Source organism: Pelodiscus sinensis, chromosome 2, assembly GCF_052426305.1.
Source record: "Pelodiscus sinensis isolate ZL-2025 chromosome 2, ASM5242630v1, whole genome shotgun sequence".
Taxonomy (NCBI): domain Eukaryota; kingdom Metazoa; phylum Chordata; order Testudines; family Trionychidae; genus Pelodiscus; species Pelodiscus sinensis.
The window spans coordinates 22,698,716-22,801,113 of NC_143053.1; the positions used below are offsets into that span (position 1 = coordinate 22,698,716).

General features: G+C 43.9%; 1 protein-coding gene and 1 long non-coding RNA gene across 2 annotated transcripts; one reads left to right on the forward strand and one right to left on the reverse strand.

The window, feature by feature from the left end:
• Positions 1-19,248: 19,248 nt before the first annotated feature.
• On the forward strand, positions 19,249-43,660 carry HAS2 (hyaluronan synthase 2). Its single transcript, XM_006137506.5, has 4 exons — positions 19,249-19,774; positions 29,951-30,577; positions 34,663-34,764; positions 40,741-43,660. Exons 2-4 carry the CDS (start codon positions 29,951-29,953, stop codon positions 41,668-41,670), a joined length of 1,659 nt encoding a protein of 552 aa, XP_006137568.1. The 5' UTR covers positions 19,249-19,774; the 3' UTR covers positions 41,671-43,660.
• On the reverse strand, positions 41,080-101,173 carry LOC112543774 (uncharacterized). Its single transcript, XR_012901236.2, has 6 exons — positions 100,682-101,173; positions 95,751-95,868; positions 56,916-57,044; positions 43,984-44,047; positions 43,728-43,825; positions 41,080-41,494 (listed from the first exon to the last, which is right to left on the reverse strand). It is a non-coding gene; the product is annotated as an uncharacterized LOC112543774 (long non-coding RNA).
• Between the last annotated feature and the right edge of the window lie 1,225 nt (positions 101,174-102,398).

Consider the following 102,398-nt stretch of genomic DNA (forward strand, 5'->3'; position numbering starts at 1 on the left):
TCCATCCAGCGCCCAGCCAGAAAACCAGGAAATACCAGACATTGCACATGTCTGGTATTTTCTGGATTTTTTTACTGGGCAGAGGGCCCAAAAACCAGACTGTCCGGTAGAAAACCGGACACCTGGCAACCCTAGGCAATCACGCCTATGCAAAAGGAGTCTAAGATACTGCCAGTCTGAGTCACAATTTGAGGCCTCTGGGTGAAAGGTGGTGACCAATCAAGCCTGTAACACTCCACACACACCCTCCTCCCGGTGCTCCCAACAGTACATAGGAAGGAGGGCTGAGGCCTGGTGTGAAAGAGAGGGAGAGGCTCCTCCCTCCCTGAAGGTGCATGGTCGTGGGTGGAAGGGGCGGGGCTAGGCAGCCAGCTCGCCATTCTGCCTCCCCAGCCAGTCCCCGCAGCTGCCTGGAGAGCGCAGTTTGGTGCTCCATCAGCAGTTTAAAGCAGTTGGGGATGCTGCTACTGCTGCTCTAGCAGCAACCAGGAGTCCTGGGCTTTATTGAATTGTGTGGCCCTGGGGTGGTTGCCCCATTTGCCCCTGCTCATCAGTGAGCCTGTACACAGGTGAGCACAAACTGTGCACTGTCCTGGCTGTTTCCGTGGCAGAGGTAATGGAGGGCAGGCACCAATGCCTAGCAAATTCACAGTAGGATGGGGTAGTGGGGCAAGATGGGCATAAATAAATTAGAATCTCAATGCTGCCCATCCCCAACAAGGATGGAGATGAGTAAAGGCAGGTTGTCAATGGGACCTTGCATTTCACCTGGAATGGTTACGTAGTGGTGTCCAGTATTCATCCGGACAGTCCAGTATTTTCGGCTCCTGTCTGGTAAAAAGAATCAGAGAATACCGGACACCTGAGATGGCCAGTATTTTTTGAATTTTTCCCCGGCCAGGAGGCAAAAATGCCAGGCACCTGGCAACCCTACAAACATTCAGCGCCCAGCATCCCCCTCCCCACGGTGAACCGCCTCCTCTGGCCCCCAGTCTCCCGACCCCAGCCCCCATGCTTACCTGGTTCCTCAAGGCTGTTGGCACAGAAGGGCTGCTGGCCAAAAGACCTACATCTTCCCCTGGGTATTAGTGCTCAACAGCTCCCCAATTCCTATCCCGGCACTCACTCTTAAAGGGGACATGTTGTTTTAATGCTGTTTTATTTTAATTTTTTTGGCTTAATAAGTCCTTGCTCAACAACTTTGGTTTCCCCCCCTTTATTTCCCTTCAACAGAATTTTTTCCTGTTTTTTTTGGGGGGGGGGGGTGTTCGGTATTTTTGTTTCAACTATCTGGCAACCTTAGTGAGAGGTGAGTGTGGTGCAAAGTTATAACATGGCCAAAGTGACTCATTTACAACGCACTAGGTCCTGGTCAGTGTTGATTCTTTCCTGGTATTATTGTTCTGAAAAAGCATTGTTATTTAAACGGGAAAATAAATAGAGCAAGGGATTCCCCAGCCCTCACAGAGGGATAGTCTATCACTGGTTACAGAATGAATGTTTGAGGAACCCTTTGTTCAAATATCACCAGTGCAGCATTGTGCTGAATGGTATAATGGACAAATGATGGTGTGTGATACAAAAAGTCATCCCAAAATGTTAATAAGATGAGAGACCAGTTGATTGTCTGGATATAGAAAAAAAAACCCCAGCAGAGCACGCATTACACCCCAGCGTTCTGTAACTGACACTTAACTAAACCTATCAGGACAGTAGAAAGCATGTAAAATATTTTATTAAACAAAGTATCAGTAGTTTGATAATAAAAGTCTTTTAAACTAAATGACTGATACGTTATTCAGGACAAGTAACTATCTCCATAGTCACAGCAGGGAATTTTGTCCTCTGCAGAATCCTTAAATGAATAAAATATAAAACTTGGACAGTGGGCTTCAAACTTTTTAGGGTAGATACCCCCTATCACCTATCGCCATCTGAGATGGACCCGTGATTAGATTACTAAAAAAAAATGCATTGTGCACCTTTATAGGATTTTTCTTGTGTGCCCCCTAATGACAGCTTGCATACCTCTAGGGGTACAAAACTTTTAGAGGGATAGCTGTGTTAGTCTGTAAGGATACGTCTACACAGCAGGGCTAAAGTTGAATTAAGCTATGCAACTTCAGCTACGTCAATTGCTTAGTTTAAGTTGAAATAGCTTTATTTGGCTTTTGGCACTGCAGGAAGTTGAAGAAAGAACACTCTTCCTTCAACTTCCCTTACTCCTCATGAAATGAGGCTTACTATGAGTCTGAGTATGAAGTCCTCCAGCTGGACATTATTTCGAAATAAAGGCTTGTAATGTAGACTCACAGGGGCTACGTCTACACTGGCATCCCTTCCAGAAAAGGGATGCTAATGTAGCACGTTGGAATAGGCAAATCCGTGGGGGATTTAAATATCCCCAGCAGCATTTGCATTAACATGGCTGCTGCTTTTTTCCGGCTTGGGGAAAAGCCGTAGAAAAGCGCCAGTCTAGACGTTATTCTCTGGAAAATAAAGCCTCCTTTTCCGGAGGATTTCTTTCAAGTAGGAATAAGAAATCCTCCGGAAAAGGCTTTATTTTCGGAGAATAACGTCTAGACTGGCGCTTTTCTCCAGCTTTTCGCCAAGCCGGAAAAAAGCGGCAGCCATGTTAATGCAAATGCTGCGGGGGATATTTAAATCCCCCACGGATTTGCCTATTCCAAAGTCTACATTAGCATCCCTTTTCTGGAAAGGGGTTCCAATGTAGACACAGCCACTATGTATTTGAATAATGCTGCTATATAGATGTACCCTAACTGAAAAAATGTAAACAGTTAGGTCCTATAGCAAACAAAAAATGTAGATGGTACATGTCGGGGTACATATTTCCCAGTCTGAAAACCCGTAGGCTAGGACAAACTCATCCAGACATGCTGGGAAAGGAACTGATCCAATCTCCATTGTAGCTAGTGGGGAAACACCTTATACCTTATCTTACGGTTCCCAGACAGGGAATTCAGAAGTGACCCGATTACACAAGTCAGCCTTTCAACTTCAATGGAAACGGGGTTAAAGGAGCTTCGTGTCTGACACCTCTCACAGATGAATTGGAGAAGTTCTCACTTCTCTTTGTTTCATTGTTTCCAAATCTTTTTCCACACTAAGGATATCAGGCATCAGTGGCCAGGCAAAGGGAAAGCTGCACCAGGTCAAATCTTTGGGGCTTTTGTTTATACTCAGGAAAGTCAAGACAATTTAACTAGAAGTATCCAAGCTAATGTGCATAAATTAAAGCTCATTAAAGTGCTGTTTGGACCCTGTCTCATTGAGAAGTAAAGCAGCCTTTCAATTTACTAATTTTTCTTAATTCCCACTGTAGACAAGCCCTAGGGTAGATGAGTAAAAACCACTACAGACTGCAGTGAGCACCAACCCGTTTGGCTCTGCAGCAAACCAGGGTAAGCTGAATATTGTCCGCTTGTGTATTGTCTGTATACACCCGGTGTCCCTTGTTTCATACCGAAAACATGTCTACACTGCCCCACAACTCAGGCTATGGAGGTGTATGAATAGCAGTGCCCACCAAAGTGCTGCCCCAAGCAGTGTAGTCAATTAACTGATTAACGGGTAAGCAAAAGCTTATAGGTCAATGCTATTGACTACATGCATCCCTCCCTCCCCCCCCACTTGCCAGTAAATTTTTTAGCAGGCTGTCCAGCAACCCAGCTCAGTCCTGGCTTGAAATGGGTCCGGGACCTACCCCTACTACAGCTCTGCATTTAAAATGTATTAGGAGCTGGGTGGGCAGGCAGCCTGGCTCAATTCCAGCTCACCCGAGGTCCGGGAGCTCAGACCCCCCCTTAGCTCTTTATCAGAGGTAGCAGCACAGGACAACAAGCAGCTGGTCCACAAGGAGAGATGGTTTTTAAACTGGCTCCCCTCATTGACCAGCTCCTGCCTGGCACCCTGCACGGCTGCCTCTGGTACAAAGGCAGCCATGCAGAGTGGCAGGGGACTCCGCAGGAGTGAGGCTAGAGTACACTGGCTGCCGGCACCACCCCTGGGAACTATAGAATAGTCGACTAATCGATAAGAATTCATGAGGTTACTCAACAATTCAATTAACCAATATTTAACATCCCTAGCCCCATGTGTATGTGGTCCGCACCAAGTAAAAAGTGCCTCGTTTGCATTGATGTATATTAGTGCCCACAGCATCCATGGGGGTTGGAGGGTGTGGGTGGGGAGAGCCAGAGCCCAGCACTTTGGTGGGCACTGCCATTCACAGACCCGTAGTCTGAACTGCAGGGCAGTGTAGATATGCCCTTGAGATTCTAAAAAGGTTCTTAAAACACAGTCTATCTTTTTGCTCTGTGTTTAAACAGTGCCTAGTACAATGGGGTCATGGGCTATGATTTAAAGCCTCCTTCCCTGAATGCTGGATCTATGCAAATTTTTAATTACAGCAGCTTCCCTGTCTATGCTAGTCCACTCTTGACTGTAGTCAGGGAAAAACCTCACCATAAGCAAGGCCTCAAAAAGTCTGATTAGAATGTTTCTGAAGTCCATCTATACAAGCAGAATGGCAAGCCACATTTTTTCTAAAGATTAGATTAGATTAGATTAGATTAGATTAGATTAGATTAGATTAGAAAAGCAAAAAACTGAGGATCTGTGGACTACCCTAACCCATGGATTTGTTGTCACTAGCCTGTACATTTAACTATGTTTGCAGTGTGTCTCTAACAAAACTGTACAATCCACTTACCTAATCAAACGCTGACAATAAGAAACTCTGTTGGATTTCCTCAGGAAGGGGCCCTAAATTATTTGTAAAAATGATGAATGGGAGGCTTAACAGTTACATTCAAAATAATCACCTTGACAATGTCTTATTGAGAAAGTAATGCTTATTCTCTTCAAGTTTGTGTACTGCACCCATCACAGTAGGACTGGGGCTCTCATAACATTGTACATGTAATACATAAAATAAATATGATAATTAGCAAAATAGCGACCAAAGAAATCAAACAATTCAAGCCACATAACAGAACACAAGCTGCTCTGCCAGCTAATTCAGCCTCCGACATTGTCCAGAGCCCAGCCACTCAATTCTCAGAATGCATAGGAAAGGTGCCCCTAGCCTCTGTTTGTCAGGGACTGGAAACGGATGACAGGAGAGGGATCACTTGATGATCACCTGTTCTGCTCACTCCCTCTGGGGCACCTGACATTGGCAGACAGGATACAGGGCTAGATGGACCTCTGGTCTAACCCAGAATGGCTGTTTTAATGTTCTCCCCAGCTAATTGCACCTACACTTTCTTTCAGAGCTCTCTAGGCTCCCAGCTGGACCAGGAAACCAGGCAGGTGGAAGGAGCAGCAAGTGAATCTTAAAGTTATATCTTGCAATACAGTTCTCAATGCATCACAGTCTTGGGCTCTGTTTTAAATAACTTAAAGGATTGGCTCAAGCCCACACTAAAGATTTGCCCAGTCCTTGGTTTAAGAATTTAGAACTGTAATAGCCTTGCTACGTTCACTGGTGTCTCTTCCCAACTGGCACGTATTCAGAAGCCTTTGACTAGGAAACCATAAATGCTTTTTATTGTGGAAAAAGAGACAAACCATCAATTGAAGTGAGTTTTGCCCACAAAAGCTCATCATACCATCTACATGTTTTGTTAATCTTTAAGGTGCTTCTAGACGATTTGTTATTTTTTAAGTTTTTCCTGTTCCAGACTAATAAAATGAAATGATCAAGATTCAAAGGGAATGTCTAGATAGCAGTATTATTCCAAAACAACTTAGTCTGTGTCTACACTACAGACAGTTAATTCGACATAATGTCAAAATAATGCCAAGCAGTAGGACTTCTTACTCCAATTCCTGTAACTCTCATTGTACAAGGGGTAAGGGAAGTCGGAGGAAAAGTGCTTTCTCAGACTTCCTGCGGTGTAGATAGCGCCAAAAGCTGAAATAAGCTATTTTGACTTAAGCTACGCAATTGACGTAGCTCTAGTTGCCTAGCTTATTTCAGCTTCAGCCCTGCTGCATAGACGAGCCCAAAGAGTCTATTAGAGGCATGACCAAGCCTACAGACCCTGATATTAATTGGATGGCTTGTTGGGGCCCAAAGTGCTAGTCACACGAGAGTTCCACCTAAATCTTACAAATCCAAATCATGCTGGGGTAGTCAAGTGGATGCCTTGAGATGGCTTTTTCCTAGACTTCCTGCTCCTCTTGTCCTGTGAAAACTACAGCACCATGTCCTGCTCTCATTTGCAGCTGCCATGTTTGCTTCCACAAAGCAGGGCCACAACTCCTGCAGGTCTAAACTTACAAAATCAGCTCCACTTGGGGGCTTAAAATCTCTGGGTGGAAAACCCAGAGCAAAGCAAAAACCCTAAAAATACACACTGGCCCCAAGCAAAATCCCCACCCTTTCCATTTAATTTAGGCTCACTCCCCAGTCGCAATCCCTCACCTGTAAATTCAGGGTGGTCCAATTTTCCCAAGGTGTATCTCTTGCAGTAGCTTCACCTTTCCATGTCTGTGGCTTTGTCTACACTGCCAGTTTTTGTGGCAGAAAATATGGTAATGACGGACTCATTAGCATAAGTCACAATCTCATTAGTATATTTTCTGCTGTTTCTTTTTGCACAAGGTGTTTTTGAGCAAAAAGAAGCAGCGTGGACGTTTTTTTGTGTACAAAAACCCTGTTTTGCATAAGATCTTTATGACTGTCCCAGAGAGGCATAAGGATTTTGTGCAAAACAGGGGTTTTGTGCAAAAAAACCTCCTCTCCACACTGCTTCTTTTTGCACAAAAACCCCTTGCGCAAAAAGAAACAGCAGAAAATATGCTAATGAGATCGCGACTTATGCTATTGAGTCCCTCATTAGCATATTTTCTGCCACAAAAACTGGCAGTGTATATGTAGCCTGTATATTTGTATGCACCATTTAAAGTCCTTGCCAAAAATGGGACATAAAGCAACACAACAGCAAAATACCATACCTAACTATCTGCACAGGGGCAAAAAATGGCAATTGGTATGAATGGAATTCCCTCTCCCACTTTTCCTAGTTTAAGCCTTCTAGTTTAAGCCTTCTGGCCCTGGGGCTTGCATTTCTATCAGCAGTCTCACACATAAAATTGTAATCTGTCCTCTTAAGTATTAGGCATCACATCTTCTCTGTCAAGATCTTTCTTGGCTATTCTTCCAATGCATGGCCTGTCACAAGCCAGTGCTGCTGCTTGGAGAAATACTGGGTTCAGAGCAGAACCACTGGCCTGTTCGATAGGCAACAGGGTTCCAGCCCGAAGGAGGAGTGTGGTCCAGCAGTTAGCCCCCCGTCTGAGACTTGCGCCAACACCTGCTCCACACCTGACACCTTGCGTGTCCCTGGGCAGATTTTTAAAGGTATTTTAGGTGTCCAAATTCCTTTACAAATCTGACCCTTAGGCTCTCTGGTCCAGATCCTCAAAGGTATTTACTTGCCTATTAGCATCGTTCTGCACCTGAATAGCTTTAAAAAGCCGCCTTACCGAGCCAACAGGCTGCAGTGTTTTCCCTGTGCAGTTCCTGTTCGCTAGCTCCGTGTCTGTGAGCAGCTTTTAATGTCTATATTACCCATTACTTTGAACTTCTTCTGACAGAATATAGGGAGCAGAGTAACTCAACCCAGCTCAGCTTTCTCTCCAGCCCCATTTGGATGCAGCTGAAAAAGCTCATTAACATGGCCTCCCCATCCTCTGAGCAGTGCCTGGGATTCCTCTGCAGCATGGCCAAGACTTCCCGCCATGTCCCTGGTATCCTGGGCTGTCCCCCTTCTGGACTGGTTAGTCCCAGCAGATGTAGGAGCCCCTTTCCCCTTCAGGTCCCAGGACATGACAGAGAGTTTTTTCAGATAGTTTTGGGTGCAAGCAAATAAAGTTGTTTTCATTTTCTATTGACAGTTCTTAATACCATCTGGAAGAAGTAACCCAAAGTATCAAAATTAGATATCAAGTATCAAGATCCCCTGGGATTGTTCCTGGATGTGCTAATCATGACACTGACACCTGCCTTCTTGCTCTCTGGGCCCCCTACCACCCTGTTCTGCTGGATCAGATCCTCTGGTCTCCCCCAGACATGGCACAGAGTTGGGGTAACTACTAAGGTTCCCTGTTAGCTGCATGCCCATATGGGTGCACAGCCCTTTTCTGAGCCACACCCAGAGATTCAGAGCTCCCTGTGCAAGCAGGAGCATGGCTGATCGGCTAGGGAAGTGGAGGCAGAGGACTTGCCCTCTCGGAGGAGCAGAAGCAGCAGCACTCCGAAAAGCCAGGTGCAGGGCCACACGTGTGTTTCTGATCGCTGAGAGCCTGGAGTGAGTGGAGACAAGCTTCTCATGTGGACCCCACCCCCACGTAGCTCCTATTGCCTGGTTTGGGCCAATAGCAGCTGCCTGTTTGCAGGACAGGCAGCATGCAAAGTGCCCCTCCTCCTTCCTCCCTTGAGCTCACAGCATTCACGTTAGAACAATAAGCATGGATCCTGCAACTCCTCTGCGCATGTACAGGTGCTGAAAGGCAGGAATCCTGGCTAAGGAAACTGCTGGGATACTGGCTTGGAGCCAGGTAAGGTCTCCCAGCCAGAGCCTCTGTCTGGCACCACAGCCTCTCTCTCCCTGCCCCAACCCTCTGCCCTCTTCCCCATGTAGCCCAAACCTTCTGCACCCCTGCTTCATACATCTTCCCAGACACTGCATCCCCGCTTGCACGCCTCCTCAGGTTACAACTCCCTCTCAGAGCTTGCACACCAATCTGCTATCCTGGTCACAGTCCAAATCCCTGCACCCCCTCCTGCACTCCTGCCCCACGTCATAACCTCCTCCCAGGCCCTACACCTACTCCTCACTCCACTCCGTTGCTCCAGGTCACGATCCCCTACTTCACCCAAACTCCCTCCCAGATCCCATACCCCAATCCCCCTTCTCCACCAACCTCCATCCCAGACCCCCACACCTCCTCCATTAATATAATAGAAGAGTGCAGATTTTGACCATTTTACGAATTCTTGGAGTGCCTCCCCGCATCAAAAATTATCGCCCACCCCTGTGTTAATGGCTTAAAGTAAGAAAGAAAAAGATTCTTTTAACAGATTTTTTGAGTGTTGCATATATCTAAAAGTCTGATCTTAATTTTTTTAAAATCCTGTGTTTCTAATTAATACACAGTAAACTGTATTGCATTAAGGCCAGGTCTTTGCTATGTGGTGGAGTTCTGGCTCTTGTGAGACAGATGTAGCAAGTATTAGGTACTCCAAGGTCTCAGAGGAGTAGCCGTGTCAGTATGCAACTAAAAAAAATTAACACAACAATGGTCCAGTAGCACCTTAGGCTAACAAAAATATATAAATAGCATCATGAGATTTTCTGGGCACAGCTCTCTTCCCCAGCCAACGGCACTGTTAATTTTCTTTTTATTTAATGTCATATTAAATAATCATAAGCATTGCTCCTTGTTAATTATCCCTTGTTTCAATATATTTTCTTCCATACCTATAAACTATTTAAAATATATAATTATAGCTATGGTTTTTGTTTGTACTGGTGAGTGCACATCCACACACTACGTCAATATTGGTGTTGCACAAAAGAAATTTCAACCTGCTCCAGGATGGAAAAATCTTAGAGGGAACACTGGTAACCACCCTCCTAAAGATCAAATGCAGACACTGAACCACTTCAGCTCTGGGAGAATGAAGTTCTAGGGCTCAGCAACCAGGAAACCAACCCTCGAAAGGGATCAAAACGCCATATAAATCCATCTGTCTTTGAGTAAGTGTTACACAAGAAAAAGTCATGATGATGTTGTGAAAGATATGTACACTGGTCTTTCCCCCTCCCCTCATGGTAACAATTATTTACACTAGGCCTGCTAGTAAATAAAAGTGTTTTTTTATTCAGTACAAACAGTAGGATTTAAGTGGTTGCAAGTGAAAACAGACAGATCAAAGTAAGTTGCTAAGTTAAAATGAAAAGTAAATGTATAGCTAGTTCTAACTCACCAAAAAAACTGAGATTCTCACCCTAATGAGCTGATCTTTTGCTAGGCGTAATCTTCAGGTTCAGAGACTCTTTTACCTTGACTTGGGTCCCCAACCTTCTTCGGAGTACATCAGTGCAAGCAGAGACAAAGGGCTGATCATGTCCCTTTGCTTTTAAATAGTCTTTTCCCCATGGTGGGGACCTTTTGTTCTACCTCCCCACTTTTATGTGAAACTACTACAGTGGTCAAAATGGAATCCCAGTACCAGGTGGTGTGGTCAAATGTCTTGCTAATTCAGTCACCTTTGGTGCTACAGGACAAACAAGGCTGTTTATAAGACATTAAGCTAATCACAAAGTTGTTAAGACATTGGGGAGGCAGTAAGGGCTCTCATTAGCACATTTAAAACTATAAACAGTCTCATACTTCATACTTCACATTTAAGAATGGTACATTCACTAAACATAGGATATACAGATACAGCAGACTGTAACATTAAAACTGGTAATTTTTTTATGGAGATATACCATCTTGCAGAACTGGAAGAGACCTTGAGAGGTTATCAAGTCCAGTCCCCTGGCCTCACAACAGGACCAAGTACCATCCCTGACAGATTTGCCCCAGATCCCTAAATGGCCCCCTCAAGGACTGAACTCACAACCCTGGGATTAGCAGGCCAATGCTCAAACCACTGAGCTATCCCTCCCCAAAATAAGGTATTTTGTTTAAAGCATCTTTGAGTTATGCATATTTATATCATAAGCCAAACTTCATAAAATGGGGGGGGGGGGGAAGGAGAGGGACAAGACCATCTCACATGGAATAAATTGCAAATTAGGCTGCCAGCTACCTTCCAAGTATGCTTTATGTTGACAACACAGGCAGTGCTGGCCAAGGGATTTGGGTATATTCACTTCCATAAATTGCTGGAAAGTTTCAACTTTTTAAGAGCAGTTTGCTTTTAAAAATAGATGGTTTTCTGCAAATCCTATAAAGCATCTTCAGTAAATCAGTAGACATTTAAATGTATGGATCACTGACTGACTGACTGACTGACTGACTGTATACAATGAAAATAATCTCAGAAGCAGAGGTGAAAGTAAGCCAGTGTACTCCAGCGTGGCGTTCCGGCAAGAAGCTGGACAGCTGGGGTACTGAGTTGCAGTGGGAGGGGTGGCGCACTCCCTGCCTGGCTCCAGGGCTTCCTGCTGGCTGTCGTGCTCAGCAGCAGTCAGCCAGGTAGGTTAGAGGGCTGGGTGGGAGGTGTCCCCTATCCCAGAGTCTCCCAGCTTCTCTCCTCTCCCTCACCATTTTGAGGGGTGGGAGGGCATCAGCCATACATACCAGTCCCTGCCCTGTGTTTTGCTTTTCTTCCCTCCTGCTTCCTCTGACTCTCAGCTAGTGAGGGGAACATGCAGAGCCCCCTTCTGTAGGTCCAGCCTGCATTCTTTGTTCCGAGATGTATGACCTTGCATTTCTCTATACTAAAATCCAATGTGTTGGAATTGGCCCAGTTTATCAAGTGAGCCACCTCACTCAGTATGTACGTTTGCCTGTTCTCATCATTATTCATCATTCTGTCAAACTTGGTTGCCTCCACAAATTTTCTCAGCAGTGATTTTATATTTATTTCCTGATGGCTGATAAAAATATTGAATAGCAGCCAACCTAGAACCATTCCCAGTGGAACCCTCCTACAAACACCCCTGGCTGCTGCTGATTCTCTAGGGATGACTACTTTTGGAGATCTGTCAGTTAGCCAATTCATAATGCATTTAATATGTGCTCTACTGATATTGTAGTGCTAATTTTTTAATCAGAATGTCATTCAGCTTTACAAAAGTCTAAGGCTCAGATCCCCCTGGGTATTTAGATACCTAACTTCCATTGAAATAAAGTGTATTGAACGTACGCAGTTATATGATCAGACAAACTCATTATTTCATCAACAAATGAAAGCAGGCTGTGCTGATGGACATTTTTTATATTCCCATCCTTTAATCCTCTAGTAAGGTTGATCCTCCCAAATCTGGGACTCTCTGGTCCAGCAACATCCGTGGTCCAGCAGACCAAAGAGCCCCAGAGGGGAGAGCAACGCAGGGGCTGAAGAGCGGCATCGGGGGAGTCCCCACCCTGGCCGGGGAACCCCCGGCATTAGCGGGGCCAGGTATTAGCCAGAGAGCTCTCATCCTGGTGGGAAACCTCCCGTTGCTGTGGGGCTGTCAGCAGCAAACCCCTGATGGCAGCGGGGCTGGGATGATGGGGCAGCCTCTGCCAAGAACTCCCAGGCTGAAGTGGAGCTGGCAGAGGCAGGCAGCTGGAATCCACAGCAACAGCGGGGCGGGCCATCGCAGGCAGGGTGGGGTGGCCAGGTGGCCCCAGCCAGGACGCCCGGGGAAAACTCTGTGGCAGCAGTCCAGAAACCATCAAGCAGTCCCCATTGGGAACACCGGGGCAGCAGGTGGGCAGCAGGATGGGGAGCCATGTTGAGCCCGTGTTGCAGAGGGCAGTGGCAGGATGGGGAGCCCCAAAGAAAGGAGCCCGGGCATGGGACAGCCAGCGGGGAGCACTGTCCTCTCCTGGCAGGCCCATATATGTAGGGTGGGGGTGCGAAGGGTGTGAATACACACCCCCAGGTTGGCCCAGCTGAGCCATGTGCCATCTGCTGGACCCTTCCCAGCCTGCTCTATTCCCCACTCTCCTGCAGCCTAGCTGAGCCATGAGTCAGCTCCCTGCCACCTCCTGCAGCCCAGCTGAGTTGCACACTGGCTCCCTGCCCCCTGCCCCCTGCCCCCTCACAGCCCAGCTGAACCTTGCACCGGCTCCAGCAGCCCAGCTGAGCCACATAATGGCTCCCTGCCCCACCCCCCAGCCAAGAAGAGTTCTATGCCAGCTCCCCTCCCCTCCCCCACAAGCAGCCCAAACTTCTTTGGCCCCCAAACCTGAAGCGGGGAAAGAAGGTTGTTTTGAACCTAAGAAATCTATGAGGTTTTTTTTCTTCAAAATTTGAACAAAATGTTTCAGTAAAACCAAAACTAATTTTCTTCATGTTTTTTATTTTCTTCTAGTCGTTTTGGGTATGTTTCACCCGGGCCTGAAAAATGCATTTTAATTTGGCAAATTTCAATAAAGAAACTAAGCTCTACTACAGTCAAACTTTTCCAGGGCCCACCCTTACTTAGTAGAAGTATTTTCACACTTGAAAAGTAAATCTAACTTTACTATAGCAAATTATTTAAAAATAGGTTTGTAACCAGAGTGGCAGACATCTTAATGAGGAAAGCTATAAGTTTCTTCCTAATATTTTTATATGTCTTGATGATCTTCAGAATTCCTCTCACTATGAAATGCTGCAGAATATTCATTTAAAAAATACTGATGGGGATAAAACCAGCTTTGAGCTATGGAGTTTCATGGTCTAATTCCTTAGCTGGAGTCAAGATCAAATGGCTAAAAATGCATTATGATCTGATTGTTGTTCAGTCATGCATTTTTGTGGAATCAGATGGTGGTCTCAGTTCACTTCCCAGTGGCTATGTCTACATCAAACATGCCAACTGTATATTTCCATCTTGCACACACCACTGGAAACACCACATGAACCTCCTCTCATGAGTCTGAGGGTTGTATTTTAAGTGGTCTACCTTTCACAAGAAACAAGTACTGCATAGGAAAGTTCTCTTCCTAAACAGAGCTAATAGGTCAAAGAGTACCTTGTACCCTAAGTCAGGCAGTGCTGATTGGTCCCAGTTTAGATGAAGTGGGTTAGTAGTTTCCAAATGGCTGTTTGCAAACAAAAGAAATGAATAGCAATGAGTTATGAGACTTCCATCCTGATTATCGTACCCCAGAGCTCCAATCAGTTTTAAACACAAGATGGAGACACAAGATACATTATCCTGAATTGGCAACTAATGTCACCAAGATAAAAAAGCTAATCATGCATATACTAGTGCCAAGCCATAATTTCACGGCAATGAAGACTGGAATATTTTGGAATATTGTTTTTCACTTACAATATTACAGCAAGGTAATCTCTATAAAGCCTTTATTACTGTGTACATTTTTAGCATGTTATAACAAAATCCTTTTACTAGTCACTGCTTCCACTCAATTTTTTCATTAACCTCTCTTATACACATTCATTGCATGATTATTTTGAACTCCTTTATATTTAAAAAAAATTGAGGTCAACATTTATTTAAAAAAGCGCACACACACATGCCCCTGAAATTCCTGCATACAGGCCTGGCTGGTATGGCAAACTCCCTGATCTGGAACAATGCAGGTCCCAAGGGTATTGGACCAGGGAGGTCCAACCCTGTAACTGGATGCCATTTCAGTTCTTCCATTATTTTGCCTGATGCAACATTAGCACTGGCTGACGCCAGAGTAAATAAGAGAATCATGCCCAATCACAAAGCTTTGGTTTATTTTAAGAAATGCTTATTACAGATGGTAATATACATGGGAGACAAGGATTTTTGCATGATTGGGCCACCTCTCTTGATGCTATCATATATTTAGGGTGTACAGAAAATACAGGTCTGGGACTAATATTTAGTTTAGAATTATTTATACCAATACAGCCTGTCCTTTAGCTGATTGTAATGCAGACATGGCACTCATCTTGTTATACTCTAGAGCAGGAGCCACTGCACTGCAGGGGAACCCGACTCACCAGGCAGCCTAGGACTGGGCTGTACTGTACCCAGATGGGTTAATGGCAGAGCCCTCCCCCAAGGAGTTGAGTGCTGCTGTGTTAGTATTAGCAGCTTTCCAAAACTTGGGTAGACATAAGGCCTAGTGTATTATACCTGAACCCAGACATCAGTCAAGCTAACACAAAAGGGCCTACAGGAATGCTGAGAGCAGCTTTTAGAAGATTTCTTGCATTAGAGTTTTTAACCATTACTGAATTAATCTAAATTAACACAAACATATTATAAGCATGATAGGAAAGTAACTTGATCGGCTACAACTCTCAGGAGTGAGATATCAACTAAAATCACCACGCCTTGTGGGGAATGGTGCCAGTATTCAGTTCCTTTGCCCTAATCAACTAGAATGATGCACACAAGCTATTCCTGCCTCATGTCCCAAACCCTCAGAAGGCCATACTCACCATGGCTGATGCTGTGACTGGTATCGTGCTTTATCAGAACAGAAGTGAGAACATAGGCTCAAAACTTGGGTGGAGCAAGGGAAGTCTGTCCAAACCCTTATGTTTTAATCTCCATCATGAATACACCAACAATCATACCTCTGTGTGTTGTATTTGCAGTGGCTGCCACTGCACTCTTCAGGGCCTTCCCCACAGCTGTGAAATGCCTGAACCATATAAGGAGGGGAAAGAAGAGGACTCGGGATGCAATGTCCCAGGAGATCCTGCAAGCCAGTGCTGCATCAGAAAAGAAGATCAGGGCTTGAAGAATCATGCTTGCAGACAGCATGCACAAGGATAGAGTGGAGAGGAGACAGGAGAGGGATGTGCAGCAGGAAATGCTTGTGCTCCTCAGACAGCAACAGAGATGGGGCAGCAGTCTGTGGTGAGCCTGCACATTCAACAATTCTGTGCTCTCTTCCCACTGCATCCCACAGAGAACTCCACCTCAGGCCCTTCCTATACCCATGTCAACATTCCACATAACATCAGGGTTTGGTGCACTACCCTTAGCACTCCACCTGGGGGAACATTCAAGAAAACAGACTTGCATACACTGACCTGTGAAAACCATTGTATTTGTAGTTGAAGTGGAAATAACTGTGCTTTCCCCTTCATAAATTCTTTCCCCTTAATTTATTAAGTTTTATTCAATTCTATATGTTTTCATTGGCTGGCTCATGTTACAGAATACAACTGTATTCTTTGGAACATTATTCAGCTGTATGGCTACGTCTACATTGGCAAGATTTTGCGCAAATACTTTTAACACAAGAGTTTTTGCTTTAAAGTATTTGCACAAGAGAGTGTCTACACTGGCATGTGTTTTTGCACAAGAGATGTGCTTTTGCACAAAAGCATCCGTGCCAGTGTAGACTCTCTCTTGCACAAGAAAGCTCCGATGGCCATTTTAGCCATTGGGCTTTCTTGCGCAAGAAATTAACATTGCCTGTCTACACTGGCCTCTTGTGCAAGAACAGTTACGCAGGAGGGCTTATTCCTGAGTAGGAGCATCAGAGTATTTGCGCAAGAAGCACTGACTTTATACATTAAAACGTCAGTGTTCTTACAAAAGTATTCGCAGCCAGTGTAGACAGGTGGCAAGATTTTGCGCCAAAGTGGGTGCTTTTGCGCAAAATCTTGCCAATGTAGAGACAGCCTATTACTTCACAATATTTGCTGGCTGGTGATGGGCAGGTCTGACAGAAATCAGTTTCCTGTCACTGTGCTGTGTCACAGAACCCACATAATAACATTCACAAACCAAATTCAGCAGCTAAATGCACCACCTTTGCCTTCCATATTGGAAGAAACTTTTCTCTCTTGGCTTCATAGATATTGTTCAGGATACAGCAGGAAGCCATAATCATTTTTGTCACTCAGATCCAATCTTATAAGTCAACAACTAGCGGTCCTTCAAACAACCAAGGGTGTATTCAACTATCATTCTGCACGTGCTGAACCTGTGGCTGAAATGCTCCTTGCTGCTGCTGAGGTGGCTGATACATGGCTTCATAGCTATGGGAGCAAGGGCTATGCTGGTTCACCCAGGATAATTTTTGGTATTTCAATATTCCCACCAGACTTAAAACAGTTTCCTGGCATAATCAGACCATACTGTGTTATTTCTCCCCCATACTAGCTGACATGACCTATGTGATCATAACTCAGTGAAGAGTCACAATCATGTTTCACAACTATGTCTAAACATGACCAGTCTGTACACTTGAAAGAATGTGAAGTACCGGAACTACCTTATCTACTATCGGTCTGTCTGTCTGACTGTGTGTTCAAGAACTCCTCCTAAACAATAAGAGCTAGGACCACCAAATTCAGTACACAGCTTCCTTTTATCATAACTTAAAGTGAGGTAAGGTTTCTGTTGTGCCAGGAAAAAATGAGATGTGCCTGGAATAGGATTGCTTCTCATAAAACAATACAGAAAAGAGACAGCGTTACCAGGCAGGTGAAAGGGGCTGGCTGCCCACTCCTCCAGTCCAGGACTGCCCCAGCCCCAAGCCTCACATCCCCCAGGTGCCCTCTTTGGGGGGAGGGGTCAGAGAAGCTGCTGTTCCCCTTCCCCTCATCCCCATTCATACTGGTACATTTCCCTTTCATCAGGGAGCCAGGAAAAAGTGAAGTTTGCTGCATTCCTCACTTTGGCTGGGGAGCACAGGGGGTAGAAGAACCTGGACCTGCCCCAGCTGGTGGACATACATCCTTCTCCCAACTGTGCCCACTGGAGCTGCAGTAGCCATGGATCAGTGCTTCTCACCTGGCTCCCAAGGCTATGTCTAGACTGCATGCTTCTTTCAGAAGAACCTTTTTTCAGAAGAGATCTTCCGAAAAAACTTCTTCTGAAAAAGAACATCCACACACAAAAGCACATTGAAAAAGTGATCTGGTTTTTCGAAAGATAGCGTCACACTGAATGGACGCTATCTCATATTTAAGCTGTGATTGCTATGAACAGAGTGGCCACCAGGGCATCTGTGCTTTTTCCTCTTCCCTCTTCTTTCGAAAGAACTCCCTCATTCCCATCCACACACGCCTTTTTCCAAAAGAGCTCTTTCGGAAAAAGGCCTCTTCCTCGTAGAAAGAAGCTTACCAACGCTGGAAAACCCCCTCTGTTCTTTCAATTTACTTTCGGAAGAACGCAATTGCAGTGTGGATGTAACTCCGGTTTTGTTGGGAAAACAGCCTTTTTCCGATAAAACTCTGTAATGTAGACATACCCCAAGCTGCTGCGTGAGAGAAGGCTGGGGTAGTCCTCTCTCACAGGGGCAGCTTGCATGCTGAGCCCCCTTATTCCTAGCCCCACCCCAGACCAATGAAGCAATGGGAGCCTCACCCCAGACTAGGGCATGTTCAAATGAAGCATGTACATTTTTATTTTCGTTTCTGAAAAACAAAAATTAATTGAGTTAAGGACATGAGCAATGCTGGGTAAATCTTCTAGTTAAGACTAAAGAAAACAACATGGTGGAAGATAAATGATCCCTGCCTTCTAAAGATCCCACGGCTAAATGCACACCAGGATCTGTTAGATTGTATGTGTGTATGTGTGCTGTCTATACACACATACACATACCCATGTTTACATGTCTATTTTAACAAACTAGTGATTCTCCACTCAGCATGTGTACCTTACATTAACAGAGGTCCTACAATTGACAGGTACTTCATTATGTTTTCTGTTCTTTCCACTCCAATTCATCTGATGGAGTGGGTTTTACACACAAAAGCTCATGAGTCTATATTATTTTTGTTAGTCTCTTATTATTTCCCAAACAGTGCCACCTGGTGGTCCTTTTAAATAACTTCTGTGCTTCCCCCAGGAAAACTCCTTTCCGGATCTGGGAAAATTTACAATGAAGTAGCAAAGGGACATAAAGATAACGATCTCCTCCTATATCAGAGCTAATAATATTTACAGGGCACTGTGATTTTGGAAGCCGATGGAAGTGTTGCAGTTACCTCTAATAATCTATTTACACGGTCAGCTGCAATCTTACATGGAGACAGAGGGAGGGAAAGTGAGAGAGAGAGAGACGAAGTTTCTTGGGCAAAACTCGTATGAGGATTTGAGACTCTCTATTTAACCGATGTGGTTTATTTCTGTTTCTGGAAACCGCGTCTGCACAAGTCCGTCACGCTAGTGGGAAAGTTATTTCTTAGTGCAAGTATTGAGAAAGTGAGAATCCCGGGAGCTAGGTAGACCGGCAGTTAATTCGTATCAAGGAAAGAACATGAATTCCTAACTCCTGGAAGGAGTTCGCCTAAAAGACCAGTCCCGTGTGAAGTGTGGTTGCAGGGAAACGTGTGTCCGCCGAGCACAGACATGCAGCCCAGCCAGGCTCTCCGTTCCGAACTGCTTGCTGCTCGTGCAGAGGAAATCAGGTGGTGACAACATATGTGTAGCATTTTTCGGCAAATGTTTGCAATTAGGCTAATTGAATTCTCATTCAAACGGGTTGTAGACCCAAGTTCGTTTGAATGGGCAGTTCTTCCTCCCAGCCCCCCCCCTCCCTTCCCCACAGGACCTCCCTCCCTCCTCCCTGTCCCCATCCTCCGTCCTTATTAAAACCACCTCCAAGTCTCACTTGTGAGAAGACCCCATAACGTGCAGGAGGCAGCGAAGCAACAGCGGGGAAAGGGGGGGAAAAGGCGAGACGTCTGGAAAATATTAGCCGCGGCAGCGCTCCGCTGACCCGGCGCTCGAGCTGCGAGGCATCCCCCAAAGCGCCGCGCTATTGATGCTGCCCATCTCGCCACGCTCCGCGCCTGCCCCGCGACGGCTCGGGGCTCCCGGCCACTCGCCTTGCCAAGCGCCTCCGAGCGCTGCTTCGTTCGACGCGACTTCTCCGAAGCCGGGAGGGCAGCGTTTGCGCGAGAAGCCGAAGCGGAGCCGGGGCAAGGGGGGCGGGGAGGCCGGCACGTGGGGGAGAGGGGGGCGAGCGAGCCAGTTCGAATGATTATTGGCCTTTCTCCGGGACGCCAAGTCCTTGATCGATTACCTCAATATCGGGAGCTGTCCCGCGGGAGCTGCGCGCCACCAGACCACCCAGCGAGCCGAGCGCCCTTTATGAGCAAAGGACAAACAAGGTAGGGGGCTGAGGGGCTTACTCCTTGCACCCAGAGGGGAACCAGCCCTCGTGGGAATGGTTAAGATTTACATGCATGAAAGTGGTCGCAGGGAAGAGTGGCATGGGGGGGGGGGGGTGTTTCTGAGGGGGGCTGTTATGGGAGGGATTTACTCTCCCCCCCCACACACCTATTTTGGCAAGACACTAGCACGCAGGGTGACCCGAAGCGTTTTTATACTAACTCCTCGCCTTAAAAAAACAAAACAAACAAACAAATAAAAGCCCCCGCTTTACATCTTGTCGATTTCACGCCGTTTAGCCGCGGGGAATAAGGGGGGATGGTGTGAAGTGATTCACCTAAGCGGCGGAGGTGCGTTGGGACTGGAGCCGCCTCGGCCGGACGCACCAGGCAGGCTGCCGGGGTTTTTGGACGGCACACAGTGTAGTCCTTTATACACTTGTGCAAACATCACCGTGATCCCCTCCCTGTCCAGGAGGTGGGGGACGTGACAGGAGCGGAGGGAGGGATGGGGTTGCAGGAAAAGGCTGGGAGGGGTGTGTGGGGGGGGGTTCGGAAGGGGGGGAGGGTTGTTCCAATCCAGCCCCACCTCTGCGAGCGCAAACGCGACCAAGATGTCTTGCTGAAATCCAAAGTGGAGAGAGGAAGTTTCCGGGGGGGCGTAAGCGGGGGGGAGCGGGGAAGAAATCTCCCGCTACCAGGGAAACGTCTGGCACCTCCCCTAAGGCGCCCGGCTGAGAGTTTGATGAGCACAGAGTGTTACTTGGAGCAGCCCTGTTGGCTCCGATGCTCTAGACACTCCCTAGCCCTTGACCAGGGCAGTTTGAATGGGTTTGCGCCTGTGTGCGCTAGGGGAAGACGTGGCATGCCAGACACGTGCTTTATTCAGAGCAAAGCCCGGGGAGAGGCTATTGGCAGGCGGGCTCTGGATCACTGGCCCGACACCCCTTCATTGAGCTCCCCCCCCCAAAAAAAAAGTGTGTTGGCAGCAGGAGGGGTCTGGCCCAGGCGGCGGTGCTGGGAGGCGGGCGGGCTGCAGGGAGAGAACCCCAGTGTCAGGTTACGCGGAGTCCAGCTGTCACGGGCAGCGGGAGCCCGTCCCACTCAGCGCCGGCAGGAGGCGCGTCCAAGCCGGCAGACTCGGGGGCTACGGCTGCGCCCCCCGCCTGCGGTCCGTATCTGTGCACGGAGCACACACAGGCAGCAGGGCAGGGAGAGCTGCAGCCCAGGCTCCAGAAACGCCTGTCCCGAGGAGCCGAGCCAAAGCCCCGGCTCCGCTTCCCGGCCTGCTGCTCCAGCCCTCAGCCGCCAAGCCAGCGCCGCCCGGGGAAGAAATGTACAAGCGGCTGCAACACACGTGCCAGAGCGGGGAATACCTTTGAGGTCATTGCATTGGGGCCGCCCCCTGTGATGCAAGAGCGCGCCTCTCGCTGATTGGCTAAGGCCTGCGGGAAGGGGGTTCCCCAGGAAGTGGCGCTGCTCGAGCCCAGGGTTCCCCCTGGCCGGAGGGGGGGGGGGGGAGCGGGGAGTTGCTGGAGGAGAGGCACCACGCAACCAACACAAAGCAACAGAACCGATGTGGATGCAATTGTGGAGTACTGACAGCATGTCGCTCCTACCATGAAAGGACTTATGCTGATTTGATTTTGAATTTAATTTGATGCATTATGGTCCAGCAAAAATAGCAGAGAACATGGGACCGGTTCAATTTCAGTTGTCTTCTATTGACAAAGCAGAGATCAAAGGTTTCCTTGTTACCTGTTGGTAGCCCTACAAACTCAGTACTTGCTTACTTTAAAATAATACCTGTCACCAAACGTTTTCACTAGGACAAGTTGAGGCACACATCAAGAGTGCCTTGATACTTGTTCCAGGGGGGAATGGTAGGCTATTGCAAATGCGTGTGATTACACACACATACTTGCATAGGTAATCTCATGGGATGCCTCATACAACCAGCAGGCATAAGAGTTTGCAGGATCCATTTCTTAGTCTTTTGGAGCTTTGGGCACTTTAAAATGACCATATTAACATTACATTATTAGATTCAAGCTACCATCTCTCCTTCAAAAATTACACATGATGGTAATGTATAAATATTAAAGGACCATGGATGAAACCTACTGCAAAACGAAGTCAATGAAAGTTTTGTCACTGAGTTCAGTAGAGCCAGGATTTCATGACAAGCCAGTATATCTTCTCTCCTCAATACCCCATGGGCCAAATTCTCTGCTAGTGCACAAAGACGCAGTACCACTGATTTCAATGAAATTTCAGACATTTACACTAGCAGAGAACTTGCCCTTGTATATTCATTGCATTGGCGCAAACAAAATTATTTTGTCTTCTCTAGATTTGTATACACAGGGCCAAATGATCCCTATATTGAAGGTAGTGGAACCACTCAGATGAGTAAGTCCAGCAGGATATGGCCTAGGACATATGAATGAGCAGTAAATAAATTACAAGATCATAAACAAAGATATAAACACCAAACACATTTATTTAAAGTGAGCGCATTCCATTGTAATTTGTTATGGGGTTCTCACGCTTCATTGCTCTGCAATGCACATGGCTGCAGGAGGGGGTGATGCCTGAGCCCCTCCCTCCAACTCATACTATCCAGAGGACCCCTAGTAGAAGGGTCAAAGCCACAGGCGAGGGACCTGTAACCTGAGCCCTGTGTCCCCGGACTTCAGCCTCAGGCCCCAACCAATCTAAGCTAGCCTTGCAGTCCCATTAAAATTGGATCCAACCCACTTTGGGGTCCCAACCCACAGTTTGAGAACCACAGAATTAGTTTCGTTCCAAATACTTACCTAAACTTCATGACAGGTAAACTGGAAATGATAAAATATGTCTTGTGCAAGCATGGTTTAATTTGCATAACCCTAATAAGTTTTTCATCATTGTTTACATCTGGGACAAAACTAACAAACAATAGAGACCTTGCTAACATGGAATAGTGAGTACAAAGAGAAAATTATTGGTCCAGTATTCATGAACTTCTAAAGGTTGTTGTCATTCTCATTATGGCAGCAGATCTCAAACTTCATTGTACCATGGCCTCCATCTGACAACAAAAGTTATTACATGACCCCAGGAAGGGAGGGAGAGTTGCAGGGGGCACCAAAGCTGCCCAAAGTCTGTGTCCTGGGAGGGGAGCATGTAACCTTAGCCCCTCTGTCCAGGGCAGAAGTTCAGGGCAAAACCCAGGTTTTGGCTTTGGCTCTGGTCCCCAACAAGTCTCACACCAGTCTTGGTGACTTCATTACAATTTATTCACATGACCTGCTGTTGGTTCACAGCCCAGAGTTTGAGAACCCCATCTGATATGCTATTCCATTCTTCTATATCACCTATGAGAATGCTTATCTTTAGTCTTCTATGAACCCTTTCAAGAAGATAAATAGTATGTAAAATCTGGAAGTGACAAATAATTCTAAACAACAGATACGGGAACTCCTCTGATGTAAAGATGTGCAGCTGGAAGATAACATTTGTTTCCTCTCTGCAGGCTGTAAACTGGGAGAGGGAGTGTGGACAGTTGTTTGACGCTTATAATTGGTTTATGGAATCATTTGCACTTCAGAGTTAAAATATTTATTTTGCTGCCAAAATACATCTGAATTTCTTTAAGTTGAATGCCAATTCATAATCAGATGTTTACACTATATGTGTATACAGTATTTGTGTGTATATACATTACACTATTAAATACACCCACACACACACCCGGTCAGATCTAGTTGTTTACTGTGAAGCCAAAGCCAACTAGTCACATGAACAAGGAAATTGAGTTTTGGCTTAGAAAGGGCTAAATTCTTCCCTTGTCTGTATGCATACAACTCTCACTGACAGCAGTTGGAGATCTGTTTATATACTTGTGTGTGACATTTTATAATGGACTTGATCCCCAAACCTTTAGGCTATGTCTAGACTGCCCCCTCTTGCACAAAAAATACGCAAATGAAGCAAAGCATGGAATATCCTATGCTTCATTTGCATAATTAATGAGGCTCCATTTTTGCACAAGAGGCTTTTGTACAAGAGCCGTTCTTCCTCTTTAGAACAGCTCTTGCGCAAGAGGGGGGTTTTGTGCAAAAACCCTCATTAATGATGCAAATGAAGCACAGGGAGCCTCACCTCATTTGCATATTTTTTGCACAAGAGGGGGCAGTCTAGATATAGCCCCCATGATTATATCTCACTGATACCAATGGGAATAGGATTTCATCTGAATAATTATGTTCAAATCAATTGACTTATTCTAGTGAATAAGGTGAGCAAAGTTTGGACTGATCCCTGTGCAGACAGGGCTCCTGATGGAGGGGGGCAAAAGGGGTAGCTGTTCCTGGGGCCTGGTGATTTTAAAGGGCCTGGACCTCTGTCTGCTGCTACAGTGGCGGCAGCTGGAGCCCCAGACCCAAACTGCTGCCATGCAGCACTGGAAATTTGACGGGGGAAGCTAGCCCCAGAGCCAGCTCCCCTCAGCTTGCCCTAGGGACCTGGCCTGCAGCCCTGTGGGCGAGGGGGAAGACAGAGAGTAGAGAGAGAGATTAAATTGCAAAACTGGCGGATTTTAAAGGACATCCAAGAAGGGATACAAATAACATCCTTAGCTTTTCTATAGCACTGTTCATAAGTAGATCTTAAAACACTTCAGTTCTTTACAAAGAAGGTCAGTATCATTAGCCTTCCTTTACACATAGGAAACTGAAATTTAAGGTGAAACAGATTGCCCAACATGACAGTAATACAGAGGACTGGTACTCAGGTCTTTACAGGCACAGGCTAGTGTGTTAGTCACTAGGCCATAAATTTGGTAGCCAACAAATGCTGTGTTCCTTACATTTCTAGGAAATAGATTATTCGGAATAATATAATTATGAAAGTTAAAGTATCCTACAACTTGGATGCATTTTTAGTAGGGCAAAACTGGAAACAATTCTGCATCATAAAGAGAGTTTAATTTTAAGATGTGTTCCTAGATCAGGACCATTTTGTACTGTAACGTTTTAACTATTTTAACTATTTCACGTGTGATGTTTATCAGAAAAAGCAATGGAATACTATGGCCTGAGGTATCTGTAATCTTATTTAAAGTTCAGATCCACATTTTGACCAAACTTTAAATGCCAAAGCATCCTAACCTAATTACAGCCTTTCCTAAAATAGTTTCATTAGTTGTGTGTAAAGTTAATCATCCTTTTAAAAGTTTATCCCAGAAAAATTAAAATAGATAAGTGATTAAAAATGAACAACCTTTTCCCTGCATAATTTGCTTTGTATTTGTGACTTTCTCTCTCACTTTTGTTTTCAATCTTTCTGGAGAAAAAGTGGCTCAGGACTTCCTCTGACAAGCGGGTGTGAGCATTACATGTTAGGGACCTCCTCTTACCGCTGATGTAGTGAGACATCCCATGTGTTGCAAACAAGTCTGACTTTAATTTGACCTCTATTAGTCACCAGTTCCAAATCCCATATTAGCAGATGGAGAGGACCACCTGAAAGCTGTCAATACTTGAGAAAACAGCTAAACACGTCTAAGGGGTATATGGTAGTGAATGCTGAAGTGTTCTTATACCAAAATGTGTTTCTGGTATTTCATTCCTCAGTTCTATTTATTATTCTAATTGTTACATCAAACCCTCATCTCTGGCCTTTCTGTTTTTCAAATGCACTGTGCATGTATCCCTCCTATTGGTCTTTGGGAGGGATACCCTCTCCACATCTATGGAAACTGATTTATACTCCCAAGGCCAGTGTGTGCCAGCCTTACTCACTCCTTATGCCACAACTAGTTCCATCAATTTCAATGGGACAAATTGGAGAATTACGCCCTGATTCTGGAAAGTATCTCTAGCCAGGAAAGCACTTAAGGGCATGCTTAACTTTAAGCAAGTGCCTAACTCAAGAATTGTCCTGGATATGGCTGAACTTAAACACACAGGCTACGTCTACACTGGCCCCTTTTCCGGAAGGGGCATGTAAATTTCACTAGTCGTCGTAGGGAAATCCGCGGGGGATTTAAATATCCCCCGCGGCATTTAAATAAAAATGTCTGCCGCTTTTTTCCGGCTTTTAAAAAAGCCGGAAAAGAGCGTCTACACTGGCCCCGATCCTCCGGAAAAAGTGCCCTTTTCCGGAGGGTCTTATTCAAAAGCCGGAAAAAAGCGGCGGACATTTTTATTTAAATGCCGCGGGGGATATTTAAATCCCCCGCGGATTTCCCTACGACGACTAGTGAAATTTACATGCCCCTTCCGGAAAAGGGGCCAGTGTAGACGTAGCCACAATGAAGTGTTTTCCTGATTCAGAAGTGACAAAGTAAAGATGACCTAAGTGGGGTTTCATTATAAAGTAGTTGCTGCAGCTCCATTTTCTATGTCCTTCCAATATTCTTATCCAGAAGCTTTTATGAAAAGCCCTTTAGAGTTTCAGGTTCCAGTTATACTGCCAGGTAGAGAAAGATCTATGTAATCTCCACAGAATAGTAAGAAGCACTACCTTTCATGTCCTTATATGGACATTATGCTTGATATTTGCAGCATTGTTGAAGATGTGTGAAACCCAGGGTATTAGAGTGAGAAGGCACATGAGGCGATATTTTGTATTGGACCAGCTTCTGTTGGTAAGACCAGCTTTCTTATAGGCTGTGTAGATGTACCCATTGATTTTAATGGTGCATGATTAGGCACGTGGACCCTTCATATATATTTAGGCTCGTAACTACCATTGCCGCTATTCCGAAACGTCCCTTAATCCTTGTGGAATGAGGTTTACAGGGATGTCAGAATAGCAAACCCGTTATATTTTGAAATAACGGGCTTGCTTAAAAGATGCAGAATAGCTATTTTGGGATACCAGAAGTATCCTGAAAAAGCGCCGCTGTCTAGATGAACCCTTAGTGATCTAAACCCCACTGAAGTCAAAGATCCTCTGGCTTCAGTAGGCTCTGGCTGAAGCTCTTAATGACCTTAGTAATGTATAGATCTTTTTATAGAGCTAATCTTGTTCTCTTTGAAGTCAACGGAAAACCCCAATTGACTTCAATGGGAGCAGGGCTGGAATTTCTGTTTAATTCATTCAAAACAAAGGGCTAAATCTGGACACCTTTGAACACAGTCTTCTTTGGGCAGACCTCCCTTTGAAGTTAATGGTAGTGTGCAGGATTTAGGCCTAAGGGCACAATTTAGAAAGTGGTGATATTAAAGAAGTCACTGGAAAAAATAAAGTGATCTCCAAAGTTAACTCTGGCATTTAACTATCACAATATTTTTGCCCCCAAAAGCCTGTTTTACCAACGGTGTGACATCCATGTAAAACTGGAATAACACATTCCTGAGTCAGGTCTTTGTCTTCTCTAATGGTTATTGGAGTTGTGCTCAAAGTGCAATTCAGAAAAATCACATTCAGAGCGTAACTAAGGATGTGGCTAAGAGTTACATAGGAGACCAGACCACGCTCATAATAGTTCCCGGTGGCCTTAGAGTCTCTGATAGCAATAGCCAATTCTGGATGGTGCTATGCTGTTTGACTCAGCTCTCTTTTTTGACCCCAGACATGTAAAAATGTGAGTTTCCTGTAAGATCCTTGGCAAAATGTTTAAAGCTGGGTGGAGATTTTTTGGCTCGCCTCTCTCTGTGTATATTCAAACCGATAAAGATCAGGTCTACTGGGCAAAACATCAAGAGTCCACATGCTAAAGCTTGAGAACAGTCCTTAAACAGCTTTTTTTCCAGACTCTCACAGAGAGTCAGTCAGTTACATGTCTTTAATTGTGAAGCTGGAGTTTAGTGAACTCTTTTTTCCCCTTTTATACCTATAAAGTCACATATTTAGATCAAAATATGCATTATTGTTTTTAATGAAATAAATAAAACTGTTGTTTTAGAAACTCACTTTGTGATCTTGTGAAAATATTTGGAGGGGAAATTAGATATATTTCATCAGAAGAGAGAATTAATATGACACGACTGGTACTGTAACAAGTTAAGTAACTGCTTCAGTACCATTTGATTTCAATGGCATATTTGATCTGATGACTAATCTGAACACAATTTGGCCCCTGCTTACTAACAGGAGTATTCTGGCATGGGCCAGAGAACAGATGGATGCAAAATGAATAAACATGCTAACTATAAGAGTCATTAGGGGGAGAAATTCAGACCAGGTATAAGTGACAGAATAATATGTTTTCACTTCAGGAGTTAGAGAATCTGTTTACATGAAAGATGAATAAGCACATGGACCACAAATTCTGATTTTGCTAATCTAGATGAGATTGCTTACAGAATTTATTCTATACATTTGTTTCTAATGTGCCTATTTGGCATTCACAGTCATGTTCTATAACACTTATCTAAGACTCCTGTCATGGAAAGCCCTGTCATGGAAAGCTTTTGGAGGGATCTGTGCAACATTTCAAACATGTCAGAATAGGAACTATCAATTTACAATCAACAGGTTTTACTGCTGGTCATACATTTGCTAGTGGGTGCCTATAACACCTGCCAAAATTTGGCTTTAGGTATTCAAGCAAGTTTTAGTTATAGAATCCAAACTATGCTACTTGACTTAACTATTGTCTCGAAATGTAAATTTTGGAGTCTTCCTCCCATATTGAAATATATCATTCTAAAATAGCTGAAAGGAAAATGTACTTTTTTTCTGAACCTAAAAGTTCTGTGGTTTATTATTTTCTGTTGAAAGATTTTTTTCCCCAAGGCTGTAACTTTCCAGACTGAAATGTAAACAGTGGAGTACAGCTGCATTGCTACAGTTTAGTAGTGATTTTGCCCTATATTTCAAAGGGATGGTCTGCAGGCATATATAATGTAAAAGGGTTGTATTTCAAATTCAGCTTGTTTCCAACAGATGGTGTGATGAATATTATCAACGTACACACTGGCTGAGGACAGTAGAGAAAATATTAATAATGGAAAAGGAAAGAGAGCAAAATACAAAGAGGCCCTAATTCCGCAAAGCACTTAAGCATGTATTTAAGTCCCAGAGAACTCAAAGCTTGCAGCTGAAGTTAAGAATCTGAATTAGGACTTTGATGTGTATTAAGCTGGTTTTTAAGAACATTATTGCATAAAATGGTTGATTTGATTGTGAATGAAAAATTCAGGAATATGTCTTATCACTAATCTGTCTGCCTGCATACTTTTCTGCATACCATTTATCACTAGATTAACTTAGCACCTTACATACTTGTTAGATCTTGCATACCTAGGGTGCGTCTAGACTGGCAAGATTTTGAGCAAAAGCGGCTGCTGTCTACACTGGCCGCTTGAATTTGCGCAAGAGCACTGACTTTGTAACGTACAAAATCAGTGCTTCTTGCACAAATACTTTCACGCTCCCTCTCAGGAAAAAGCCCTCTTGCGCAAGAATACTTGGGTAAAATGGCAATCAAGGCTTTCTTGCGCAAAATCGTGTCTAGACTGGCCATGGATGCTTTTGCACAAAAGCACTTTTTGCGCAAAAGCATCCGTGCCAATCTAGACACGCTTTTGCGGAAATACTTTTAATGGAAAAACTTTTCCGTTAAAAGTATTTCCGCAAAATCATGCCAGTCTAGAAGCAGCCCTAGAGTTTAGTAAAGGGGAAACCAGAGGCAGCTAAGCTAAGAACGTAGAAAGTTATCAGAGGCAGTTTTGTAGAATTGGAAAGAAACTGGGTGAAATCCCAGCTATTTTACAATTGATGGGTATTTCACCATTGATTTCAATGGGTAAATTCCTGATCCCATTGAAATCGATGGCAAAAATGACCATGACTTCAACAGAACTGGGATTTAAAATATAGCTAGGATTTCACTTAGCTGGGATTTCACCCAGTTGACTAATACATAGATAACTGGGTGAAATCTCAGCTCTATTTAAAAAATTTCAAACTACACGTAAGGTCTCATCCAACAAGCCCAGGTTACTAGGATCAGGATGTTAACAAATTTTTAACACTTCAGTGAGATAAGGAAGTATCATAAGTATCTCCACTTTGTAAGTGAGGAACAGTACAACATAGAGGTGTTTGATCAAGGTGATGCAAAAACAGATTCTATATCTCCTGACTCTCCATCTTGTGTTTTAGCCATGAGAACACCCAGGTTACAATCTGTAGCTGGAAATGGCAATTTCCTTAATTATTTTTCTGGTTTTGTTGCAGATGTATTGTGAGAGATTTATATGTATCCTGAGAATACTTGGAACCACGCTCTTTGGGGTCTCCCTCCTGCTCGGAATCACAGCTGCTTACATTGTTGGCTACCAGTTTATCCAAACAGACAATTACTATTTCTCTTTTGGACTCTATGGTGCTATTTTGGCATCACATCTCATCATCCAAAGCCTATTTGCCTTTTTAGAACACAGGAAAATGAAAAGATCACTTGAGACTCCAATAAAGTTGAACAAAACAGTTGCCCTTTGTATTGCTGCCTATCAAGAGGATCCTGACTACTTAAGAAAATGTTTACTTTCAGTGAAAAGATTGACCTACCCTGGAATTAAAGTTATCATGGTCATTGATGGGAATTCCGAAGATGACCTATACATGATGGACATTTTTAGTGAAATCATGGGCAGGGACAAATCTGTCAATTACATATGGAGGAATAACTTTCACGAGAAGGGTCCAGGTGAGACAGAGGAGTCACATAAAGAGAGTATCCAACATGTAACTCAACTGGTCCTATCCAACAAAAGTATTTGCATCATGCAGAAATGGGGTGGAAAAAGAGAAGTAATGTACACAGCATTCAAAGCACTGGGAAGAAGTGTGGATTATGTACAGGTAGGTATTAAAGCTGCAGGCCTCTGCCAATTCAAACACACCCTTGACATAAAGCGGCTTTTGTATATTTCATGCAACGTGCTTTAGCCCATCCTAGTCCCTTATGAACACAGTGCTCCTTTCAGTCTATTTGAAAACAGCATGACCATTGAAAGCAGATTTTGTAACCCTTTAAAATAGTTAGACTTTCTGTGAGTATGCTAAATCTGTGCACTGCTATTTGAGAAGTCTGAGGCATTTCCTGATGCTTACAGCACTACTCCCTTATCAAAATGGTTACATTTTTTTAAAAAAAGATTGACTTTGTCAACATAAATCAAAGATCTGAGGTAATTTTTCACTCTGGGAGAAGCAGAGCTGGATACCCTGTATACAATCATGCAATAACCAAGAGGGAATATCTTCAGGAATATCTCAAAGCCTTGAAAGGGTCTGTAAAGAGGAGACATTTTTAAGCCTTCAAAGCCTGCTAAGATTATTCAATAAAGGGAACAGAGAGGGAATGAAGTTCTTAAAAATACAGATGAGAAATTCTTCAGCTAAAGCCAGGAGTAGTTTTTGCTTTTATCTTTTTACAGCTGCATTACCTCACTTACCACAACTTGACCTTAAAGTCTGTATGACACAGTTCACTTAGCAACGAATTAGGTAGGGTCTAGTCCCATTTCCAAAGCTGCCCGGACTGATTGCTCTCAAGCTGTCCTTATGTACACATTTTTAGGTCTGATTCTGTGATCCTTTGAAGTTACTTCTAGAAATGGTTCCTATTGCCTCCTGAAAAAAATAACTCTCAGGAGTATGGTTTGCAGTGAGCACTGCTTGCAATGGGTAAACCTGTCAACATCTAGGGTTTGATTTTGAGAAGTTGTGATGATTCTCCAAGCAATTGAGGCTTTTGTTAAGACACTCTCTCTTCTTCCCTGTGAACCTCAAAGTCAGTTGCCATGGGCTTCACCTTTACAAATCCTATATTGATGGTCACCTATTATGGAGCCTCTATGCTGGGTTCTGGAAGGGCCAGTGTTCTAGTTGCTCACACTCTGGGGGTATGTCTACACTTGCGCAGCCTATTTCGGAATAGGGCTGCAAATGTAGGCATTCGGAATTGCAAATCAAGCCCAGGATTTAAATATCCTGCACTTGATTTGCATCTTCCCGGCCGGACGCCATTTTTGAAATTTACAAGCCTGGAATAACTGCCCGTGTCTAGACGCGGCAGTGAAACGGGCGTTTGAAATAAAATCCTATTTTGGACTACCTGTTAAACCTCATTGCAGGAGGAATAACAGGTAGTTCAAAATAGGGCTTTATTTCGAACTCCCGTTTCACTGCCGTGTGTAGACGTGGGCAGTTATTCCGGGCTTGTAAATTTCAAAAAATGGCACCCAGTCGGGAAGATGCAAATCAAACGCAAGATATTTAAATCCTGGGCTTGATTTGCAATTCTGAACGCCTACATTTGCAGCCCTATTCTAAAATAGGATGACATACCCTGGGCTACTCCAGAATATACTGCATGACAAAGTGGGCAAGATTTGAACACCATGCAATCTGGGACCTTGCAAAGGGAGTACCAGAGGATCTGGATCAGCACTTTCGGGGGATCTTCAAAGACCATGGAACTGGAAGGCTGCAGGAAGGAGTTTTTTAGCAGAATATATGTAGGCGAACAGTTGATGGACAGGGCAGAGAATGAATGAATGAACAAATATATACATTGCCTTTTCCCAATCCATCTCAGAAAAATCAAATAGCAATGGTCTTAATCCTCTGTGGTCTCATCATACCATGTGTAGTGCAACCAGGATGCAAAGTGGATATAAATATGCTGCTATTCTAATTTTCAAGCATTTTACATGGGTAAAAATGTCTACACAAGGAGCATAGTGAAGAATCACACCTGCCATAGCCCCTGGTTTGCTGGTCCAGGATCTTCCCATTTCTGCTAAAGAAACAATAGCCAAATGTATTAATAGCCACATGGGAAACAAATATTTAGTAATGGGTATAACAATCCAATGGCTGGAAGTTGAAGCAAAGCAAATTCAAACTGGAAATAAGGGGCACATAGGTGGGAATAATTAACCACTGAAACATTTTCCAAAGGGTTGAGGTTGATTCTCCATCACTGACAATTTTTAAATTTAGAAGATTGCATTTACGAGTAATTTGGGCACAGTTCTGTGGCCTACACTTATACAGGAGAGTGCAATAAATTAAGGATGGGGAACCTTTTTTTGGAAAGGGGGCTGCTGACCCACAGAACGCCTCATATTCCTCTCACAGCAAAGCCTAGGGAGCCCCCGGCTAGTAGATTTTGTGTGTTCCAGCCATGTGGTAGGGTAGTGGGGAGCTGGAGCACTAGCACAGACTTTTCAATGCTGGTGGGGAGCCCTGAGCTTTGGGGGCCAGATCCAGGCAAGAGGGCCCCCCGAGCCTGAGGTTTCCCACCCCTGCATTAGATTATCACAGCAGTTCCTTTTGGCTTTGGAATTTATGAATAAAGTGTCTACCCACAAAGATGCTGCCAGTCTTTGCTAGGTCTAGTCAGCACCTGTCCAGTGGTAGCACCTGACTGACTCCAAGATAGGCATTGACTCAAAAAGCCTGACCAGTGTCTTAGAAACTTCAGAGCCAGTGATGAAGTCAACTGAGGTCACATCTCCACTACAAATGCAATTATGCAGTGGACTTGGTCTTGCTTCCCAAAATGCAGTGAAAGCATAGCTCTGTTTTGCAAATGAAGGCAAGATTTTCAATAGTGGCTCCTAGACTCTGGGTGCCTCAGTTTTAGGGAGACAAACTTAAGGCATTTTAGAAAGGTCTGATTTTCAGAGAGCATTTGAGCATCTTCTGAAAATCAGGTCCTGTCTTCAAGTGGGGTACAAAAAAACAAGCCATCCTGAGTGTCTCATACATTTCTGTGCCAATATCTCCTGTTTTGGTGTCCTACTGCTTTTCGCCTTTCCTTTTTTATATAAAAATACAGGTTGAACCTCTGTAATATGGACTTCCCTAGTCCTGGAACACCCCACCCCTGTTCCGCCATCAGCCACCCCAGGGCTGGAGTACTCACAGGGAAAAACTGGTAGGCTGGAGCAATGACTAGGGAAAAGCAGAGTGCGAGCACCCTGGGGTCTGGTGGCCAGGAGTGGAGCCCCAGTACTCTGGGGGCCAGCAACTGGGAACAGAGCCCCAGAATCTTAGGGGCAGGGCCAGCCCACATTTTGGCATGTGAGGTGGGGACCTCAAATGATGCCCCCATGCCACTTTTTCTCCTGCCTGCCTGTTACGTCTCTTGTGCCCTCCTTCCTCCAGCACAGCACTCCACTATCTCTGTGCATCTAAAGCAGAGAGAATACATATGCACCAGCAGCAGACACAATTTTCTACACTCTGGGTCCTAGTGGCACCCCCCAGACTGGAACCTGAGGCGACCACCTCAGTTTGCCTCATAGTAAAGCCAGCCCTGCTCTGGGGCCAGCATTTACCTCCCTATGTCCAGCAAATTTCCTGGTTTGAGGCCAATCATATCCTAAGGATGCTGCAGCAGGGGGATTCAACCTGTACTGGAGACAATATCAAATAGTTTCCATATCAAATGTCTATGTGTAATGCACCATGCAAGTAAATTGAAGTGAATTTGTCCTATAATCCACAGAACATACTTTCACATGAATTGTTAACCCTTTTCTGAGTGATCTTCCCAGATGATCTTATGAGCATAAGAAACATGCTTTCCTATGTCAAAGCTCAGCAAAGAAACTGCAGACCACCCATAAGTTTTCTTCCAATTCATATGGTTCTTAGTGCACTCTCTCAAAGTAATCTCTCTTGTTCGGATTAGTTGATCCAGTGTCCCAATATACAAAATATAAAAAATATGGAAAATGAAAGTCTTTGTGATGTTACCACAGCCAAATACTCTGGATGACACCAATGCTTTTAACAGAAGTAACAATGCAAATTCCAAACAGATTTTATTACATTTACTATAATAAGTGAACTGAGTCACTATATTCACTTTTATTTTTTTTTCTTGTCTAGTTAACTCTCTAACTTTTTTTTCTTTGTGTTACTTATAGGTTTGTGATTCAGATACAATGCTTGATCCAGCCTCGTCGGTGGAGATGGTAAAGGTTTTAGAAGAAGATCCAATGGTTGGCGGAGTTGGGGGTGATGTACAGGTGGATATTGTGAACTTCAGATTAACTGAGCCACTTTAGCAGTAAATATTTCTAAAACTAAAATTATCTCCAGACTGGAATTAACCCAAAGAGTTAGGTTTTTTTTTTTAGCAATATTATAGACTCCTGTTTATTACAAGACTGGCTATCTTATTCATAACTATTGTGGTATCTAAACACCTTACAGACTTTAATGTTTAGCTTCCCAACACCTCTGGGAGGTGGAGGAATGCTAATATACCCATTTCACAGATGGGGACCTGAGGCAAATGCCCAGATCCTCATAGTATTTTAAATGATTTCAATAGGAGTTAAATGCCTTTGAGGATCTGGGCCTAAGGGCTTGTCTCCACTACACAGTAGACTGACGTTTCAGCAATTGATTCACTGGCGGGCTAGTTATAGCTTCTGCTTAGGCGCAGTAAATTGACCTTGGAGCACTCTTACCATTGACTTTGGTACTCCACCAGGATGGGAAGAGTAGGCAGAGTTGACAGGAGAGCATCAGTGGAAGACATTGGGGCTATGTCTAGACTACAAAGAAAAGTCAGAAAAAGATACGCAAATTGCAAATGGCACGTCTACACGGCACCAAATTTCAGAAAAACCTGCTCTTTTGAGCCATCCCTTCTTTGTAAAATGAGGTTTACAGAGATGGCGAAAGAACACATCCACTTTTTTGAAAGTGTTCCTTAGATGCAGCATTGCTTTTCCGAAAGTGCTGTAGTCTAGACGTAGCCTGTGATAAATAGTTCTTAGTAAGTCAACTTCAGCAATGCTATTCATGTAGGTGAAATTTTGTATTTTCGGGTGCATCTACATAGCAGTTATTTCGGAATAACGGCTATGATTTCAAAATAACAATGCAAGCATCTACTCAGCAATTCTGGTTTTTTTAAATAAATTCAAAATAAAAGATGGCTTATTCTGACTTAGGTATGGAATTATACCTATTCCAAAATAGCTATTTTGAAATAGCTGTAGTGTGTATGCTCCACTGCTGCCATTTTGAAATAACTCCTCCCTAGGAGTGCCATACAAACTATACCCCTAGATTGATGCAGGGAGGGATGTAGTAAAGACTAGGCCCAAAAGATTTGCCCAAAGTTACAAGGAAGTCTGCGGTAAAATAGGGAGCTGAACCTGGCTCTCCTGGCTGTTACATTAGCACTGGAAACAACAGGGTACCCTTTGTCTCCATAGTAATAGAGATGTAGCCGTGTTAATCTAGTCTAGCTGAAACAAAAGACAGGACTATGCAGTCATTACTTTACCATTTCCAGCTTAATGAAACAAAGTATTTTTTGAAATCCCATACATTATTCACTGTTTGCTGTTTTACTTCTGTATTTCTCTGAGCTAGCTAGGACAGTGAACATCAGTGCATCAGTTTCACTTTTGTTTCTAGTTACATTCCGTAACATTTTCATAAGACGTAAGAATAGCCATACTGACTCAGACAAATGTTCCAGCTAGACAAGTATCTTGTCTCCCAATAGTGGCCAGTGCCAGGTGCTGCAGAGGGAGTGAACCGAATATGGCAATTTATCAAGTGTTCTATCCCCTGTCAATCCAGTCCTAGCTTCAGAATGTCAGAAGTTTAGAGACATTCAGAGCATGGGATGAGTCTCTGACCATTTTGGCTAATAGCTATTGATAGACCTATCTTCCAGGAACTTAACTAATTCTTTTTGATCCCAGTTATACTTTTGGACCTCACAACATCCACTGGCAGTGCCGTCGATTGTGCGTTGTGAAGAAGTACTTACTAGCGTTTGTTGTAAACCTGCCGCCTATTAATTTCAGCATGTGACTACTAGTTCTCGTGTTGTGTGAAGGGATAAATAACACTTCCTTCTTCACTTTCTCCATACTATCTATAATTTTAGAGAGCTTTATCATGTATTTTCTTAGGGTGCCTCTATACTGCACCCTTAGCTCAAAATAAGCTACGCAATTTGAGCTATGCAAATTGCATAACTTCAAGTGTATTTCAAAATAGCTTATTTTGAAATTTGGTGCTATCTACACCGTGTCAAATTTCAAAATAGAGCACTATTCTGAAATGCACACTGTCAAGACATGGGAAATACTATTTGGGCTACCGGAAGTACCCTGAAATAGCACCACTGTCTAGACACACCCTTAGACATTTCTTTCTAAACTGAACAGTCCCAGGCTTTTTAGTCTGACCTCATGTGGCAGCTATTTACTGTCTTCTTAGCTGTCCCTTTCCTAATGCTTCCCAACATTTCGTTTGCTTTCTTGACTGCTGCTGCCCATTGAGCAGATGTTTTCAGAGAACTATCCAGGAAGACTCCCTATCTTTCATGAGTGGTAACAGCTAATTTAGACCCCATCATTTGGAATGGATAGTAGGACTTATGTTTTCCAGTGTGCATTACTCTGTATTTATCAACATTGAATTTAATCTGCCATTTTGTTGCCCAGGTACCCAGTTTTGTGGCATCCCTTTGTAATTCTTTAACTTTGGACTTAACTTTGAATAATTTTATATTGGCTGCAAACTTTGCAACCTCACTTTACCTTTTTTTCCCAGATCATTCATGAGTATGTTGAACAGCACTTGTTCCTGTACATGTCTATTGTGAAGACTGACAAGTTATTTCTCCCCTTTGTTTCTTATCTTTTAACCAGTTCCTGATCTATGGTCTTTTAACCAATTACTGGCCTATGAGAGGGCTTTGACAGCCCACTTTTGCTTAAGAGCTGTTTGTGAGGGACCTTGAAACGCTTTCTGAAAGATCATGTACACTTATTCCATTGAATCAATTTGCTCCGTGTTTGTTAATCCCTCAAAGAATTCTAAATAGATCGGTGGGGCATGATTTCCCTTTGTTCAATCAGTTTGCCTTGTACTGAAGTTAGTCTTTCTGGCTTGTAATTGCTAGGATTACCTCCAGAGCCTTTTTTAAAGATGTTGTTACATTAGCTACCTTCTAGTCCTCTGATACAGAAGCTGATTTCAGTACATTACATCCCACATGTCCATGTTTTGAGTTCCTTCAAAACGCTTGGGTGACTACTCTCAAGTCCTGGTGACTTTTTAATGTTACCAGTTTGTTCCAAAACCACTTCCCTTGACACTTCAAACTGGGACAGTTCCTCAGGTCTGCAGTGTTCCCTCACAGCTTCCCAGGTGATGAATCTGCCCCGCACAATCAGCCAGTTAGTGCATGGCTTAAAAGCCCTGAGCCTCTGACTGAGCAGGGCTGATAATCACCTGTGAAGCCCTGCTACTGCACCACTAGAGGAACACTGCTTGGGTGTGGCAGTTGCCCTCATATCCTCTGCAGTGAGGACTGATACAAAGAATTAATTTAGTGTTTCTGTAACAAATCTTGTCTTCCTTGAGTGCTCCTTCAGTGCTTCAATCATCAAGTGGTCCCAACAACTGTCTGGAAGACATCCTGCCTCTGATTAATGTTTTTGTGTCTTTATTACTAGTTCTTCAAATTCTTTTTTTTTTTTTGCCAGACTCATTACACTTTTAAACTTGATTTACCAAACTGTTTCAATTCCTTTCTATTTTTGTCAACTGGATTTGACTTCCAATTTTAAAAGGTTGTCTTTTTGGTTGCTATCTGCCACTTTACATTGTAGTTCAGCCATTGGGACTTTTGGTCCTCTTACTGTATTGTTGTATTTGAGGTACACAAATGAGTGTCTCTTAGGATATTTTTAAACAGCTTCCATGCAGCTTTCAGGCATTTTACCCTTTTGACTGTTGCTTTTAATGTTCATTTCGCTAGCCTCCTTATTGTGCCATTGCACTTTCTGTAGTTAAATACTATGGTGATAGGTTTCTTTGGCATTTCCTTCCCTACAAGATGTTTTAAAAAATTAATTATATTATAGTTGCTATTACCAAGCAATTCAGCTATATTTATCTCTTGGACTAGATTCTGTGTGCCATTTAGAACAAATTGAGAATGGCCTCCAATCTTGTGTGTTCCAGGCTTAGCTACTCTAGGGAGTAGTCATTAATGGTACCTTGAAATTTTATCTTTGCATCCCATCCTGAGGTCCCTCCTTCCCGGTCAAAATGGAGATAGTTGAAATCTCCCACTATTAAAAGTTCTGGTTTTCTATCAGAGGCAGTAAGGGTCGGAGAGAGAAACAGGAGCTTCTGCTTGGGGGAGCTGGCTTAAAAGCCTGCTCTCCCCATCACCATCTCCACTGTACCACCGACCTTCTTCTTCCCCTTAGTGCTGCTACCTGGCAGGGGAGGCTGCCATGAAGTAGACTCTGCCCCCACTGGACCAAGGGTACAGCTACACTGTGTTTTATTTTTTGGAAGAGGTATGCAAATAGCGCTCACATTTGCATACCTTCTTCCATTTTTCCCCCTGGAAAGCTTTTTTACCATTTGGCCCCGTCTACAGAGGACCAGATGTCGGAAACTCCCCCTCTTTTGAAAGCCCCCTTCTTCCTCGTAAAATGAGGTTTACAGGGGCTTTCAAAAGAGGGTTTTTTAAAATGCGGAGGCACAGCAGTCCCGGCTCTGTCCTGGCTCACATTAGTCTGGGACCTCCCTCTACTGCACCTCTGCAGTTTAAATCTAGTAAGAGCCGGCTCTTACTACATTTAAACTGCAGAGCCGCAGTGGGGGGTAGCTCCTGGACTAGCACTAGACGGGACAGAGCACCTTCCCTCAAATTGTGCCAACTACATAAGTCATTTACCCACCTCTTAACGTCCCTACTTACTACTTTCCCCTCTCCACTCAGTACTTTTAATATGGGTTGAAGAAGAAACATTTTTACTCTTGAGGCCCATGGCCTGGAAGTTAGGCACCTTTCAGGATCTGGGCCTGAGTCCCTGTCTAAGCTTGCGTTCCACATCCCCGGCTTCTGCACTCTGCTCAGAACAAATCAGGCATTGCCCTTATCCTGAGCGTGAGAGTTGAGGAGGTGGGAGACATATGAGGTCAGAGTGGGAGGTTGAATGGTTCCCAAGCAGCCACCATGGAAAAAGGCGGCTCTTCTGCTCTGTTGCACTCAGCAAAAACTGAGTAAAACGGGGAGCCTGGCCCCATGAATCTTTCTGGTCTGCTAAGTGGGGATGGGCAGAAAGAAACTGAGTCAGTACATGGGATGGAAAGGAAGCTCAATGAATCAAGAGGGTGATTCTTTGTGGGAGTGAGGGGAAGGTTCATGTTATTTTTGGATAAAAGGGAGAGAAGTTTTGGTGGAGGAGGATGCTATTTAATGTTTGTTTTGACTTCCCTAGCAATGTGTTTGTGAATAGGCATGGCTAGGACTCTTAATCATTCTTCAGAGAGGTAACAGTCTGCTTCAGCAAAAAAGTTGTTGTTTTAACAGTCACTGTAAGTGAGGAAACATGGCTTCTGGAAGAGACCGTTCATCCTGGTGTAGGAACTCAGGGCTTGTCTAGACTACATTCCTCTGTCGAAAGAGGAATGTAAATAAGCCTGATCGAAAATGCAAATGAAGCGGAGATTTAAATATCCCATGCTTCATTTGCATATTCACATCCAATCGCAGTTTCGAAAAAGGGTTTTTCTAAAGTGAAACTGCAGTCTAGATGGGGTTCTTTTGGAAAAAAACAACCTTTTTTTGCAAGAACCCATACTCCTAATTTTTTCAGGAGTACAGGTTCTTTAGAAAAAGGGTTTTTTTATCCCCAAAAGAACCCCATCTAGACTGCAGTTTCACTTTCAAAAAACAGTGATTGGGACACAAATATGCAAATGAAGCACGGGATATTGAGATTTCAATCGGGTTCATTTACATTCCTCTTTCAACAGAGGAATGTAGTCTAGACGAGCCCTGATAGTCTAATCCTTGGTTAAATGTGCTGGAGTTTTAATAACTCTTTGAATTCATTGTCTAATATTTTGGTTAGTATCATTCATGTCATGGGAGCTAGTTTTTGACCCAGAAATATTTGTGTTTCTGAAAAGCTAATTTTTAAATTTCCTTTTACTTGCAGATTTTGAACAAGTATGATTCCTGGATCTCCTTTCTCAGCAGCGTGAGATACTGGATGGCATTTAATATAGAAAGAGCCTGCCAGTCCTACTTTGGCTGTGTACAGTGCATCAGTGGACCTTTGGGAATGTACAGGAACTCCTTACTGCATGAATTTGTGGAAGATTGGTACAATCAAGAATTTATGGGCTCCCAGTGTAGTTTTGGAGATGACAGACATCTTACTAACCGAGTACTGAGTCTGGGTTATGCAACAAAGTATACAGCTAGATCCAAGTGCCTTACTGAAACACCTATAGAATACCTAAGGTGGTTGAATCAGCAGACCCGTTGGAGTAAATCATACTTTAGAGAGTGGCTTTATAATGCAATGTGGTTCCACAAGCATCATTTGTGGATGACTTATGAAGCTGTAATCACTGGATTCTTTCCTTTCTTCCTCATTGCCACAGTCATTCAGCTTTTCTACCGGGGGAAAATCTGGAACATCCTCCTTTTCTTGTTGACAGTTCAGTTAGTGGGCCTTGTAAAGTCTTCCTTTGCCAGCTGCCTTAGGGGGAACATTGTCATGGTGTTCATGTCGCTCTACTCAGTATTGTACATGTCAAGTTTACTTCCAGCGAAGATGTTTGCAATAGCCACAATAAACAAAGCAGGATGGGGCACATCAGGAAGAAAAACCATTGTCGTCAATTTCATTGGACTTATTCCAGTATCTGTTTGGTTTACAATCCTTCTAGGCGGTGTGATTTTCACTATATACAAGGAATCAAAAAAGCCATTTTCAGATTCAAAACAGACAGTTCTCATCATTGGTACAGTACTCTATGGATGCTACTGGGTTATGCTTTTGACTTTGTATGTGGTTCTTATCACCAAATGTGGCAGGCGGAAGAAAGAGCAACAGTACGATATGGTGCTTGATGTATGATGTTTCTGCAGAATGTTACACAGAAAATTTTAAAGCAACCCAACAACTTGATAGTATTTGTTGCATCGAATTATTGTCACCATGAGAAATGGATCACTGCTGCTGAGACTTGAAACATTCGTGTTTCTATGGGCTCATTTACCTCCTGCCAAAGGAAAAAAACCACCATTTTTTCTGAGGGGGGAAGGGAAAGATTCAACCTGTTCACAGGAAAATGGGAGGATTTCTTTGTGCACTTTTTTCTATTGTGCATATGCCTGACAGTGTTACGTTCTATATACCTCACTAGTCATGCTTATGTGGGTGGACAGGAAGGAAAGGAGTTTAGTGAATCAAACAAAGGATCTTGCAACCTAATTTATGAACTTTTTTATAGTTTTGTTTTATAGGAAGGGTCTTTTTGTTAGGCTGCCAAATGTAATTCCAAAGAGGCCATTGGCTGAGCTGTATTTTTATATTGTCTTATTTGTGTATATTTTTACACAACTTTTTTTTTAAATTTTGCATATTTTATATATTACTTATCTGCCAAAAAACACCTCCAACACTTTGCTCTCTATCCTTTTAAATACACTTTGAAAGAATTCACACTCCCTCCCCACAAAAAGCTGCCCACAATGTGAAAACTTGTTAATATTGATATTGTTCACAAAAATAATAAAGTGTCTCTCTACATTTTTTAAAATTGCTGAATGGTTATTTCTGTGAAAAGTATTTAAACTGTTCTCTTGAACTTTTGACTTAAATTGTATTTGAAAAGGCCAACATTGTTGTCAGTTTTTTAATACAAACATATTTGTATGCACCAAAAGGCCAAAGGGTACATATGTGCAATTTTATGGGAAGACATAAGTGGGCACCCTTATTCTCTTAAGAGAACACTACTCTCTGCATACTGCCTTCGGTATAAAACTGTTCTTGATACAATTGAAATTAATGGTGAAACTCCCATTGGTTTGGACTGCAGAAGGATTTGACTTACAGGTTTGGATCCTAGGAATCACTGAGCACCCACAACTACCACGAACATTTGTAGATGCTCAGCGCTGCTTAGGATCAGCCAGAGAATGCACATTTTCTAGGATAAAAAGTATATGCATTGAATGCCAAAATGGCCAAAAATGTCAAAATCTGGGTGCCTAAAATAAGACTTGTACACTGACATCCATATATCTTTCTTTTAAAGGCCAGAAGAAACCACCAGATCATCTACTCTGACTTCCTGTATAGCACAATCCGTACAATTTCATTCAGTTAGTTACCCCTGTTCTGACCCCAATGACATGTGTCAGATTAGTGCATATTTTCCAGAAAGATCTCTGGTCTACATTTCAAGAGATGGAGAATCTCTGACCTAAATATAATTTTAGGACACTGGATTTCAAAGCTTTGGAAAAGTAATTTTTAGAACTAAATTCTACCATCCTGAACCAGGACTGTAGCCAAATGAATGCAGCATTGAGCCTTAATGTACTATATAAAGAATGATAGAACATTGGCTGCATACAAATATATGTCCTTTTGGATTCTGGCATAAAAAGGACTGTGGTAAAGCAGAAACCATCATGTGATATTTTTGCAACCTCGTAGCATTTTCACCTTTCTATGCAGATGTGAATATTTTCTGCTGTAGAATGAATGGCGCGCGCACACAGCCTTATTTGTCTGATGTTAAGGTACATGGTTCCTTGAATGTCATACTAATATGTTCATGATTGAAGAGTTGATCTTTGTTGGTTACAAAATAGAACAAGCAGTATTAAAAACAAGCAAAAGAAACATTTTAAAAAAACTTGAGTTTGCCTTTTAACTATTTATGTTGTAAGTTAAAGCTTGAGTAACATTCAAATGTCAAATAAATCCTCTCATTCTATAAGAGACTGAATTAATTGCCTGTATTTATTCTAGCAATTATTCAACATACTTCCAGTATAGGTGGTATAGTATAATTGTTACTTTCATAAATAAAATATTTTTGATAAGATCATGACTAATTTATGTTGTTTTTTATAGTGTTTTTGCAGGTATGTCCTGTTACATAATAGTAGCAAATTTACCTGACTTCCAGGTTGAAATTTGACATGTAAATAAAGCAGCTCACTTTTGGTAATTTCAAACCTTGAAGAGCGCAAGATTTGTCCTGCTGCTTAAGGTACTGGAAAGGAAACAACAGACATGAATTTGATTGCTTGTATTAGGATAGCATCTAGGACCATAATTCTTGATTAGGTCCCCATTGTTCAGGTACAATTGATGGGAGCAGTGACAGTGCAGGTAGAATACTGAACTAGAATTTAGGAAAATATCACTGACCTTATGATCTGAGAAACAAATGGTCTGGTAGAAAGTCACTTGGCCTCTTACTGCCTCAGTTTCTCTGAAAAGACAGGACTATGCATCACTTTAAAGACTTAACAAGATGGTTTATTAGGTGATGAGCTTTCGATCAAATTGTGGAAGAAAATTGGCATGACCATATATACCAAAGGGATATAATCAAAAAAAGTGAACACATATAAAATTGACAAATCAGATTTTAGAACAGAGGGTGGAGAGCATGAGGGGGAGAGGTTAGTGTCTGAGATAACATTAGGGGTGATAATTGGTGATAATTGGGGAAGCTATCTTTGTAATGGGTAAGGTAGTTATGGGTAAGGTCTCTGGGTATGTCTAAACTACATCCCTTATTAGACACTTTGAAACTGCAAATTAAGCTGGGATTTAAATTTCCCACACTTCATTTGCATAATGGCAGCCACGGTTTTTTTCAAAAAGGGGCTTTTCGAAAGAGAAACTGCCGTTTAGACGGATATCTATAGAAAATAAAACCCTTTTTCGAAAGATCCTATACTCATTTTTTGAAGAGTACAGGATCTTTCGAAAAAGTCTATTTTCGAAAGAACAGCGTCTAGACTGTGGTTTTACTTTTGAAAGAGCGCTTTTTTGAAAGCGTGCCATGACATGATTATGCAAATGAAGCACGGGCAATTCAAATCCTGGCTTCATTTGCAATTTCGAAGTGCCTAATTTACATACCTCTTGTCGAAAGAGGGATGTAATGTAGACACCCCCTAGATGAGGAAAGTCCGATATTTCCCTCTTTAGATGATTTGAGATTTACAGATGAGCAATACTATAGAATAGCTAGTTATTAGGTACTCCACAGACAAGTATTAAAGATTGCTTTCTAGGACAGGTACTCATTCTTATGCTGGCACTCATGTCTGTAATCTATTCCAAAATCTACTCTTGTGTGACCTTGGGCAGTTGTACCTTTCAGAGCTCTGGGAAGAGCTGGAGCTTACCACCTTTGCAAATCAGGGTGCACCTCTCTGTGCCTCAGTTTCCCCATCATAACAGGAAAGTTACAAGACAATTTAATGTTTGAGGTAGAACTGATCAAAAAATTATTTAAAGATCTTTTGAAAATGTTCATGGAAAATTATAATTTTCAACTGCTATTAGGACCAGAAATGAAGTTTTCTGTAAAAATGATTGGGTATCGGCAAAAGTCAGTTGTCCTGACACCCATAATTCTTTTTTACCAAAAATATGTTTGAAAACCAAATACATCCTAGTTTCAGTTTTTCAGGCAAAATTTATATTTCTATGGAACACTGCAGTTAAAACAAGTTTTTGGTTTTAAATTGCTTGTGAAAAAATTGAATTTTTACCAGCTCTGTTGTGAGATATCTAGATTCTATGAATTCCATTTAAAAAAACCCTTCTGTACAATACAATTAAAGTCTCTTGAAATCACATGGACTGGCTAGACAGATACAGATCATGTATATATAGTATAAACTAGTCTGTCCTGTCCAATCTATTGTGCCTACAAGCCATTCCCAGAGCTGAACCCAGTTCGCTCTAGAACAAGCATTTGCTTCCATCCCTATGATTCTAAGACCTAGGAGATCTCAGTGGTAACATGGAAGAAGAAGCCTTCATGTTGTAATTGCTGCAGGCCTGTATGCAGGAATTTCTAGGGCGGGTGCTTTCTTTTTTGTAAATGAGGACTGCAAGGGAGTGAACGTACCCTTCATGGCTCCCCCAGGTAAACAGCCTTCCCCGGGCTGGTCAGAGCATAGGGGGACGGGGGGAGCGGGGAGGAGGCTTGGGCAGCATGCTTACTTAGGGGGCAATGGGGAGTGCTTTCACACCCTTTGCACGCCCCCTCTGTATGGGCCTATAGTGCACTTAGTTTTGGCCAGAAATCAGAATTATTTCAGAAGAGAATATCTTATTTAGCACAACTTTCTAAACAAGAAAACAATTGCCAGGCATTTTCTGCTCAAAAGGAGTTCCACTGTTTGAGCTATGGCAAGTCAGCATATTGCAATTTCTTTTAGGATTATCAGTGGAAAGAGCGGGGTGGATAGTTTTCTGGGGGAAACTTGCCCAGTTCCTGCCATATGTGCCATGCATCTGGACCCCAGCATGCTCAGGAGCACTGAATAACTTCAGTGCTGCTAGGCATGAATTCAGGGTGGCAGCTCATTTTCAGCTTTCTGTAGGATTGTGGCCTTTATTTGTTTCCATTAATTTCACTGAGGCTGTGTCTTTTCCGGAAAAACTTGCCAGCTGTCTACACTGGCTGCTTGAATTTCTGCAAAAACACTGACTTCCTACTGTAAGAAATCAGTGCTTTTTGCGGAAATACTATGCTGCTCCTGTTCGGGCAAAAGTCCCTTTTGCGCAAAACTTTTGCGCAAAAGGGCCAGTGTAGACAGCTGAGATTTGTTTTGCGCAAAAGCGCATCTAGATTGGCCACGGACACTTTCACGCAAAAAGTGCTTTTGCGGAAAAGCGTCCGTGCCAATCTAGACGCTCTTTTCCGAAAAATCATGCCAGTCTAGACGTAGCCTGAGTGTGTTCTGGATGGATATGCAGGTCACATTTGCAATATAAGACCCAGTTCTCTTTGTCTTTTCATGGAATGTAGATTTCCGCTGGACTTACTTGAAAGCAGAATTGGAACCATGCCACAGGAATTGATTCTGCTTCCACTGAAATCAATAGCAGTTTTTTCACTAATTTCCACAGGAGCTGGCTTGGGTTCACAGTTTGTATTTAATCACTGGAGCCCTGATCCTGCAAAGTGCCATGTACCTTCACAGAGTGCTAATGCCTTCAGTTTCCATTCATGTCACTAGAAACAGGCTCCTCAGCAACTTGTAAGATTGGGCCGAGCCAGCTCTTGTGGGGAGTAGCACCCTGCATGAAATCATGAGTAACTTCACGTCTTGAAATACAGAGATGTTGCATCAGAAAGCCCGCCAATGTGGGAGGGAGCAAAGGGAGCCATTGCCCCGGGACCCGACAATTCCCTGGTCACTATGCTGCTACTGCAGGAGCACTGACAGCCTGCGTGGGCCCCTGGGTGAGGTGAGACCCCTGAAGGGGTGGAGTCTTGGGCAGAAGGGGACTTGGGCAGCATGTCCTGAGCACTGCTCAGAGCCCAACACATTGGCCCCCAGGCAGCCCTCGGCACTTAGGCAATGATTTTAAAAGCCAGGGGCTCTGGCTACTGCTGTTGCTGTGGTAGCACTGGGAGGCCCAGGCCCCTTTGAAGCACCAGGCCCCGGGGCAGTTGCTTCCTTTGCCTCCCCCAGTTGGCCCCAGACCCTTTAATTCACTGCCAGAGTGCCTCACAGTGCACTTCGGGTGGCTCTTGGGACTGTGGGGGGCCAATATGATGTGCTCCAGGCAGTGCTAAGAGATGGTTGACTCCAGCCCTGCCCTGTCCGGGAGTACGGAGCTGGTTTCCCCTCCCCTGCCTAGCATGGCTGTCAGCTCCCCTGCATCAGGTTAGCTAAATTGGTTCTAAATCACGCTTTTCATTAGGCTAAGGGGATTTCGGGGTGTACCAAATCTAAGGGTTTGTCTATAAACTTTGGTTGCACTTAAAGTGTGATTTTAAACTGATTTCATTAAACCTGTGCAAAAGCTGAATAAACACTAATTTCAAGTTGAATCTTGCAGCAAGATTCACTTCAGTTTAGCTTAAGTTGATTAGGAAAAAGCTAAATCAAAATAAATCCTGATGTATATTAAGGAGCTCTGTCATCTTTTGGCAGTGCTGGTTTTCATGTGTCTACACCTAAATTTGATGTAAACCCAGCCTGACCAAACAAAACCGCTTTCCCAAACTACTCTAGTCCACAGCTAATAAGCACAGCAGAGAAAAAGTTCAGTCAGACCTCTAGATAGTTCTCTGAATGTCCAGAAATCTGTTAGCTGCTTCTAGTCCTCCTAGCTCCAGTCTTTAGCTGACTCCCCACAATTTTTCTCCAAGACCACATGACAGTGGAAAGGAGGCATCAACTGGATTTTAATTTCCCCAGAGTAGAGGAGTCCCCTGAGCCCAGTCCTAGGTCCAGAGAGGTGCACGGGTGAGGGTCAACCTACCTGGCAGCCATTTTACTCTCTCTCTCATCTAGTGATATAAAATCCCAGTTAATCGGTTAAAGCTTAGGTTTAACTGGCTAAGCAGGGTTCTACTCCTGCCCCACACATGGGGGGACCAGCAATTCAGGGGGGCAGCTTCTGCTCCTGGCCCTATCCAACTCCTGTTTTCACCTCCCTTGCACATTGGTGGCTGGCTTCTATTCCCAGCTCACCCTCCTTCCCCCCACATGGGGGGCCTTCTGGATTCTGACCCCTGCGGGGCTGGAGCAGCCCTCTACCCTTGGCAGGCCATGGGCAGGTGCTGCTCCTGGGTACCAGTTAACCAGTGCCCAGTAAGCATCATCCAATAAGGATGATGCTAACCAGATAACTGCTTAACTGCTTACCCATTCACATCCCTGATTTGGCTGCTTCTGCAGCTGCTCCTACATATAGTTGGTTCAGACCTGTTCCAGGACTAAAAAACACCACCACTACCATTCACATGGTCTCCCTTATTGGTGTTATAAGTAGAAGAGACCATAAAGTGAAGAGATGTGGAGAATAAACTTTCCTCTTACTCCTTTAAGCAAGTGTGCCAGGTCAGGGTTGAGATGTATGTATGGATTGGACTGGATGGAAAATCTGTAAGCTGTCATTTTCCCTGTGCCTTTTGAGTAATCTTTGTACTGCTCTGGTCATGCTAATAATGGCTGGAAACCAATATTCATATTTCTTTTGCTGCTTTGAAGTCTATATCACGCTATCACTGTAGAATCTAAGACACAGTGTGGGCTATATAAATAAATAAATTAAACAGATAGATTTCAAAGTTTCTATGGAAATATGGATGTTGTTTGCAGGAATGATTATTTCCGTAATTGTTGTGGAAACAATCTATCATCAATACCACGCTGTGGTGTGTTTGTAAAAGTTGACAAAAGCACTAGTCTGGGAATGCATGTTATGAACTAGTGATTAATGAAACCCCTTTCTCTGCACTCCGAAATATCTTTCTTTTGGCTTTTGAAAGAATTCACTGATGACAGGAACAATTTTAGACCACTTTAGACCATATTCTTTGTCAGCTTCAATGAGTGAGAATTGTATCTAATTTTCTCAGTCCTATAGGCAGAATAAAAATAATTATCTCTGCAATTTTTTTCCTGCCTGCAACTTTTATTTGACTCTGATGTCAAAGTGTGTCATCAGGTGCTACTCTGAGCAATTAGGCAGATACTGTCAACATGCGCTAGGGCACCTGCATCTCTGTTTTCTATCCACCTTCTTGAACCTATTTGTTTCCATCCGTGCTACCTGCTAAGTGTAAAACTAGTCTTAACTGCTTGTTGTAATTAAAGATTATATTTTGTAAGAGTCGGCAGGATGTCCTACATAGATCCCAGCACCAGTAATTACATTCTACCTACCTGAATTGGCCCTGCAGTTTCACTGGAATTGTTAACTTTCATTCCCTGCTCAAACTCTTTTCTACCATAGTACCAACAGTAAACAGCTGTGTTCCACCTGAGAAATGGCTCCATTTCAGCAGCTGCTGAAATGATGCCTGCATTTGTAAAAATGAGACATCCTGTAGCATCTTAAAGACTAGCAGACTTGTTAGGGCAAAACCCAGTTCATCAGCTGAACTGGAGTAGAAATGATGGAAGCAAGGGTATATATAAGGAAGAAGTTGCTAGTGTTAATGAAGATAATCCCAAACTCAACTCATCTGAAGAAGTGGGTTCTGCCCACAAAAGCTCATGATACTATATTTATATATTTGATAGTTTCTAAGGTGCCACAGGATGACTTGTTGTTTTTAAAGCTATAGACCAATCCCAGAGAAGCAGCCATGTCAATCAACTAACGTTTGTGAAATGCTTTTCCTGGAATCTATTGAGATTCCTGGTATTAAATCATCTTCCTCCACAGCTACCCCTAATGTCTTAGATGTTGATAGCAAAAGGGGGCTGGAATGATCATGTCAGGTACTTCAGCATCCTAAACTAACTGTAAAGGATCCTCTACAGAAGGGCTACTCAACTTTGGAAGCCCCGGGAGCCACAATGATACTCACAGCACACGCCGAGGGCTGCAACTTAAGTGTGGTTGCATATATATGCAAATAGCTTCTTTCACACTGTCAGGAATGAATACAAAGATTAAAGGAAGACTACACAAGATGCAGGCCCCATTTAAGTCAGTTCTGCTGATACAGCTGGTCCCCAAGTTATTAACGCATCGACTTACAAACGTTCGTATTTACAACCAACCTCCTATACAGCCGGAACCTGAGTTACAAATGAAATCCGCACCTATGAACAGCGTGGCCATACATCAGTGAATGTAATCCGACTTATGAACAGATAGAGTTATGACCTAGTGTTTGGTACGTAACTCATTCGTAAGTTGGGGACCAGCTGTATTAATAAAATGCAATGTTTACACAACTTCCACCCATATGACAGCACTTTTAATGAGCAGTCCAGGAATTTAACCATTAAAACACATCTCAACAGAAGACGATTATATTGACTCGCCATTGTGGAGCGTGTTCCCAGTGTGTACAAGTGCAGACCCCAGTTAGCCTACTTGTGCCTTTATTTACCTTCCGTCACCCAAGCAGGTACAAGAGTCCGACCCATGCCAAGTCTCCTCGTCTTAGTCCTCTCTCGTGTTCCACTTCATGGGCCAGCCTGACCCAAATGCACCCAGGGCTTCTCATACTGCCTCTGGCAGCAGGGAGAGGGGGGTCCGGGCCCACCCTCACTCACAGACCCCAGCACAGGGCCCTAAGGATGTGGACCTAGTTAGGTCCAGTCCGGCTGGCGGGGCTTCCCACCAAAATGTGCCAGCTTGTGGGCCATAATGCCCTGCCCTGGGCTGCTTCCTCTCCCCTTACCTGGTCCATCGACTGGACCATGCTGGGGGGCCTGCCTTGCCCTAGTCCCTTCTGGGTCTTGCCGGGGTTACTTCGGGGAGTCCTCCGGGAGGTGCAACCCCACGGTGCCTCCTCCCCTTCTCCGGTCTTGCCGTCCCCCCTGTTCTCTGTGAATGCTGGCTCCTTTTGAATCCTGGCACCCTGGCGTTGTGCCAGGGCACCTCCTCTCCCAGCTGTTGTGCAGCGCAAGAGCACACCACGCACGCTCCGTCTGCGCTCCACCCCCACTCCCTCTTGGCCAGGGCCGGGGAGTTTAAAGCGTGGCGTGGCGGAGTTCCACCCAGGGTGGCACACGGGTGTCTCGCACCTACTCTCCCTGCATCCTGCCGTGCCCCATACATGGCCTGCGCCGGGAACTTGAAGTGTGGGGCTGCGGCGCCCCATCACACAGTGGAAGCCATGTTCAAAGTATCCCACCTGCAGGCTGTGCATTGAGCCCCGCGTAAACCCAAACTGCACTGCAGACTGCAAACAAACGCATGTGGCCCATGGACCTCGTGTTGAGTAGGCCTGCTCTACAGTCAGCAGTATTTTAACTAGATGCAGGATTAGGAAAGGCTGATAAAGACATGTCACTGTTGAAATTGAATACCCATTAAATTGTTCACCTAAAGCATAACATGACTAGGCCTGAACAGTTTGCCAAGCCTGTGGCTGAGGTACCACCATGAAATCTGCTGGAAGTCAGTCAGTGTAGCCCAGAGTGGGTAGCAACATGCCACTTTGGAAACCTGTGCTAGTGGGGCTCCTAGAGAACACAAACAGAACTTACAGCTGCCTACCTTGGCAGAAGGTGGTGGCAGCTCTGTCTGCCCCTCTCCTTGGGGGTGAATTAAAACCTTCTGTCTGTTGCTAAGAAATGAACACTCTATGGAACAAGTCAACTAAAAGCAGTGGAAGGTGGTATGTATATGTGTGTGTGTGGATGGAGACAGGTGACTCTTTGATCCAGTCAGACTGCAAAATATGCAATATTGGGAGCCTATGCCCCAACATGGTCTGGGTGAACCATAAAACAATATGGCTCTGGAAAGACTGTATTATAAAAGACTAGAAGGTAGATGAACTCTTACGCACAGAGTCCTATCTTAATTAACGTACCATTTCCCCGCATGCCACCAAACCACGGAGAGAAAGGGGCTTAAAGCTTCTTCTACACCATAAATTTTATTCCATATATGCTAAAATGAGACTTTAAACTGATAAAGTTACATCAGTAAACCTCAATGTGGTGACAGTCATAGTTGTGTAAGTGGTGAGGCCTTTTCTTTTCCCTGTTTATGGTTTAGCCGCATGTTGCACAGGAAAGCTAATCCAGAAAAAGACACTCTTCTGCCCGAGTAAGAGTGACCCCCAGCAGGTTATACTCTATGGTGTAACTGGTAAATCTCTGCCATGTAGACAAGCCCCAGGACAAGTGTTTTACTGGGCTAGGAATACTACAGAAGGAAAACTTTCCCTAGTGTGAATGCACCGTATACGAGCAAAGCTGCACTGTATTGATAGAGTAAAACTGTGCCCTATGAGTAAAATAAGCTATACTAGAAAAACCTGGGCTTTGCCACTGTAACTGAGGGTACGTCTAGACTACATGCCTCTGGCGACAGAGGCATGTAGATTAGGCTACCCGACACAGTAAAATGAAGCGGCGATTTAAATAATCGCCGCTTCATTTAAATTTACATGGCTGCCGCGCTGAGCCGACAAACAGCTGATCAGCTGTTTGTCGGCTCAGCGCGATAGTCTGGACGCTCCCCTGCCGACATCAAAGGTATTTGTCGACCTCCCAGGTATGCCTCCTGGGTTGAGGCTTACCTGGGTGGTCGACAAATACCTTTGATGTCGGCAGGGGAGCGTCCAGACTATCGCGCTGAGCCGACAAACAGCTGATCAGCTGTTTGTCGGCTCAGCGCGGCAGCCATGTAAATTTAAATGAAGCGGCGATTATTTAAATCGCCGCTTCATTTTACTGTGTCGGGTAGCCTAATCTACATGCCTCTGTCACCAGAGGCATGTAGTCTAGACGTACCCTAGGTCTATATTAGGGGTTTCTTCTGCCAACACAGTTACGTCAGCCAAGATCACTCCTCTTCACACACCTACCAGACATAGCTATGCCATCAGAAGGCTGTAGTGTACACCTAACCTTAGTCATTTCAAACTAGAGTGCACCAGGCAACACTTGCAAGGGGGAGGAATAGAGAATGTTCTAGTCAGGCCCACAGATGGGGGGAGGCAAAGGGGACAAGTGCCCTGAGGCCCTGCAATTGTGGCTGCTATTACAACAGTGGCGGCTGGAACCCTGGACCCTTTAAATTGCCACTGGAGCCCTATGCGGCACGCTCTTTGCAGCTCTGAGGGCTGCCAGGGGGACAAGTCGCAGTACAGTCCAGGTGGCGAAGAGGGCTGGCTGCCCCAGGACCATCCTTTCCACTTGAGGCCTTGCCCCTTCCAGCAGCATGGAGCAGCCCCTTTACCCAGGTGTCCAGCATGTCATCTCCCCCCCGCCCCTCCCCGGTTCGAGTCTCCCTCATATCATAATGCTATGATTCTATGACTTAAATTCCAAAACATTTGTGGTCCCTACACTTTATGATCTTCTCTCTGGAAAGCATTTTGCAGTACTGAAGAGGCTGTCCAAGGCTACATCTACACTGGGAAGGTCTGGCAACTTTAGCATCACACAATGACATCTGATGTCAAAACACTGTGGTGTTAGACAGCGATAGTGAATCAATGATTCTGAATTTCTCCTGCAGAACAAACTGAAGAGTTACCTTGTCTAAATCCACTTAACCATTAATATCACAGAATGTCCAGGTCTCTGGCTGCATATGGCAAAAAGCTTTGCTGACTCAGGGTATATCTACACTACGGAGTTTTGTTGATAAATCTTATGTCGACACCCAAAAGTTGACAAAACAAAAATCACAGGAGAGATCTCCCTATTAGGCACATGGGTTATGTGCACACTTGCTCTCTGTCAACAGATCATGTTCAAATCAGGGACACCATAATCAACAGTGTAAGTAATTCACTACGGGTATGTATGTCAGAGTGCAGTGTTGTGAGAAGGCCGAGCTGATCTCTGTGCTTCATAGGAGGCTGTAGGAGAACTCAGAGGAAATCCCAAGCTTCCAGGGGCATGAACAGCTCAGTAAGCTCTTCTTGCTGAAGAATGTCAAAGCAGCACAGCATCTGCCCCCCTCTCCTACAGCAGCAGTCTGCCTGCCATTGTGTTCCTAGTGCAGATCAGAACAGGAGTAGTCCAATGATTTGTTCTTTGTTACCCAAAGGGAGCGGCTCACTCAGCTGTCAAATACTTCCTGGAGCTTTGAAAGAGGAAGGGTGCATGTCTGCAGGGCAGCAGAGATCACAAAACACTGAGCACAGCCACCAAAGCAGGCATTATGGCATACTGGCAGAAGCCAGTTCTGTCGACAAGACAAACAGCAGAGTCTGACTCTTTGATGACAATAAAAGTAAGGGAAAAGAAAAAAGTCTCTGGTAGGGGTGGATGTTTTTGTCACCAAAACTAGTTGTTTTTCCCAACAAAAGTCACATTGCAACGCAACCTGAATGCTCTCACTGTTTGGTTAACAATAGGAAGTTTTTGACTACAAAAGTTGGTAGTGTAGACAAAGACGCAATTAGAGTTAAGGTTTGTAAATATATATCAATTGCCAAGGGCAGAGTGGAGAACAAAGAGTACTTTAGCTTTCTCAGAAAGAACAAACACTCTAGACAACTTGGAAATTCAAAATTACCTCCCTCTGGCAGCCCAGATATCTAAACATTGCTTCTTATGTCTCTGTTTGCATAGTAATCTACTTGATGGTTTAGCCAGGCTGCTTTTGTTTTTCTTATGCTAATCATTTACCTCAGCTCCCTTTTAATCTTGTCCTGGTAGATTCCCTCAGATCTTCCACAAATGTTTTGTGATTACTAGTGAATCTCACAAATCTTTCGTTACTTTGCCCAAAAACGTTCTGGAAAAAGTGTGTGCTAAAAAGTTTAGACCTAGGAACTAGCTTCTACTGCAGAGGAATCTGTGTCAAGTAGCTGTGAAGGTTGACTATGGAAGGGAGGTGTGGCTAATCATGCACAACTCATCCTGCATTTTGGAAAATGGGATTTTAAATTCGAGAGAGTAAAAAGGGCTTTTACCTTTTAATATCAAACTCCGCTTAGATGTTAAGCTCCTTGGGTCAGGGACTATCTTTTTGTTCAGTGTTTACCTAGCAAAATGGGATCCTCATCTATGACTGGGTCTACTTGGAACTGTGACAATACAAATAATGCACAATAATAATTTACTTTCAAATATTTGTGTTATTCCTTCTGTCCACGTTTTCTACAAGATGTTGAGTGAAAGGTCAAAAGGAAGTAAAAAGATATTGCCAAAATGGAGATTGTTTGTGGTAAATCTGTGGAATTTGTTTTCCACATGGCCTGTCAATCTGGAGCAGATTAGCTCTGTAGCAATGGATGCCCCTGTGCTCCCCTCCATACCTCTGCTGACCAGACACTTCTTCCTTCCCCTTTAGGTTGACTAGTGCTCAGGGAGCAGTCTTTAGGGAGATATTCAAGAAAGTTATTCTGAATTAACTTTTAAAGTGGATTAGTTAAATTGTATTAACCCCCCATGTCGTCACTCCTAAAGCGTTTTGAATTCAGTTTAGTTTAAATCATGTTCAAAGAGCTTTAAGCTAAACTGAATTAAGGTTATGTTAATTCTAAATGAGGGTTTTCACACAAGGATTTAATGCAGTTTAATTAACCCAATTTTAATTGAAAACTTTAATTCAGATTATTTTTCCTGCATGTTCCAGTGTAGACAAGCATAATTTACTTTAAAATTAATTTGAATTAATTTTCCTGAATAGTCACATGTAGACAGGCTATCACTCAAGAGAGCACAGGAACTATAATTGTTCCAGCCCTTCTGGGTGGGGAGACAAAAAGGAAAGAAGATCCTATCTCTGTCTCTTCTCTTTGATCTTCTGTACAGCAGCTGGCTCCAATCTGGCCCTTTACTTCTTTTGTGAGACGGTGGCTATCTGAACCTTTAATTTCAGCTCTTCCCTCAGAAATGTTTCCATTATTTCTTCCAACATTTGATCTATTAGGACTTAAGTGAAAGGTCAATTTTTAAATTTTTTTTTAAATAGCATTTACCAAAAGGCATCTTATTGTAGCTCAGAAGGGCTTTTCCTCCACCATCCAGCTGCATCATGCAGCAACTCCAACTGGCAGTTAGGACTGTAGTGTCATTAAACCTTGTTTACATTGAATCAGTGCTTTTGTTTAACTGGAAATTAGAAGAGATGATTCTCTTAAATTCATTTTACAGTTATGGAGGACCAACAGGACATTAAATTTACATGTGCTAGGTCAAAAGGGACACAGATAACAAGAAACACATTGAGCAGTCTTGTGACACCTTACAAGACCACTCATTGTTTTTTAAGTTACAGACTAACATGGCTACCCATCTAAGAAATACACTGAAACATTCCCCTTTTCTTCCCCCTCCCCAATTCACACGTGCACACATAATAAAATTCAGTTAAAAAAAACCATATTTTAATAAACCAGGCTAACAGTTGGTTTGATGTTTCAATTAGTGGTGCATGTGCAGCACAGTTTGCATATGTAATTATCTGGAAAAACATTTCCAAGATTCACTATGAGGTCCTTGCAAATCACCCTTGAACATAAACAGGATTGGCTTCAATGGGAGTTTTGCCTTAGTAAGGAATGAAGGAACTGTCCCTTTGTTTTGTTAGAGTAAATTTATATGGGAAATCAAATCATTTTTCTAATGTGGTGTTTGTTGTAATATGCAGATATTGTATGAAACATTTACTGCTTTTAATATTTGTATTTTATCTATATACTCTAACTAGCGCACCATGGGCTGTAAGACTTTTTGCCAAGACATCCAGTATTTCTGTAGGGGACTTTGCTTCAGATCTGTGTGATTTACGCAGTACTTTTTCTTCTAGTGGGTCCTGCTCATCTAATTTAAATCCAGATATTGCTGTAAGACACAAGAAAGGTCATAAACATGGCTTTTAGATTATTAACATTTGCTATTGCTACTGTTGGGGAGGCAGATTTCACAGAAACACAAAATTCCTGCCTGCTGAGCTGCACTCCAGAGTCCTACGTATTTCAGCAAACGACCCTATGCAGATAGGGTTGCCAGATGGTTTACCCAAAAATACCAAACCCTCCCGCAAAACAAAACACCGAGGAAAAAAGGGGAGACCAAAGTTGTTGAGCAAAAAAAATACAAAAAATAAAGCAGCATTAAAACAGCATGGCCCCTTTAAGAAAAGTCTTTAGGCTTTTTGCCGGCAGCCATCTTGTTTTCTTGATTGGAGCCAGAAGGCAGCTTTCCTGCAGAAGATTAAAGGCCTCTATCTCTCTGACAGGTAAGCGTAAGCAGTAGCAGTACAATTGTCCTCATCAGACTCCTCAATGCTGACACCAAGGGTATGTCTAGACTACATGGCTCTGTCGATGGAGCCATGTAAACTAGTTTACCTGGCATAGGCAAAGAAGCGGGGATTTAAATAATCCCAGTTTCATTAAAATAAATATGGCTGCTGCTCTGTGCCGACGATCAGCTGATCCGGCACAGCGCGGTAGTCTAGACGCAGATCGGTCGGCTGGGGAAGCCTTTGCCGACCAATCTCTTATGCCTCGTGAAATGAGGCTTACGGGATCTGTCAGCAAAGGCTTTCCCAGCCAACCGATCCACGTATAGACTACCGCGCTGTGCCGGATCAGCTGATCGGCGGCACAGTGCAGCTGCCATGTTTATTTTAATGAAGCAGGGATTATTTAAATCCCCGCTTCTTTGCCTATGCCGGGTAAACTAGTTTACATGGCTCCGTTGACGGAGCCATGTAGTCTAGACATACCCCAAGAGACCACATCTAGCAGGAACAAGATAGTTCCACTTTCATGTTCATCCTTAGTCTGGCTTTCAACAAAGAGAAATGGGAGTCATCTTACATTTAGAAAGGGATGTTAATTTAAAGGCCCAGTGATGACATGTTGAGGATGATCCATGTCCTGTTTCAAATATATTCCAATAACCAGAATTGTTGACTCAAGTCCCACGACTTGAACTTGAGTCCGACTTAAGTTGCCTAGATGACTCGAATTGAGACTCGACTCGGGTTCATTGTTTGTGACTTGAGACTCGTCTTGAGACTTGCTAATTCTGTTAAATCGACTTAGTGAAGAAATTGTCCGAAAATGCCGATATTGATGGCTTGTACAAAAGTGACTTGACATTTTTTAAATTAAGACTTGAGACTCGATTTGGGACTTGAACTGTAGTGACTTGAGGCTTGACTTGGACTTGACAATGATGACTTGAAGACAACACTGCCAATAACCAGAACAAATGCCTGAACAGCCTAAGGTGTATCCCATTGAAGGTAGAGGCAGGTTTTCTGGATTTTGATCTAAAATACCTCAATTCTCTTGAAATTTGGGGCATGGTACCAATCCCATCTATGGTCCTATAGATTTTGAGAAGGATTGGAGATTGTTATCAGATGTGTCTGCAGGTGAGAGGCAGGAAGGAATTTCCTTGTTTTCTTTTTATTGGTCGGTAATTTGTAGCTCAGAGGAGGTTGAGACAAAATTGATGGATTAGTTGTTGACAGGGATTGTATGTCAAGTATCTGTCACCTAGAGCCTAACATTAATAATCCTTAGCTCCTATAAAGCACTTTTTGCCGATATAAATACACAAATAAAATAATAGCCTGAAATGAAAAATTGCCTTGTAAATAACATGCAGACCACACTGCATTTATATGAAATGTTTCCTCTCTAATTACTTCCCTTTTTTCTTCTGTCCAAAGGGCGGGCTATAATCTGCCCCATGCAGCATGAGCATTCTGGGGACAGAAGCCTCTTTTTGTCTAGCTTGTTCACACAACAGCAAGACAGGATAGTGATGAATGCAGTACAGACAGACTTGAACAAGAATGAGGTAAATTTTTAAGTAGGCTTTTTCTTGTTTATAAAATTTAATAAACAGTTGTAGGAGAGGAAATAGAATTTGCTTTTCCTGCTATAAATCAGTCTGAAACAGTAACAGCGCTAAACCAAAAACAAACAAACAAACAAAAAAGCCACCCTTTAACCTTCAGTTTTTCTGACCATTCCCTCACTCAGTCATTCCATAGTAATAGAGAGGTAGCCGTGTTAGTCTGATCTTGCTAAAACAAAAGGAAAAACTATGTAGCAATTTAAAGATTAACACAATGGTCTAATAGGTGATGAGCTTTTGTGGGCCAGACCCACTTCCTCAGAATTCAGTTCAGTAAGCTGTTTTCTTTCCCACTGTTTTCTTTCCCATATTACCCTATAATATGTATGCAGTAGAAAAGACATATTCCTAGCAAAGTACATACAGCCTCTGGGAACACAGTGTGTACTCCTTGAATATTGTTTTTTAAAATGTCAACTAACCTGATTCTGTTCTCTCTTACTTTGGTGTAAATCAGGAGAGAAACTCATCTGAGGTAAATTGTGTTATGTTGGTGTAAAACCAGTGTGAAATCTGACTGCTATGTAGTATTCTTTTCTACTAATTTAAATGATTTGCAGTAAGTCTAAATATAAAATGTGAAACCGTTTGAGTTTCTGAAATATTTTTTTTCCTTAGCTGTTTCCCAGATGAGACCCCAGGTTTTCACCATATTTCTATCTTCAAACATATCCCCTGCCACTTCTTGAACTGCACAGCAAAGGAAAACTGGCAACTTCAAGAGCAGTAAGCATTCCCACCCACTCAGAGTGCATGCACATCTACTCTTTGATGGGGCTGACCTCTGTTGAACTGGGAGAAGGCTACTGCTTCTGAACTAACATTTCCCCCAGAGCAATGAATTAATTCCTGACAAGTGACTACTGACAACTGACACCTACCCAAAAGATGGAAATAAGCACTTCAGTGGAAATATTTGTAACCCATGATAGGAACGGCCCAGGGCTTTTAGTTAATGTTTATATATTTTACTCGGTGACAACTGTAAACTGCTGATTAGGAATTTGAACCCAAATTTCCCTAGTCTGAGGGAATTTAGATCTGAGTGTTCAGTTTGGTTCACTATTGAGATAAAAGAAAGGTGTGAAGGCTTGAGACAAATCCAAATTTCCCTAATGATTAGGGATATTTTGGTTCAGACATCTTTAGTTAATAATGCAGCTCCTTTATTCCTCCCTGCGCCTGTAACTGTCTGCCACAGGCAAGCTTGTCCCTGTTGCCAGCCAAAATACAAGGATTACCACAATGAATAAATCAATCAACTCAATAAACCAAAATAAAATCCTGCATTCATGCACATTCATTCATTTTAAAATGTCTTGTAAAGTTTACTCCGTACATTTTGGCCTGAAAAATCTTTATTTCAGACACCGAATTTCATACAGTGTGAATGTAGAGTTTCATATAGTTAGACCCAAACATCTCATCTGTCCTGACTGTGATCTTGCACATTCTCAAAACACACACTAATGTAACGAAAATACCACTCCATGCTCATTACGGCTTGTCCATACCATGTGGGATTTCTTGCACTGGTGTAATTATAGCAGTGCAGCTGTAACAGTTCAAATCCATCTGTAGACATGATGCATCAGTAGAAAAAGTGACTTTCCTGTGAGACTGCCCATTATCAGAGACAAGATACTGGAAGAGATGGACCATAAACCTTAGACTGATGTTGTCATCCCCTCGCTCCTATAATGTTACATGTAGCACTGGTGTGAAGAATGACTTGCTTGCAGTAAGCTGCACTCATGCATGCCACTTTTTACATCAGTGCTGCCAGTGTAAATCAGCAAATCTCTGTTGGCTTCAGTGGAGTTACATGGATTTACACTACTGAGAAGCAAGTGCCTGGAACTGACAGTAAAACATCACTGGGATAGCTACACCAGGGAAATCTTCCTTCTGCCCCTCCCCTGCAGTGTGCTCACACCCTCAGTCATAGGCTGAGTTTTGGATTATATTTACAAGCTCTCTAATCAAGAATCTGATCACATTTTTTAACACAACTGCCCACTGGGCTAAATAAGTCTGGAATTCTGTTTCTATTATTCTCTTTTCAATTTAGAGAGATCATACTAGTTTTCCAGATATTGCTGATAGGTTACAAAAGATATAGCATGAGGTCACTTTAGCTGATTGTATCTACTGACCAGAGGATCTGAATGCGCTAATTCAGCTTCATGATAAACAGGTGGAGCAACTTTTTGCAATGCAAATAGCTAGCAGGGTCCACTTTATGACTCTTTATGATCACTGGTCATTGTTTGCCTTCCTGTTAAACCATGATAAAGTTTCCATAACACTTTAGGGTCCCATTTGGCACAAGGATAAGAGAGGCCCCTTTCCTCTTGGTGACTTGTTTTTTTTTAAATCAATATTGCCAACCTAGTAGATTAAAAGAATCAACTGTGAGATCCTTAAAAGTGGGCTTAAGAAAGACTTAAAAAAAAAGAGTTCCTTTTTATTTGTGATCTGGTTTCTTGAGTTGTCATGGTACTTTCTGTTCACATTTTAAAGCTTTTCTGTGCAACCTAACACCAAGGCTGACTAAGGTTCTCTTATTATCATGCATCCAGGAGCTGAGGCTTTAAGAAAGAAATAAAATTGCAAATTGGAAACACTAGATCTGTCTTTTACTAAAAAACTGCACTGATCTAGAGACACATAAAAGCTTGCATTAATTGGAAGTTTACACAGGTAGAGTTGGCAGTCACCCTGGCTTGTTTATGGCCAGATGAGAAACTGTTCACACTCATTAGCAGCTTCATCCAAGGCAGTCAGATCACAGAGGTAGTTAACTTTTTACTGCCACTATTCACATCCTCCCTTTGATTGGTGAGGCTAAACTTGTGTTATGGACAAGATGAAGTGTCCAAAGATTTCCCAGGAAGCAAGTTTATTGTGGGGGATTTTAACTCAATTGCTTACATTAGCCTCCCATAAAAGTCTGTGTAGCAAATCACAGTATGTGGCACACGGGTAGCCCAGCAAGGCCTTAAGCAGTGACCACTTGTTCTGAAAAATTGTTGGGCCTGCAGGTTACAAGCCAAGACTTGACATACCCAGCCTCCTCTGCATGTTGCAAACTGTCCTCCTCCTTTCCCACACTCCTACCATCTTCTGCAGTTTGAAAACTGGCCCCTCCCACAGCTTCTAATCCTCCCCAAAAGGTTAAGGTTATGTCTACACCACAGCTGATGTCAACATAACTTATGTCACTCGGGGGTGAATATATCATCCCCTTGAAAATGTAAGTTACACCAACATAAGTGCAGGTGTGGAAAGTGCTACTCGGAAAGAGCTTCTGCTCACAAAATAGCTACTGCTGCTTGCAGGGGCTGGAGCAGTGAAGCCACCGGGAGAGATTTATCCCCTTGACTTACAGCGGCTACATTAGCAAATTTACAGCAGTGCAGCTCCATCAGTCCAGTTAAGCCACAGTAAGCTCTGTAATATAACCGTGTCCTTAGATAAATAGTAATAGAAATGTAGCCATGTTAGTCTGGTGTAGCTGAAGCAAAATGCAGGACTATGTAGCACTTTAAAGACTAACAAGATGGTTTATTAGATGATGAGCTTTCGTGGGCCAGACCCACTTCCTCAGATCAAATAGTGGCAGAAAATAGTCTCAACCATATATACCAAAGGATACAATTAAAAAAAAGTGAACACATATGAAAAGGACAAATCACATTTCAGAACAGAAGGAGGATGCAGGGGGAGGGGGGAAAGGAAGGTAAATGTCTGTGAGTTAATGATATTAGCAGTTCTGACCCCTGGCTGGCATGTGTCTGTGCTTCACATCCACCACTGAGCCTCTCCTCTTTGCTCCTACACCCCTATTTCAAATTGGCTCCATTCACTTCTGAAAATGTAGGCCACAGCATTTAGAAAGGATATTGTGTAAAAAGCTCCCCTTCCCTAGGATGGGTTAATTAGGAATAGATGGGCCAGGTCTTTCCCATCTTTAACCTCTCTGATTTTTCATACTGCAACAAATGCTCATGATTCATGCTCTTAAAGAGCCCAATGTTATGGCTAAAATAATCCATTTGATTAATTTCTCCTCAAGAGAAATAGCTGATGCCAATGATTTGTTTAGACCTTTGTCCTAAGTCAATATATGTGAGACACAAAACAGGCTGGTCTGTCATATTACTGGACTTCACAATCCAACGTTTTTCTCCCTTAGTATGTAACTATTGTTTTTTTCTGTCTAATTGGCTACAAACTGTAGGATATTTCTAGTGGGGGAAAAACACAAATCATCTTAAAATATCCCTGCAAGTGAGTAATGTGAACGCTCAGGAATACTTTGCAATGATGCATCAGCACAACAAAGGCCTTGTGTCCCCAGAACTCTCAGCTACTTTTAGTGCGGCTCCTGAGTTCTGGTCCCTTTCTAAAAGCCATTTGTCAGTATTTTTAAAACTTCACTCCTAAAAAAACATACAAATGTTTGCCTCTCTGAAATTACCGGAAAGCTGCAGGAAACTTTTTGGAAAGTTAAACACAAATGGATTCTGTCATGCATTTTATGATGTCATGAGAATATTTACCAATCTTAATTCGGGAGCCAGGGGAAGTTAAAACCTCACTTGTGTTTAGAAGTCTGTCTGCTCAAATGATTTCAGATTTCTCTAATGCACCTCTAAGTGGTAAATTGACCTAGCGGACCTCACATCACTCCTATTGAAATCAATGAGAGTTTTGCTGTATTGGGCCTATTGTCTTCAGAGTCCGATCATTCAGCATTTACAGGCCTTTTCCTACAAAGTATATCCTTAGGTGAACCATACTCTACATAGAGTATTTTGATCCCATCTCCTGCCAATAAGATTGCTTATTCAGCACTTGAGCATAGCATTGCAAAGGTAATTGAAATTTCTTTTGCTTTGCTGGTAAAGATCTGTTTATTTTGTAACAGAAGACACCTGACAGATGCTGGCTTAAAAAATAAAAAAAACAGATCTCAAGAGTTATATCCTTTCTGATATTAAGACAGGCTGATTTTTATAAGGGCTTTCATTCTGGATTTCAGACTTACATATGTGCAATACTAGCACATTATGTAACTAATTGATTATTAATAATTATCCCTTTTTACATTGAAGGAACCCAAAGCATTTGACTTTTGTAGCCAAATCATTTGATCATTATGTGAAATACTTATTGAGGTTATTACATTTTTCACTAACAAAATATGAAAACAGAAGTGGCTAATTATATAACTATAGGACTTAGCACAGTAAGTTTGACAGACATAGAAAAGTATCTATATAAAGAACTGTGCAAATTCTGTAGCTATGCATTTTAGAGAAACTTCAGAAACCAGATTATAATTGTGCAACTGTTCTGTAGTGTATCAGGGTCAATGTCCTTGTATATTTAATTAGGTCATTGTTAGCTAGGACATTAATGTGTTCAGTGCTGCAGCAGGGGTGGGTCTTCATGGCTGGGTGTCAAAAGTGAATCTGACTGTTGTTTTAGCTGTCTTTTGGGTTTTCTAGAGTTGCTTCATTTCCTTTGGTCTAGTGAAGCATCCAGAGATATGGGATGAGAAATTAATCCAATCCCAATTTAACAACATCTAGAATACGTACCCTGGAAAATTGTTCATCTAACTATTCTAGCACAAATGAGAGATTCTAAATATAAGATATCTCATATTTTTTTAAGCCCAGCATAGGTCTAGTACTTGGTATTTTAGGCTTATTATTATTTTTTGTCTGTTTTGTGAAACAGGGCTCACTTGAGGCCAGCTGGAAGGGTGTGGCTTGACAATCTGTCAAGTGCCTTGGGTAACCTCACCAGGTTACCTGAAGGCCTAATAGCCAAGTTACAGTTATCAGTCCCTGGAGCTCCCCAGGATCCCCCAATTGGGTGGGGGAAGGGAAAGGTCAGGGGACCTAAGGCACACCCCCCTCCCAGGTCTTGGTCCTGGGCCCAAGAGGGAAGGGAGAGAGGATAGACACTCTCCTCACAACTAGCCTCCCCAGGGACACTTCATAGCTCCTCCTGCTTTCTCTATGGTTTGGGGTGTGGCACTCATCTTCCCTCTCAGCAGAGATTGCTTCCACAATCTCAATAGATCTCAAGGTCTTTCCGGCTCATATCCACTTGCTCCCCTGTGTCAGGAAGAAAGGTTGAGTAGGGAGAAAAAGAAGGTCAGGCCCTGAGCCTCCCAGCTAGCTCTGACCCATAGTCTAGATTCTGCTCCTGTAACTCCCTCTGTCCCAGAAACTACAGCTTGGCTGCCTACTTACTGCTACTCTCTGAGACTCTTCTGGTTTGCCTTCCAGAGTCTCCTGTGAAGCAGGCTGTGACAGGGTGAGACTCACTACTGTATTGCCTCCTGCCAGATGTCATAGGAGTTAGCTCAGCTCACCCAGGCACCCTCTCTGGTGGTGCTTTGCCACCATCATTTTATTCCACCATCCACACCGCTCTTGGGACTGTGGCATCCTCTGAAGTGACACTGTCCTTCAGCTGTGCAATACTCTGTGTCCCCCCCACTCTGAGTCCAGCCACTCCCACAGTGGCAACTGGAGTCCATAGTCCCAGGGCAGCTTGCTATGGGGCTTCGGCACCCTCTTCTGCCCTCACCTCAGGGCCTAAGACTGTAGGCCGTAGCCTTTCTCTAGCTCCTCTGGACTCTGCTTGCAGCATTGCTTGGTCTCAGGTGCTGGCAGTCCTTCCTCCTCATAGGAGCCTGGGCTTCTCCCCTCAAACTCCAGTCAACTGCTGAAGCTGCTCTGCCTTAAATGGGCCTGCCTGATCCTGACTGGCTGTCCCTGTCAGCCCTTCTGTGGTGAGCTGCCTCTTGCACAGCCTCTGTAGGGCTGCTTTTTACCCCTTTTCTGACAGTGAGGGGCAGTTGCTCCATTGCACAGCCCCTCCGTTTGGAAACTGCTTTGCCATTAATGAATGGCAGGGGCTTGCTCCATTACTCCTTGGCTGTGTCTACATTGGCACCCTTTTCCGGAAAAGGGATGCTAATGAGATCAGTCGGAATTGCAAATGCCGCGGGGGATTTAAATATCTTCCAGATCTTCCGGAAAAGGCTTTATTTTCCGAAAGATCCCATCTAGACTGGCGCTTTTCTCCGGCAAAACCCCGAGCTGGAAAAAAGCGGCAGCCATGTTCATGCAAATGCCGCGGGGGATATTTAAATTTTCTGGAAAAGGGTGCCAATGTAGACACAGCCCTTTAGTCTTAGTGAACCCCATCACATTTTGTTTCTACAGACAGAAAGAGGGGATTTATTGCCTTCAGGGGGCTCCCGTCTCAGAGGTCTGTATTATCAGTTCCCAGCAGGCATGGTAAGGAGTGCTGTTACAGTTCTCCTTCCCCACCAGGTCTGTACAACATTTACATATATTTTGTTTTAAATTTAGGCTCATCTTCACGTATACCTCAACAGGAGCAGCCATATGTAGCTGCTTTCATACCCTGCTTCCGTGGATAATCCCTATACAGCAACGCATGTAAGCATGTGCATGGGCGGCAGGTTTGTATAATTTTTGGTGGTGCCCCCTGCTCCCCCGCCCCCCGTTAGCCACACCTCTGGAGGTAACACGCTCAGGGCAAGATGGACACATGACCAGAAGTAAAAGGTATCATGTCACCCCTCTAGGGCTATGTCTAGACTGCAGGCTTCTTTCGAAAGATGCTCTTTCGAAAGCATCTTTCGAAAGAGCATCTTTCGAAAGATCGCGTCTAGACTGCAGGCGGATCTTTCGAAAGAAAAATCCGCTTTTTCGAAAGAGAGCACCCAGTGAGTCTGGATGCTCTCTTTCGAAGACGGCCTCTTTACATTGAAGAACGCCTTCCTTCGAAAGAGGAACTTTCGAAGGAAGGCGTTCTTCCTCGTGAAACGAGGTTTACCGCCATCGAAAGAAAAGCCGCGTTCTTTCGAAATAATTTCGAAAGAACGCGGCTTGAGTCTGGACGCAGGGGAAGTTTTTTCGGGAAAAGGCTACTTTTCCCGAAAAAACCCCTGAGTCTGGACACGGCCTAGAAGGGCTTTTCCCACCATCCTCCTACCAACACGGATTACTTTGGCCCAGACCAAACCCCCTTATTTAACTATCCTGCAGTTGCATTAACTCAATGTATGTGACATTAACTCGGGGGCAGAGAGGCTGGGGAAGTGTTCCCTCTGAGGTTATGTCTACACTCGCAGCTTCTTGCGCAAGTACAACCGTTTTTGCGCAAGAACCCACAGAGCATCCACGCTGTCCGCCTGCTCTTGCGCAAGGAAATTTACTGTATGGCGTGGTAAGAGAGGGCATCTTGCGCAAGAGCTATGCTCTTTTCTAACAGGTGTAAGCCCTCTTGCGCGAGAGGGAAGTGTGGATGCTCAACAGGGATTTCTTGCTCAAGAAACCCCTATGGCTAAAATGGCCATCGGAGCGTTCTTGGGCAAGAGAGCATCCACACTGCCATCAATGCTCTTGTGCAAAAGCACAGCTTGCACTTGGCAGCGTGGACGTGTTCTTGCGCAAGACTTCTTGCACAAGAACCCTTGCGCAAGAAAACCGCCAGTGTAGACATAGCCTAAGAGTTTCCTCCCGTGAGCAGTATGAATTTTGTGTTGTGCACCAGTACTGAGTTCATGTGACTTGTTTGGATGTGCCACTGTGGCGCCCAAGTTATTAATAAATATTTTTAAACCTTTACCTTTTCTCTCTGCTGCCATGTCTCCTCCCCTTGTTCCATCAGGTCCCCTGATGCCTGCTGCCCCCCAACTCCTCACCCTCATCTGCTGTCCTGACTCCTGCCCTTCTCACTGCCCTCAGCCCTCCTGCGACCTGCCCCCCTCCACCAGCCCTTCTCTCCCCTTTGTGCCCACTCCTCCAGTAGCCCCACTCTGATCATGTGAGCTACCCCTCCTCATCCCCACTCCTAAGACCTCCCTCTACACACCTGCCCTGCCTCTCTCCTCTGGTGCTGGTCCCTCCCCTGCAGGTGTCTGCACTTCTGCTTCACCCCCAGAATCCCCTGGCACCTCCCCCTTCCCTCACTGCCCCTGTCCCCTTTGCCCTCTTTTTCCCTGCTGCCTACCCTCTCACCATCCTCTGCCCCAGTTCCCCTCATGCCCCTGTGCCCTCACACATGACTTGCTCCATCTCTGCCTTCCTCATGCCCACCCCTTTTTTCAAGCCTTCTCCCAGCACCCCCCCCCCCTCCGGCCCCCAATGCCCTTATCCTCTCCCCTCCCAGCATCACCCTGTCCCCCTCCCACTGACACCTTCCCTCCTGCCCTTTTCCTCATTGTCTGCACTTGGCCCCCTGGCATCTGTCTCTCCTCCACCCTGTCCCTTTGGTGCCTTCCCTGCTCTTCCCCCTCTCTCCTCCCCCTCTGCACAAGCCCCTTCCTCTCCCAGCCCTTCCCCTAGTTTTCTCCCTCCCCCTCACCCTCTGCACAAGTCCCTTCCTCTTTCACTCCTTCCCCTTTCTTCCCCCTCCCCCTCCACACAAGCCCCTTCCTCTCCCAGCCCTTCCCACTCCTCTACCTTCTGCCTTCCACTTTGCAGGGTCAGAGCCTGCGCTCCACCCCAGAACTCCCTGAACTCTGAACCCTCAATTCAGCCATGCGGTGCAACGCTCTGCCGAGCATTTTTAAAGTCACGGGCCGTGACGTCACATCACGCCCGGCGTCTCCCCGCCCACCTGTTTGCGCACACCTTGCATAGCAGCAGCAGCCAGCAAGGGGGAGCTGAGTGAAAGTTGCGCATGGCTGGGACGGTCCGGGGTCGGGGCCGGGGGAGAGACGATCTAGGGCCTGGGTGGGAAGACATGCTCCAAGCAGGGCTGGAGAGACCTAGCTCCAAATATTGCTGGAGCAGGGCCCCTGGCTCTGGATATTGCTGGAGCATGGGCACCACGAGCCCATATAACTCGCCACCCATGAGCATGTTAAATTTTAGATACATACCTAGGGCCAATTAACATAAATGTCCCAATGTGTAGCCCCAAACAGAGCACACTCTAGTGGCCTAACCTTGATGTGAAAAAGATGGCAGAGAAATCTGCAGCCAAAAGAAAAGATCACAAGCTAAAGCAAACACAACCTACAAAAATCCAAGACTATGAACCTGTTTTCCAGATGGCAGTCATTTCTTTGCTCATGGATGCTGGCATTACTCTTAGCTCTTCCACTCACTCCTTCAATCCACCAACATTAGGTTTGTCTGGACCTAGTGTCAGCTTGCTAGCTCTCATTCATATGGATATAGATCACAGTACACAAGCCAGATCTGATGTGATCAAGCCATAGACTTTCTCTTACAGGTCTCATCAGTAGAACAGGGCAATTTTTTTTTCAATTGACTAATTTATTTGCCGAAAAATGCGGTTTCAGTCAAGCTGAAACTATTCATGAATTTGAACTGACTAAGCTAGGTAAAAGCTTTCCACACTCAGCTTCAAAACCCCTATGTAACCTACCTCTATTAGTTAAGAGTCTTTGCCTAGACTACAGGGATATATCTATACTATAAAGAAGATTGTCCCTCTGGAGGTCGATCTTCTAGCATTCAATTTAGCAGGTGTAATGTAGAACCCTAAATCAAATGCTGAGGGCAGCCCCTTCTGGTGTCCGGTACTCCTCCTTCTATGAGGAGTAAGGGAAGCTAGTGGATGCGGGTGCTCTTATTGGTTTCCTGTAGTGTAGACAACATGGCAACTTGGCTTAAGGTAAGCTGAATTCAGATATGCATTTCATGTAGATGAATGGTGCATCTGTCTGGTCTAGTAGAGATGAGACCTAGGTTTGAATCCCCAATGTGGAGCTGGGATTTAAACTCTAATGTTCTGCCTCCTTAGTGTGCATAATGTGTGGCTATTCTTGAGGGGTCTTACGACCTCTTCCTGATATTTCCTCTGATTTTTCTGTTTGCTAGCTGAACTTCAATAAATCAATTATTCACCCAGTTCAGTTAGAGTCAGTCTACTGACCACACCATACCCATGTCTCCTCAAAAATTCACCTAACAGCTTTGCCCTGCAGTGACTCAAAAATATGAGTATCAACCACATGGCAGGCTACAGAAAACCAGGGCACAAGCCCAAATTAGTTGCAAGTACTGTATTTCTCCAACTAAGTATGGGTACATCTACACTTGCACCCTAGTTCGAACTAGGGATGCACATGTAGATGACAGAAATTGCTAATGAAGCGGGGATTTAAATATCCCGCACTTCATTAGCATGATCTCGCCGGCATGTTACTCCGCTCAACAGCTGTTCCGAAAGTGAAAGTGCACGCTGGGATGCATTAGTTGGAACCAATCCCCTTGCAAATTAGGCACGTCGAAATTGCTAATGAAGCAGGGATTTAAATATCCCGTGCTTTGTTAGCATAAATATGGCCGCCACTTTTTTTTTTTACACAGAGCTTTGTTGACAAAAAGTGGCAGTCTAGATGCGGATCTGTTGAAAATAAACCCTTTTTCAACAGATCCTGTATTCCTCAAAAAATGAGATTTATAGGATCTGTCGAAAAAGGGTTTATTTTCGACAGATCTGCATCTAGACTGCTGCTTTTTGTCGACAAAGCTCCATGCTGAAAAAAAGCAGCAGCCATGTTTATGCTAATGAAGCACGGGATGATTAAATCGCTGCTTCATTAGCAATTTTGATGTGCCTAATCTGCATCCCTCTGTCGATAGAGGGATGCAGTCTAGATGTAGCCTGAGACAGATGGTCCCTTACATCAAGAATCACTTCAAGACAGACCCAAGAAAACCAACAATAGACTACCACTTGTCATCACCTATAGCCCCCAACTTAAACCTGTCCAACACATTATCAATAAACTATAACCTATACTAGAATAGAATACTAAACTCCGAGAGGCTCTGGGAGACAGACCCATAGTCTCCTATAGACAACTACCTAACCTCAAGATGATTCTTACCAACAACCACAGGACATACCACACTAATGCCAACCCTGGTACCTTCCCTTGCAACAAACCCCGTTGCCAGCTTTGTCCACATATTCACTCTGCTGATACCATTATTGGACCTAACCAAGTGAATTATAAGATCAAGAACACATATTCCTGCGCATCCAGAAATATAATTTATGCTATCATGTGCCGAAACTGTCCGTCTGCTATGTACCTTGGACAAACGTCTCTGACCCTTTGCCAAAGAATCAATGCCCACAAAACAGATATTAGACAGGATCACAAAGAAAAAACAGTTTCTTGCCATTTCAACCAGAAAGGGCATTTTCTCAACGACTTGATTACCTGCATCCTGCTTCAAAGACCTTTTCACACCAGACTTGAAAGAGAATCCTCTGAACTGTCATTCATACTTAAATTTGACACTTTTCACCTAGGTCTAAACAAAGACATTAATTATCTTACCCATTACAAAGATAGCTTCCCCAATTATCACCTCTAATATCATTAGCTCACAGACATTTACCTCCCCCCCTCATACCCCTTCTGTTCTGAAATTTGATTTGTCCTTTTCATATGTGTTCATTTTTTTGATTGTATCCTTTGGTATATATGGTTGTGCCAATTTTCTTCCACTATTTGATCTGAGGAAGTGGGTCTGGCCCACAAAAGCTCATCACCTAATAAACCATCTTGTTAGTCTTTAAAGTGCTACATAGTCCTGTTTTTTGCTTCAGCTACACCAGACTAACACGGCTGGCTACATTTCTATCACTATTCAACAATATTTAGGTTACTCCTAGTCCCAAAAGGCCAGTTACTTACCACAGGTCAATCTTGACCATACCAAAAACAAAAGGAAATATAGTTATTTGCAAAGGTAAAGCACGTAAACATTCATACACAAATAAGTTACAATCTTAAGTTTCAAATGGGTCCTTCATTTGCTTTGTCTCCAAAGTACTGCAGGAGACGGCGTGTGTAGTGAGATGGATTCAGCAGCAGTGCTGTTAGGCTTATATACTGTTGTGACGGGGTGAGGCCCGCCTACCCCACCGAAACGGGCCCACCCCGTACTGACCCTGCGATTGCCCTCTCGCTGGTGGGGGCAACACCACGGGGGTTGCTCACGTGCGGACGGTGTAGCGTCGCCGCACACCAGCTGAGCGGCGGGCCAGCAACCGTTGCTGAGCAACACGGGGTGCAGGGCTGCAGGATAAGGGCGGCCGGAAGTGACGGCAGGGGGGGAAGTGACGTGAGACGCCCAGGAGGAAGGGAAAGGGGAGGAGGATAAAAGCCCCGGAAGAGGCAGGAGACGGAAGAGGCAAGGGGGGGGGAGCCAGAAGCAGGAGGCGGGGTGGAAGCAGCCCAGGGCAGGGCAAGGAGCCGGCGCACCAGTGGGTTACGGGGACATACCCCCTCCGGTGGGACAGGTCCAGGAGACTCTGTCTTTAGGGCCCTGGGCTGGGGTCTGGGAGTGAGGGTGGGCCCAGACCCCCCACCCCGCACACCCAGCGGAACAAACTTTGAAAGCAGCTGCCAATCAGCAGCTAAGAAGCGTAAAAGACAAGAGGGAGGGAAGGGGGCGGGAATGGACCCCCACAACTGTAGAGAATAGAAATCATGCAAAAGATTGCAATAGGGCTTAAAGGTGTAGAAGTTCATTTTAAAGGTTCCAGACAAACTTGTATTTACCTTTTCTTCCTCCCACTTCATATGCTATTTTAAAATACTAAATAATAAAAATATTAAAAATAGCAAAACATGTAAAATATTAAAATGAATGCCCCCCACCTCCAATAAATTACTAGTCATGGAAACTATGGGTGTAAAAGCTCCAAAACCTCACTTCCTGAGTATTCTGAGACCCTGGGTCAAAGCCATACTAGCGTAACTCCAATTAAATCAATTAAGTTACTGGTGTAATGAATATAGTTTTAGGAGCTTAGCCAACTTCAGTCTCCTGGAGGCTCATGTGAATGGAGTAATGCAATGGGTAGTTTAATGGAATCTAATGTAATGATGAACTTGTGTAGTATTACATATTCATGTTAGATAGATGTAAAGCTGCTCAAAAGAAATGCAGCTAGTCATCAGTTCCTACACAGCATGAGAACTTTAAACATGATCACAAATGAGAAAATTCAAATTGATGCCAATTATACAAAGTCAATTTCATATAATGCAAATATGATCAAATTCCTCTCGGTTACATCACTGGAAATCTGGGGATAACTACTCTTAAGTACATGAAATTGCTCCAAATTTCCAGTCATGTAACTGTGTTACTGTTCCAAGGCTACACGCGGCAGTGAGACGTTAATTTGAACTAAGTCCTTAGTTCGAATTCACTGTTACTTCTCATTCCACGAGCTACACGTGGCAGTGAGTTCGGGCTAGTGAAATTTCAAAATGGCGACCAGATGGGAACATGCAAATAAAGCCCAGGATATTTAAATCCCGGGCTTCATTTGCAACTCCGGTCGCCTCATTTGCCTACCTAGCTCAAATTAATGAGCTAGTGTAGACATACCCTTAGATAGTCCAGAGATACTTTAATACCTCAGAAGGAGAAAACAAGGGGATTTGATTGGAAGGCCAATTTCTGAAGACTGAGTAACCTGAATCCAGAGAGAGAGAGAGAGAGAGAGAGACACACACACACACACACACACACACACGGTGAGAAACTGAAAGCAGGGATGTCAGACTGGTTGTGAGCTAGTTCCCAGGTGACGGTACCCTAGTAAGTGGTGAATCCCATCATGCCATAAGAAAATATATGCATTGATAGTAAAATTTAAACACATCTAAAGTTTTTGTCTCAATCAAGTTCTTTTCAGCCTGATATACAGATGGAGAATAACTTGTGGTTTAGGGTTAGTTTGTATAAAAAATAAACAAGTTTAACCAATGTTGAGTAAGTTGCTTTTGAAACAAGCTTCGGATTTGCAGAACTGTCTCATCCCTCTTCCTGTTTCATAGAGTTCCCATTCTCTGCTGTTTCTGGCACAGAGCAGTCTGTCAATTTCCAGTGACAAGAATTATCCAGACAATGGTCTTCCTTAAACCACTAAAACATCTGGTTTCTTTAATTAGCCAACAATATGTTTAGACTTAACTGAAAGCCCTTCTCAGAAACTTCTCAAGGACTAATCAAAATCATTTTTCTGAAGTTAGAATGTTCTTCTCAGAAATATCAGCCAATTTGGATTTATTCTTAAGAAGCGAAGCCATGAGTACAGGAAACCTCTCAAAGTCCCTTCCAGTCCTATGATTCCAAATTCCAGGTAATGAGAATTGGAATAGTCAGTATTTATATGAGGGTGTTTTTAAGTTTATGCTTATATGCGACGACACTTTTCTTGATAACAAAATGCACTCTTAAAATGTCTGTAGCAGAGCTGGGAACAGAGACCAGATCACTTACAGTATATGCTCGAACATAAGCCCATTCCTTTATAAGCCGACCCCCCAACCTTACAGAGAAAAAATGGTAAAAAGTCACTGACTGGTTTATAAGCCGATTCCAGAGTACGGACTTCCAGTCCCAGCTCATCAGCACCAGTTGAGGGATGTGCAAGCTACAGGCATGGAGCCTCTCAGTTCCCATTGGCTGCTGTTCACTATTCCCAGCCAATGGGAGCTGAGAGGATCTGTGCTGGCAGCCTGCAAGTCCTTCAGCCCACATTGCTCCTTGAGCTGTGGGAAGAACCCATTTGTAAGCCAGTCCTGAGTCTTCGCAGGGGATTTTTTTTCCCAAAAAAGTTGGCTTAGGAACAATATATATGGTAATACCAGGCCCTATGTTTTGAGCAATTTCTCCTGGGAAGAATTTCTTTTGTTATGATCTTTACCATAGAAAATCATAATAGAAGCTGAACTATATGCTCTTATATCCTTGATTTTAGGCTTAGGCATATCTCAGTCTCTTCTTTTTTCCCATACAAGATGCACTGATGGTAATTCAAAAAGTAAAGGGACTGAATGTCTGCCTGAGCTATCCCTCCTTTTTTGCACCCTAACATTTTAAATTATAAATAATGGAGGCACAATTTTGCATCCCTACATTATTTGTCAACACAGCTAATATCATTTGGACCTCTAAATACCTGATTCCACCTGAAAATCATGAACTCAGCCACTCGTGGATTAATTTTCTCCCAATGTGTCTAAAGGCATAAAGTGAAGCCAGCTTTTAAAAATCTGGCTCCATATTGATATGAAGGATTATATGGTATTTTCTAAACTGGTTTAAAATGCATTTTTTGCATTTTGTATAAAGAGAGGGGAGTTTGTGTTTAACACAGAAACTCACCTAAAAGATCTCTTGAGAACACTGAGGCCACTGACAGAGATACCAGCCTGACCCATGGTTATGATGGCTCTGAAACAGTGACAGGCTACAGTACAAACACTTCCAAAAATCAGTTTTTATTATACCTATTTATGCAGGGCCTGTAAAATTAAGTACTTATGTAGTCAAAATTCCTCTTAAAGTCAACGAGATTTTGTCTAAGAACTTCACCAGTGAGTGTATACATGTCTCTAGGAGTGATTTATAAGAGTACACTGTCTAAATGACCTTGCAGCTTTAAAACGTGAATCATACCGTTTTCCTTTTCCCAATTTTGCCTCAATCTTTCATTCTCAAAGTAGAAGCAGCATAGGAAGTGCTTTTCTCACATAAAGATGTTTTCCCTATTGGAGAATGGGCCCATATTAACTACACACACGGGGACAGGGAATGACTCCATTGCATTCAAACCAAAGTAATTGTATTGTATAGAGTTTTTCACACATGGAAACTCATAAATCACTCATGCACATAGATTTAATGGTCTATTTATTAATAAACTGGATTCAGAAAGCATGCTGCTTATCCCAGCATTAGACAGAATGAACGGGTATTAAGATAAAATAAATACTTAAAAAGGTAACTAAATCTGGATTTAAGCTATGAATGATCATTTAGATATAAAAATTACAGATGTCTGGGGAAATATGCCCCCAAATAACAAGACAATATGTAGTGCCACTGCAGATTTACTTACAAAACAAGTGTTTCCTAGAATGATCAGATTTTAAATAAGAATCAGACAAAACTTTAAGTCCTATTCCACAGAGAAGAAAACAGAGTGCAAGCACATGTGGGTCAGCCCAGGTGTAACAGCCCATTATCGCCACGGTGCAAGTCTCATTACTCAAATCCAGATATTTTTTAAAGTAAGCCTATCATCACTCCGAAAGCATGGCTGATATTAGCAGGGAGACTGAAAAATACAAATGAGCCATGAAAATAAGCAAACCCAGAAACTAAAGCATACTGGTCAATTGACATTCTGCTACCTGAATGATAGGAACTGAGTGTTAGCACTGTGAATATTTAGAATTTTAAAGTATCCAATGCAAGATGCTTTCCAAACACATGTGATGCAGTTCCAGTCCTAAACAGTGTGTAATGTAACAAGGATGGAGATACGTCATATAAGCAAAGTGATCCTAGGACAAGGCTGATTGATAGGTATAAAGACCTTTAGATACATAGATGTCTTGTTGTTAAACATAAGCACTTAAATCTTTTCTCATGAAATTACCATTCTCCCCTCCACCCGATCATACAGTCCTCTTTCCACAGCTTCATTTCCAGTGATCTTATAACCTTTGCCCCCCTCAACATTCCCCCCATTCCTGCCATGCAAACAAGCCATCAATTCCCAAGACAAATGAGTGAGATATAGAACAAGTTGACTTAGTTGGCAACCCTCCTGAAGGTGTTGTGGAAAGTCTGAAGTAAGGATTTTCATGAGAAATGGGTAGTAGCTATGCCACTGTAGCCTGTAGTGTAGACACTTGCTATAGCGATGGAAGGAATTTTTCCATTGCTGTAATAAATCTGCCTCCCTGAGAGGCAGTAGGCTAGGTCAAAAGAAGAATTATTCCATCAGTCTATATCTACACTGGGGGATAGATGAGCCTAATTTTGTTGCACAGAAGGTAACATTTTTCACATCCCTGAGTACTGTAGTTAGGTTGCCCTATTTTAACTGTAGACTAGAAATCACAAACAATTTCCAGGTGTAGGCAGCAGCATGGGAGAAAGTGCAGGGATGGCTGTAGGAGAATGAGAAAAATGATTGTCTCAGATTGTGGACATCAACACAAATGTTGGAGTAGAATGCATTGGTGAGGGGTGTGAGCAGAGGGGAGCATGTGTATATGGAAAGAAGCAGAACTGCAGGCTCCCTAAAAACTTGACCCTCCTACAGCACAAAAGGGGAGTCAGTGGAGGGATTCAGAGAGCAGTGCCATGGTATGAAGGATACAAGATCTTCGGAGATGGATTTTGTGTAGACTGGAGAGAGCTGAGATGAGTTTCGGTGGTCATAGTAATAAAGACTGGAGAGAATTTCAGGGCTTGACCTTGGGGTGGCTTAGTATGCAGCAATTTGGAATCTGAATCTACAGTGCACTAGTTTGCTGCCCTCTGACTGTCTGTGTGGAACCTGCTATTGCACATTAAAAATCCCAGAGTGCACACTGCAGCAGTACCTCAAAGCAAACTACAGCATTTTTAGTGTACGATAGCAAGGTCCACGTGGTCCGTTTGCAGGCAGCAATCTAATGCAGTGTAAAGTCATATCCCGGCTTGCCTTACACTCAGTCTCTATGTAGAGCAGTCCTTTGCTGTATGGACAGGAAGAAAATATTGGGTCTCTGAAGTGTTGTATAGGGCAAAAAGCATGATTTAAACATGGCCTTGATGTCTGAAGAAAGCGTGAGGAATCAGAGATGTTTTGAATGTGAGGTAGGATGATTGTACTACCAACAATGACAGAGAACTGGGGGAGAGGATGCAGGGGCTTGTGAGGAAAGATCAAGAGTTCCGCTTTGGGCCACTCTAAGTTGGTTTGACAGCAAGACCTCAAGAGGAGATGTCAGAAAGACAGGGCAGGATTTTGGACAGGATAAAAGAAAGCAGGTCAGAAGTTAAGAGGCAGATTTGTGAGTTATTAGCATTACGTTTGTGAGTTGGTTGTGAAAGCCAAGTGAGTGGATAGAATCACACAGAGAGAAAGAAGTGGCCTGTGACAAAGATATGTGGAACCACCTCTGAGAGTGGGAAGAGAAAGACCAAACAGAAAAAGTTGGAACTTCTTAATGGAACAAGTGGAGGGGTGGACAAAACCAAGCAAGGAAAAAATTACAGTCAGGAGAGTGTGTGATCAATAATATTGAAAGCAAGGAAGGGATCAATGTGGATGGACTTGAGGTCTTGGGTGTGGCCAGGAAAAGATCATTAAGAGAGATGTTTCAGTAGTACAAAGAAAGCAGAAGCCAAATTGCTAGGGATCCAAGATGGAGCTGGAGGAAGGAAGAGGCATATGGGAAAAGGAAGATGGGTCAGTGGGAGAAGATGGAGGTAGGACAAAAGGATAATTTGAGGATAAATAATCATGACCAGGCCTCGACAAATAATGCAATCTACTCGCCTGTGGCAAGTAGATTGCAACCCGGAAGAGCCGGGTTCGGGCGATCTGTGCATGTGCAGAACGATCTGCATATGTGCAGATCGCCGGACAGTGCGGCTGGCAAGCGGGGCTCGCCGCGGTTCGGCGAGCCCTGATCATGACTATATTAGGCAGTCTGGTCAGTCAAATGGTATTTTCAAAGGTTACACGCTTTGATTAAATAAATCAATCTGTTTGCACCCCGCCTTCACTGAGCAGTTCTGCTAGGACAGAATAGGACAGAATTTAAATTATGCCTAAGGTTTGCTAGGAGCATCACTGGTAAGGTCTAGCCAGAGGATGCACTGAATCCATGTACTCCAGGTTGTACTGTCCTCACTTCCTTCCTGGCCACCATTTTATGTGATCCCCAAGTGAAGGATAGGAACTGGGGCTACCTTGAGCAGTTGGAGGCCCCTTCCAAGTAGAACTTAGGCTGCCTTGGACTCTTCATTCTGGTTTCCGGTGGCAGAGTCTGCTTTAAAGAGTGGATAGTGATGACAACTGGGTTGGATTTTTGCATACATTTCTCACAGTGCAGTAGTGGGAAAGTTATCTTCCTTTGCTCTGGGGACAAAAGGGATCTCTGATGTGTCAGCCTGTTATAAAGGCTTAGCAGAATTCTTTGGACAGAATGCAGGAAAATCTTCATATGACTTAATATTTTACTCACACGTGGTATTGCTTTACTTTGTTGGAAAACAGAGCATAATTAATAACGGGATCTGCCAAAAGCTACTACTTTATGGGATTTGTGACAGTTACATCTATGGGTCAATAGCTGTAACAACCCTGCACCTGTTTTATGGCCTAATCCTGTGAGGCAACAGGAACTTCCTGAGGGGTGTTGAATGCCCTCAATCTCCATTGACTTCAATGGGTGTTAAGGATGTTCAGCACTTCATAATGTTAGCTCCTAAATGCAGTTTCTATTTCTTCTTGCAGAGTTCTTACCATTAGCAGAGGAAAAGAGCCCAAAACACTTCCCCACCTGCAAACTATGACATCCTCACTGAAAATGCTGAGCAGAAGCATCAGTTTCCATGCTGGTTCTGGTGAATATGTGCTTAAAACTTCCCAAACTTCCCATTTGTGCTAGTTGGAAAAAGCAGTGGTTCCATTTCCGAAGGGATTATTGTGAGTGGTTTCAGCCCAGTGTTTAATTTGTACTGAAAGAGGTGCTGGGGCTTGAGAAATTCTTTTATTTTCATAACAGATTCAGCAAACCTAGAGGTGATGGGGCTATGAACTGCCAAGCCTGGGGATGCCAGAGGCTTAGCCCTGGCAAGGCCAGCACAAATTAAGCACTGTTTCAGTCCAAGTGGGTTTGCACTTCCTAGCCCTCAGGTTTCTGTTGAGGCTAGGGCTGTGTCCAGACTCAGGGTTTTTTTCAAAAAAAGTATCCTTTTTTCGAAAAAACCTCACCTGCGTCTAGACTGCAGCCACGTTCTTTCGAAATTAAATCGAAAGAACGCGGCTTTTCTTTCGATGGCGGTAAACCTCAATTTACGAGGAAGAACGCCTTCTTTCGAAAGTTCCTCTTTCGAAAGAAGGCGTTCTTGAATGTAAATAGGGCTTCTTCGAAAGAGAGCATCCAGACTCACTGGATGCTTTCTTTCGAAAAAGCAAGCCGCTTTTTCGAAAGTTCAACGTGCAGTCTAGATGCGCTCTTTCGAAAGAGGCTCTTTCGAAAGTATCTTTCGAAAGAGCCTCTTTCGAAAGAGGCTTGCAGTCTAGACATAGCCTCGGTGAAGGGTGTTTGTGTGTTCTAGTTTCATTGATACTGTGTATGGCATGGCTTACTGTCTTTCCATGGTACATTTACTCTTACTGGAACCTGTTGGCGTTGTACAAGCAGCCAAGATGGAATTCCCCCTTCAATCCAAGGGTAGACTGTGGTGCTAGAACAATGCACTCCTATGTTTTCAATTTCAGACTATGAAGAGGAGTAACAGCATCTCTTCTAAAGAGGCCACGAGACCACTGAATCCAGCAAACTCCAGTGGTAGATCCTTAAATGGCAGTGCATGAGGAAGTGCCAAAGGGCCAGGTGCCCCAAAACATCCTGTGGGTGGGAGGGACAAGGTGACAATGCCTTTTGGCAGCCCAGGAATATAGTGCAGGGCCTAGCACCCACAGCAGTGGAGCAACATGACTCTTCCCTTAGCTGCATCTTTAGGGGACGGTTGGGACCGCCCCCTCTAAAAGAAGATAAAAGAAGAAACCTGTAAACAAAAACCCCTAAGGATGTGAGGAGCTGTTCTCAAGCCAGAAAAAAGATCAGCACTATTTTGAAGGATTTTGCCTGGGTCAAAGACTTGCACTAAGGTGAGAATTATGATCGGCAATGATCATTCTTACTGTATTAGGTTTAGCTGATGTGTTTTGTTTTAGATTAATAACTTGCTTTGATCTGTCTGTTTTCACTTGCATATACTCGAACATAAGCCTGTTTGTTCATAAGCCAGTCCCCAAACTTACAGGAAAAAAATGTTATAAATTAATGACCCGTTTATAAGCCGACTTCAGTGTACGGACTTGCAGTCCCAGCTGGTCAGCATCAGCACCAGCTGAGGGACATGCTGGCTGCAGACACAGAGCCTTTCAGCTCCCATTGGCTGATGTTCGCTACTCCCAGCCAAGGGAAGCTGAGAAGCTCTGTGCCTGCAGTCAGAACGTCCATCAGCATGTGCGGCTTCCTGCAGCTCCCATTGGCTAATGGGCCCCTGCCTGCCTGCCACTGTGATCCTAGTAGAAGCTGCAGGCACGGAGCCTCTAAGCTCCCACCCAATGGGAGCTGAGATGCTCCCTGCTGGCAGCCAGCACATACCTCAGCCAATGGTGCTTTCCAAGCTGTGCAACTACCACGAGGATCACAGTGGCAGGTGGGCAGGGCAGACTGTATGGCTGACCTACATGCAGCCAAGGTAGCAGACCAGTGGGCAGGGGCCCATTAGCCAATGAGAGCTGCAGGAAGTTTGCCGATCCCTCTCCTCAATGGAAAAAATATAAAGAACCCTTTCAAAAGCCGACCCTGGCTCTTCACAGAGGGATTTTTCCAAAAAAAGTTGGCTTATGAACAAGTATATACGGTAAATCCTTTGGGTATGTCTATACTACAAAGTTAATTCAAACTAACAGACGTTAGTTCGAATTAACTTTAATAGCCGCTACACTAGCGCTCCGCTAGTTCCAATTTAAATCGAACTAGCGGAGCGCTAAATTCGAACTAGGAAAACCACATTCCACGAGGATTAAGCCTAGTTCGAACTAGCTAGTTCGAATTAAGGGGTGTGTAGCCCCTTAATTCGAACTAGTGGGAGGCTAGCCCTCCCCAGGTTTCCCTGGTGGCCACTCTGGCCAACACCAGGGAAACTCTATGCCCCCCTCCCGGCCCTGGACCCCTTAAAGGGGCACGGGCTGGCTACGGTGCCCGTGCCAGGTGCAAGCCTGCCAGCACCCAGCCAGCAGACCCTGCACCTGGCACGGATCGAGCCACCCACCCGATGCCCCCCAGCCCTCACCCTCTTCCTGGGACCAGGCTGGCAGCTCCCGGGAGCTTGCCCGGGACCGCAAGAGGCGGGCACCCGCCTGGGCTAGTGCAGACATCGTGGACCTCATCTACGATCTCCGCACTAGGCACAGGAAAGTGGCCGGCTAGGGCAGGAGAGCTGCCAGCCTGGCCACCCAGGAGCAGGTGTGCATGAAAATCAAGGGGGTCCAGTGAGACCCCCGACCCTGAGCCCTGAGCTTACAATGGCCGTCCTGGGTCAGACCAAAGGTCCATCTAGCCCAGTAGCCTGTCTTCCGACAGCGGCCAACCCTAGGGACCCTGGAGGGGATGGACCGAAGACAGTGACCAAGCCATTTGTCTCGTGCCATCCCTCTCCAGCCTTCCACAAACCTTGGCCAGGGACACCACTCCTACCCCCTGGCTAATAGCACTCCATGGACCCAACCTCCATGACTTGATCTCACTTCCCTTTCAACTCTGTTCTAGTTGTAGCCTTCACAGCCTCCTGCAGCAAGGAGTTCCACAGGTTGACTCTTTGCTTTGTGAAGAAGAACTTTCTTACTAGTTTGAAGCCTGCTACCCATTCTTTTCCTTTGGTGTCCTCTAGCCCTTCTTTATGGGAACTAATGAAGAACTTTTCTGTATGCACCCTCTCCACCCAACTCCTGCTTTTAGAGACCTCTATCCTGTCCGCCCTCCGTCTCCTCTTTTCTAAGCTGAAAAGTCCCAGTCTCTTTAGCCTCTCTTCATATGGGACCTGTTCCCAACCCCTGATCATTTTAGTTGCCCTCCCCTGTCCCAGCCTCTCTCTTCCCCCTCCCACCTCCTTTTCCCAGTCTCCCCCAGTTTTGTTCAATAAAGACAGATTCTATGTTGGAAGACACGTTATCTTTATTTTGTACATCAAGAAGAGGGGCTAGGGAAGGGTAAGTGGAAGGAGGTGAGGGAGGAATGGGGCACGAGCCCCCGATGGGGAGGACTGGGCTGGCTCTGCGGGCTTCTGGGGGTGGACGCTCTCCTGCAGCCCCCCAATTACCCCCTCTCCCCAGATGGCAGCCTGTGGCAAGTGCAGCCAGGCTGATGGCCGAGTGGTGTGATGTGCCCAGTGTGGGTAGTCCGGGCAATCCAAGCCAGGACTGCTTTGCAAGTGGGGCACCCCTGAGAACTGTCTGTCCGGGGTGGGGATGGGGGTCGGGACCCTTTAAGCACAGCCCTCGGCTAGCCTGAGACAGCATCTCCACGCTCTAAGTCCTCCTCCGATGCCCTGCCGGCACTGCTTCCGGCCATCCTTAACCCCGCTTCAGGGTCCACTTAATGTGGACATGCTAGTTCGAATTAGCAAAACGCTAATTCAAACTAGTTTTTTAGTCTGGATCCGTTAGTTCGAATTAGCTTAGTTCGAATTAACTAATTCGAACTAAGTTAGTTCGAATTAACGTTGTAGTGTAGACATACCCTTTGATACTTAATAAAATACTTTTGTTTATTATCAAACCAAGTGTAAATAATTGTTACTGGGGAAGGAGAGAAAGCCACAGTTGTGCATCTCTCTTTCATTAATAAAGGGGGTGAATATCTTTATGGGCTTTCTCTGTGTAAAACTTTTATACAAAGTAAGATGGATTTCTTTGGAGTTTTGATCCCTTTTGAGAGCTGTACTCTTGAGTGCTGGCAAGTCCCTATAACTGAGCCTTTCCAGAGCTGAGCTAACCCAGCGTCTGCTGTTTTTCTGCTGGGAGGCTGTTACCTCTGTGCCTTTGCTAGGTGAGACCAGAGCTTCTGGCCTATCAAGGCAGGGTGGTCAAGCACTCCAGAGGGCAGGTAGGCAGGCTGGGTCGTATGATCAGCACACCGAGTGACAGCCCAAGGCGATCTCTATGACCTAATGAACCCATCACAATAAGTCATAAATCCAGTATCTCTGTTCAGTCTGATTTTTTAGTATCTAGAAAGTTATAAATTTAAGGTCCCAGATTCTTCTTTTGTCTCTCTGTCATCCTGGGACCAACACTACTATAACTACAAAGCACATGTTACAATACAGTCCTTTTTAATGTATTCACAGGTACATAATAGCAAATGGGGGGATGGCAAAGTGGAAGCATACAACAGAAATACAGCTCTAAGCAAGTGGGGAAGTTCCTATTTTATTATTGTGTTCTGAATAAGAAAGGCAGATAAAACAAAAATACTGCCACCTGACAAAATGCAAGACCAGTGGTACAGCAAGACATTACTCACAAGACTGAGGCAGCAGCAAAAAGGAGAAGCAGCATCAGCTATACATGTGTGTCTGAAGACCCAAACAAGGCTACACAGATTGATTTGGGCCCATCCACTGTGGTACCCCTTAGCTTCATGTGCCTAGAGCTTCACTCAGAATTCAGCCAAGACTGAAACGCCCAGGTTACTTTGGCTGAGAACAGCATGTTTTTAGTCACCCAATAATGATCTTGCAGGATAGATCATAAATCATTAACATTGCAAATTGTACATGGAAACAACTCCCAGGCTTACTTATTTAAAATAAATTTATAACCAGTGTGATGCGAGAGCATGAGCACATATTTTCATTATTGAAGACTATAGTCATAGAAGCACAGAGCCTGTGGCCAGAGGAAATAAAACACCATCACATTCAGGTCATCCAGTGTTGGTGACCCCTTTATTTTGATGGACTACTCCCTTCCTCATTTCTATTGATGACTTAATTGTCTTAAATGGCCTTGATTGTGACCACCTCCCTTGGATAGTCTAAACGACTACCCATTGTTTTTGTGTTTAAGAATTTTTTAATGCTTTGTCCAAAACGTTGCTTGCCTTAACTTCAGGAAATCCCCCTGAAAACTGAGCCTTTCATCACATAAGCCTGTCTGTGGTGAGAGGATTAGTGGTTGCTGAAAATTGTTTTTTCCAAAACTTCCCCTGAGTGGAGACTGGAGATGGTGTATGTGACAGTGCAGGCTGGACAAAACCGTTGTCTCTGCTATTTCAGACTGTGGTGCTCCTCCCACCTCTGCACGGGGGAGATGTAAGGTTAGTCAGAGGGCAGAGACCTTGTGAGTACATGGAGGGGAACAATCCACCTGGAGTAAGGGACTCAGATTTGGCCCATATCTCATCGGAGGACAGATGTAACTTGCACTCGTTACTTCTGATATGCCATGCAGTGTTTTCCAGCCTCAAGCTTGCTTTAAAGTCTTCATGTCCAGAAGCCACGTGTGACCCACTAGAGTATGTCTATAGCCCAGGGTAGACAGACTTGAGCTAGCTCTATTCAAGGGAACATGCTAAAATAGTTGTCTGGACGCAGCAGCACGTGCCAGTTTGGGTTAGCCACCAAAACTCAGACCCAGGGCATCAGATGGATTCAGACTTGGGCAACTAGCCCAAGCCACTGCCTGTGTAGCAATGTCCACATGCTGCTACTTTCAGCACAGAAGCTTACTCAGAATTAGCATAAGTCTGTCTAGCTGGGATGTCATGCTCTCTCCGAGCTGCGGTGTAGATATAGCCCAAGGCTCTAAACTGTGGCTTTCCCATGTGTTGGGAAGAAAGCTGACATTAGATTTACTACCTCCCTCCCACTACTTCCCTTGCAGCCCTGGTAGCAGCTCTGGCATGAACCAGGAGCGTATCGACAGCTGCCTTCCATTCCTTGCTTGCAGCTGCTCCGCAAAAAGTCTTCTGTTAGCAGCCTGATGCGTCACATGGGAGGAAGAGAAGAGAGGAGCCATAGCTGCTCCCAGCTATTTCTCAGCCAGACTGTGGGAGTTCTAGGGAGAGAAGGCTAGGAGTAGCCTAATTAGTTCATTTATTGACTGTGGTCCTGTAACTTTTTAAACAAACTCTGTTCAGCCTTCCAGCTGCAAAGGTCACTGCATCACACACACAAATGTACATCTAAAGGCACCCCTTCAACAGTATAAATGGTATTTTGTCATGTACACTATTGGATTTGATGATAGCAGTGCATGAACCCATTTGATTAAAATAAGAGCTGCTCACTGATATTCACTCATTACTATTTTCAGTACAGGGTCCAAACTCACCTGTGATGCAAGCAAGCTCTGGATTCAATGGAATTACAGCTGATGAATTGGGGGGCTGGCAGTCTAATTTGTGTGCCTTAATTAGGGACCCTGAACTCAGGTGACCAAGACCGAGCAGAATTAAGCACACAGTGAATTGTTCTTTAGCACCCTGCCTTACAGGTTTCCATTAGTTCATCATAGGGTTTCAAAACCAGGGACACTTAGGGTACGTCTAGACTACATGGCTCCGTCGACGGAGCCATGTAGATTTGTTGTTTTGGAAAAGGGAAATGAAGCCGCGTTTTTAAATGATCGCGGCTTCATTTACATTTACATGGCTGCCGTGCTGAGCCGACAAACAGCTGATCAGCTGTTTGTCGGCTCAGCGCGGCAGCCATGCAAATGTAAATGAAGCCGCGATCATTTAAATCACGGCTTCATTTCCCTTTGCCTACAACCATAATCTACATGCCTTTGCCGACAGAGGCATGTAGTCTAGACACAGCCTTATAGGATAAGCAATCTAACATAAAGTTCAGCCTTTTTCTGTCGTTAACTGAATTACTCAGTGTGAGTAGGAGTGGTAGGATTGGGACATTAGATAGAATATGACAAAGCTTTTAAGAGCAAAAAGTAGACATTTCAGACACAAAAGCTTATCTGATTGAATGATCAAAGTGGCAAACATGGGGTCATGTCAGTAAATCACTCAGCATAAATCAGAAAGATTCACTGATTTCTGAGTCTCAGCCCAAATTAAAAACGAAGTGCATGCAGATCCCTGATTTAAACTGTTGAGAATTTGAGAACTATGAATGACGACATAGTTTCCAGGATTAGTCACACCTCATGTTTTTCATAGCAAAAAGATAAGAATTAAGTATTTTTTAAATTTGACACAACACAATTCCTTTAAACATTTTCACAGTACTGATTACCAGATCATTTTTATGAAATGGGAAATGGAATATGGTTGGCTGCAGTATTTTGTGGTAAATGACAAATGGTCATAATACTTGCTAGCAAACCCCATCTCCTTGTGCATGTTCTCTTTTTCTAAGACCTTTGTCTCCACTTGTACCAAGATTCTGGTTTACTAGCTGTTAAAATGTCTCCCGGGAGAAGCAAAATCAAAAAAGAAAAACCATCAGTTTAGTTGTTTCCAAAACTACTTGTCTCCTGTACCTGTAGGCCAATCATACGGCAAGTCTCACATCCTTTTCAAACATAGATCTCATTTAATACAAAACTATAGTTCTAAAGCTAAAGTAGGCAAAGGGGTTTGGACAGAAACAAACTGGACCTTTCATTGATGTGAAAAACATGAAGGGTGCGTCTACACTGCATCCATAGCTCGAAATAAGCTACGCATCCACCACATCTACTGCAAATGGTAAAATTAATGAATATTGGGAGCCATGGCTCCCAGCCCCAATGGTGAGCTCCCTGCAGCCTCCAAACTCACCGTGGGGGCTGGGAGCCACGGGGAACTCACCACAGGTGCCAGGAGTTGCATGGAATTCACTGCGGCTCTGGGCAGCTGCGGGGAATTCACTGCAAGGGCTGGGAGCTCCTCCCAGTCCCTGCCACCCCCCAGGCCAAAACAGGAGACCCACAAATAGTGATTCTGCAAATCACCAGGGTCTTATCTACACACTGTTAGACTTGTTACATAGGAATATGGCCACAATATTGCTTTTCTATACTGTATTTCCATTTTCATATCTATTTAAGGGAAAGGATACAACCTCGGAGATTGTGATTTCTGGCTTCTCCAAAGTACACCTGTTCTTCCTGGCTGCCAACCAATAAAGCCCAGAAAGGAAAATAAGATTCAATAATCGGCAATTTCATTTTAGGGACAAGTACAATAATGGGTTAAACAAAGTCAATATTTCAGAAATGAATAGTCAACATTTATCAGATTCTTTTTTTTTTTTTTGCATTCTGAATCCACTTGAATGAAAAATTCAACTGGAGAGAACCTGTAAACCTAGAACCTGGATATACTTTTTATAATTAATAAACATAGCACATGTATTTTAAAGCAATTATTAGAGCATGCTGAAAAATGAGGGGGGAAGGGTGAAATTGCAACAATGTGACTCTTTTTTTTTGGTAACATTTTTCCGCCTGCTCTGGTATTTATTACTTTATAGTGCCGACAAACATCAAAGTCAAGCACAGAGTAAAAACACTACACCACCAAAGAATCTGGCCTATTTTCCCTATATATTTACAGAGATTGACCAGAGCCTCCTTTAAAATGTTACACAGTTCTTGTAACTACAGATGCGATTTTTGCCTTACTTTGGTTAGGTCTACACTTAACTTTTGACAGTAAAGGAATATTGGTCAGGGTGATTTTTTTAAAAGATATTTCTCTATTGCAAAAAGCCCTAGCACAGACCCTAGCAAAGTGCTTTGGCTGCTATAGCGCATTAGAGCCCCACCCAGGTCGCAGTCATGAAAAATGTAAATCTGTGAAACGTAAAACTGACATCTGGTCTCTCCGTCCTCATGGAATCTGGTCTTTTGTGAGCTTTTACCCTATGCTATACACATTTCATGGAGGAGAACAGTGTTTCTCTAATCAGAGGTCTTGATCCAAAAGGCAGTTGCAGGGGGATCACTGGGTTACTGTGGGGAGGGGAATATTGGTATGGCCTCCCTTACTTCTGCACTGCCTTCAGAGCTGGGTGGCTGGAAAATGGTGGCTGTTGGCTGAGTGCCCAGCTCTGAAGGCAGCACCCTGCCAGCAGCAGTGTAGAAAGATGGCAAAATCAGTGTTCCCTCTCATTTTTTCCATCCATTAATTCTGTTATGTGCACCAATATAGAGGTGATGTGTGGTGAGGGTGGGGCCAAGGGCTTTGGAGTATGGGGGTGCGGCTTAGGGCTGAAGCAGAGGGTTGTGGTGTGCATATGGGAAGGCAGCTGCATGAGCTCCAGCTGGGCTTGAGGGACTCTGCAGTGGAGCCAGGACTGCGGAGTTTGGGGTGCAGGCTGCAGTGGGGAGAGAGGGTTGGGGGGCATACTCCTATGCAGCAGCTCTGAGGCTTGGGCTGGGAGAAAGGTGCCTGACCCCACCACAGCAGCTCTAGGGCAGGAGGGAGGGAGAGGGAGACAAGAAAGAAAGAAAGAAAGAAAGAAAGAAAGAAAGAAAGAAAGAAAGAAAGAAAGAAAGAAAGAAAGAAAGAGAAAGAAAGAAAGAAATGTCAATTGGTTTTGGCTGCCTCTCTAGTCTATTGGTCTGGCTCTCTGTCTGAATAATCTCTAGCTATAAATCCAGACCAGTTGCTTTATTCTTTACGACTCTTTTTGAATTGACACATCACCCTAATTCACAACATCTGTCGTACATGTAATAGAAATGCATTCTTCAAAGAAGAGGGGGGAAAGCTTTATGCAAGATAATTTGATGTGATGGTATTCTATGAGGATGTTTTTTAAAATAAGTTTTTGTTTCCTGTTTTAAAGAAAATGTTTTGATGACTTGCCATTTTTAAGACTGAGCTATAAGATAAATTGTTAATATGTTTTTTCAAATGAGTGTAGGATTTCCAAACCACAGATCTCTCCAAAAATAATAAAGTCTATGTAGCTGAACATAACAAAATATATAAAAGGTTAATCCTGAAAGTGCATAATCAGGCACAACTCCTTTGTGAGGTGCATTAAGTATTATTAACAATATCACTTGTCTGACAAACTGCATATTGACTCTGTAGGCTACAACCACTAGACTAGAGTGTGATATGCTCAATCACTCAAACTTCCTCTCCTGCACACACTTTCAAGATACTAATATCTATCAATCACAATCTCAATGTCACCATAAGAATAGTAGCTAAGCTCCAACTAGCATCTGAATGCTGATAGCAATTTGCCATTTGTGTAGAGTAATTGTGTTTAGCCACCAGAGAACAAGGTATTAATCTCTCTCATGCAGGTATGATTGCACACTGATCAAGTCTGGCATTAGAACAGGGGTGGGGAACCTTTTTTAGGACGGGGGCCACTAACCCAAAGAAAAATCAGTTGGGGGCCATACACAAGTGAGAGGCAAAACCAAAAACCAAACCCTCACTGAAGTGGCCCCCAACTGAGGAGAAAGACACTCCCCACATTCCCCTTGCACGCCAGAGCCTGGGGGGCCAGCCTAGTAGATTTATTGTACTCCAGACCTGTAGTGGTGGGGGAGGCTGGAGTACCAGCATGGGTTCCCCAATGCTGGAGGGGGGCCATGAGCCTCAGGGGCCGGAGCCAAGAAAGCCGGGGGCTACATCTGGCCCCTAGGTTTGAGGTTCCCCACCCCTGCATTAGAAAATCATACATACACACATGCGCGCACCAAACTATAGCTTTTGACAACAGAGATTTACTGCTGTTTCAGTGTCTTAACCTATTCGTTCGATATTAGTATGCACAATATAGTTCCTCTTACCCAGACCCAGATCTATAACATCCTCTTTTCTCTTTTGAGGGTCATACATTATGTACACCGATGGACTAGATAAACCTTGTTGTGCACCAGTCATTTGGAAGTATCACAGATACATGTATAACCATGGGCCATACAGGTGCTGCTTTGTTAGACAGATGCCATGAATATTAGTGTTGGAAACTATCAAATAAAGTTTTGGGGTTTTTTGACTCTAGGAAGGATTAAGACTTGAGATGCTTGGACACATTTATATGTGGAATTAATTGTTTACCACCTCTGTTTAACTCCTTGTAAGAAAAAAGGGTCACTCATAAGCAAGGCTGGTAAGGCTTGATTATTTCTTACTCACTTTTAATTTTAGGGAAACATTTATGTCATCCTTAAGCAGACTCGAACTGTATGATTCAACTGAGAAAAGTGGATGGCTAGAAAAATTAAATGACAATCTTTGAAACAGCTTGCCACCAATCCAACACAGTTACAGGGCTAGCTGCACTTCTGTTCCATACTGGTTTCTCTGAGCTATCCCCTCAGTTTTCGCCCTTGTGCCGTTAGCTTTCCTAAAGCAGAATTCCAAGCCTTGGGCTTTAACACCTGTGTGCCGGTTGCTCTCACCCAGCAGGTCTGACTGAGGTCAGACAGCTTCATTGCTTCTCTTTGGAAGTCTGAGCCCAGTGGCAAAGCAGCCTTCTTAAAACCAAAGTATTTTTTAGTAGGAACAAAACATTTATGCTATGTCTACACTACGAGCCTCTTCCGCAAGAGGAAATGCAAATGGAGTACTTATTTGCATATGTCGCACTCTCATTTGCATTTCCTCCTCGGATCCCATTTGCACAAGAGGTTTCTGTGCAATAAAGCATTGTGTAGATGGCTCCTTTTTGTGCAAAAAACCCCTTTTGTACAAGAGCTGTTCTTCCTCGATTTTTGTATCCATTAAAAATCAATACATTAATACAATAAACATCCTAATTGCCAGATCACATACACCATTCATGAGTTATTATAGAGCAGCCTTTCTGTCACAAAGCTATGACTTAGGCTTGATTGCAGAACTGATATGGGAGGTTTTCTCTTGGCAATGCATGCAGTCTGGATGCAGTATTCCTTATTGGGGATTTGGCATCTGGATATCATGTTGATGACTGGAAGCTTCGACTCATCCTCCATAGGGCACCAGTGAGATGGGTGTGAGAGCAGAGGGTGGGAAGGAAAACAAAAAAAGACCTTCGTCTGCTGCACTCACTGTTTAGTAATTTTCGTTTGCCACATTACAAAGCACTCCCAAGACAACACATCAATTAAATGGACATTTCCTTTTTGCCTGGGTTTTTGGTTTGTGTGTGTTCCATATTCAGCAATGTCTCAGCTCCCCTGCCCATACCTCCTGAATTCTTTTAGTAGAGCTATTACAAAGATTGTTAAAAATTAAAGAGTAGAAATCCCATATTGCTGGTGGACCACTTTTCAGGCAATTAGCTATTTGTCAAAGCTCAGCCGGTGAATTTTGTGTGACAGCTGTGCTCCAAACAGTGTTCCCAAATGACTCTGTTCCCAGGAAGCATGTACTGTTGATTGCAAAGCACTGCTGGCCCAGAAAACAAGAATTTAATTTTGTAAAATATTTCAAAGTTTTGAGCCTCGTTTTTGTTCCTAGGTGTAGCAAATGACACAAATGACAGCTTTCAAAATTTTTCATAAAAAAAAAACAGAAAGAAACAAGAAGTGAAAATAACTTAAAATTCTAACAGGTACTGTCTTATCACAACCTGCTCTCCTGTGGAGTGGAAGGCTCAGGACAGAGGGAAGGGGTGGGTGGTGCAAGAGGCAGGGAAGGGACTAGAAGCATGGGGGAAGAGTGTGTGGGGGGTCCCAGGGCTGGGTTAACTTACTTGGCTGGGACCCAGCTGAGGCAGCAGGGCCACCATCGCTGGAGAAGGGGCTGGGCCTGGATTGGGACTGTCGCTACTGGACTAGGGCCATGCTAGGATCGCTGTGGCTGATTCCACCTTCCCTCCTATCCCCACCATGACAGGAGTGGGGCTGGGGCCAGGCTACCGTGGACAGATGGAGCCACCGCCATCCCATCCTGTGGTAGACCACAGGGTCTGCCCCAGTATTGGGGCTGGGATGCCACAGCCGTACAAAGGCTGATTTTCACCCTCTCCCCTCACCATGGAAGGAGTGGGGCTGAGGCCAGGCCACTATAGCCAAATAGGGGCTGCTGCCAGCATCTCCCCGTAGCCTGGCTGGGAGCGTTTGCACCTCCCCTACAGAATGCCCCCTGCTGGCCCCTTTAACTTGCCTGGAATAGCTACCAGCCCAGTGGTGTCAGCACTCACCTGGGACATGGGAGACCTAGATTCAAGTCTCTGCACTGAAGCAGGCAGAGAAAGGACTTGAACTTGGGCCTCCCCCATGTACTATCTGCCCTAACTACTGGGCCACCAAGTATTCTTAGTGTCTCTCTCAATTGCAATGCCATCCTGGAAACTCACAGTAAAAGCTTTGTCAAAAGCAGTATTTCTATGAAAGTTACAGTTTAGACAAAACTGCATTTTCTGACAAATATCTCATAAGATACCTGCCCACTCTGCTTGGAAAGCCTGGAGCACACATTTCCTACTGCAGATTAATAATTGTATCATCAGTTATTGCTTCATCACAAGAGAGAATGATACAATCATATTACTATATGTATATTAAAGTACGGTGCAAATTGCTCATACTTGTGCCAGATGATAAACAGAATACTAATATAATGTGAAGAGTGTCATACTTGTGTATGTCCCGATCACGCAATGCATTTAAGCACATGCTTAAATTTGAGCAAAGATTGCCTGAATTACTTCAGTGCAGCTAGTCACATGCTTAAAGTTAAGCATGTACATCAGTGCATTGCTAGAATGGGATTTAACTGCTTGAGGTCCATTCTTAATCATTGCTTTTCTTTTCTAGCTTGGCTGAATTAAGGAACAATAAACATTTTCCCATGTGACTGATTTTTTTTAAACTAGTTGCAATTTTTTTCAGTGCCAGCTGTCTACACTGGCCACTTTGAATTTGCGCAAGAACACTCACAATCTAATGTAAGATTGTTAGTGTTCTTCCGCAAATACAATGACTCTCCCCTTTGGGAAAAAGCCCTCATGCGCAAATGCTTTTGCGCAAGGCCAGTGTAGACAGCTGAGAACCGTTTTGCGCAAAAAAGCCCCAATGGCAAAAATGGTGATTGGGGCTTTCTTGTGCAAAACCGCGTCTAGATTAGCACGGACACTTTTCCGTAAAAAGTGTTTTTGCGCAAAAGCATCTGTGCCAATCTAGATGCTCTTTTCTACAAATGCTTTTAACGGAAAAACTTTTCCGTTAAAAGCATTTGCGGAAAATCATGCCAGTCTGGACGTACCCTATGGGTTTGTACATGATGATTTAAGGAAACTTTTTCCTTTCTGATTTCTATGACTGTATGCCTATCTGCTTGTGCAATTACCTATCAACCTTTTGGAGGTGCCTGTAGAAAAGGTCTCTCTGATGGTTTGATCTTGCAGAATTTAACAATGTAATGGTAAATTATTCCATTCCCACAGGGAAACTGGCCTGGGACTAGCTATAATCCATTCTGTATAAGCAAGAAATGTCAGAGTGGGATTTGTCTGGAAATGTCAAACATCCGAGAGGACGTGTTCACTTCTACAATAGAGAAAGCTTTTCATTTATAAATATAAACCATTTTATTTGAATTCCAACCTACAGAAATCTGATGATAGGTCCCAATCCTGCAGCCTTTTCCCAGCTAAAACGCCCACTAACGGTACAGAGAGTTTTGCTTGACCAAGGACTGCAGGGTTAGGCCTGACATTTCAAATGTTTAATCTTACAACATCTGACTTTATATCAAACATTTCCCCATTCCTGGCTCTTGTGTGTGCCTTTTATATTATGCTATAAATGCTGTCACCAGCTTCATCATGCCATACCACATACAGGTCAATTGGAAAAAATTACCATTATACATGACATCATGCTAAGTAAGGAGCAGGAGCCAAGAGCATTCTTAGCGAGCAGTCTGACTATTCACTTAGTGCTTGTCTACACAAAACTATTAAGTTAACCTAGCTACAGGGCTCAGGGGTGTGAAAAATCCACACTCTTGAGAGATGGAATTAAGCTGAGCTAACCCCATAAGTAGCCAGCACTAAGTCAAAAAAATAATTCCTTCCTTGACCTAGCTACTGCTTCTTGGGGTAATGGACTACAGTGCTGACAGGAAAACCCCTGCTATCCACGCAGGTAGGGTCCTGGCAGCTGTGCCACTGTAGAGTGTCAAGTGAAGACATGCACATATTTGTACATTTTTAAATCAGGTGACTGCTGCTGCTGCTGTAGCAACCATGCATGGTGTAAAGGCCCCCACATAGCAACCATTAACCTCAAGCAAAATAAAGAGGTCAGGCAGGAATTAAACAACTGACAATATCATCAGCTTCTAGGGACACGCAAAACCTTCGAGTGCCTATGAGGAAACATAACAGACCACTCTGCCGCAGATTCTTCTCCTTTCTGATGTCATTACAGCAGCAGATTCAAAGCCGAATTAAGTCACCCATGCTAGGCTCACATTATGTAATACATTGCCTGACAGCTGCAGTTTGTGAAAGTTACCATGCACAGGGGGTCAGCGCAAGATCTATTCAGCACTTATGATCTACTTAAGCCCTCAAAATAGGGCACAAGAGAAGTGGTAAGAAGATCTGGCACTATCCCCTGCTCAAGAGAAACTTTCTCTCAGCTTGCTGTTCAGACCAGGCTAGTTTTCCATATATGCCTGTTACCCCACTATGATCCCTCCAAATAAACATCAGCCTTGAAAACCTTCCTGAGGACACAGGATTCTTCTTGTTCTGGGCAAATAACAGTGGCCCATTCTCACAATGACACATCCATGGGAAACCTCCTTACGCCAGACTGCTCCTTCCAGAGCCCTTAGCAAGAGTCATAGAATCAGAGAAATGTAGGGCTTGGGAGAGTCCTCAAGAAGTCATCATATCCAGCCTTCCTGCTCTGCGGCAAGGCCCAGTAAATCTAGACCAACCCTGACCGGTGTTTGCTCAATTTGTTTTTAAAAGCTCCCAATGATGGGGACTCCGTGACCTCCCTTGGAAGCCTGTTCCAGAGCTTAACTACTATTAAAGTTAGAAAGTTTTCCCTATTATCTAACCAGAATCTCCTATTACTTCTTGCCTTTCAGTTTCTCAGTGGGCTGGGAAAATGCCTTCTTTCTTCAGCTGTGGAGATTTGTGAGAGCTACTTCAGTCCACACGGATGCTCACAATGGCACTCAATGGGTCCAGCTGCTGCCCTGTAAGGCAGAAAGGAATAGCCCTCTCAACTTCCTAAGTACATATGCTGAACTGGAAAGATTATAAAATATGTCCCATACTGATAACTCACTACTGTCCCCATTTAGCCTCATGAACTTACTTATGTACTTACTCTTTGGCAGTTAAATGTCTCAAGAGTCAAGAATCACTTACGTTTGCAGTGTTGTTATAGCTGTGCTAGTCCCAAGATGCTAGAGACCAACTGGGTGAGGTCCTAAAGGAGAGTTCTGTGTCATCTGGAAAGCTTGTCTTTCAACCAGCAGAGATTGATCCAATAAAACATAATTACCTCACCCACCATATCTTTTTACTAATCATTTATGCTTAGTGTCAAGAACTACTTTGCTATGGTACTTGACTTTACTCTGCCATTTGTAGTTTCTTATATAGAAGAGGAAATACTGCAAATACCATAATAATGTCAAGTACCACAATATGGTGGATGTTGCTATTTTAATGGTCACAGTACATACAAATAGTGCTGATCAAAAAACTTGTTTTGATTGAAAAATTCTGTTTGGTAAAAACAAGCAAAGAAAAAAAATTACAGAAAAATATCCATATTGATGAAAATTTCACTGGGAAGGTTACTAAGGTCCAAGATGGACTTTTTAGCAAGAGAAAGAGAAGACGACCCTGAAACAGCCTGTAGTTTGGTGTTTAGGACACTCACCGGAAATATAAAAGACGGGTCCATAACTCTCAGGAGTCAGGGTCTCACTCTCATTGGAGCTGCTTCATTTTGTATAAATAATAAAATATTTGTTGGATGAGTGAGCACACAAGCACAACTGACTGTATAGCCTGATGGTTAGAGCATTCATCTAGGTGGTGCGAGACCAAGGCTCATGTCCCTTTTATGAGTCCTGCAGATGAGTATCCTTTTATTCTGGGGATAGCCTCTTTCTTTCCTCCTTCCTTTCTTTTAGGTGAAAAATCTTCCACACACCAACAAAACAAATATTGACACCTCAATTTTTTTTTTCACAAAACACAATAAATGGTTTTGGCCAGACCTAAAATTATAAAATCAGTAGGACAGGTTCTGTCCCCAGTGGTGTGGAGAAACTCAAACAACTTTACTGGAGTTACTTCTGATCTGTTATAGGCAAAAGTAAGAACAGAATGTGACCCAATCAGAATTTGGTTTAACAGTATATTTATATGAACATAGAATGACCTGGATCACCAGTCAAAACTACTGTTCATTTTTGCTGCAATATAGACCTCTTTGCAAAGGATCAGCAAGAAGCTTAAGAACCACTGAGGTCCTAATTTGAGTGCTTAAGTTACATCTTGGTCTTTTGTAGGACTTCAGCACAGGCACAAACTTCACCCAGTTTTCCCAAAAGACACAATGAGTAACTTTTGTTTCAAAGCAGCAGTAATAATCCCCAGTTCTGTTGATCAGTGTGTGGGACAGTTTTACACAGCAGACTGATGACACTCCTGGAACTGCACAAATGATCTGATCAGAATATGTCTGGACACATCATCCTGCCCACACATCATCCTGCCTTGGACACAGCCTTATGCCCTGTGTCAATATGCCTGCTTCTTGTCAATGAATGGATACTGGCTCAGAATTGCTCTTTGGGTCATAGACTATGTCTCACATGTTCTAAGAGTGCCTAGATTTAGATCATTGTACTACCCCTATTTAAATAATAATAACCCCAATCAAATGGTTCAATAGAATCAATACAGAAACATCAAATTCATGTTCAGATGTTTCAGGGAGAAGTGCAGCTGATTCCTAACTAGTTTGGAGAAAGCTGCTTACTTGATGATTGCTCCCGTTTCTTCACATATTCAACTGCCTGTGTTCTCTGAAGAACGGCTAATAGGCATATAGGGGCTGAATAGCTGGGTTAGGCAGCTTGCAAGATGTGTTACACACAAAAAAACAGAATCGAGTTTAACAACAGCTTCCTGCTGCTGCCAGACCTAACAAACTTTCTCCAACTTGTAGAATTAGAGGAAACTTTATGGCTGTAAGGCAATAGGAGGCTGGGCCATATCAACTCCAAAACTGAGTAATAGCAACAGCAAAGTGAGGTGTATCTTGTGCAAATGAGATGTCTGTGCTGTGGGCCAGATCCTTAATGTAAACCAGCACAGCTCCACTGTGACTCAGTACTATTTGTGAGGTAAAGTGAGCCTTCTTTGCAGAGAAGGCCTTTAACCACAAAGTTTGGATCCAAATCCAGTCTTGTCATTCTCCCAAAATTCAGAAACTGGGGTTATAATTTGGTGGTCCAATCTCAGTAGAACAAAACTGAACACAGCAGGAAATCGTTGGCAACCATACCAACACTACACCAGCACTCAAACATACGCACACCCTGTCCATTCAGAATATCTGCCACAAAAAACAGAAGAGACTATTGTTTTAAATTATAGCTAAGTCTTTTGGTTCACATCTCTTCAGTCTTTTGCAATCAAAATGGTGTTTTCTAAAGGGTGGCTTTGCGCTGTATGACTACGAAGAGACATAAATATAATCACTTATCAAAACAATGGAACAGAGTCGCTATAGTAAGAGGTAATACTATAGGTTTAATGATAAACTCTTCACTGTTTTGTTAGCCTACTTTAGGACACCAAAAGAATGTTTAATACAGTTAATAGATTCTGCTTCTTTATAGCTAGCATAGCTACAATTGGCAGAATGCTCCCATGGAGAGCCAGAGAGAGACAGACATTATATGCTCAATAGCAAATTCTTCCCTTCCTTTAATTTATAAGCTTCATGTGCACAGCAGTTTGAAAGTGTTACATTGGCACCAGTGGAGAGACTGTATCTCAGAGATGAACTGTAGCTTCAGTAGGGACAAAAGGGGGGGAACTGAGGGATGATCAGCATGCTTTGAATCTTCATACCCCTACTGACTCATCAGAGACCAGTGTTGGAGCTACTGCCTGCCAAAGTTGCAGGGGTAAGAGGGTGCGGCTTCCAGAGAGAAGAAGCACGTGGAATTATCTGAGGTAAAAGTATCCCAGAATGACAGTGTAGGTAAAATTCTTGGACCCCCACAAAGACTGACTTGATTATATTTTTAGGGCTTTGGGGGAATAAAGTCTACTTAGCATGTGTCCCTGCCAGGATTGATGAGGCAGGAAAAAGTCCGTGCTTGGATGTCTGGGGCCCCTTCACCACAACCCCTTCTCCCTCCAAAAACATTATACTGAGCTAATGGAGCTGTAACTTTGTTTTGATTTCCTAAGCAGTCTTGAGTTACCTAATACCTGGCAGGCTTCCCTCAATGGCTGCTGCTTAGATCTTTCCAGTAAAGTCATTCTCAAACCATTTGCATTAAGTACCAAGTACTGACTGATCATAAAGTTCCCCATGAAATTCTTTGATTAGTAAAATCAAAGGCCTTGATGTCAGTCCTGCTGGGTTTTTTTTTGCCATTTTTATTTTTTTTAGTCACAGTGATAACCCTCATTGGCCTAAGACAAAGATACACATTTTCGTCAGTCTTGTAAAGGTCAATTCCTCTGCTATTGCCAAATGATCTTTCCTATCATTCTTATTAATCAGTGCTTGTACTATAGCAATTCCTGGAGATTAGGGCATCGTTGTGCGAGATGCTGTATACACAGAGAAATGCAGTCTCTTCTCCCCCAGAATTTACAGTCTCCTTGCATTCTCTGTCCTACATGGCTGACAAGCAACATCTCCTATGGCCACGCTACAAACCCACAGTTATGCACTAAAAAGGGACTATTTGCATCATTTAAAACTGGATTTGATAAAGTACTAGACAATATACTGTAGTGAATAATGCTGATTCAGAACAGGGTTTATACAAAAAAGTGACACAAATAACCAGGATAGACTCACAACTCATGATTTGGCTCAATCTCTCCCTGGTACTAGGCTAGCCTTGTACTGAGCAAGATGAGGTGTGTAAAGCACAGAGCCAACCCTGCCCACGTTAGTCCACCCTTCTGCCAAAGTACCTAATAGATCTCTTCCAGCTCTTACAGCTGTGACTTCTCTAATTATATTTCAGCTTTTAATTTCTAGGACTGATTTCATGGCTAAAACACAACCCCTCGGTTTGCTCTCTGGCATGCATGGTGAATGCAAATAATCCACACTTAAGATGCCGTCACATACTCTTTGTTGAGTATCCAAAGCAGCTGCAGTGACCAGCGTGAAGACTGAGGGAGAGAAGGTAGAATTGAAACATTTGCTTTGGCTCAGTTTTACACTGAACCGTATCAGCCAGAGCTGTTGTAGTGCCTTGTGGGAGCTGTAGTTAGGTGGCTGTGAGAGAGTTTACACAGCCAACCTGGGGAAGGGTAAGAGCAGTTCAAGGCCTGGGAGGCACAGCTCCTTAGGCACTGCTGAGCATGCTCTTGAGGAGATCATTGGTATATCGCAGGGGTCTCCAAACTACGGCCCACGGGCCGGATGCGGCCCGCGAGGCCCTCTCATCCGGCCCGTGGAGACTGTGACGGGGAAGAAACTCCCCGCACTAACAGCCCCTCCCCTGGAGAAGCGCCGAGCGGCGCAGCGCCGCAGAGCTGGGGCGGGGAAGAAACTCCCCACACTGACAGCCCCTCCCCCGGAGAAGCGCCGAGCGGCGCAGCGCAGCGGAGCCCAGGGGAAAGCCCACGGAGAGGGGAGCGAGGGCGCACAGCCGCAGGCGCGGCAGGCGAGGAAGGCGGCAGGACCCAGGAGGAGAAGGGGCAGGGACGCCAGGGTGAGCGGCACGCCCCGTGCGTGCCGGCTCAAAAGGGGGAGGGGCCGGAAGGACAGGGGCGGCCGGCACTCACTTTCTTTTGGGCAGGCAGCCAGGAGAGGGAAGCCGGAGGAGCCAGCGGGACGGAGGAGGGACTCTGGACCCGCGCAGCCCTTGCCCTGGGCAGCGAGACTCCCCGGCCGGGGTTGCGGGGGATCGGAGCCGCCAACGGACGGCCACACGCCCTGCGGACCGACGGCCGAGCCCGGGCTCTGCGCGTCCCTCACAGCAAGAGGGGTTGGGACTTGGCGTGGACAATTGCTCCCTATTGGCCAGTGCGTTCTTATCCTATTGGCTAGCTCTCTCATGAGGTCACTAGTGGGCTGGGTTCTATTTTGGCATCCAGGAAACAATTTCACCATTCACACTAATACAGGTGTTCATGTGTAGTGTATCAATGTGTTATTAAATAATAACTGAATAAAATAATATTAAATAAATAATTAAAAACAACATCCATGTTTTGATTGTTTTTTATTTGGACCTCAAGTGTGTAGTCGGCCCCCGAACTGCTGTTTGATAGTTAATGCGGCCCTCGGGCAGAAAAGTTTGGAGACCCCTGGTATATCGGGAGCTCCAGTCTCCTGGGGGGGGAGGGGTGAGGAGAGAAGAAAGGCCATTCCCTAGAGAAGCAGCTGTGAGTCTCCTACTCAGGCACACCCTAAGAAGCAGGGAGAACCATAACCAAGGACACAAGAGGGCTGCAGTCATTGCTGTAGGCAGTGGGGATTCTGAAGTAGAGATTTAAATTCATCTAGGACCACACTCCATTCCTATGTAGAATAATGTTTTCATGTGCACTGAGGTATGTGCAAATCTGCACCACCAGTAGACCCAAAATCTATCTGTGGGCACTCTGCTGATCAGCTGCATGGCATCTGAATCTCTCCTCAGCGGCTGCACAAGTGCACAGTTTGTAGGGAACACTGGTTGGGACCCCATGAAGAGAGAGGGCCTGGGCCCTTTACCCATCCTGGAGCTACAGCTCCTGCTCCCATGGAAGACAGAGCCTAGGGGCAGGCAAGTCAACAGAATTGACTGGCCCCTGGTCAAGGTGCGGGGGGGAAGGGGCAGCTCTGCATTCCTGGAAGAGGTAAAGCCTTGGGTGGAGGAGTGGGATTAGGGCATCCAGTTCACTTTCCCCCAGCCAGCCCTTCGCACTGCCCGGGGCTCTGGCCATCATTCAAAGGGCTGCGGACAGCAGCGGCAGTGCCCAGAAGTCCCAGATCCTTTTGAATTGCTGGGCTCCAGGAAAGCTGTTCCCTTTGACCATCCCCCTCCCCCCACCTCACCTTGTCAAAGGGCCTAGCTAGAGGTTATCAGCAAAGAAACCAGTCCTGCCTGACCTTTGGAGGGCTAAGGGACCTTGAATTCATAGAACTGGAGTTGAAGACTTAGACCATTAAGTTGACTGATCAACCAATCTCAGTGCCTTCTTTCCCCAATCTCCTTCAGAGCTCTGTGGCCAGACCGTATAACCCACTGAGCACCACAGTCATGAAACTCTGGTGATGTACTATGGTAGTTCAGCCAGAAGAAAAATTATAAATTTTGCAAAACCTGTATTTCCATAACCACCTTTCCCCCAATTAGCTGAGACATTCCTGGCCAACTCTGCTCTTGTCTATTAGAGGAATAGTTTGTCAGATCCTTTTGGGACAATTTATAATTGGATTTATTCACAGTTCACTTGTGTCATTTGATCACTAAGTCACACAGCTTTGTTTCTCCTCACTGACTGGATGACAAGC

What these genes read in the sequence shown, in the direction of transcription:
- HAS2 (XM_006137506.5), top strand. Translation starts at nt 29,951, where the DNA reads ATGTATTGTGAGAGATTTATATGTATCCTGAGAATACTTGGAACCACG. An exon ending in GAAGTGTGGATTATGTACAG is followed by an intron (nt 30,578 to 34,662) that starts GTAGGTATTAAA and finishes TGTTACTTATAG; the next exon opens with GTTTGTGATTCAGATACAAT. An exon ending in GAGTTGGGGGTGATGTACAG is followed by an intron (nt 34,765 to 40,740) that starts GTGGATATTGTG and finishes TTTTACTTGCAG; the next exon opens with ATTTTGAACAAGTATGATTC.